Source organism: Lemur catta, chromosome 22 (genome assembly GCF_020740605.2).
Source record: "Lemur catta isolate mLemCat1 chromosome 22, mLemCat1.pri, whole genome shotgun sequence".
Lineage (NCBI taxonomy): Eukaryota > Metazoa > Chordata > Mammalia > Primates > Lemuridae > Lemur > Lemur catta.
Window position 1 is genome coordinate 24,985,063 of NC_059149.1, and position 144,179 is coordinate 25,129,241.

Sequence of the window (144,179 nt, forward strand, 5' to 3'; positions counted from 1 at the left end):
CTCCTAATACCATCATAATGCAGGCAGGGCTCCCTGTGGATTTTGGGGGGGACACGTATTCAGTCCATAACTACACCTTCACATATAACATTGTAGAAAGAATATATGTGAACAAGTGAACGGTGCTTAGGTCTGTGTAGTAAGACAAAGGTGATGCATTTTTACATATTTGTATTTTTCTCCAAAAGAGATTTTACGTTTACGAGGGAGGACACATGTTATTAGAATATCTTACCGTTGAATAATTACCTAGAAATGTGCTTCTTCCGCAGTTTTGCATTGAGAGATGAAACGTTCTCTGTGAATCCCAGAACAAAGAACTTACAACAATTACTATCTTTTAAAATAGGTGAAGTGACATTGTGGCATTCACGTCTACACCGAGGGTTGGCTCTGGCCTTTATGGGAACTACAAACAGACTCAGCTGAGCTTTCAGGCCAGGCAGGGGCGGTTCCTTTCACACGTGTGGAGCATAATTATCGCACACCCAGGCCATCCATCATCTCTGGTTCGCTCCTGGCCAAAGCATAGATCATCCCTGTTCCTATTAAAGAACCAGCAGAAGAGGCTCCTGGGAATTGGCAATTAAGAGCAGCATAAATCAAACTGGAAAACTGCCCACAATTTCAACCATGTGTTCAGACATTTTCCCCATCTCCCATTTTTCCTTCTTAATTCCATTTTTTTTGTGTTAACATAGAATTCAATTACAGAAGGATGGCTTATCTTTGTTTTATGAATGTAATAATCTAAAAGAAAAGCTGTAGAGTTAGGAAACCTACATTATGAGTCTACATATACCTAAAAAAAAAAAAGAAAGAAAAGAAAGAAAAGCAACAAGGAGATTTCACAGAGAACAACAGCACAGAGATGGCTGAAGCTTTGGGCTAATATATTCCCCAAAGGTTGGCAATCTCTCTATGGCATTATTGGCGTTACAGAGGTTAGTGATTTCCTAGACGCTAAAATACATGAACTCGGAGCACAAAAAGTGCAAGTCTAGTTTGCCAGTGGTTAAATCTGCTTGATGTCAAAATAACCATTTAAATAATTGAATAAACTCAGTTCTGTGGATAAAACTCAATCCAACCAATTTTGGGGTCTTAACCTTTTGTACCCTACATTCTATAATTCTATGGGAGAACTTGGGTCCCGTGGTTACAGGATGGAAATCAAAGGCCGTTTTCCCAAGAGGATCCTTTCTATGTCTAAAAGTGCTCTTTTAATACCTTAGTAACAATTAAATTTCTCCCTGGCTGAAAACCCAAAACAGCCAGAAAAGCTAAGTCTTTCAGTTCTCGATCGGTAGCTTTGGAACTGTGTTGACATAGAACTTAGATATTTTAGTTGTGAAGAGTCCTGCCACATGCAGAACTGAAGGTTGCAGGTCCCCCCTTTCCTAAAGTGGAGGCTTCATGCAAAATAAACAGGATTAGAAACTAATTAGTTGGAGTCCTCCAGAGAAATGGAACATATAGGACGGACGGACACACACACACACACACACACACACACACTCGGGTGCAGTGAGGGTGGGGAGAGACAGAGGAAAGGGGAGTCTGCAGTCTAGACCCCAAGGCTGGAGCCCCAGGGAGGAGTTGCTACCGAAGCTCAAGTACAAAGGTCCTCCGGAGGCAGAATCTGTCCTTCCTGAATCTCACTCTCTTTCTCCCGATGGGGGAGGGTCTGTAAACATGCACCAGGCGGGGTTTTGAGTGCACAGGTGCAGCTCATGAACATGCTTCTTCATACATTGCATGTACAGAAAATAGCGGCGATTCTCGCTTGGGGGAGCGATTTTCAGTATTATTAATATAACAATATAGTAATGAGTTAAAAGTAACTGGAGGTCGCTTGCTCTGGTCTGCACCGGGTTTTGCACAGGTCTGGACTTCCTCTGGCATCCAGCAGGGGTCATGTGGCCGTTTGTGGCCTCCTTGAGCAGCCGTGCCTATAGATAACGAGACTAAAGGAAAGCTCTTAAAACAAAGAAAGAAAAGAGAGGGGAAAAAACCTGTTAAAGTTTTCCATTTGTTTTGTCGGGGCTGACCCGGTGTTACTAGGATCTTGATAATAACTACATCTATTGGTGTGGGTCCTAGTTCCATCCCCCTGTCCCTGCCCACCAAGGCGGCCACCATCGTGGGTCCCGTGTTCATCATTCCCGTGTGTTCCTTTTACATCATTTTATTGCATTTGTAAGTGTCCATATGTTCATGTTAACTTTATAAAAAGTATACAAAGTAGTTTGAGTCTTTTGAAACCTACTTTTCATGTTCAATATTATTTTGCTGAGATTCCTCCATATGTAGATTGCTGGAGCTCATTCATTTTATAATCTGTATTATATTCCAGTGTGTGACTATATTAAAACTTATCTACACTCTAGTGGATGGGAGTTTGGACTATGTATCTCCAGGGCTTTAGTTTTGTGATGGTGGTTGCTGTGAACATTGCTCGTGTGTGTGTGTTTGTGTGTGTGGTATTGCTTATGTGTGTCTCTTGTTCATGAGCAAATCTTTCTCCTGTGTACATTCCTGGGAGTTAAATTGGAGTCACAGGGTACATACATGTGCAGCTCTAGAAGAGAATGTCAAACTGTTTTTCGATACAGTTGCACACATTTATGTATCTGTGAGTATAAGAAATTCAGTGGTTCCACATGCTCTCTGATAGTTGGTATTTTAAGACTTTTTACATTTTTTTTCTCACCAAATTGGTATAAAATGGCATCTCATTGTAATCTTGGTTTACATTTCCCTGAATATGATAATGTTGAACATCTTCATGCGGTTCTGTGTATTTTCTCTTATGGCAAATGTCCCTTGACTCCCATTTAACAGATGAGAAAACTTGGGTTCAAAGAGGTGAAGTACCTTGACTGAGGTCACATCCGTATCACGTGGCAGCCCCTGGGCCTCAAACGCAGGTCTGTCTGAATACATAACATTTGTTTTCTCCAACATTTGATTCTGCTTCCTTAAGCCATGGGACTTTTTTTTTTAAATAAACATGTCAGAAGTCACTTACTCAAATAAGTGCTTTCTCTGAAAGGACTCAATTCAGAAGTCTACCCCTTTATTCCAGAAATGAGGTCATTATTTGAACAATTTGTACTTTTTTTTTTTCCACAATTACTGTCATTTGAAACGATCAGTTTATAAGCCTTGTAAGAACGATAGCCTTATTAAATTTTTCTCACTTTTTTTGGTTTTATTTCGTTTTTAAGAATCTAGATGATGGTGCCCAGCTTGCTCATTCACTTTGGGAACAGGGCCCATTCTGAATGACTAGTGGCTGTTTCAAAAAATGAAATCCACTCTCAAATGCATGAATATTCACGACAACTAAAAATATTGAAAAACATGTGCCTCACGGGCTCATTTCAGTGGTTTTCCAATTGTATCCCTTGAAGTTCTGGGATTTGTGGACATACTTGGGGGTCCCCGGGGCGGGGGGAGAAGAGGTGAGTGCCCCGTTTTAACTGGACATTTTATGTTCTCAGTATTGGGCTTGCATGTGATATTTATCTGGAGGAAAAGGAGTCGCTAAAAATCAATTTATGAGCTGCCTCCCCTGAATCCATTAGTGCTCCCAACACTTGCCACCCCCGTCTGGCTCTCTCAGAGACAGAGAACTCAAAAGCAGCACATTTTGGGGATGGTAGTTTTATATGGGCTTCATCTATACACAGTATCAGAGAGCCAGGTTCTGGAAATAAAATTTGATGACATTTTAGCTTAACAGAATCACATCAGATAAAAGCTTCCTAGACATGGAAATTGATTCAAAAGCTGAATCTATCAACTCCTTGCCAGCTGCATATTTGAAAATTATATTCAGCTAGTACCTTCGTGGAGAGTGTTCAGGGCCAAGGACAGTCCACACACCTTGAATTTTAGTAAACGTCGAGTCCAGATGGATATCTTCTCTTTATTGAATAAGTCAATAGAAAACATTTCATCATGGGGCTTATGAAATCCTACCGTGAAAGACAGGAGAGCAAACATCTTCCCGAAGATTCTGCTGGGGAGTAAAGTCTGAAACAACCTGCTGCAGAACTAGAAGAACATTTTAGGGGAGTTCTTTGCATAATAGGATGCAAGAGGACATGGCTTTCATGACAAAGGGATAGGAATTTATAACGAGCGCACATGCTGCAATAAAAGCCTAAGAGGCTGAGACAGAAAGGCAGTTGGATAGATTAAGGAATCACCACAAAGCAATTAAAAATGCAAGAGCTGGATTACAAGGCACACGGAAGGCAGGGAACTGGAGGAGGGTAGGCACGCAAACAATGGAATCGCTGAAGTGGAGAACGAATGTTATGATCTCTTCTGGGATGCAGAGGAAAAGTACAAGGACTTTTAGCCAAGATAACGTGGGAGTGGATAATAGCTACTGAGGACAGCAAAGCGAGAGCCTGGCTCAGAGTTTCAGATGTTCCCCAGGAGGAAACAAAACAACTGAAATGGAAGCGACAATCAAAGATCTGATTGAACCCACTTGCCCGAGTTTGTTCCAAAGAGGGTAGATTCATCCTGCTGTAGGAGCAAAGCGGTGGAATCTTTCCCTTGTCCTCACTGCTCTTATGTTTGGAGTAGTCACTGTGGCGCAGTGAGGGCTGTGTGCCGAGAGGCCAAGGTGGGGTCTTGGAGCAGAGTGCGTAGCAGACAAAGGGTGTGAGCCAACCACATTCCCTGTAGTCTTTCTAGAAAGTCCAGTTCAGTGGCTCCTTGTTACCTTTAAACTGCTCCAATTCAGGACGACTTGGCCAGTGGCTATGAATTTTGTGAGGCTTAGGGTTCTTCAGAGAAATAGAACCCCCAAATTGTGATTATATACATATGATTTATGATAAGGAAATGGCTCATAGCATTATGGAGACTGGTAGGTCCTGATATCCACGGGGTGAGTCGGCAAGCTGGGGACCCAGGACAGCAGATGGTGTAACTCCAGGGTGACGGCCACCAGGCTCAGGACCCAGGAAGAGCCCTGAATTCACTTTGTCCCTGTTAAAGGTCAGCCTTTTTGGTCTATGCAGGCCTTCGACTGATTAGATGAGGCCCACCCACCCCAGGAAGGGCCATCTACTGTACTTAGTCTACCAAGTCAAACGTTAATCTCATCTAAAAGCACAGTCACAGCAACACCGAGAATGACGTTTGAGCCGTCTGTGGCCCAGTCAAGTTGACACATAAAATTAACCATCACGGAGCCCTCCCTGGTCTCTGATCACATATGCCAATTTTTAATGTCTTTTACCTTCTGTGGTTGGTGCGGGGAGGGATCAGAGTGGATTTGGAATAGCCTGGAAACACAGGGTGTTAATCTTATTTATGTCTCACAGGACTGTTTCTGGGCATCGGGGACAGACATCCACACTGTCCTTAAGGAAAAGCATCTCTTGTAGAATCAAATCACAAAAGCTGACCTTTCTCCCAGGCTGTGGCAGGTGGGTCCTGGCTGGTAGATTTCACCTCTGGGAAGTGCGCACTGTGCCGGGACAAAGCAGCAATTCTGTGTCCAACAAGCGTTACTCGCATAGACACATGTTTCTCGGCCTTGATCGCATGCTGCAAACTCCTGAGGAGCTTTAAAAAAATATGGATCCCTGGCTGCCACCCAGAAATTCTGAGTTAATTAGTCTAGCTATGGCCTGGGCATTGGGATTTAAAATATTTATAGACAGTCGTCTTCCCTTCTGTTTCTGGTGTACATTTCTATGAGTTTCACCACATCCCGTAGATTCATGTATCACCCACCACAAACGGGACACACAGCAATTCCAACGCCCCAGGGATTTCCCTGATGCGGATCCTCTGTGCCATCCTAGCTTGTTCCTTCAATAAACATGAGGGCGGCTGCCTTTTTCATGGAGCAAGAAGGAACATCGTATAGAGACCCAAGGACATTCCAATGGGAGATGCAGAAAGGTGACCCAACGTGGAAAGAACATAAATCATTTTTAAAAGGCAAACAGGTGATGTGAATTATAGAAAATCCGGTCCAGATAGAAAATATCCTAAAATGGGCTTGTTGTAAGAGCTTAAAAATAGGGAACAAGGCTTCTTGGCACAGAGCAGCATCCTGTGACATGCGACAGCCTCTGATGCCTGTACTTAAGGGCTTGCACGCAGGGAGGAAATAGGATCCCATTCATTCAGTCCAAATGAGTTAAATGATGATCGTCGCCAGATGTCCCTGGGCAAAAACAGGATTTCAAGCAAACGACAGAGGCTGTCTTTTTGTGTGTGTGTAAGATCATCACTGAACCAGGACGATTCTAACAACAGCGAGATTCTAATTAAGGTGCTGTCTACCACAGAGACAATTCACCGTAGGGGAACCTCAGAAAGCTTTGAGGATGAAATTTGAGAGTCTTTATGGCATTCCTCTGTGGCAGGGGTTTGGGGGCATTTCCCCTGGAGAAATCATAGCCTCATCTCCCTCTTTTAGGAGCTGGTTGTGAAGGTAGAATCATCTCTCCCCTTGGATGGGTCCTCTCTCTTCCATCTTCTCAGTGAATATCCCCTTCTTGCTGTCAAACCTCGTCCTCAAATTCAGACCCGAGTGAAGGGCAATTGTGAGAAAGTCTCTGGAACGCATCGGTGTCCACAGAACCATATGCAAATGCATTTGGGGACGATATTCGTAGCTGAGTGTTCTCTAATGGAAGTAGAAGCCTCTCTGGGTAATGCTAGGAGGCCAAGAATACGAAAATGAAGCTTTATAATTTAATTCGACTGCTTCATTTGGATTTGCAGGATCCATCAAGGGATTCGGTGATATTACAGTTTTGGGTTCACCTAAAAATAACCAGACTGCAGACCTGAGACTGCAGACCAAGTGTCCTTCTGGCAACAGGGACACTTGGCCGTGTAGCCATCCACGTTGTCGGTGGTAGGCTTGGGTAGATACAGACCCAGTTCTACAGTGGGTCTGAGACTTGAGTGTTTTTCCAGTTCTCTGAGACCTGTGCACTTGTATATCAAGAAGCAAGCGATGCTGCAGCCCTATATATGCTCGTGGTCAATAATGGTAAAGGAACCAAGATCAAAGCTAGAGGAAGAAGGAAATGAATCTGATGTTCTAAAGTAGGATTTGGAGTTTCTTGGTCCAGTCTTGATTGTTCAACCCATTCTGCCTGTTAACGTCAGCTTTATCTTTCTGAAGCGTCATTATTTTTAGTGTAGAATTTCTCTGAATACCAAATGTCCATATCTCCCCATTGCTTCTTATTAATACATCCAGCCCCAATCTCTGGTAGAGGCTTCCCTGCCCCTCAGACCGACTGACCACGGAATTCCAAGGGAAACCCTCTTCTCCAGCCAGGCCAGCCGTCCCACTATCCCCACATGGGCTCTGCTCATTCTCGCTTTTATATAATTGCTCATTTTTTCACCCCACATGATGTGCCTTCCTCCCACCTCCTGGCCTCCCTATCAGAGTCTTCCTGTCCTTAGAGTCCTGAGTGAGGGCCAAGCTCCCCTTGACTGCCCCAGTGCACACCAACCTCTCCCTTCTCTCGTACCTCTTTTGGTGCTTTTACTTAGTTCTCTAGGGCAAAGCTCATAACTATTCTTCTTTTGTAATGGTCTCTAGCGTTAAATTGCTGTATTTATTTTCTATTTTTAATTATTATCAATGCATAATAGTTGTATATCTTTATAGGGTGCATCTGATGTTTTGCTACAGGCATCCAATGTGAATTAATCAAATCAGGGTATTTATTTTACTCTTTGCAGCTGGGCTTCTTGGAACCTGTCCTTCTTGAAGTCTTGCCAGATATTCAAAGGGAATTGAGTGTTGCAACCTCAGTCTTTGGTCACTGCAGCCACATCAGCACTGGGGGTGCCCCAAGACCAGTAATGCTGTGACTTTTGCAGACTCCTGGTGGCAGGGCCTGGGTGGACGTGGGTGAGAGACAGGAGAATTCCCTGGATGGCCAGGCAAAGTCTCTCACTCTCTTCCCTCACTGTCTGTGCTGGGCTGCTGCAGCTGGGGGAGGAGTGATGTGTGACCCTCACAGCCACCAGCACCGGGTCACACCTGAAACCAGCCGAGTCTCACTCAAAGCCAGTGGTGACTGTTGAGTGGCTACCTGTGATGTTTATGCAGAGCTCATGGGCTCTTTCCTCAGCAGGTGGTGAATCCAGCCAGGACTGGGTCCTTCCCTCCAGGGCATCAGGTTTCCTGCTGGCCAAGAGGGGCTTCCGAAGTCTGCTTGATAACTTTATTTTGCTGTGGCTGAGCTGGTGTTCAAGTTGCACAACGAAGTCCTATGACCTTTTCCCTTACCTTTCCCCAGGTGGAAGAAGACCCCCTGAGCTGCACTGCCTGGAGTTGAGGGGGTGGTGACACAGGCGCTGGCTTGGCCATCACCACTGGTGTCTCACTGGGTCACATGCACCCCAACTCCACTGGCTCCGAGCCAACACAGCTGCAGGAATTTCCCAAGGACTCCAGCCCTTGTGGCCTGGCTGCCTTATGAATTTAGCCCAGGGCCCTGGGTGCTTTTTGTGGGCAGTGGTGACATTAGCCAGAACTCAGGTTTTGGGGTGGCAAATTTCTCTCTGGCTGGGTTCGTCTAAATTCTCCCTCCATGGGCACCAGCAGCATTCTGCCCTGTGCTGTGTTCCCCTGTGCCAGGCCCTAGGTTTTAGTGCAAAGTCCCACAATTACTTCATTCTCCATCCCCTGGGCACACAGACTCTCTCTCCACTCAGCACGCTGGTGCAGCACAACTGGGGCATGGGGAGGGGTGACGTAGGCAGACTGTCTTTTCTGTCCTCTTCCGTGCCTCTGTCCTTGATATTATGTTAAAACCAGGTACTATGATTGCTCACCTGATTTTTGGTTCTTCTGAAGTAGTTGAATTTGGTTTTCACGAGGAGGGATGATCGCTGGAGGTTTCTATTCAGCCATCTTGCTCCGCCCCCTCTGTTGAATTGCTTTAGAGCAAGATTTGTGTTATACCATTTTCATATCCCTCCCAAGTGTCATATTTGCCTGTCCAGCAATTGAACCAATCACCTTCTTATTTTGGGGGAAACCCCATTACATGAGTCTTGGTGGAGGGCAGGGCCACGCCAATGGAAGCTGAAGGGGCCAGAGACTCTGATTGCCCTTCTCTCCATGCCTGGCAGGTAGCTTAGTCATCCTGGAACTTTGAACTTGCAGAATGAGCTGACAAATTGTTTAGGGTGATAGTGGTAGAACTGCCCATCTAGCACGGGGATGGTTATCCACTGACAACCATTCTTGGTGGCAGCAGAGAAATCAGAGCCAGAAATGGTGTCCTCATTTGACTGGTGTTGGGACATGATCTCATCTATGTCCCTCCTTACACTCCCTTGATGGTCCTGCTTATTCTCTTAGCCTGGTTCTCCAGCCTTCCTGCCCATTCCCTGAGCTTGCTAATAGCCTTTTAATACATTTCAAGCGAGAGTTGGCTTCTGTTGCTTGCAGTCAAGAATCTTGACCAAACCTATTTCTTCTTATATCACAGCATATCGCCTGGCACGGGGGAGTGCTCTACAAGCAGTGGCAATGACTCTTTTAATGGGGCAGATGGTTGGTTTTGTTGGGCTGCGTGGGGGAAGGATGATTGAGCTGGGAAACCAAGGGCTCCAGGCTGGGCGGGGAAAGAAGAAAGAATGAGAGGGGAGACTCAGAACATGGAGGCATCTCAGGAGGTGGGAACACTCCTTTTGATATTTCTAAGGGCACTGGTGGTCACCTACATGGCCTTTGGTTTACTCTGTAGGCAATTTCAGAGCCATCTGGGCAGGAAATTGTGGGTCTAGAGTACCTGGGACAGCTCTAGAAGGGGAGGGGGCTGTTCTGGCCTCACAGATGTCTTACCGTGTCCAAAGTAAGGTTTCTGAAGGTCAAGAGCCCACGCAACGGCTCCTCTTGCCTGTCCAGGCAGCTTCTAACCCTGGAAAGCCAGAAAGTGGAGCTTGTTCACCACGGTAAAATTTCTTCATATTCTATTGAGCATTGATCACGTGATTTGAGTCCAAAGCAGTCCACAGGGACCTCGTGCCCGAGACATGAGGGTCTTGTCATTCTCGCTTTGTTCCTGTGTCCTCTCCTCTGGGTTAATGGCTGCAGGCACACTGCGAGGACGCGATGTCCCCACTGCCGCAAAGTACCGAGGCCGGAGAGGACAGTCCTTCATTTCCCTTATTCAATATTTATCACAACGTGACAGGATCCCTCCTGCCCTTCATGGGGGGCGGGTTGCAAGCCGTGATTAAATCAGCAACTCTCCAATCACCAGCTAACCGGTCGCCAGGGTATTAAGTCTGGTGCTGTTATAATTTTGCAAGTAATTAAAAAATGTGTTATGGAGATGAATTCTGAGAGGAAATTTTCTGGAAGCAATATTTATTATCTGGAGAATTTCAGCTCTGAGTCTTAAAAGAGCCTTCCAGCATCAAGGCTAGACGTGGCTGCAAAAGGAAAAACGGCTTTCAATGCCTTGATCCTGGCGCCCACATTTTACTGGGGCTGGGTCCCTCATTGGCTTCTGCATCAGGAAGTCAGGAAATCAGATTGTCTCAGCCTTCTCATGGTATCACAAAATTAGGTTAGGGGCTACTTAATGTAGCCGAGCACAGGAGACTGAAGATGATTACTTTGGGAACTGGAATCTGACTCATGTAGTGACCACAACTCCACGTCCAGGAATTCCCCAAATCTAAATATCCTGTCATATTTTTGAAACCACGTGCCCCGATTTCAGGATGTGGGAATGTCAACTGTGGAAAGTGAATGTGCTTTTGGAGAGAAACCATGTTAAACATTTTATTAAGAACTTTATTATATAAGGCAGAGAGTTTGCAAAGCCATGTTCTAATCCAGGACAGCGTTTGAATATTGTGCATTGCAGCAAGTTTCTCTTTCTCCTTTCCCAAGAAGGGAGGTTGTTCCAGGGAGAGAAGAAACATGATGGTGGCATTTGATAGCTAAAAAAACTGTGAGCAGGTGTTTGACTGTGCTATGCCTCAGTTTCCACATCTGTAAAAGGAACATACCAAGGGCTTTAAAATCTGGCTGCAAAGAGCAGGTTAGACAGTGGGTAAAGTGCCTTTCCCAAAAGGGTATTTGAAGCCACGTCGTGCACGTGCTGGTTGCTGACTCTGTCCAGCCCTTGGTTCCACCTTTGGCAGCTTCTTCAATCTCAGGGTGTCTCCTGGTTTTAGACCATTTGCAGGGATTCAGGTTCTCCACTTCGGTTAATCATTGGCTCTTTGTACTGTCCTGACTTTAACCAACTTTGAGTCCCTCTTGCCATGTCCTTTCTGAGCTTCCTGTGTGCTCCGTGTTAGAGGGAGTCGGTCCTCCCCACCCCTCAACTTTTCTTCTATCTGTCCCACGAAGGAGTAGCTTAGTCTGGTTGGTGAACTTGGGAAAAAATGAACTGTCAGGCTCAGTGCAAAGACTCTTTTGGGGTATGAACTGCCCAGGGATTAGCAGGTTTTCTTCTGCTACAAACCCCTAGACCCAACTGAGGCTCCATTTCTTGTCTTTAAAAGGGGGGGAATAATAGATAGAAAATAATAGAAAATCATAGTTCTGTTGGGAGCATGAGATGAGTCAGTATACACAAAACATTTAGAATGATGCCTGCTCCTGGTACACCAGCATTAAGTGTTACTCACCATGCTGATCAGTGTACTCAGAACTTGCCCAGGGGAGGCGGGTGGTGGATACTGAGCACCCCAGAGACCCACTCCCAGGTCCTGCTCCTCCACTGGGGACCCCCAGCGTGGCTCTGGAGCCAGGGCCCTCCTGATACCCTCCTGCCTTGGCTGTGCTTCCCACAAGTGTCTGTTTCACATAGGTATGTTACTTCCCTAGTTTTTAAATAGATTATTCTCTCTGCTAGAGAAGAAGGGAGCGAAATGGAAATTGAGTATTTGCCTCCTTCCCCGTATCAGTTACCATCACCCGGTTCCCCCAGGCCAGGGGTTCCCTCCTGCTCACTCACGTGATGAATTCACAGAGCTCTAGGGCGCCCCTCTGTTCCTTTCCACAGACTTCCTCAACTTCTGCTTGCTCTGGATTTCAGCCTTGGGGAAATCGTTCTTGCAGATATGAGCCCCTGTTTGGTGATAATCTTTGGCCATTGGTCCCCCACTTATCCTTGGTAGCCTTCTTTAAAATTTGAGCTCTTTTGAGAGCCCTCCATCCCCTAACCCCCAATAACCATTTACTTCCCGATTTCCTCCCTCACTTGGGAAACCTTCAGTGACAGCTACGGGCCGAGTGTCTATGAGATGGTAGGATGACCACAGCCCCAGAAGGATGTGTAGTCCAGTGGTGCTTAAACTCTACTCCAGGGGGTCCTATAGGCCCTGTAGAGGCCCCTGGGGTCACAAGGGAGACAGTGTGTGTATGGGGGGGTGTCTGAGTGGTTGAGGTTTTACCCCACTTCTGATATCATTCCAGAATGGCTCTGAATTTCTTTGTTTTGCATGTTGGGCTTCTGAGTAAGATTTCATGCAAAGAAAGGATCATGCTGTTTTTTCAAAAAAAGTTTGAAAACCATTGACCTAATTTTTTCCACTGAATATACTCAGCATGGCTTTTTATAGTGGTTTGACCTTCCGGCTTGCATTTGGCCAACAGGATGGCGGAGCTATCTTGCTAATTCATTGGCAACAGTTGCCTAAGGATTCCAACAGGGAGGACCCCTAAAAGTGTCTCCTCAGCTGATGAGACCACCTTCTTTTCATGCTCTAGAAAGACCTTTCATGGCCAAGGCTGGTACTATTTGCAGTAATAAGTAAATAAGGGATTTTTGGGGGGTGGTACTACACATACATTAACTCTAAAGGCAATCTCAAAAGAGTTCAGTTCCAAAAATACTTCAGGCAGTGACAACACTGTTGAAATAAGTTTATGGCCCCTAAAAATGCTCAAAGCTCTAAAATAAGCACCCAAAGTCTTTTTGTGGGACTCACAATATCAAACTGTAACTTTCCAAAGGGCAGGAGACTGGACTTTGCTTTAACACTGTGGTGTGTTTGTTAAGGGAAATCTAAGACAATAAAGATCTAAGATAATCAAGTTCTGACCAATTGCTCAGTCACTGACCTATAGAAATGCATCTCATACAACCAGTCAGAATATCTGGCTCATTCTGTTTTTATAAAGATATTTAAATGAGCCACATATTTGCATGTGCCTAGAGCATTTCTGGAAGATGTTGTAGTATGTAAGCTTCATGCGGAAGGCCTTATTTTTCCCTATTTTTTTTCATTAATGGGTCTGGAGATGATGCCAGGTATGTAATAGATGTTCAGTAGATATGAGTTGAGGGAATGAATCCACAAGAAAATGGTAAGGTGGTTACCTGTAGGGAGTAGAACTGGAGGTTGGTGGAACTCCTACTTTTCAATCTATACCCACATGTGGCATCTACACGGGGAGGGTTGGAAGAATGTCTGCTTCTCTCCTTGTATTTGCACCTTCGCCCACTGAGAGGGAGGAACTACTGCCCTTACTTTCACTGCCGTCCTTTGCCCTGTGACTCCCTCATGCCCCACCCTCCCCAACCCAAACGAAGGAGGAACGTGCAGTCTGGCTGGTTATTCTTGGACTGCATATTCTTAGCAGGCAGGAGTCCAGGTGTCATTCAGGAGCCCAGAACTCATCCCAACCTCATGACACTGTGGTGCTTTTCCTTATTTAGTTTACCATGTGCATATATTATGTTTGAAACGAGTGTGTGGATCAGAACATAATAGCAAGTGAGGCGTGAGTACAGTGAAAGTAGCTTTTTTCCCTCCACCTACACAATAGAATAATTATTTTTTATAAATTCTGTTGGAGGCAATTTGTATTTATAAACAGGAGCGATAATAATAACTTGGCTGGCAGAATGATTTGGCACTAAGAGGCTCTTTGTCTAAGATAACTGGGTTGCAGAATCATTAAATACTTTGGTTAAAATCAAAACGTAAAGGAGCAGAATTGTCAGTCATCAACTTTGGAGTCTAAAGCAGAGACTAACAAATTCAGTACAGGTGCGAGGAAGGAGTCGGAACCATATCATGTCTGAAAGAGGATTGTTATGTTGCTACACATATCTCAGAAAAGTTGTTCCACTGGGGATTGGGTATGGATGAACACTTTTGCTATTGTGAAATGTCTTGTGCCTTGTGCTTACGTGAATCAGTGTATTAACAACAGCAACAATCGCTAACATTCATTGAATGCTTACTGCGAACTAAACAGACATTCTTTCCATGTATCAATCCAATGGAAAGCTTCTATTACCCCATTTTACAGATGGGGAAATGAACACACAGGTAGGCTCAGGTCAGACACTACTAAGGGGCAGAGGTGGGCTCAATGGTGTGCTGAAGTTGGCTCACAGGGGCTCCTGCCAGTCGACTGTGCACATCTCTTCCCAACACCATGTTTAACAACCTCATGTTGGCAACTTGAAATCAGCCATTTTGGGAGAATTTACACCACAGGAATTGATGAATGCTGCAAATCATGTGGTTATTTTATTTTTTCCCCCCAGAAAGCTGGTTGGCAAATATTACTGGCATTATCACTGGTTAGGATTCAAACCCAGGCAGTTTGGCTAGAGAGCATTTTTGGCAAACATGCATGTTTTCAGGCCAAAATATTGAAAATAGTATTAAAAATGTCCTTATATGTGTGAGCCACTTGCAGCCAAATGCACCCTCATTGATTCCTTGCACTTCCTTATAGAGTTGGGTGTGAGGGTTAAGATTGGCATTTATGCCAGTCAGTTCTTTCATGTTAGCGCTACCGTATCTCATAGCAGCGATATGGCCCTAACGTCATTGTACCCATCTACTTCCCATGATTTCTCTACCTTCACAGGAACTAATGAGTGGCACAACTATCTCCTCTCCACTTGTTCTCTCTTCTATAGTCTACATCTCAGGGCAAAAGATACATGAATTCCAAAGAGAAGTCACCAGGATAATCCAGTTATGTTAATCTACACACCAGTGATGCTACTGCCTAGTTTCATAAAAACAAACACTTGAACAACTGCAAACTTTTACATACCTTAGGATGCTCTCCCACCCTGCCCCTCTGTGGGGCTTCTGGGGAGTGAGTGAGGCCAGGGTCATGCCAGGTGAGCTTGAATTGTGACCAGCAGGGCATCTGTAGGACATGATGCCACTTGGCAAAACCCAAATCAGTAAAAGAGAGGTGACACTAGCATCATTTGACTTAGATGCGAAGGACTTTAGGTAGAAAATAATGATTCTTCTTCACCAGGAAGGAGGGGTTCCCCTTTGTGGGTGGTCAAAATGACCAACACAACAAAACAGCAAGATCCATGAGAAAAAGAACAACTTATTAATATAATGACAGAGTGCTAACTACATTTTCCTAAACCTTTACATGCATTGTTTTATTTCACTATTCCAGCAACTCCCCAAGTATGGACAGCAATTGTTCCCATTTCTGAGAAGAGGAAATGAAGATTTAGAGAAGTTGAATAGCTGGCTTGAGAGCATATGGGTGGCACGTGGTGGAGGGAATTGGGAGCCTGCAATACCTCCCAGACAATCTGACCCCAGAGTTCATGTCCCCAATGAGGACATCACACTGCTGAGGAGTCCAATTGAGGGAAAGAGGTTACAGGGGTAGCCCTTGGGCTTCCAGGCTCTGAGATCACAGTCAGACAAGAACCTCTATCAAGGTACTCTCCTTAGACTGTGTTGCCCGTGACCTTCACTGACCACGAGCCCCAATAACCTATCGCCTTGGCTTTGGGTCACTTAATACATCCTGCCTTGAATACATTCAACATTTTCATGTGTCTACCACCTTCCACTGCCACCTTCCCCTGCTACCTGCCTCTAAACCTGATGGTCCAATTGTATTCTCATTCTTGCCTGCGTCTTGAATGCAGCCAACCTGCACACCCTATGCCAATCTACCCTAGGTAGCTGTCTGAAGACACCAACTCTCCTTGTCTGAACTACCCACTCCATTTCTCAAGACACATATTAACAACACGTCCTGATTGAAGAACTAGGGGGTTGTGTGTTTAAAGAGAAGGAGGTTTGAACTATTTTATTGGGGAATGCACATCAAGAATGAACAACACTTAAATATATGGCATCCATATTTATAAGGACAATATAAATTCTTATAATTTGAACAGTCACTTTATTAAACAAATAAATTCATTTTTAACAGTGGGCATGATCCATAAAGTATATATTTTCAATAATTTACTCATCTGCTTAGTAATATGTACATTCATTTTCCTCAAAAAGAAACCCCATAAAACCAACATGATTGTTCACCACATCACATCATAAACAAATGGACCTGTAAAAAGGGCATGTAGAAAATTCAGAAACACTTAAACAGCACATTCCAAGGATACTGAGTCCATTTGAAAGGAATTAAATGCTTCAAAGCCATTGCAGTCAGCCTGGGTGCCATATATATGCATCAAAACAGTACGCCACAGCAAATTCAAGTATAACGATTCACATACATAACATATTAATCTGACATAGGAGAGGATGCTCCCTTTTATAGCACTGAGCGCATACCAAATTCTCAGCATGACTCTCATTAACTTTTTTTTTTTTTTTTTGGTAACATGGAAGGAAAGGTAATGAGATCATCAACTTAGTTGACCAAATACCAAACCTGGAGAAGGTGGGCGTGGTTCACAAACACTGCATGGTTAGAAGGTGTACCTTACGGGGATCTTATTTGTCACAACGATTGCAAAGGTTGTAGGAAAACCATAGCAGCTCACATCAGCCCAGTCAGCCCACAGTTGCTCGTCTGGCAATTGGGCGATGCCATGTTTGTGTTGTGAGCAGATCTAACAAGGAGACAAGCAGAAAAGCCGCAGCAAGCCGGGAAATGTCACCTGGGTTCATGGTTAAATGGCATCAGCTTTATTTACTAAAAATATAATTTTAACTTCACAGGGCAAAATGAACCTCCAAATTTGTTTTCCTTCACCCCAGCAAGTCAAGTCCTTCCTAACTGCTAGTTGATTGCAAAAGTGCAGCTCAAGTCCTTCCCTTTTGCTTCTGTTTCCCCTGCCGCCTCTACTGCGCTGGGTTTGTAATACATTATCAGGAACCCTTTGCTAATAAGATGCCTGCCCTTTGACGATGTGATACTCAGCCTTGGGGGTAGTGATTCAATTATTTTCTGCATTTTTCTGGTAGGAAAAACTCTTTCTTTTAAAACATATTGTACAACGTTTTCTTGCTAAAAACAATTCCTCAATTTGTAAGGAAACTGACTTGCCTTGTGTGAGGTTTGCTTGTTTAGACATCCAACACATTTGGTTCTTCTTACAGATTAGCCACTTCATGTTCAAGCAAATATTTGTTTGTATGGAGAGAAAGAAAAAGACCTTCTTCTTCTTTTTCTTCCTGTTTAATCATCCCACTGTAATGCTGCGCTAAGCCTTCAGCACAAAGAGAACCAGGCAGCTGGGAAACCAAGGCCTTGTGATTTTCAGCCAAGCCAAACATGGCAGCTCTGTCAGGAAAGTCCCTGGACTCATCATGGACTGGCTCTTCCAATGAGTTCTTCCTCGGCTTAGAAAGAGGATGAGAATAAAAGCAGATGAGTGGCTTGCCTGTGGGGACTCCAGGAGTGGGTGTTTGCAGAGCCACGTGGCTACCGTGATAAGCAAAGCTGGCTTCCCTGTGCCCTGCCAGGTGGGAGGAGGCGGCAAGCCCAGCACACCCCTGAGGTTCACCAGCCCCTGGGCCTTTGCACGGACTCTTTCCTTTCTTGCCCGGAGCAAGTCCCTCTGTTCCCCATGCCGTTCATCCTCCAGAATCCATTGTGGAGGTCACCATTTTTGAGCAGCCTAACTCGGAGTCTGGCCGGGTACCCTCCATCAAGTGCCCATGGCACTGTGCGAATAACATAGGTGCTTTGAGGGCAGGGTCTGTGTCCCCACCCTTGTCATCCTCCACCCCCTAGCCCTGGCCCTGGTGCACAGTCAGCCCACATGGAACATTGCAGGATGGATAAAGGAATGAGAGAGGCGGGGTCAGGGGGGGCAGCACCTCCTTTTGGGCAAAGGGGATTGTGTTTTGTGGCATGGTCTTTTCTTCTATGGGTGTGCTGTAATTTGAGGAACACTAACTTTTAAGAGTTAAAAGTGTTTAACTTTTAAGAATGAAACAGCTCAGTGGTGTACTAAGCTGACTTCCAAAAGTTGAGCTATTTGTCCCCCAAACCTGTTTTCCTCTTTCTCTTGCACTCACGATCACTCCTTAAGTTACTCTTGTTCCAATGTCAGCGGCAGTAATTTGTTAGATTTGTGCCTTAGTCAGACGGATGCTTGATGAGGAAGTAATTGCATATGTCAGACAAGACTCACTGGCTCCTGAGTTGGGTTCCAAAGACATGGGTAGCTGGGAGGGTGGTGGGCTGCATGCCCCCTTCATTGGGCTGCAAGGACGATAGCCATGAACTAGAAGCTTGCATCATGTGACACGTGTGTGTCCCCTTAAAGCGATAAGTGGATTGACCTTTAATGAATCACATACTTTTAATATCCTAGGCATGGTGCATCGGCATGATCAAAATGTTATCCTTTTGTAGAGCAAGAATTCTTCCTCCAAACCCAATGTATCCATTTTTACAAGTTCTGACTTTGGTAGAGCTGGTTCTTCTTAAATCGAAGCCCACCCTTATTTCCCCACCGGCCGGACCAGTCACACAGTCTGCACCCTGTGACATGATGCTTCCGGTTTTCTTCCTCCCAGCACCAAAAGAACCAAACACTCTTCTTTTTAATTTGGGCCAACACCAGTCCGTTCATCCTTGTCGCAACCCAAGAGCTGCTTCTCAGCATCCAGAAGACCGAAATAGCCGTAGACTGTGTTTATACAAAGCAGAGTTGGGCCAAGAACCTCATCCCCAAAAGTGACTTTTCCCCTCGGTTTAAAACAAGTTTGAGATTCCGAGTCACAAGAGACCATTTGGCAGGGAGATGGCGGCCAAGTCCCTGCCAAATGCGGCCTCCAAGAAGGGGTGACGGCCCACGCCAGCCCTAGTCGTGGTGAGCTGAGCTTGCGGTCTGGTCCTCCCTGTGAAGCCACCTGCCCAGAAGGGTCCTGGAGCCTGTTTAAAGGGGTCAACAGAAATGCCTAGACTCCGGCCGGACCTGCAATTAGAACCGAGATTGTGACCTGGAGCTTCCATGAGACAGATCTCAATTCCCAGTGAAATCAAAACTGCCTCGGTTCAGGACGGGGAACTTGCTTTTTGTTTTGTAAACATTTCCTTCTGACAGTTGCTCGGGCCAAGAGGTGCTCAGCCCTGTTTCCTTAGACGATTTAAAACCCAAGCTTTGCTTCAAATGCTTTTTGACTTTCTTTCTGTGGTCAAAATTACTTCTCTTTCTCATAACATTGGTTATGTAAACACACACACACACACACACACACACACACACACACACACGTCCTGCTTTTCTATAATGACTGCATTTTATGTAGTGTCTTCACAGAACAGCTATGATAACTTAAAACACTTCCTATTGCCAAGTAAGTAGCCCGTGTGAGAAAGATCACAGACACTAGCACAACAGAGATACTCTTGTTTTGGTCTGTCTATAATCCCGAGAGCATGGTGGGAATCTCCAGAGCCATACAGTTAGTCTGATTTTTTACAGTTAAAATCTCCTGGTGGGGATATTTGCAACTCAGAGAAAACAGTGCAGTGTGGGCAATAACTGGAAGTTAGAATTTGGTGCCCAGCACCTGGAACGCAGGCATGAGAGCACCCAAGCTTTGGCACAGCACTTGCTCTGTGACTTCCTTTCTAATTAAAGAGAAACCAGGGTCTTTAGCTGGCGAGGACCCACTCCCGGAAGCACACAGTTGAAGCAGGATGAAGAGCAAAGGAAAGTGAAAGACGTTTTCTCTCTTTTCCTGCGTGTGGCGCGTGCAGAGCGGCAGGTACCGTGCAGGTGACCTGATTCACAGCAACGAGTTGTTTAGGTGTGGCACGTGGGAGGGGAGAGGAAGATGGGGAAAGAGCGCTAGCGTTTGTTGGGAGCCTACTGTGATTTCATGTTTTATTAGCTTGGGAGGCATTTTCATGTACACAATCTCATCTGCTCACCCCATTTCACAGGTGAGGAAAATGGGTCGAGAGAGGTCAAGTGACTTGTCTATGGCCAATAGGTGGGTACAGAGATGGGGACATCCATGAAGCCCAGGCCTGTGACTCCCAGTACACCCTGTTCCCGCAACACCACTTGCAAGATCCTTCTAGGTCCCCTCCTACCATGGGCTGCGGGATGGAGTTGGCAAGGTCAGGTTCAGCAAGCCGAGAGCACAGGAAAATGCCAGGAGAAGGGGACACATGAGCTCAACTTTTCCTAGTCTTTCTCTTTTTCCCAAATTCCCTACAGACTTTACCCTCTTTCTTCTTCTCAGACCTGTGATGTTATACTGGTTCTCTGTGAAAAATATTTCTTTTGTAACAAGACTGCAAAATCTTATGCCTTAACCACACCAAAGTGTGCAAAAGGGCCAGGCACAGAGCAGATGCTCTGAAAATATAATTTTTGCTATTTAAACTTTAACTCCGCATGAACCACCGTGAGTGCATTACAGGGAGCAAAACCATTTCCTTGTCTGCAATATGGGGTTAAGTTTCTGTGTTAATACTGGAAAGTGGACTGCTTGTGACTTGTTATATCCAGAGATTAAAAATAGCTGTTTTCCTTCACATCTGATGAAGAAAGCATGTGTTTTGATTTGGGCTTTAAATGCTGCAGTGAAATTTCTGTTGCAGGATGTCAGTGCTCGGTTGTTGAAGTTTAGGTTTCAGGGTTGGGTGTGATGTTCAGAACAGGAAGCAGGAAGTTGGGCAGGCTGCTGGGAGTGGAGGTGAGAGCAAGACAGGGACCTCACTTTCTATTCAATTACTCTCTAATAGCGGTTTTACTCTTTTAAAAAAAAGTATGCCAAAAACTAGCAATAAATTGCGATGCAAATATTTGTAATGCTTGCTTGTTTTGCTCTTGAAAATACTTCATAGGCATGCTTTTTAATAGCTTTCCTGCTGCTGGTCAGATTGAACTTGGGCAACCTTATTTGTAGATTCAAGCAGCTCATTCTTCTGCCCATTCATCCATGTCCCCACCTCCTCTGCTCTTTACAACCGCTGTCACCACTGTTATGACACAGGGACTGAGCGGGGGTGGCCATGAGGGGCAAGCAGTGCTCACCCCGATGCTCAGCTGCTGATTAATGGGGGCCAGGGGCCTCCCAGCCCTAGAGACTTCTGTGAGCTGAGCCCTTTTCGTTATGAAAGATAAGACAGAGTTTAGCAAAAGGAATGGAGACCAGAGCGGGGTCAGAAAGACAAGTTTTAAAGATAAATCAGTGAGCCACTGCTACAATTACTCAAATCTGTTTTTGGATGGCTCTCGGCTCCCATACACGGAATGCTTCGGTAGGCCCTGCCTTTTGGGGTGATGTTTTTCCCCCTGTCGATTTCCAGATTAGATTGACGTTGGAGAATCACATTACTCCAGACAACAAGCGTGTTCCACGGTGATGGATGTTGTGGGACCAGAAAAACTTCCAATCTGAGAGTCCCCAGGGGAAAGGGCAGGGGGACAGGAAACCAAAGCAGCATCGTCTCTTGCCCAGAAAACACAACAGCAGATGCTATCCAGTTGGAGCAGTCCCGATTCTTCCAAATGAGGATAAATGCTCTGTGCTTCTCAGCAGGGGGCAGGGGAGAAAACATCACTCCGTGGCTGTCCGAGGATCACTAGGAGGGCGATACAAGTGACTATATAAGGGGCTCGGGTGAGTTGATGACACAGAGACGGGAAGGAATTTTGCAAGAGGAGCAAGGTGGGCAGGCCAAGGTGCTCTGAGACCGTGCAGACAGGGCAGCAGCTCTGTGGCACTGTGGCCGCTGGAGGCTCGGGCGGTCGGTGGGAAGTGGTCTGCAGAGTCTGAATCAAGATGCCTTTTAGCAGGGAGTGGCTGTCTGTACCCTCATATCAAATCGAGTCAGCGTAGCATTGAAATACCCTTGAAGCACCTATAGCTGGGTGTGAGTCGTGGGGTGACCACAGGGCTCCCACGTGGTCCTCGATGACCGGGTTTCCAGGATTGGGCTCTGCCGTTGGTTCTTGGTCCCGTCTTGTTCTGTCTCAACTTTCCTGAGTCTAGGGTCTGTCTCATGCCATGATGGGCTCTGCTTGCTGGGTGCAGATGTCTCTAAGGTGACAGGGGCCCACCTGACTCGAGATGGCTGCTGCCTGGGGTTCTCCACTGCTGCACTCTGCACCCCTAACTAAGGTCTCGCTGTAACTTTTCAGAAACCCCAGGGCTGTCCATCTGAGCCCTCCTGGGTCGGTCGTCTGATGTTTCCAAGTCCCTGTGGACCTGGTCTCTTGGGCCCTGTCTATCACTAGGGGTTGGATCTCATCACTTGTCCACTCTGTCCCCCTCTCTCCTTGCCTGCTCAGGACGGGGCACAGGCCTTGGGGGCTGGACCACTGCGATGGGGCACCTGAAATGACAGATGGTCCATCTAGTCGACAGCACAGAACTATCCAAGTACAGTGTATACAAAGTCCACTTTCAAGTACTTTAAACGGATTTCGATATTAAAAAACAGCAGAAAGATCACAATAAAGTTCAGAATTCGTTGCCACATATATTTCTTTTTTTTTTTTTGAGACAGAGTGTCACTTTGTTGCCCGGGCTAGAGTGAGTGCCGTGGCATCAGCCTAGCTCACAGCAACCTCAGACTCCTGGGCTTAAGCGATCCTACTGCCTCAGCCTCCCTAGTAGCTGGGACTACAGGCATGAGCCACCATGCCCGGCTAATTTTTTTTGTATATATATTTTTTAGTTGGCCAGATAATTTCTTTCTATTTTTAGTAGAGACGGGGTCTCACTCTTGCTCAGGCTGGTCTCGAACTCCTGACCTCGAGCGATCCACCCGCCTCAGCCTCCCAGAGCTAGGATTACAGGCGTGAGCCACCGCGCCCGGCCTTCGTTGCCACATATATTTCATAGACGACAAACTTGGAGGGGGACCGCGGGGATGTGGAAGGGCTGAACGTGAAGTTCTGATCTGGGGAAAGAATTCTGGACAGAGTGAGGAGGGGGCTCCTACGGGCTGAAATGAGTCCCCCACAAATTCCTACATTGCAGCCCTGACCCCTGGTACCTCAGAGTGTGACTGTATTTGGAGAGGGGACCTGTAAAGAGGTGATTCAAGTTAAGTGAGGTCATGAGGGTGAGCCCTAAGCTTGGTGTCCTTGTAAGGAGAGGAAATTGGGACAGAGAAAGGCCATGGGATGACCCAGGGAGAAGACAACTGTCTACAAGCCTGGGAGAGAGGCCTTAGCAGATCCAACCACCAAAACTTTGACCTCGGACTTCCAGCCTCCAGAATACGAGACAATACATTTCTGTTGTTGGAGCCACTCAGCCTGTGACACTTTGCTATGACTGGTCCAGGAAACTTGCTGGGAACTGCAGGTGCATGGAGCTGCGGGGGCCAAAGCAGGAACACGCTGGCTGCGCGAAGACCCTTTGCTCGGAGCAGAAAGGTTCCTCGAGCAAGGATAGGGTGAGTCCATAGGTGGCTCGGTGAACAAGTTCTGGAAGCAGACATGCTGCTGGGGATGCGGACAAAGGGCAGAGCACCAGGGAAGAAAGAACACCCTCTCCGGGGTTGGCAGTTTTGCCTGGCGTTTACCTCCTGGTGGATTAACCATTGCTCAATGCTAACAGGCAGCCAGGTTTACGTTATGGGATTAATCAAGGCTTTGAAGGCCCTCAGGCACTTAAAAGGGACAGTCAACAAAAAAGAAGCCACAAAGGCAAGAGACCAAAGATGAAGAGGAAGAGGAGGTGCCTTAGCAGGGCTCAGGAAAGACTTCTGCTGTCATAGAGAGAGAGAGAGAGAGAGAGAGGTGGCAACAGGTAAAACAGGAGGTGCACCTGCGGAAACTACTCTGACCACCAGCTCTTTCTCTAAAATGGGGCTGCACATTGTGTTTGTTCCCTTCATTTGGAACCAAGAGTATAAGAACAGAAAGGCAGCAAGGCAAGCAGAGGGTAAAAGTTCATGGGGACCTGGAGAATGTCGTCAGCCTGCTGGCCCCATCTCCTGCCCTGGGCTCTCCGAAGGCTGCAGGGGCCAGAGCTCACCGAGCCAGGCTGACATGGGAAGGCAGCAGAGCCGCTGAGGGCATCCCCATCTTGTCACCCAGAGCTGTGCAAGGAAAACAGGGTGTCCATGGGAAATGGCGCCCTCCGGAGCAAGGGCCCTGACCTCAATATCCTTCAGTGCTTGTAAGTTTAGCAAGGAGGGGAGACAGGATCAGGAAAGGAAATGTGAAAGGTGAAATGACAAAGGACCAAGGTCAAACAGGGCCCTGGGGAAGCGGGGAGGGAAGGGAAGCTGCGGCACGGTGTCAACCCAAGGCTTCCTTCTGGTGCCCAAGCTGGTGGTGGTGTTATTGCTAAATGGCCTCAACATGTCCGGGTCCCTGCGTATCAGTTCTGCACCCACCGCCATTCCACGGCCTGCCGTGGGGTCTCACCTCTCAACAGGACTGGAGGGAGGAAGGGGAGGAAGACCTTCCAACAAAGCTCCAGCTCCGGGACACGTGGCTTTGGAGAAATACATTTCCCCACAGTAACACCATTTCTATTCTAGTTAGGCAATTTCAGACTTAAAGAAAAAAATAGGAAGAGAAGGAAGAAACAGAGGAGGAGGAAGAAGAGGAGGAGAGGAAACCCAACTCGTCTGTCTTTTGGAAGGTGCCCGTCCCCTCTGGCACCCTTACTGCACCCCTGGCTCTTCCTGGGCTGCAGGCAGGCCCTCAAATGCCCTGGTGTGGGGCGCCATGGTCAAGACACCTTCCCCAGGAGCCAGTGTGGCCCTGAAAGTCTTTGGGGGTATCTGGGGACCTCCCCTTCAGCAAGTTCTAAGGGTCTGGCAGGAATCGTAGGCTGGCTTTGGTCAGGTGGCGTCTATCAGTTGTTGCTACCCGCAGAGGCGCCCAGACTGTGCTGGGATTTTGACAATGCGGCAAAGGGCTGAGAAGCCCCGTGGCCTGGAGCGGGGTGGGTCTCGCTGCCCGGCCTGTCCTACAGGAGACACCCGTGCTGTGGCAGTGGGCTCCCCGCTTACCCTGACACCTGCTCAGGAAGCCACAGTGACGCGTGGAGCAGGCCCCACCCCTGAATAGAAACTTGCCACTTTATCTGACAACTCATGCAGGTTGGGAACATTGATTTAGCCAAGTGGAGATGTGTCAATGGCATGTTAAAAAAAAAAGATGCTTGTGTGTTGAACGCCAGAAACCATCGCTCAGCATCATCTGCACTATACTGTCAGGTGGGATGGCCCGTGGGTAAATAGGGCCCACAGCCTGTTTTCTTCTTCTTTTTTGGAGGGGGGAAGCTAAAAATGATTTCTACATTTTTAGAGGGTTGCTTTCCTCCCCCAAAAAAAGTTAAAAAAAAAAAGAAGAAGAAGAAGAAGAAGAACATGTGGCAGAGATCATCTAGCTCACAATGTCTAAAATATTTACTGTCTGGCCACATAGAGAAAAGGTTTGCAAACGCCTCATGGACATGAAATAGATTTTTATTTTTTGGTTCCTCTGGGCACATCCTTCCCCTCCCCCACTCATGACAATGCCTTGGAAAAATGCATTCTTGACTTTGTAACAGATGAACTTGGAATCCATTCAGCTCGTAAGCTGGGGACTGTCTGTGCCTTTCTGTATTTTTTGTGCCAAGTGCAGTGCCGGGCTCAGGAGAGGTCACTTGCTGTTGGTGACCTTCTTCAGTGTCAATGACCAGGAAAAGGACTGTTCCCAAAACTCCCTTTGGTCCCTCTGTGTTCCTGAGGACACTAAGGTGATGGTCACTGCTGGCTGTGCCTTACATGTCACCCTGTGGAGCAAACCCAGAGCCGCCTGCCCGGCCCGTGTCCCTGGCTCTGCTGTTGCCTATCTAGGGAGAAAGACCAGAATTGCACATGCTTGTCTTGCGGCCGGTGACAGGAGCACAGACAAACATGCACGTGGCCCCTAGAGCAGGCCTGTGCTGCTCAGCCTCTGGCAGATCCAGCAGGGGCCAAGGTGCAGACGGAGCTGGAATTATGGGTTGGAGATGAACGAGAGAGACAGGAGAGGCAAGTGTTGAGAGATGCAGTGGACCTTGGGGACACTGGGGTGTCACGGAAAAAGGGCTTGGAGGCCAGATATTCAAAGAAATTCTTAACACCCCACGGAAATCTCTTCCTTCTCCTTTTACGGCACAGGAATGACATGACATAGGTGAAGTTGTGTGACAAGTATAAAGTGCTACACAAAAGGGTGGAAATATTATTCAACTCAACTTGGGATTTTCTGCCTTAGCTTCCTCTCTGCCACAGTTGAATGCACCTGCTGTCTTCAGGCTTTTGCATAGGCCAATGCCTTCATTACCTTTTTCTCCCAAAACAGTATAAATTTGCTCTTAGATTTCCTACTTAATTAAGTCTGTGTTTTTCTTAGTTTAGCAATAATCATTCCCAGCTTATAACGTGGCTACACTGAATATGATAGGGAGAAAAAAATAAAGTAACAACTCCTGAGTCACAGGAAAATCAAAGACAATTATTCTGTCTTTTGAAACGAGTCAGCGACCAGCTCTGGGGCAGTTCCTTGCTTCTCAGTTGCAGCGAGGCATTGCTAAGCCATCCTGCTTTGAGCGATGTCTATGGTAAGTCTTCCCCCTCCTGGACACCTCCCCACGCCCCCAAACCCTACAACCTTCCTTTTAGGTGGGAGAACCAGCCATCCATGCTGCAGCAGCAAAGCAGAAATGACATTTTCCTGCGTAGAGGAGATGCCCATTCTCAGCCCCAGCTCCGTGCCATTGGGGTCTGGGGAGTGTGAATGAGCTACCGCTGCTGGGAGCCCTGGCAACGGGCCGACGTCCTCCGCTGAGATCCTAGCTTGCTTTTGTTGGCCCAGCCCCACAACGGGCATCTCCACTCACTCCTCTCGCAGGGACTCTGGAGGGAGGGCCAGGAAGCCACAGCTGCCATTGCTTTCTGAAGACGGTGGACCCCACGGCAGCCTGGCTCAGCCCTGCTCTCAGCTCAGTCTGTGGACACGGAGCAGGTACCAACAGTGTTCCAGCCGGGCTTGACCGGAGCTGCGTGCAGGTGGTTTCATGGTTACAAGTCCTGGCAGTGTAAAAAGAGATCAGAGTCAAGCGAGCACACCTCTGATGTCTCTACATGCGCAGCCTCTGCCTTCGTTTTAGTCACCCTGCTTTTTCTTGGGGTGTTAACCTTCCATCTGCCTTTGTTGATGGGCAGAGCTCTTTCCTTAATTAGCCAGGCAACAAATATCCATATACAGAGGCGGCATCTTTTTTGGCAAGAGGACTTGAGCAGAACCAGCCCCAGCAGCGACTGAGAATGCTTACCAAGCTGTGATTAAGTAGCTGTGATTAACGAGTGCACGATTACCTGCCCAAGCACATAGTTCCTAAAAGGTTCTCACTCCCAGCCCATAACCATGAAACCTCCCTGGCCAGAGGGTCTGCGTGCTGGTTTGCTTTGAGGGGGTGGGGAGGCCGAGACACTCGGACATGCAGCTTTCGCTTGCAAAAGGGAATCAGGAACAGCTGCCCCAGCTTCCAACCAACATCGCATTGTCAGAGACTGCCTAGGTCTCGAGCTACCCGCAGATGAGCATTCTGAACACTTTCTCCACAGTCACATCCATAAAATCCACATGCTTGACACTCTCTGCAATTCCTGCTAAAATACCTATAATCCATTCCCCTCTCTCCAACTAAAAAAAAAATAGTTGGAATCCACGTGAGTGAAATTGAGTGATGCTGTATTTGTTCTCATTTTTAAAAGGGAGGTACTTCCTAAAAGTGTCCGTGTTAACTGCGGTTGGTAATCAACATCTTCAATACACCACCCAATGTATTTCCTATCCGCAATTGCTTTTTGCTGTTCTTGGCCAACGTGGCCTCTTGTGCATTCCCTCATATGCCCATCTTCTCCCAATATAGCATAATTTGTCCTTCTTTGCAAGGCCTTAATAACATTCCAGGCTATTATACCCTAAAGAAGTGGTGCAATGTGATAGTTAGAATTGTGGACACCAAACCCTTCCACGGGCGACCTGCTCTTGAGTTTGGCTGGATCAGGGATATGACAGCGTATTTTCCAAGTTTAATTTGGAGGCAAATCCCAAGGGAATGAAACATTTAAAAAGTTTGGGTATGGTTTGGTACCCTCAGCATAACCAGTCCAAACCGGAGGACTTTTACCCCCACTCTTTACGAAGCAGGGGGCCTATGGAAAACGCACAGGCTTAGAGTTAGGGAGACTCAGCTTAGAATCCTCCTTGGCCTTGGGCAAGTCCTTAACCTCTCTCAACTATCAGATTTTGATCTCTAAAATAGGAGGAGCAGAGTTGCTACAAGATTTAGAGACAATGGGTGCAAAATGCCCTGCAGATGCCCGGCACACAGTAGGACTTAACCGAAAAACCGTAAGAGGGTATTTATTTACCCAGATACTACTGTCTGCAATGGATGGGGTTATCTAAGTAGGTGGTGGGAGAGCTCAAAGCCTGACTGTTGTGGGGAGTGTTGGACACACTAAATGATTACAAGCAGGAGCAATCTCAGGTGACACATGCGGGGAGGGAAAGGGAAGAAACCTGTGACAAGAAAAATGCTGTCCTGAAATCCTTCCAACAATCTGGGGAAACCTTCAAATAATGAGATTCAAGGTCTCTCTCTCAATGCCTGCAATCTGAATTGCAGAATAAACTCAAATTTTGCCTGTCCCATAGTGTCGTGTTGATTTTTATGATGTTTAGACAATCCCAAAGCAAAAGCTTTTTATAACATATTAGAGAAGGCATTTTAACCACTGTTTCTCTGGGTAAATTCCTCAAACTCCAAATAGAAGCAGTAAACATGTGAGTATAAATATGACAATCATTTGCTTAACTGAAACAGTTTTAGATGGTTTTTGGCATGCTTCAAGGTACAGAGATTTTTGTGGCTGAGTAAAAAGTAACTCAGCTCTCACATTGTTTATCCCACTTTGACCAAGTTTTGGGTGACGAGTTATCAATTTCTTGCAAAACCGTCATGTTTATACCCAATATCATGCTATGGGAAAGGACAAAAATGTTAAAAGTTTGCCTCCCGGGAGAGAGGGGGCTGAGGAGTGCAGTGGACAATTATTTATGGATAGTTTTACACAGAGACAATTGTCATGGTTTTTATGTGATGAGCAAAAGATTTTTCAGTTGTTTATTTTGATTAGATGTGGCATTAAGGCCAGATTTCCAGTGCTCCCAAACTTTCCCAGATCTAAAATTTAAATTGGTCTGTAAAGGTGTTTAAAGATCATTTTGAACACGGGAGCATATTTTGCCGGAGAAAAAATCGTTACCATTCTTTTCACAGGACGCTGGGGCAAAGAGTGGTTTTCTTATTCAGATCCTAGAAGAAGCTCTTCTCAAACTTAGTTTTCCCAGCAAGGCAGAAGAGAAGTGAGCTTTGCATATTCAAGTTATTCCTAGATGCCTGCCTCTACGAAAGGACACCCACATCTGGTGTCACAGGACATGCAAAGAGACCAGAAGAGTCTAAAAATCCAGCCGACATCTCAGAGCCAGAATCCAAGTTCCGAACACACGGCTGTGTATCTGTCCAGCCAATAAGAAGACACACAAGGAGACTGAGAAAGCAGTCATATTCTAGGGCCACACACAACCAATAACAAAACCCAATTCCACCTGCAAACATACTCGCCGCTGCAATGTGAAAAGAGACTTGCCTTTTACAAGGATTTAAGGAAATTATCATTTTTCTGCAAGCGAAGAAGAGAAAGATGTTGAGGCCACTACCCTTGCTCTGAAGGTTACATAATAGCTACAACCTGCTTGGAAATTCTTAGAGGAAATGATCCAAATATGGGAAAGAGGCCGTGGAAATGGTCAGTAGTTTTAGGCCAGTGATTCCTATGGAGAATTATTCCCAAAGCATAAATCCTATTTTAAATTCTTACTGTGGGATGACAGGCATATTTTAAATTTTACATAGAGTTACCATCTTCATTATTAGTAACATACAGGTTGAGCATCCCTAATCCGAAAATCTAAAATCTGAAATGCTCCAAAATCTGAAATTGTTTGAGCACCCATGTGATACCACAAGTGGAAAATTTTCACACATGACCTCATGTGACAGGTCACAGTCAGAACTTTGTTTCATGCATAAAACTATTAAAAATATTATATAAAATTACCTTCAGGCTATGTGTATAAGAAACATAAATAAATTTCATGTTTAGGCTGGAGTCCCATCCCCAAGATATCTCATTATATATATGCAAATATTTCAAAATCCAAAACACTTCTGGTCCCAGGCATTTTGGATAAGAGATACTCAACTTGTACTGAGTTATTAAGATTTACCAAAACTTGGTATACATAAAGGAAAACCAGCATGTTCCCCAAGTCTCTGTGGAAAGTGGGAATAGACGAAGTTGAGTGGACCACTGGATCTTTTTCCAGAATAAATGGGTTTCTGTCAAAGGATGTTTGCAAACTCCTGCTTTATACAGTACTTTGGTGATCTGTCAGTATCTATCCGAAGCTAAGCATTAGTATTTTTCAAAGTTCAGGGGGATATACTTGGACCATAAGGCTCATTTCAACATGCCACAGGTGAAGCTCATTCATTAGGCAACAGTGAAGCGGGTAAGAAGAAATGGAAGTCAATATTTTGTCTTTCAAAATATTTATAAGTGCTGGATTTTCATAACAGAGTTCTGGAAAAGGTAAGTGATTTGCCAAGAAAAGCCTTTCTCGGCCTTGTCAAAAAGACTCTAGGGTAGGTTGGCAGCCTCTGTCTTAGCATGAAGTTAACACCCACCCCACCCCAACCTCTTGATTTTTAAATATGGTACAGAAGAAGCCTTCCTTCATTTGATCTTGGAGCTGTTTAATAGATTTTTGTCCCCAGTAGTTAAATTGAAAGAAAAAATGACCCTCACGTCTACTGTCTTCTCTTGGGAAAAGCCACGCTCTCCACTGGTTGAGCAACTCTCCAGACCCGAGGGCAGAGAATGCGCCTCCACTACACTCTGAGACATAATCAGAGCCTCTCGCTCTCATCTTTAGAAGATAAGGAGCAGGATCCAATCCAAGCGCAGCAAAAGGTAACTCTCACTGTCCCCTTTCACCCAAGCTGAGAAACTGGATGCATCAGAAGTGGTGGAGTTTTAAAAACTTGCTCTAAAAATAACCGTGCCTGGATCTTGGCCACCGTCTTAAAGCTCTTCCTCTCTGGGCCCTCTCCCCATAAATGTCAAATGTGGCTGTTGGTACGTTTAGCCTGAAAATAAAATCCACTCACTTCCACCAAGCAATAGCTCCAAACTTAGAGTGGGAGCTCAAAATATTCATGACGAAATCATAATCCTATATTTATCGTCTTTTGGATTGTGCATGACATTCTGTTTCCCATGGTGGTTTTCATCAAAGCGGGCTGAGAGGATGACCGCCAGGGCATTAGCTGCGGGGGACACTGTCCAGGATCGTTCGGAACCGGGCGGTTGTGAAACATCCTCCCTTGTCCCGGCACCCTCCCTGCTGACAGATGCATCGGGTCTCCTCCCCCGCCCCGTCCCCAGAAGGTCCCCCCTGTCTGATGGTCCCATCTCGTCCTCCAGGAAGAGTGAGCTGGCCTTCCGAGGAGGAAGTGTGGTGGGTCCCCAAGATCCACCCCTGCCTGAGCACCTTCCCTGTCCTAGACCTCCTCCCCGTTTTCACTGAGAGAGATGGTGTGGACCTTAATGGTTGGAGCTTGATGGTTCTCTCCAAGGCTGGGGGCGGAGGGCCCCACACAGCAGCAGACCTGCAGGAAGGTTTTGCTCCTCACCCGGGCTGTGGTGCAGGCTGATTGGTCTTTGGGTACCGTAATCCTGGCAGATCCCCGGGGCATGGAAGAGAAAAATTTCCATTCACAGACCCCGTCGGTCTTGGAGATCTTATAGAATGTCTCTCCTGAGCCCACGGGGATGCGCACCATGTCCTTGTGCTGCCTCTCCACGGCGTGGCTGGGCGGATGCAGCGTGTAGCCCAGGGCGTATTTCGAAGACTGCTTTCTGCGGAGACACTGGATTCTCAGCACGTTCTGAAAGGCCTTTTTGAACTCTTGACTGGAGCACGGGTATATGATGGGATTGATGCAGCTGTTAAGGTATCCGAGCCAAAATACTATTTTAAAAACCGTTTCCGGGGGCTTGAAATCGGGGAAGAAAGACCCTGTAAGAAAACACATAGATTCAGACATATTATTTGTAAGCCAACAGGCCAATTGTCTAGGAAAACAACCAAACAAACATCTTTTTATATCTTTAAAAGGTTTCAAATGATCCCGAACGCATTTGAGTTGTGTGTGATTGACGGACTAGCTCTTGTGAATGTAACCGCTTTGTAATGTCCTCAAAGACCATTCTTACTTGGTACATGTGACTGCCATCAATTATGGGCTGCATCAGCTCTCAGGGCTGGAGAATATCACCTGATGGCTGCTGTGAGGTGTTCAAACATGAAAACACGAATTTAGACTGAGTCTACCTATGCAAACTGTTTTGCCTGAATTTAAAGATAAATTGGAGTCCATTTAAATAATCTACATTCATATTCCGTTATCTGAATATACCCTTTATTCTCTGATGCAGTGTTATATAGACACAGCCTAAATGGTTATGAATTCCTTCCCTCCTGAATATTGGAGTTGGGTGTTTTGATGAGAATCCCAAGTTTGCAAAATATTGGCTTTGGCAACTTTTGGCCAGTGGTTCCCAACCATTTGTCCTAGGTGATGCCTTTTGACTTCACGGTATGCTTCCCCTCTCAAATGTCCCCCGTGGCTCCCAAATGTTTGCCAGTCACTTAATGTTCAGGGTCCTCCGGGCCTAACCAGCTTGCTAACATTCTTGGTTACTATTCTTTTACTCCAGTCAGACCAACTGCAAATTTTCTCCAAGTCACCGGTTATTTTTTTGTCCTCTCAAGTTGGGCCACTGTGTCTTCAATGCCCTCGCCTGTCCTTTTTACCTCCGCAAACCCTACCCCTTGGTCTCACACAGCGGGAATCGGGCCCCTGTGCAGTGACTACACAGAGCTCTCGCCAGCAGGACAAAACCGTGAGCCTTGAAGTGGGCACAATCTTAGGGATGATCTTATCCAGTTACTCAATTCCCAAATTAAAACAAAAATGCTTATTAAAGAGGCTATCACCCACTTGATGGCGATAGTCCGGACAGAGGGATGGATAAAGGGATGTGGAACCCCCAGTCTGTGTTCTTTATTCCTTGATCCTCAGACTTCCAGCAGTTTTCAGTAGAGTTCGTTTAGGAATTGTGAAACCCCGAATGTCCTCCTTCACGTCTTTCAGAGAGATTGCAAGATAACATCTTGACTTTTCTTTCACCGCTTTTCTTTTCTTTCTTCACTCCCAAACTCCTAATCCTTCTTTTTGTGTGTGTATGTTTTTACTGATTCTTTTTTTTAAATTTCAGAATATTACAAGGGTATAAATGTTTAGGTTACATATGTTGTCTTTGCCCACATGAGCCAGAGCTACAGCGTGCCCATCCTCCATACAGTGCACTCTGCACCCGGTAGGTGTGACTGTACCTATCCCCTCTGCCCCCTCCCACCTAATCCTTCTCCCGCTGGTTTGTAGTCACAGCTCTGTGTATACTTAGTGAAGTGGCTTTGGGTAAGTCCTATTATCCCGTAGGGCCTCAGTTTTCTTTTCTAAAAAAGGAGCAGATTGAATGGATAATTTCTTTCTTTCTGTTTTTTTTTTTTTTTTTCAGACAGATACTCTGTCGCCCAAGCTAGAGTGCAGTGGCATCATAGCTCACAGCAACCTCAAACTTTTGGGCTCAAGCAATCCTCTTGCCTCAGCCTCCCGAGTAGCTGGGACTACAGGTGTATGCCATCATGCCCAGCTAATTTTGCTATTTTTTTGTAGAGATGGGGTCTCACTCTTGCTCAGGCTGGTCTTGAACTCCTGGCCTCAAGTGATCCTCCTGCCTCGGCCTCCCAAAGTGCTGGGATTCCAGGTGTGAACTGCCAAGCCCGACCTTGCATGGGTAATTTCTAATGGCCTTGCACAACTTTTCTCTTTGGTCTTAGTCTATGATGTTGATTTTATGTCTTTCCTTCCTCTCTGCTCTATGGACCTATCAGAGACATGACAAACTGCTGGTGCTCTTAAAATCCACTGGCAAACAGTGCTCCAAAATTTAGTAGACAATCTCATAAACATGAACAAAGAGTAAACTCAAATACCACAAAACCCAAAAAAGACGAAATAGTCTGGTGGTTGATGGGAGTGCCCATTAGCTCTGAAACACACGCCCTGTTAAGTTCCCTGTGGCTCAAAGAAAACACACACACACACACACACACACACACACACACACACACACACATATGATGGAAAAACACATTAAGTGAGAAAGCTTTATTCTTTAGCTTTAAAGCTTTTAACATTGTCCTATAATTATAATAAAGTTTACAGACTTTGCATGCCGGGCGTGAGCCAGGCACGTTGCTAGACACTTTACATGCAATTTGATCATTGTTAGTAACATGAAGAAGTTATACGATTCCTGTCCATACCCCCATTTTACAAATGAAGAAACTGCACTTAATCAGGGTGAATAACTCAACCAAGGTCACTCAGATAGTTACTGGCAGAGCCGAGCTTTGAAACTGGGCAGTCTGATTTCAGGGCCTGTGTTCCTTTACAGGAATCTCCAAATGTATTGGAATAATGCGTCTCTTGGGAGAGAGGGTAGCATGTGGGGAGTGATGAAGTGTGCAGTTGGGGGCAGCTGAGTAGGAAAGAGGCTTTTTTTGAACCTCATCTGAGAGGTGGAGAAAATGGTGAATGCTAACGTGACTAGTGATTTTTTTGCAAATGTGGTTACTTTCCCCCCCAAAAATTTCATCTCACATTATGATGCCCATATATTGTGCAATATTTCTTCCTAACAGTGACAGTGATGTGATTAAGGGAGCCCATTTCACAAAGGCCTGCCTGGGTCTGGCTTAACGACTGCAAGGATGTATGAGCTGAACACACCAAAACCACCTCGTCTGGGAATGTCACCACTCTGTAAGTCGGCTAGGGAGGTGAGTGTGTTTTCCTTATTTGACTAATTTCAATTTTAAAAAAAAAAGGAAAAAAAAATCCCTGCTTGGTGTGGACCAGGGTACCTTGGCTGGTGGTTTCTGTAGTGAAGTCTGGATGTGACTGCTCAGAGCATCATCTGAGAGCCTTGGAATTTCCCACAATTCCTTCAAGGACATTCATTCTGCTCGCAGAGCCCAGTTTAGCTCTCATAAGTCTCAACATTTCCTTTTAGTCACCTCCTCCTTCCCTTGCTCGGGCCCCATTAATTCCAAGCCTGGCTGACCCAGAGCCAAGATCTCGGGCTCTCTCTCCTGCTGCAATCATGTTTTCGGAGGGAAATGCTGGCCCCTCTCCCTCTATCTGTCCCACCCCAAAGCACCCATCTCTTCCCTGTGGCTCAGGTACTGGGAGAGAATGAGAGTTGGTTTAAAACTTATTTATATTAAGATCTGACTGTCAGATAGTATCCAGCCTTAATCCTCTAGGGATATTTTCTTGTTAATCCAAGCAAATCTCTAGATGTTGGCTTTTCAGGCAGTGAGTGGGAGATGCTTCTGGGCCAGAGAACTTCCCATAAATGACAACATGTGGTTTATCCCATTAAGTGTGTGACAGTACCCAGATGTGTCTAAGCCTAGCACAGATTTGTCCATTCCAAATCTGACAGTCCCACCATGGGGGCAGGTCACAGGCTCCATTTCTCCTGCTTGGGGTGTTCTTCCTGACTGGGTCGGGGAGTCATGTAATTTTCTTTGAGCAGCTGCTGGCTGGCCAGGGTTAGGAGAGGGACTTATAGCTGTACTTCCATCAGGAATGTTCCAAAGCACGAGAAAAGATAGAGAAGGGCTGTTTGTCCCTCCTTATTTACATTATTCACATCTTGAGATCTCTTCCTTCCCTCCATATTTCTTCTCCTAGGAAGGGGAGACTGAGCTGGAATCAGGCTCAGGAAAGAGCTGCCTGGTCCCAGTCATCCTTCTCTGCCAAACCTTCCCACTCAGGCACCTTCTTCTCTGAGCTCCTCACTAGTTTTCTCCCCAACTTCCACTTCTTCTCAGATCCCTTTCCTGTTGGTGACTGACGATGCTTTTGAGGGTGGGAAGACAGCTGCTGAGTGCTCTTCCCAGGCCTCCTCCCATCGCAGTGGAGCACCAGGGCAAGGTCAGTCAGTTGTCACTAGGCTGGAGTCTTGAGTGCATTCACCACTCAGTTTTTGTTGAATGAATGGTTGACCTCCTTGCCGACGGAATGAATGAATGACTGCATCTCCTTGTCCTCCCATGGTTCCACCTCACTCTGAGGTTTGGTTTTCTTCTCTGATAGCTGTGGCCCCGCATTCTCTCCCTGACCCCGCCTTCCTTCTGTTGTCTCCCTTTTTTGCTGTTTCTGTTCAATCTTCTGGTTTTCTCTGTGATGGTATTTTACTATCATTTCTCCCTTGCTGCGTCATTTGGCATCTAACAGGCTAGTTTTCCTTGTCATGCTTCCCAGGAAGAGCCAGACTCCTGGATCACCCATAGGGGAAGAGGGACTCCTATGCCTTGGGTTGCTGTAGCTTTGCTTTGCTTGAGAGAAGCCAACAGCTCCAAACCTAATTCCCTGAACACCTCATCCTGCAGGTTGGTTCATCTTTTGCATGTGAATTTTGTCTGGATTAATTCTTGGGCTTTGGAAAATGCCCAGACCCTAGGGACTCTTTCTTCCCTTCGCTGAGTTTCCTTGCATCATCTGGTCTGCTGCAGAATTTCTGACTCTTTGCTGACCCTCCAAACACCCTGACCAACTTAAATGGGTCAGGCCAAGATGGGTAGAGCAGGTGTTCAGGGCCAAACACCACCATCCTCACCCTTAGAGATTCAGCATCCTTACCTCCACCATGGAAGCCTCTGGATTCCAAGAAGAAATTGAAACTAATGATTTCAAATGATGCCTCTATGTCTTGTCACTTGATGTCCTATGCATTGGGAACATCTGACTTCATTTTTGATTTGGGGCTGATCTTGTGGGCTTATGGGTGGACACTGGGAGTTGTCCCAGTGAAGGCTTGGCCACGAGAGTCACATTTTAGCTATGAAGTTACAGTAAAGTTTGCCCTCAGTGGCCCCAGTACAAGAGAATGTCCTTTTTCTGCCCATGTTGGTCTCCTACATGAGTTTGCTACACCAGTGCTACGTACTCCAAAACTTGGTGAAAATAGGAATGGAGTTCTTGAACTCCAACCCAGCACTGGTAGGTAGAGGTTCCTCTGTGGTTCGACTGTTTCTTTCTGGATCGGGGTGACTGGGTCTGGGAGCTGGAAGCCATGAATCAGTCTTCTCGATTCCAGCCTCACAGCCTCTGTGCCTGATGTTTGTCTACCGGAAAACCTGACATCTTAATGACAACTTTGAGAGACATAGGGTTATGGTACCCCCTAATTAGTGGGAGTCAAGCAACGCTAGAGGGAGAAGACTGGCAGGAAGTCAGAGATCAGCGCTGTCAACCTGTCCTTTACAGGTGAAGACAGCGAGGCTGAGCAGGGGAGGGAGTCCCCAGATCACACAGCTCTTCTGCAGCCAAGCCGGGACCAGAACCAGGCTTGGCTCCGCTTCAGCCATTCTGGCTCCTGATTTTTGTGGCCATTTCACAGCCCCACAGTGGCACGGAAGTGCTAATATGTCCAGCTGTCACTGGATGACAACAGGTTTTACAGAGATGAGGAGGTAGAGGGAAGAGGAGAGCACCATCCTCAATAGTGACATTATTTAAAAAGTTGGAACGTACGGTCCAGAGAGGCTTGTCGGCAGCAGCAGCATATCACATCTGAGAATTAGAGTTTAAATGACTCCAGTGTTTTTTTTTTTAAGCAAAATCCAAAGGAGCAGCTAATGTTACGAGACCTCGCGTGTCTCTCCTCGTCCAGCCAGTGGTCTCCCCGGTGTGACTGGTACACGTCCAATGAACAGAGGACAGAAACGACCTGTCACACAAATAGGTGGCCAGTTCCCAAGGCCAAGGAGCGCCAGTGCCAAGCAGCACTCAGGCCAGACCAGTTGATGCCTTCTTGCCAGGAAGCAAACTCTGCCCCATCAAACTCAACCGCAGAGAAAAGCTGTAGGAACCAAAGCGCAAGAGCAGATCCAAGTCTCGAATCATCCTGGAGTCCACAGATGCCTTTGTGCTGAGCAGCTAGTTTGGCTGCAGCACAGTGACTTGCCTGAGCCCTCCTGGGGTTCATGTGGGGCCACCCTTGGACAGTTCTCAGCCAACAAGAAGTCTTTGGATTATCTACCTGGAATGGTGGCCAGGAACCTCTAAGAAGCTGGCCAGATTAGCCATAGACTGGGACCCTAGGCTCACAACCCGAGGTTCACAAACAGACTTCCCATGACATTAAATGTGTATGTACAGGGACACATTTTCCTGGGAAGAGCCTTTAGCTCCCATCTTATTCTTACAGTGGTCTTTGGTGACAGCAAAGATGGCTCAGCCTGGACCCCAGCTCTTGAGGACAAGCTGTACCCTGGCTGGGGGACCTCATTTAGACCAATGTCCCAATGAGCGGATTGAGCTTACAGACGGGGCAAACAGATGTTACTTCGTTGCCTCTTTGGAAGGACCTCACCTGGTCTCTTTCTTCCCCTGTTTAACTGGGGTTTGGAATTGCTCGGCTCTCGACTCGTGCACCTGAGAAAAGTCACGTGGCTGCTCCCTCGAGAGTGTGAGCGTCTCCTCTGAATGTTCTGGCAGGAAGCTTGCATGGCAGGCTGGGTGAGGAAGGGCGGAGGCACGGCTAGGGGGTACAGTGAGAAAGGGAAAAGTGCATCCTGAACTGGGTACACGGTCCTGCAGGAGACAAGCCCAGGCCACCCCGGGGGCCACCCACTGTGGGATGGGGAGCATGGCCCACTTTTCCAGGGACTGGGTGCATTGGCCTGTGGTTACTGTCATGAAGAACCACTGCTCCTTAGAATCCAGGCAAGGAAAGAGGTCACTTGGGGAGATGTTCCCTCATCCCTCAGACTTCTGCAAGTGGCAGATAGAGCACTCGGTACAGGATCCTTCTGGCTCGCCAAGGGCAGCTCCACAGAATAAGGAATTTCATCTTAGATGAGTCCGAGCTGCTCAAATGCTCTGTTTCACCCGTTAACAGACCCCAAGCAGCATTTGTCCTCTTAAGACAGGGCAGTGGGTCTGTCCCAGTGCGTGTGTTGGACCCCGACACCCACAGGCACTCAGGAGAGGGCAGGGTGGGACCCCATGCGGTGCTAGACCCACTGCGAGCATGTCGTTCTAGAAGACCTCCTTGTGTTGAACAAACAATCCCAAACACTCAAAAGATACCAACGTTCCCATCACCCCCTTTAGTGAACAAAAGATTGTTTATTCAAGGAAAAGCTAGCAATGAAGTCATCGTGTTCTTTTATGGGCTATTTCCTTAAAAGTGGATCTCCCTTCATAAACCAGCCTATTTGTCAAACTGTGCCGCTTTTATTAAGGTCACTGTTGTTTCGTGAGTCTTTCATTTAAAACATCTTACCATCTCTGCACAAAAGCTTTCCTCAGCCACCACCTGGACCTCACACCTGCTGCAGGGGCTTATCTCTTTCACAGCACATATCGCAGTTTTTAAGTTTTCTTATTCACTTGTTTTCTTTGATTGTTTCATTGTCCAGAGCGCAGAGGGTGTGCCCTCTGACAGTAGGGGCCCGGGGCTGGCTCTCTGGCTGCACGTGGGGTCAGGGCAGGAGTCCAACACACTGCCTGCGTGGAGCATGTGTAAACGGTCCCTCCCTTTCCTTTGCCTCCTACTTTCCAGACAGTCATCAAGCCCCACGATGCTTCCCTTCTGAACACCTTCCACATGCACCTGCTGCTCCCCACCAGCTCCAGCAACCCTGCACTTGTTTAAAGCTGGGTGAGTCATCTTTCTCTCCTGGGCCTCTGTTCCCTCATCTGTCAAATTAGAGGTTTAGAACAAGTAATTGACACTCCCTCTTCCTTTCTGTAGAAGCAAATGCTTCTAGGCAAGTGGAAACAGTCAAAACGGAAAAACAGGCTCATGTCAAGTGGGATGAAGAAGGAACACTGGGGAGATGACCAGAGGGGAGGACGGCAGGAGCCCAAGGTATTGGGGGGTGGTTTGGGAGGACACCCTGATGTCTGTCCTGGAGGTTTATTCTGGGCTTGCAGAAAGAAGGGCTGGGAGGAGAACCCAAGGGCTGCTGTCATGAGGTGACCTGCGTGGGGGACAGGCACCTCTCTGAAGCCCGCTGACATCAAGCAGGAACACGGTTTGCTCTTCCGCAAGGGGCATGGCATGGTCTGGGCTGCTGGTGGCTCCAGAGCCCCTTGATGACATATGGGCTGCACACATGGACATCTGGGGCCCGGGAGGCGATGGCAGTGGTCATCTGGTCCTCTCCAAAGAGAAGGGACAGAAAGGGAAGAAAGTGGTGGAAACCATGAGAAAAAAATTCCTAGAAATAGCGAAAGGGAGGGGAGGTTTTTCAAGGGGCTCAGTGATGTCATTAAGGGAACCTCATAAAGGTGTATCTGCCAAGATACATGTTGTGAGTTACTGTTTTGTTGCTGATAAGATCAAGTTCAAGCTCATCACCCTGTCATTCAAGGCCTTTCATCATTTGGTTCTACTGGTGCTGCACAACCTTTTCCACTATTCATTCATTTAACAGATGATTACTCAGCACCTTCTCTGGGCCAGGCGCTGCTGTAGATCCGCACAAGGTTCCTGCCCTTGGGGATTACATCCTGTGAGCATCTCCAACAAATGTCTGTTGATTGAATTAGGAATGTCCAACGCCAAGGCTCTCTTTCTGTCATGGAAGATTTTTCACTGTGACTTTGTTAATCCCCGAAGGTGACTGTGACCTCAGCTCATGTGGTTGCGGTTGGTTTTCCGCTGCTTTCTCCTGCTATTCTCTTGGTGACCTGTCCCTCTCCCCTGTGTCTATTAAGACTTGAATATATTAGATTCTCTTTGTCTACCTTCAAGGCTGTGTTCAAAATCCACCTAATCCATGACCCCTTCCTTTAGTACAGCCTAACTTGCTTTCTTACCATTCTCCTTATGAATTTAGCAGCTGTTACTTTTCTCTAAAGCACGTACCACCATCTTCTGTGCTTTACGTATTTTGTTCTTTTTTTGTCCCTTTTCTTGAATGTAAACTCCTTGAAAGCAGAGCTTTTTGTCTTCGTGCTTCACTGCTGTATCCTCAACACCCACAACAGTTTATAGCGTATAATGACAATATTGTTGAGTGGATGACATATGGAACCCTCGTGGTTTTAGCACTCAGCCTTCATTTGCATCTCAGCAACGAACACGATTCTCAGGGACTGTTCACTGAGTCAACGGATGACATTTGTTGATGGAAGAGAATGACGTTTTGAGTAAAACGCCTGGTTCCACTACTCACAGCTGGAAATACAATTTTAAATGGAGGAACACGTCTTAACTCACATCCCAAAACTTTATCTTCTTGATCTCCAAGATATTCATATTAACATGAAAACAAGACCGTTCTGTAAATAATTTTAGACCGCTAAGATGCAGGCACTTCATAAAATTATTACTTCCAGTACTTATAAAGTTATTTTATAGGGTCCTGGAGGAAGGGTTGAAGCCTGTCATTAAGAGGGGATAGCCATTGTCTCCTCTCCTATTTGTGGGCTATGGGTCCAAGGCCAAACACCACAGATCTGAAGCAGGGACATAAGCAACCAAAATCAATCTCCCAAGGAGCAAGTGTAAGACTTTTTCCGGATGATGTTCCTGCACACTCAGCTGAAAGGCTTAGGCATGTTCCAGTCCTGATTGCTACTAGCAAGGACCCGGGTGAGTTGGCTGATGCTTGTGCAGTGTGAGCTGAACAGCGGAGCAGGCAGATATGGATTTGGGGTTCCAGATCACTGTAAAGATGCTTAATCAGAGTTCTCTGGACAATTACCCACTTGGACATGATCTACCAGGTCCTCTCAATGGCCACTGGCTCACCCCCAGGTAGCCCCATATACTGCAGTCATCCTCTAGCAGAAGCCTCCAGCTCTGTAAAGTAGGAACGGGAATAACACCTTGCTGTCCACTCCCAGCTCCCGCATGCCCCTCCCCTGCCTGGGGCAAGCTAGGGATGGAGGTTGCTTGCAGATCTCTGCTCCTTCCCCCCAGCTGCTTAGGTAAACAGCCCCAGGCTCCATCTGGACTAGATCTCCACGGAGCCTGATCTCCATCAGACATGGGTAGCATTCAAATGGACATAATAAGTACATACAGGAATTTTAATAGCTTATTTAAAAATCACAAGATGTCTTGTTGGAAGCCATAATATGGCTTCTAAGCATAGCTGGGCAGGTCAATTTTTAAAATGCAGAATGGGACTTGGGGCAATTTTCTCTTTAATTTTAAAAGGCAATGGAATATGGCACTGCTTTGATGATAGACATCTTTGCAAACAAGAACTGGCCATGCCTCCATCTTGCATAATAAACGCCACATTTGGAAAGCTCTGCTTTGCTCGCAGAGGACAAGCTTACTCTTTTCAAACTTAACCAAGCCTTCTGTAGGTTAAGCTGAGAACTGCCTGGTACTTTCAGGGGGAGGTCAAGGTCAGGGCGGCTCCTCCGTTTCACACCTTGTCCTGATGACTCTCAAATCTCTATTCCTAGACTATACCTGTCTCCTGGGCTCCAGTCCTGCACACACAACTATTGCCAGACATATCTCCTGATGTTTTCAAACCATCTCATCCTTAACATCACCAAACCAAATTCACCATCTCTCACAAACCTACTCTTTCCTCTCTGCTACATCCTCTGTTAGTGGCAGCCTTCCTCACAGTTGTCCAAGCCCAAAACCCATTGTCATCTTCAACCCTGCACTCCCCAACCTCCTCCACAACATCCAGTCACTGAGTCCTGACCATGGAACCTTCATTCACTTGTCACCATCCACCCTGGTTCAGGACACCACCAAAAGACAACCCGCCTGTAAGAATGAGGGTGGGTTCAAACCATGCCTGCCTGGCTCCAGATCTTGTCCTGCACCCCCTAACACTGAACCTTCTGAGAATCTGCATGGCCCCTCCCTCGTTTTCTACTGCTGTGCAGTGCTGCATACTCACTGCTAAATGTTCACTGGCAAAATCAGATCCATTTTTTCCACTGTGTCACTGACTTATCTGTATTAGACCTATAAATATATTCTTGCCAGATGAGAATAGTAGATCAAAAGTACATGATTAATTTGATAGTTATAGAAAGGCATTAAGTAAAATTCATCACCAGTCCTGGATAAAATCCTCTTAATGCACACAGACTGGTAAGACGTTGCCTTTGGAGCACAAAGAAGACCTATCAAGTTCTATCATAATATTTCACTAAGAGATACTAAAAGAATAGACATTTAAGTCAGTACTTTCTTACTCTTTACTGTAGGTTTCTTATGTATTAAATGCTTCACCTACATTGTGAGAATCAAATAAGTTAATTAATGTAGACAGCAATATATAGATCAGTGTCTGGGCACATAATAAGGCAATAAATATTATCATTATTATTATTACTATAAAACATATACAATTAAAATGATACATTTATAATCATTCATTAACGCTTAATTTTTATTATATTCATGTTCATCCTTTGATGAGTAAAATGAATTACAAAGATGTTCAAATATATGAATTATAAAAGTAAATGGGTTAAAGTCCTTTAGTAAAAGACAAAGCCTCTCATACTGAGTTAAGAAAAAAAATGTTCTGCTTATGAAAGACACAAAATACTAAACAAAATATTATTGCATGGTTAAAGAAATAATATGTTTTTGAGACACATACCAAACCAAAGTAAAGAAACTGGGACAGCAATATTAGTATCAAATAAAGCAGAATCCAAGACACAAGGCATTTCATGGGATATAGAGGATTATTTTATGTTGATAAGGCACACCTGCCAATAGAGCTATATTTGTTAAATTTTATGTACCAAATAATAACAAACAGGTATATATATGTATGTATATTTAAAAAGCTTTAAAAGATGGATAAAACTATACTTGAAGAAGTGGCTAAAATACAGACAAAACATCTATCAATTTTTCAGTTGAAGAGGAAATCAAAACTGCAATGACAACTTAGAAAATGCCTAAAATGACAGCCTTTTGCAAGAAACCATGATTATACTCCTCTTCAGAGCCTTAGATGAGTTATAGCTAGACAAGGAAGACACAAATAGCTGAACTGGACATTAGATTAAATAAGCTGGAAAAGAACCACAAATTAAAACAAAGAAAGAAAAATTAATGCATTAGAAAAACAGAAAATCATTAGAATTAATTAGCACATTTAAGCTGATTCATTGAAAAGACTCCAAATTGGACATGATTCTGACAAGTCTGACCAAGAATGTAAAAGGAAAAGCATAACCGTCCATCAGTAATGAGAAAAAATACATTTTTTCTCTGAGAAAAGTGAAAGCAAGTTCAGGAAACAACTACATGCAGATAATATGAAGAACGTGGATAATCTGGAGGATATTTGCCAAATTCTATTCAAGGAGAGACAGAATATCTTTTAATAAATACCGTAATGATTATAGAAGACATATAATTGACAAAATTTATCCTTGGAAATTGCTCGGTCCAAATAGTTCATATTCATACTATAGAAGTATTTTCAGAATCTTCAAATTTGTGAAAAGCTTCTCAATTCAGGTCCAAGAGTACCATAATTTTGATACCCAAACTGAGAAATAGCTCCAAATCAAATAAAAAATATCAACCACCCTCTATCACCACAAACAGCTAACCAACTCCACAGACTGGTATCACTTAGAAATAAAGCTAAAATACAATAAAACTTGAGCCAATTGAATCTATTAGTCTATTAAGTGAAAACAAACCATGATCAAGTGGTTTTGCAGAAACTGGCAAACTTTTTTGTGTATAGGGCCAAGTACTAATTATTTTAGGCTTTGCCAGCTGTATGGTCTCTGTCTGAGAACTCAGCCCTGCTCTTCTAGGTTGAAAGCAGCCATAGACATTATGTAGATCAATGTACATGGCTGTGTTCCAATAAAACTTTATTTGTAGAATGAAAATTTGAATTGCATATAATTTTCACATTTCACAAAATATATTCTTCTTTTGATATTTTAAAAATCATTTAAAATTGTAAGATTTCTTTTTAATTCAGGGCTGTACAACAAAAGGAGATGGATTGGATTTGACCTATGGGGTATAGTGTGCTAATACTTAAAGTAGGGTTTATCCCTCACTCTAAGGGGAATTTGAGAGCAGAGTGTATCACCTGTCCCTTGATTATTAAGAATTTTGAGAGTGCAGCAGGGGCCCGAGACCAACAGGTCTGAGAACAGCTGTACTAAGGTGTTGAGTGAGGCTATGGAGAAGAGGGATTCAAGGGGAATTTCAAAGGAAAAGTGATCACAATATAGTGAATAGATCATCATTAAGCATTCATTGCATCCAAGGTACTGAAGATGAAGCCGGAGGGATAAAAGATGTCTTCAGGTGGTCAAGCTAGACATCTGATTCAAAGTCAGGTACCAATTGTCATCTGCATTGCCGAGTACGTTAGTCTTGAATAACTTCTAGTGATGCTCCAAGCGAGTTGCTCTTTTAGCTAAGCATAGCTTTCTCAACCCATGCAGTAAGAACATGTTCTAAAAAGGACTCCTAATATATCAAGCAGATCTAAATATACTTATCCCTTTGCTTATACAAGTGGTAGCCCTGTCATCTCTCAACTCTCACCTTATTCCTGCTGCTTCTCATTTACTTTTGTTCAAAGGACATTTTTCATTTCCAATCATTTCTCCCGACAGAGATAATAATGCAGTTATCTTGACGGGTCATTTAATGCGTGTGCAGGGAAAGCCAGCTCACTTGACTCTCTGGAGTTTAATGAAAAATAGAACTAGAAGGGTATCTGTCTGTAAACAAGACACAAAGCTCAGAGAATATCTAAAGCTTCAAAAGAGGATAGTTTGGGGGTTATGGATGTTACCATTCTTCAATAGCCAAATGAAATTGCTGCCATAAGAAACTTCCAAAACACTAGCACCTACCACCATCCCCACGTCAGAATCAAGCACTCTCCCTGTGCTCCTGAGAGCACTTCAATTTCTCTTTTACGGCATTATGAACCTCCAGTATATGACAGCTTGTTACACTTCTTTCTGCTTTCCCTCTCTGCCCAGGGAGACTTTTCAAAGCAAGTATTTTTGCTTTATTCCTGTTTGATCCCCAGTAGTCCTTTACATGGCACCTTCTATAGCAAGTCTCAATAATTGGATGTTGAATTTAATTAGCTAAAAAAGGTCCTGAGAGTTGTTGACATTGTACTTGTTTATTTAATGTATGTCGTTGTTCAAAATTTGTTACTGGCTTCCAGCCATGACACAGTAATGGATATTGACATACTCTCTTGCCATTAAAAAAAGAGACAATTGGACACAATGTAGGAAGCACCTGTTTGTAAGCATTTAGGGTTTACATCCTCTAGAGGAGGAAACCTGTGAGATACGTTCTGGCTTTTCTCTTACAGGCATTTTCTAAACTATGGCACAGGGAAGTGGAGCCCTAACCAAGAGCAAGTCTCTGGGTGGAGGAAACAGAGGCTGTTACTCAGGGATGCTGAGATGGGTGGAATTTGCAAAACCAGGTGCCAGTGAGGAGAAGGTCGTGCAGGGACGTCCCAGCTATCTGCAGCTGGGTCCTGGTGAATCTACAGCCAAATCTTCAGCTGTGCAAGCACAGGGTAAGTGCCTGCAAAAAGACTAGTAGGCAGATCAGCTTGATTCTTTGAGGCTTGGCTTTAGGCTTTGCTATTGCTTCTAGGGCTGGAACAGCCCTGCTCCTAGGGTATGATCTTCTGGGGTCTCAGCTAAGCCCCGATGATGGAACAAGGTCTCTACTGCAGCTCGCTTCACCTTCAGTGTGTCCTTACGTGTGTGACCTCTGGAAGCTCTTTGAGCTTACAGCCCGAGGGGACAATAAGTGAATATTTTAGACTATCCACCAAGAAATTCAACAACCTAGATGAAATGGTCAAATTCTTTGAAATACACGAATTTTCAAAAATTATTTAACAAGAAAGAGAATGCTTGAATCAATCAATTTATATGGAAATGCAAATGATCTAGGACTGTCAATGCAACGCGGAAAAGAACAATGTTGGGGGAGTTTATGCTACGACTTTGTGACTTGTTAAAAAGACACAGTCATCAAACCGGGATTGTATTAGCCTCAAAGAATCAAGCTGATCTGCCTACTAGTCTTTTTGCAGGCACTTACCCTGTGCTTGCACAGCTGAAGATTTGGCTGTAGATTCACCAGGACCCAGCTGCAGATAGCTGGGACGTCCCTGCACAGCCTTCTCCTCACTGGCACCTGGTTTTGCAAATTCCACCCATCTCAGCATCCCTGAGTAACAGCCTGTTTCCTCCACCCAGAGACTTGCTCTTGGTTAGGGCTCCACTTCCCTGTGCCATAGTTTAGAAAATGCCTGTAAGAGAAAAGCCAGGACGTATCTCACAGGTTTCCTCCTCTAGAGGATGTAAACCCTAAGGACAGACTAATAGATGAATAGAAGAGAACAGAGACTCCAGGCACAAACCACACATGTATGGTCAATTGATTTTTCAACAAAGGTACGAAAGTAATACAACGGGGGAAAGGAAAGTCTTTTCAACAAATGATGTAAGAGTAATTGACTATCTAAATGTAAAAAGATGGTCCTTGAATTGTATTAATACCTTATATGAAAAAAAATTAATTTGATATGGATTATGAACCTAAACATAAAAGCTAAGACTCTAAAGCTTTTAAAAGGAAACACAGGAAAATACCTTTGTGATGGTAGAGTAGGGAAATATTTTATAGACAGGACGTAGAAAGCAATAACCCTAAAAATAGATGAATAAGCTTGATCAAAATGGAAACTCCTGCTAATCAAAAGATAGCATTAGGAAAATAGGCAAAATAGCCTGTGAGACAATACGAGCACTATAAATATCTAACAAAGTACTTATATCCAGAAGATATGCAGAGATGCTACAACTTGATAATAAAAAATCCAATTAAAAAAAATAGATGAGAGACTAGAATAGGCACGGACACAGGAAGATACATAAATGGCTGATAAATACATGAAAAGATGCTCAGTGTTATTAGTCATCAGGGAAATGGAAATTAAAAGTGTGATAAGATACTACTACGCACCCATGACAATCATTTCGCAAACGAATATTTTGGGAGCTTCTTAAAAAGTTAAATATATATCTATCCTATGACCCAGCCATTTTTCTCCTCAATACTTACCCAGGAGAAATGAAAATACGAACACAAAGGCATGTATATGAATGTTTAAAGAAGCTTCTTTGTAATAGCCCCGAAGTGGAAAGAGTGTAAGTCTTTCATCGGTAGGTAAAAGTATAAAAACTTAAAACGTACCTATTGCTCTAGAATAGAACAAATATTGATCCAGGCAACATGGATGCATCTCAGAATCATTATAGTGAATGAAAGAAAAGAGGGGGAAAAAGGGCACATACTGCATAATTTCCTTCACGTACGGGTCTAGGAACTGCAAACCCACCTAGAGTGATGGCAAGCAAGTCAGTATTTGCCTGGGGACAGATGTCCATAACTCCATGTCTTCCATGGGTGTCAGGGCTGTGCTCTTAGTCCAACCCAGCTCATGGTTTGAAGAGCAAGTTGTCATATAAAACTGAAAAGTCAATCTCTAAACTCAAAGTTTGGGGTCTAATTCCAGAATGACACCAGCGGTAACTTCCGTGCATCTCACTGGAAGAACATGTGACACTTCAGAGGATGGCTGTGTCAGAGATCAGATGAGATGACGTGTGAAAAATAATAGCAATTATAAGGCCTGATGGAAATTTAATTTATTCTTATTGTTTGTTATTGACAGCTGGAGAGAAGCCATGAGATTGAAATTTCACGGCTCATCGGTGAGAGCAACCACGGGTGTGCATCAAAATCAGCGGTGTCTGTCTCTCTCTCTCTCTCTCTCTCTCACACACACACACACACACCCCACCCCACCCCACCCCACTCGGGTTCCACAGACATTGGTTCCGGAGATCACAGGCACAGCTCTGAAATGTTTTTCTAATGCCACTGGTGATTTGGAAGCTCGTTCTAGGCTAGGAATCAAATCCTAAAAGATCACTTAGATGGCTCTTCACTGTGACCACTGAAAACGGAGCTCTCACGTGTGCCTACCTGGCTCTTAAAGTCACCTTCCTCGTTTGTCCTGGACAGTCTCAATTTATGCCTATTGTCTTGGCCCAATTATTAAGAGCACTTTCATTTAGAGTGCCGTGAGCTGGACGGTACATTAACATTGAATTAATATTTACTGATTAGGATCTAGAAGGTGGGAGTTATTTCCACTTTAAAAGTAAGGGAAATCTGTGTACTGGGCTACCACGTTGCTTGAAGAACGGACGCCTGGTAAAGGGTTAGGGTTCGGGTTTGAGTTTGGGCTCGGGTAAACGAGACTGAACACTTACATCATGCTTACTTTGTGCCCAGCACTTTCTAAATGCTTTGCATGTATTATCTCATATAATTTTCCAAAAGTGCTTGGAGGATGCTAATCCTTTCTTAGTATTACAGATTAGCAAACATAAGAGGCTGAACATCTTTCCCAAGGCCATGCAACAACTGAGGAGAAGAAGGGGACCTGAACTCTGGCACCCTGGTGGCTCTGGAGTCCCTGCTTTTCCGCCACACCTTGCATCTACCAGGGGTGGCTGCCTCCTCTTTGTTCATTGAACAAGCTGCCACGTCCATCTAATGGTTTTCTTTCTCTGCAGGAAGAGAGAAAGCCCCTATCGTGCTCCCCTTCCACCCACTTTTGCTGTCCCCCACTCCAAGCAAGATCCACTGCCTTATTTTTAACTGGGTCGCTATTCATGCTGCTGCCTGTGTTTGTATCAAAATAATTTCCCCTTCTGCCTCTTTTGCAGACGAGGTGGGACCGGCCCCAGAAGCTAAGTGGTTAGGCCAAAGGGTTTTTGTTTGTTTTTTAATTTAATGCTGCTTTCTATTTGCTCTTGTGGTATAACAGGTAACAGAGCACAGAAAGCCCTTTATCCAGTTAGTAGTGGCCTAAGGTGAAGGCAAAAAAAAAAAAAGCACAATTCAAGTTTTCTGTGGCTTCTGAATCAGCTGTAATGGAATGTAAGTGCAATGCCAAAACCTGTTAAAAATAGAAACTCTCCAGTGTCCGGACTCTTCTCCAGCTGGTCTGTGGGAATGCAGACAGTAACTCATCGCTAAGGAGGGTCGCTGTTAATTAGTGGGAAGATGTCATGCCTCTCACAGGGTAGTAAATGAAATGGCTTAGAGTTTACAGCGGAACCTCTGAGGTTGCCAGAGAATCCCAGGTTGCTCCCTAAGTCTGCTTACTCTGGCTTCACTGAGAGTCCACTCGTCACATAAAGCTGCCACTCGCCTTGAAGGATGCAACAGGAAGAACAAGTGCAGTGGCCCTCGCTAGAAGTGGCCTCAGGGAACATCTGAGAAAAGAAGAAGAACCGGCCATGCATCTGCAGGAAGGACAAGGGACATTCTAGACTCCGCTTGAGAGAAGTAAGCCGAAAACCAGGGAAGAGACCACCCCCTCGACTCCTAACTGTGGGTGGGGAGGGGCCCAGGCTTGGATGAGCTGCGTCCTGGCCAAGGGCCTACATAGCTTGACTTTGGCTGTGTCAGTAATGTCAAACTTTCGTGGGCGAAAATGCTACAAAAATAAATGTGTTCAAGGAGTGAGTTTACTAAAATTCCAGAACCCCTTGGCTCATCAAGGTTCTATTTACCAGGTAGAATCAACACCACAAGAGAAAGCCTTGCAATACTTTTCACAGCTAGTACTTATTACCCTTTGTAAGGATCCCAAACTCAACCCCTTCCCAGGAAGCATGGCCTCCCAAGAGGAATCGGCTTTGGGCCTTGCGCAAACCACTGAACTCTCCAAGTCCCTCTTGCCTTATCAATATAATGAGGATGATCACACTTATTGTCACAGGGCTGCTTCTTTTGGCAATTAAATAATAAGTAGGTGCAAGAATCAAGATGGGTGACTAAGCACATACATGGCTGAATGCGTTAATTGAAATCAATGTAACATAAATGATTGGCATCACTAAATTAGAAAGAGTGATAATTATTCTGATTCTCTCTTTCTTTTTTACCCTCCCTCCTTCTCTCTCTCACTCTCTTCTTTCCTTGACAGGGTCTCAGTCTGTCACCCAAGCTGGAGTGCAGTGGCATTATCATAGTTCACTGTAACCTCAAACTCTTGGGCTCAAGACGTCCTCCTGACTCAGCCTCCTTAGTAGCTAGGACTACAGGTGTGTGCCACCATGCCCAGCTAGCTTTTTTAATTTTTTGTAGAGATGGGGGTCTTGCTATGTTGTCCAGGCTGTTCTCGAACTCCTGAGCTCAAGCCATCCTCCTGCCTTGGCCTCCCGGAGTGCTAGGGTTACAGGCATGAGCCACCATGCCTGGCCTTTTTCCTGTTTGTTGACACATTTTCTCCCTTGGTGATCTTGGCTGCCTTCAGGATCCTGCAGATCACTCCTATGCCAATAACTACGCCCTCTTGCCCATGTGTGTACCTTCCTCTGCTTCCAGCTGCCTGCTTAATGTTACAGTGTTATCTCACAAATATCTCAACTGGGACTCTAAAATCGACCTCATTGTGCCCCCCACCTTCCTCTACTTAGTAGGTTTTCCTAATAAAAAGGTGTGCACGGAGATGTCTCTCTCTCTCCTGCTCACTAAGATTGAGAAACTTCCTTGCCTGTGATTTCTTCCCTTCCTTTATCTCTCTGTCTAGGCTGAGCTCCCATGAGCCTAGAAAGAGTAGAGACAGACTATAAGATCAGGACTACAAATTCTATTTCCCAGTGACCATCGTGCAGCCCTGGGAGGGTACAGTGACATCTGCTCTACAACTTTATTGGAGAATAAGGAGGATCCCATAGAATAATAGATACAGCAACCATTTATAAAAGCACAAAATTTTATATACTTTAGTGAAGTAGCTAGTGTACTTATATTCAATTAAATAAACATGTATTAAGCTCCTACCTCTACTATACACTGGGCAATGTACCATAAATGGAATATTCTCTTCCCTACAAGTGCTGAGAGGTATGACCAATTTTTAGCCCCAGTAAATGCAAAATGATGTCATCTACTCACATGAAGACAGAAGAGTGACAATCTTGGAGATGGCTTACCTCTCCAAATAGCTTGCTATATAATTTTGGCAAAGTCCTTGCAGCAACTCAATCCTTAGATTTCCTAGATCGTTCACAGAACTTCTTTCTCAGATTATTATACCCCGTTCTGTGTCTCCGTTTGCGACTTTTATCACCGCCATGGAACTCTGGTTCTAAGAGGTTGATCCTCCCTTGAAAACTGGCTGCGCCCCTTACTTCCTGCCTTTCCCTTCCCTGAGCTCTGCTGGCTTCCACGCATCTCTTTTTGTTGTTGTTAACCCTTAATGCTTTAATAAACTCAGAGGTCAAATCAATAAAGCCAAGATCTCGACCAACTGTGGTCATGCCAAGTACCAAAGCGATATTTACAAAAGGGTCATCATTGAAGTTCTTGTGATTCGAGCAAATTCCCCTTTGGGCTAATTTCATGCTTCATTTCTGAATTCCCTTTGCAGTTTCTACTGAATGCCATCATGATTATGGAGTTTTTCCCCCCTTGCTTCATCCTAAGAGTTGGTGACAGGCAACAAGCCTAAAACAGCCATTCCATTTCATGAGGGAAAGAGGCTGCATGTGTATACCCGGATTGAAACCATCTGCTAGAATCTTCCAGCAGTGTGCTCAGGAATGAAATGGTGGAGAGTTTTTCAAGCATCTCACTCAGTGAAAGGTAAGTGAGTATTTATGGGAGGAACAGAAACAAATAAGAAGGCAAGCTCTTATTAACATTCCATTACTATGTCACACTGGTGACATAGCGCTGGCATGTTCCAGTATACAATATGCCCAGTGATTTGCTTGTAGAAAATTAACCAGTTCATTGGCGATTGGCACAGAGATTTTGGAGGAGACCGGAACCCATTTTTCAGGTCCATCCTTCAACCCCAACATGCCCACTCCCACAGAATCATTTATGGACAATCCATCTTTTCTTCTTGAATGGCAGGCTTTGCAATTGCTTCTAATGAGTATGCTTCCTACTCCGGAGACCAAAAATGGTTTGGAAGGAAAATAAACAGAATTGTCCTAATTTTAACTATCAATTAGTTGAAAAAGCACCTGAAAAAAAATGCAAGATTTACCTTGAATTGGTGTATGCATACACATCGGTATATGCGGCACTAGTTTGTTCTTTTTTTATTGTATAGTATTTCACAACACAGTGTATTTACCTGTTCAACAGGTGATGGGCATTTGTGTTTCCTATTATGGGGTTATTACAAGTAAAGCAGGCATGAGCATTCTTACAAATATCCTTTGGCAGACATAAGCCCTTTTTAAAGAAATCAAAATGTCTGATTTAATGAATTAGAGCATATTTTCTAGCTTGGAAGAAGAAGACAATGTGATCTATTGAAATGAGAGGCTGAGGATACTGGACTCTGATGAGATGAATCCAGAGGTTAATTATGCAAAATTGTGGCATTTCCATCTTTGGTATTCTCAGGTCTGCCTCTTTCTCATTTTCTGCCTGCACTCAAATAACTAATACTTAGGTTTAAATAACAATGACACTACTTTCCTGATGTTATATGCATATTTACAGGAAACAAAGGGATCTATTTTTGATAGAGAAATTTTAGAAATCAGTAAGGTTCAGGAGATAGTTTCTGAGTAGGGAAGAGAGCTTTTCAGTACCAGAAAATCACAAAATAAACATCTTTCTTGTGAAGCCAGCTCTTAATGCAAACTCCCCCCCAAAAGGGGTTGCCTTTTTATAGTAATCTAATTTTTTAAAATGCTGATAAAGACCTTTCGTTCCATCTATAATTCTCAGGTTTTTGCTATTGTCTAATTGCAAATTTTCAGCATTAATTGCAACCCTACCCTTCTTGTCACTGTCAATCTAGGGCATAGGTAATAAAAGATTATAGTTGCTTTAACAGGACAGCATACTAGGGGGAAGTTTTTCAGTAGAGTTTCAGAAAGTTGTTCAGTTGCTCTGAAAGAGCAAAAACTGATAAATATTTGCTTCCTTTCTATTATATCCATGGCAGGCAACCAAGGGAGCAGGTGAAAGTACTTTTTCAGTGACATTATGGGGCCAGTCTTTTTTAAGCAAGATTGGGAAGAAGGCAACACTTCTATTTGGCCGCCTTTTGTCTTTTCTTTCCCAACCTACTCCCCATACTTTCTGCCTCACTGAGCTTCCTTTTTACAAGGAAGTAAATTAATGAAGACCCCACTTGGAAGAAAACTTGTGGCCGAAAGCGATCCTAACTCTCCTTGCATCCACCCAGCCAACCAAGCATCCGCCAGATGCTGGGCTTGGATCGTCGGCCAGTCTCTTACACTGTGGACTTTGATTCTACGTTTGAGTATTTTCAGTGATTTGGGATTCATAAAGCCAAGCAGCCACCTCATTCTGAAAACGTAACAAAGTTACCTTATTGGGAGGTAACCAACAAGTAGTTTTAATAAGTTAACATTCTTTTGCTATTCTCCTGATTTGATTCCACATTGCTATAATATTTTTTCCCATCCATTGGAAAAACAGGATATTAAAAACAAAAGGCAATTTCATCTGTAAAGGTCTTTTAAGACTAGACTCAAAAACCTGGACAACATGAAGGACGATGGTGACAGCTGACATTTTTCTATCTGACTTGGAACAGGAGAAAGATTTCTCTGCAAGTGACATGGTCCTGAAAAGGCAATCTAGTCATCCTCAGATTAGGTGAAGCTTTGCAACTTGGGGCCCACAGATGTGTTTTGTTTGGCCAGCACAACAGTTCTAAAATAATGAATTAGTTGCCAAATTTTAAAATTAGACTATTTCACATAACATTTGAGTCTGGCTTATCTTAACAGAAAGACGGTACTTAATAATTTTCATAATCTTTTTTTTTCTTAGCTTTAAAAGAGTATCTTTAGTAATTACTAGTTCCTATGGTAAAAAAAAAAAAACTTTTTGGAATTAAATGATTCCTTCTATTTAGCCTTAGTATTTTTTTCTTCTGTTAAATAATTTACATTTAATACTTCTTTGAAATAAAAACTATATCCTGAATCAAGGACCAGAGATGGCAAAAAACATATATATAAAAATAAAAATATATATGATCTATTTCATAATTTTCTTTTCTCCATCCATTCACTCATCCATCTATCCTTCCATCTAAAGAGATGTATACATTTGTGTTGGTCAAATGATAATGGTGGGATTTTAGATAACTTTTAACTTTCTTCTTTGTATTTTTCTGAGTTACTTGAATTTTTTATATTCAACACATATCATTTTCATTTATCAATAGTCCTTCTCCTTTAAATAAGTCCTTTAAAATTAAAATATATCTCTCTTATCTCTTAAACTGAACTTTAAATGAATGTGTAATTTAAGTGAAATCTAAATTAATGGTGCACTTCATTTTTCAGATAATGAGAAAAGTTTTAAAATCTGAACTTCTCAATTGTATAGGCTCAATTGTATAGGCTACCAACCTTATGTATTTAGCTCTTTTTAATAATTTAGAAAAATATATATTTTATTTGTTTTATTGGTCAATATCCTCTGGACATATGGGCCAAGACATAAAAAATTTCCACAAACAAATTCTCACCAAGACATACTGGATGAAGTTTTATGGTAAAATGCAGTAAGATAACACTCTTAAATAAGGACTTAAAAATCACAGGCAGATGTCCTTTCTGGAAATATGGCAATCTAGAGCACTGAAAAATCTTTTGCAAGAGAACACCTAGACACACTGGAAAAATTCAGTAAGGTCTCTTTTACATGCATGGTTAAGCTTGCAAGATAGTAAAAGAATTCTCCAAGACACAAAAACAAGAGGTAGCTGAAAACCAAAATATTAATGTAACACTGACTCTAAGCTGCCTTATGGGCATTTGTTGATCTTCACAATCAAGAGATGTGGGTTTCAGGAATCACATCAAGATGGAAGATGAGGCCTTGGGCTTACATAAGACTGGGGGGAATATAAACTGGGATCCCTGCATGCAAGCTGGAACCCTCAAAGGGCCAGGCCTTCAATGGAAAGGTGGATGACTAGGAACCTTGCCAGTTTCAGCCTGGATACTGTCTGTGGGAGAGAAATGTCTCTGTTGAGGACTGAACAATAACAAAAATAAAGCACATCAAAACTTGTAGAATGCAGCCAAAGCAGTGCTTGGAAATTTGCAGCCTTAAATACCACTAGAAAAGAAGAAAGCCGCAAATTAATGAACAAAGGATTTGTCTCCGTTCTCTAGAAAACAAAGACTAAGGCAAGGCTTAAGTGCTAATGCTTTATTTGAGATGTCCCAGGGCAGAAAGAATGAGAGAAAAGGACGATGAGACAGGGCTGGATGAGAAGTGGCAGGAAGTGACATTTGCATGTGCTGCTGTTGCCTTGCGACACACCTTGATGAGACCCAGCTGTCTCCTTGGCAGGTGTACCCACTTGGCCACTGCTTTATATCTCCAGAAAGGCCATACAGAGAAACAGCGCCTCAAAACAGAATCCTGAGGAAGCAGTCCCCTTAGCGTAGGCCCGTGGGAAGAGAACAGCCCTGCAGGACAGGCATAAAATCCCATCTGAATCTGTCTTCCCTGTATTTCCTACAGAACAAAAGGAATTGGCGAAAACCCACTGAAACTGGGGAAAAGAATGGGAAAAAAACCCTCTTCCGGGCCCGGTGTGGTGGTTCACACCTGTAATCCTGGCACTCTGGGAGGCTGAGGCAGGAGAATCGCTTGAGGTCAGTAGTTCAAGACCAGGCTGAGCAAGAGCAAGACCCTCGTCTCTACTAAAAATAGAAAAATTAGCCAGGTGTGATGGCGTGCACACCTGTAGTCCCAGCTACTTGGAAGGCTGAGGCAGGAGAATCGCTTGAGCTCAGGAGTTTGAGGTTGCTGTGAGTGCAATGACAGAGTGAGCCTGTGTGTCCAAAAAAAAAAAAAACCTCTTCCCCAAGGGGAAGGGACATACTTATTGGGTTCAGACCTATAGACTGCGGACAAGGCAGATCACTGAAAGACTCCTGCCCAAAGACCCAAGGATGCGGTACCTGCCAAAGAGAGAGGCTTAGTCTGAACATCAGAGAACACCCATGTCCTATGCCCTGGAACCAGTCTAACACACACTCGGTCACAAGGAATAATAGTCTACCGAGGGAGAAGGGCAAAAGCAAGAAGAGAGGCCCTCATTGTGTGTGTGTGCATTGTGTGTACATGTGTGTGCATTGTGTGTACATGTGTGTGCACACCTAGCACACCGAGGCTTCACATGAGGCAGCCTGCCTGGCACCCAGACTGGAGCAAGGTGTCCAGTCACATGAAGACTCGAGTGCCACTGGCCCACCCCATGCCCCCACGCAGCACTTCAACACCCACACACTGCTCTGCTTCTTGTCCAGATGCTCTTTTCTTGCAGCACAAAGGGAAGACCTAAAGCTGAAGAGAGAACAGACACTGAGAAGCCCCCGTGGCTTTTTCCACGTAACATAATTCTCTGAAGCTTCATCCAGAGTCTGTTGCGTGTAGCAGTAGCTCACTCCTTTCCATGGCTGAGTAGGGATGTACCACGGTTTGCTTCACCATTTACTCACTGAAGAATAGCTGGGTTGTTTCCCAGGTTGGGGCTATTACAAACAAAGCTTCTATAAATATTCCTGTACAGGTTTTTGTGTGAGCATAAATTTCCATTTCTCTGGGATATATGCCCAGCAGTGTAATTACCGGGTTGTATGGTAGTTGCATGTTCAGATTTTGAAGACATCGCCCAAATTTTCCAAAAGAATGGCACAGTGGTCCAGAGAGGAGATTCTGGAGCTAAACTGACCAATACCCACTGTTCTTCAGCTGTATGTGACCTTGGAAAGTGAGCAAATCTACCCAAGACAGTTTCTTCATTTGTAAAGCTGCACTTTTTCATAGGCTGTTTTGCTAAATCGTCTGGGGGCCAAAAGAGATTACACACACACACGTGCTTAGCATGTGGCCACGGAGAACTTGAAATATGGCTAGTACGATTGAGGAAGTGAAGCTTTTCATTTACTCAATTTAAAATCATTTAAATTTAAATAGCCACATGTGGCTACTCTAGTGGGCAGCACAGATTTACATTGCTATAAAATGAAGATTGCAACAATCCTCACAGGGTTGGTGCAGAGGAAAAACAAATATGAAAATCTGCTTTGAAGACACCGTAGTACACAACCTAAGGAGATATTTGTAGTAAATACACTAACTTAAAGGTGTTTTGGATACAGGCCAAGAAAGTTTTTCTCTCCCTTCCAACTGTGAGCTGCAATTTTCTTTTTTGTTGTTATAGGCATGACTAGAAGAACAAACGCCAACAAGCAAGGAACAAAATGGGGGAGTGTGGTGTCAGGAAGCAAAAAGTGAAAAAGTGCAGCCAGGTTTTCCCCACTGTGTGACACATGTGCACACAGCCACACGGTGCAGAGCTCTGTTGCCTGCTGAGCTCTGCCCTACAAAGTGGGTTGGTACCGGGGGCTGTGCACGGGAAGTGGTTTCCATCCACCGTCTCTTGGAGCACAGCCTCACAGAACTCATTGTTGAGATAGGTCACCAATGGGAATAGATGGCGGCATGAAAAATTCATCCCTGGTGAGCCCTGTCTCTGGTGCCCTTCACAACATTAGCCAGGGAAAGTGGAGGAGGTTCATCGACAGGCAGTTATTGTTCCCCCATGTGAATTCCATGAAGAAAACGAACCTTCCCTCCATCTTGGAAATAGGGTCGAATGGCCTGCCTGGGTCCTCGGCAGGTTTGTGTCATCTACATGGCACCAGGAAACTCACCTCCCTTCTTCCTATAAAACAGAAGACCATGACTAGATGGCCTAAGACCCCCACCAGGACCATAATTCATTAGTTATCACCAACATTTGTACGTTTGCAACTTCAAGGGACCAACCATTCCCTGATGTGTATTATAATTACAGTTGTAGAGGTGAGAACCCAGAGGTGCAATATGACTATGGGTTGGTCAAACTCCCACAATAAAATAAGACAGTGGCAGAACTGGAAATCTTCAAACACCAAGCCCTTGGGTCTCTGCCCCACACTATGTTACTCTGAGCTCATTTAGAAGAAAGCATTGCTCCAGGCTGGAAACTGAAGTACCCCGAGAATCGAGCTGCTCATCTCTCCTGCTCCTGCCCTTTCCTGCTCAGCCCTACAACTGTTACCCCAGCCTTGGCCTGCACGTAGTACGAGCGAGAAGGAAAGCAGAACGAGAGGTAGGATGCTTCAAAGTTTCCATCTGTTCAGAAAAAAGGCACTTAGGGTTTCAGAAGAGCCAGCATCCTTACAGAATCACAAACAGTTAAAGAAAGCAAGGTTGGAGAGATGAAGTGACTCATCCCAGGTGACAAGGGTATAGCTAGTAAGTACAGACAGCACAGCCTAGGAACTAAGGCCGACCAGAGCTCCAGTCGCAGCTCTGCTGCTTACTGGCTGGGAAACCACGGTCAAGGCAGCCTCTCTGGACTATTTTCCTCATCTCTGAAGGTCACGATACCAACATTGTAGGGTTATTGTGAGATTAAACTAGACAATGTCCGCAACATTGCTGTCCAAAATAAGAGCTTAATAGAAGAGAAAATGTACACGTTTGGGCTAGAACCCAGATCGTGCGTTTCAATCCAGGGCTCTCCCCAGAACGACATGCCGATTCTCCCTCCTACCCCAATGCCAGCCCGCTCCCTTAAGCCCTCTAATTAGCTAAATAAAGAGTGCAGACAGGGCCTATGTGAAAAAATGCTTTCTGAGCCAAGTGAAATCCCCAGGGAAGTGAAGAAAACCACATGGCCAATTACCATAGCATCATTTCATTCCCTCGGAGTGACTAATACCCAGAGACAGTCACTTAAACACTAATTGCAGGAGAACAGGTAGAAATCATGTTAAATGAGCCCATCTTTATTCCTGGAAGAAAAGACAGCAAGGCTCTCTGATCCACGAGTGCGCCCGCCCCTTAGTCATAGACGGAAAGAGAGGGTGGCTTCCGTTTCCTACGGAACATTGGACTTCGATGGCATCGAGAGCTGTTGCTAAGCTGGCCAGCAGACGCGCAGCGTGGGGCTGAATCGCCGGTGTGACAACGTGCCAGCTCCCTTCCGACAGCTTTTGATTTTCCTGAATTCAAGCATCGCATAAAACACTGGTGCCTGAGTGCTGCAGAGAGACCACCGGCCCCACAGGTCCCACCCACAGCCTCCAGGCCTGTGCTGGGGGAGGAGAGAGCTCCTGCTTTAGAGGGGCTTACGGAGCCTTCTGCACCGAGGGTTGCTGTGAACCGTCACTGCCATCACCTAGCCTGTTCTCTTCTTTCCTGTAGCTTACTTTCCTTTCTTCCCTCTTTTCCTTCTTGCCTCCCACCATTCTTCCATGGGACACCAATGTGGGGAGAGTTTGGTTGTTTTACAACAGCTGGGGAGGACAGGTAGGGAGGGAGATGGATTTCCTTCATTTTCTAATTCTGGCCTCCTTCATTTCCTACAAAGCGACTGTGAGCATTTTTCACTGGTCATCCGAGGCTCTCTTACCCCCCGCAAAGCCACATTCACCCCACCTGCAAGCTGTCAACTCTTCCTGTCAACCTTTCCTAATCCCTACTGCTTATATCCTACCTGTTCCCTAAGTCCCAGGTCAACTGGCACCTCCCAAGGAAGCTAGGAGTGTTCCGTAGCTGCTTCAGCCCTCGCAGAGCAACTGTCTCTTCTTTAGGAAAAATCAAAGTTTAGCTCATCATTATATACAAAGTGTATTGTGCACCTTAATTTAGACTCCCCATTCCGATTTAACAATCCTTAAGGAAATGGACCCAAACTTCTGTCTCTCCCATATCCTGCACAGGTGTTCTGGTATGATGCTAGGCGCAGAGTTATTTGCCTATTTGAGACCTGCTTAAAACAGAAAATCCACTTCCGAGTCCTACACACCAGTGTTTGCATGAGGGTATGAGGATCATGTCTGGAACCCCTCCAGTGTTCCAGCACTGAACGGGCCACTGGCCACACAAGAAACTCTCTTCTGTCCAGACAGTGCGTCCCTCTTCTTCCTGAGGAGCTGGCGGGAACATCTATAACTGACCTTATTCTTACGGTGCAGATAATGAAAACAGGGTGTGTCCCCCTGAGCTAGCAACTTCCTGCCTGTCGCAGCTCAGCTTAAGCTGAATTTCCTTCTGTGGCCTTCCTCAGACTGGGTAACTCTAAGTTCTTTCATTTCTTCCTAAAAAAAAATGGAAGGAAGAATGCTACGGTAACCGAGTCAGGTCTCTCGGGATGATCTCTTGAATCTATTTCCAGTTGGTGGTTGGGTGTTTCTGATGGGCAGGCAGCTCTCCCACAGCCCTGCCCAGGGAACAGGCTCCCTGCACCCGTGGCTCTGCCACCCCCGAAGGCCTTGGAGTGATCGCATCCAAGAGACAGTGGCAGGGACACATTGTGACTTTCATGGCTCCCTGCATGGGCCCCTTCTTCCATGCAAAATATTAAAAATTATATTTTATGAATGTGTTGGTATAAAGATGACTATTTTGTGTATGAATACATTGTCTTTGACCTAAAAGTTTATTTTTTTAAATTCTGATTTTAAAGAAAGAAAAACATCTCCATGAAGCCTTAAAAGTATTGTGGTCTGTAGGTGCCACACTCATCCTGTCTGTGCTTATCTCTTCCTGGTCTGACCCGAGTGGTGTTGTCTGCCCTTGGCCCTGGGTCCAGCTCATGCTGCCTTGCTTTGCCATGTTGGTTTGTCCATGTCAACCTCCCCAGACAGATGGCAAGGTCGTGGGCCTTTTGTGAGCTCTCTAGCAGGCTGCACTGTGCCTTGCCTGGACCTAGGGCTCTAGACATATTGATGACACAGCTGTGCATGATTGGGAAAGCTCTGGAACTCACTAAACCTCAGTTTCCCCATCTGTAAAATGGACTTCAAGAACTGAACCCCTCTCATAGTACTGCATGAAGATGCAATTAGATGATTCGATGTGCTTAAAATAGCATCTGGCACTTGGTAAACACTAAGTAAAGCTTAACTTTTTTTATCATTTTGTTTTAAGATGACAATGACTCATATTTATGGAATACTTGGGTTTCTCTAAAAACTGCCACAGGATCCTACCATGGCTATAATTTTAATGTTTCACTGCAACCGAAACTTGTTTATGGGAAACGTTGAGGTTTAACAGAAATGTTTTAGAATGAGACAGACGTGGATTTAAAGCCCAGCTCTGCCACTCGCCAGCTGGGGATGTGTGATTCATATTTAATCTTTCTGAGTGTCTTAATCCATTTGGGCTGCTACGACAAAGTGCTATAAACTAGGTGGCATATAATCAACAGAAATTTATTTCTTTTAGTTCTGGAGGCTGGAGAGTCCAAGATCGAGGTGCTGGCAGATTCAGTGTCTGGTGAGGGTCACTTTCTGGTTGATAGATGGCTCTTTCTATCTGTGTCCTCACAGGGTGGAAGGGGAAGGCAGCTCTCTGGGGCTTCTTCTATGGGGGCACTCATGCCAAACCTCAGGGCTCTACCTTCAGGACCTAATCACCTGCCAAAGTTCCCACCTCCTAATACCATCACATTAGTGATTACGTTTTAACATGTGAATTTTGGGGGGACACAAACATTCGGCCCATAAAACTGAGACTCTGTCTTCTCATTTGTAAAATCAAACAATAATAGCATGTACTTCACAAGTATTAAAAAGCTGCCCTGGTGTCCCTGTCACCAGGCTGCCTTATTTTTTTGTTGTTGAGGAAGAAGGTTAGTATCTAAACAAATACCTCCAACTCACCTGTGGTTACTAAAGCTTCAAGTCCTCGTTAGAGACAAGCTTTGGTGCTCAACTCAAGAATGCTAGCTCCCTTCCTTTGTCCTACTAAAATAGAACACTGAACACCTGGAAGGGGTAACACGTAAGTTCTTCCTGAGTCATTAAAACCTTAACCTAAATGTGCTTCTTGCCTCCAGAGAGCAGGCTCTGTCAGCAGGGCAAGGAGAGCAGATTTAGGAACGCAGGGCTGGGGCAAAGGTCTGGGATGCTGAGGGCTGACTTTGTTTCTGTTCATTTGTTCCTGTGGCATTGGCATCGCCATAATATGACAAAGTTCTCTTGATTTTAGAGGATCTCACTCCCTGTGAAACTCTTCTCTAGTAAATGAAGTCATAGAGTGAGTAATTCAATTCTTTCAAGTCTTCGTGGTCAGTGGTCTAATATTCAATTGACCTGAACACTGAAAACAATAATCACACCTTTTGCCATTTGTTGGGGACACATGATAACCACATATGGGACAACCTGGGTAAGAGCCCAGGACCTGATTCCAATCCTGCCTTTCCCAAATACCAGCATGATGAGCCAAATCACTTGATCTTGGGATTCCTCTGTTTCTTCCTTTATAATTTGAGAAATAACAGTTTCTACCTTTTAGGAGTGTGTGCCTGAGGTAGTGCGTATCAAGTGTACAGTGTCTGGCATGTGATAATTTTGCAAAAGCATCACATCTCAGTACAGCAAAGCCACACACGCTACATAATTGCTGGAAGCTGGAAACACACTAGGAACAGTGGTGCCTTCCAGCTGTCACGTGAGCAGGGACCGAACCATCACCCACAATGACTGGTACAGCCACGGGAAGCACACCTGCCTCACCTGCTGGCAAATCCAGAGTCCAGATAAATCCTGCTTGATACAAGAACATATGAAGAGAGGGAGAAACATAGGAATGGCAAAAAATGATCACAAAAAAAGCCAAATTCAAGTGGCTACTAGTCGTATCTATGAAATATGACTACCCTGGGAAAGGAGCAACCAGAAAACAAGACAGTTCCTGAGGAACTTTCTAAGAAGTGAGAAAACAAAGAGATACATGTGTTCCTTAAAGCAGAGAATATTGCAAAGATTCCAGTTCATCTCATATTTTTAATCAATATCACATTCTAATGGAATTTTCTTTGACACTTAAAAATAATGTTATAAATTTAACCTGTAAGAAAAAAATGGTTAGGAAAAAGAAGGATGATTGAATAAATGGAAAAAGGAAAAATAACAACAACAAAGAAACAATAGGCAATATGATAAAATGCTTCATCACATATCAAAGAAATACAGCCAGAAGTTACATAGCCTTTGATTCCACATTGGAAAACATGGAGCACTCCCTGTGTTTGGAGTTTATTACAAAGATGAGTAAGGAGGCAGGGACAGAATTCGGAATAGCCTAGTAGAAAATGAAAACCCAAAGATCAGCAATTCCATAACATGTCAACTACAGACAGCCCCACAAACTCTAATAAGTTTCTGCAGAGGAAACACTTGCCCTTAAACCTTGAAGGTGGCTCTGTAGACCCTTATTTCAAAGAAAGGGGAGGAACTTGGCTGTGATATTATTAACATGATGCTCCTTAAGATCTTGCTCTCTAAAAACACATGTCTGGACCGGAGGGAAATGACCATGAAGAGATGACACCCCGGATCCAGACACTGTTCTTCTAACATAGAAAACGGAAGAGTTAACAGAAGGAAAACCAAGGGCGGTTTGGCTGCAGAGACAGTGCAGCTGAACCTTCTCATCAATTGTGTGGCTGTAACAAGCGTTTGCAGCGACGACGGTTTATTTAAGGAATTAACGAAGAAATAAGTTGTTCTGCCCACAGTCATCTCAGCTGCCAAAACCTGACTTATTGTCTTACCCTAAGATGATCCTAGGAAAAGAATGATCCAACTTCTACCACAGTGTCAACGACTCCTTCTGGGCTTTGCATTAACTCCTTCAGCATGTTAAAATTGTTCCCGGAGCCTTTTCAGAACAGACCTAGTAATTGCAGTAGCCTCCCAGATGAGGTTAGGGTTAGTGTGTGTGTGGGAGGGAGGGGTGTCTCTCTCTCCCTGTTTTCTCTTTATCTACTAATTTACACAAGATTGAATGATTCCATGAAAGCCAGATTGGTCTGTCTAAGCCCGTAGAAGTGTCTTTCTTCTCACTGACCCACTGCTACTTCCCGGACTTCAGGAGACTGAGGTCTTTGATAGTTAAAGAAATATGCTCTGGAGATCAGTCTGGAGGGAGCTCTCAAGCATGAGTCTCTGGAGCTGTAACCTAATCATGTTGCCTTGGCAGCGAAGGCGAGATCCCCTGCTGACTTGTCAAACTCTCACATGGACGTTAAGAAGATTAAGATAATAGCATGCCTAACGTAGCTAATGAGAAAGATTTAAAACAATTGGCAGAAATAGATTGAGTTATGAAATGCTTATTATGGATAATGATTCTGTGTCATGAAAACAACCTTTGGGGTCAGCTTAATTTCACACGCCAAGGGGAGAGGAGATGCCACGATGACAAGGCAGAGAGGGAGACAGAGCTGGCAACGCTGTGCCCAGTGCCCAAGCCCAGAGGCTGACAGCAAGCTCTTCTGGGCCTGCCCCGGTGCCAGCCCCCCCGAGCACACCCCAGTACTGATCATGGCCAGTTTGGAAAGGGTGTAGAGGTCGCGGAAGTGTCAGGTCACACCCTACGTCTTGGACATTGGAGGGGGTGCACCTGTGCCCAAGTATCCTAAATAAATTTTTCTAAGTATAGGAATAATCACCACAATCTTCCTTCTTTCCAGCACAGGGAGATGAGCAATGTGCCAGTTGTCTTTCTGTTCATTTTTCCAGGACAAGGGCAAGAAGAGCATAGTGTCACCCACAGGGAAATAAGGTCCCTTTTGGGCCTGGGGCTGGGGGAGCAGCTCCTGTCCCACCCTGCTCCCCCTTTGCCATCCCACACTGCTCCTTGTGGTCGTCTGGGGTTGTCAGCAGCAGCCACCCCTGCACTGTGGCCCCTGCCCTGCCCATGTGCTCCAGGCTGGCTCCCACCTCTCCCTAGGAGACACCTGGGCCTGGGCGTGGGTTTGTAGAAGACCCCTGCTGGTCTCCACCCCACATTTGTCATCTATGTAGAGGACGGAGCCACCGGAGAGCCCAGGGGCTTTCCTCAATGCCATCTGCCTTCCCTGCTCCCCACCAAACCCCCTTTCCCTTCAAGAGGGAAGAGACAAGATTGAGTTTGCAGTGGGAAATGATGAAGTTGTGAATAAAGTCTTTGGCATGGATTGGCCCTTTGATCTTTAGGTGGGATCTCAGGTAGGCTCTTCAGTGGGATCCACAGGTGGGAGGCTCAGATGAGATGCTCAGGTGAGATGTTTAAGGTGAAAAAGCAGCAGGCTGCTCTCCTGCATTTTGCTGGTGAAATGGTGTAACAGACCCCTGAGAAAGTTATCTGGCAACATCTTTAAAACCGAAAGCATACATGCCCTTCGAACCAGCAATCCCCCTTTTAGGAGTCTCCCCCACAGAAGTCAAAGCATCTATGTACATAAGGACCTCTGTAAACAGCGTGTGCCGTGTGTGCAGGCAGAAGCCTGGAAACAAGGAAGCGCCCACTGACAGAGGAAAGGATGACTACAACAGACTACAGACTACGGCTGTCAGAAAACTAAATGGAGATCCAGGCAAACACAAATCAGGTTGTGAACATGTGTTTTCTTGGGAGAAATTGGTGAGGCTGAAGTTGGCGTATAGGACAAGAGATGAAGAGCTGGCCAAAAAACAGAATTAAAAAATTAAAATAATTTATTAAATTAAAATTTAAAAAAATTCAAGCAGATTGTAGAAGTGGGGGAAGTAGACTTGGAGATGGAGGTTTGCCTGCAGGAGGTTTGTGGGAACTGTCCTCAATGCCACACCTGTGGGGGAGGGGAGGCAGCAGGGTGGGGCAGAGGGAGGAGTGGGGCTGCGCTGCTGTCAGGACAAAAGCCTCAGCCCACCCCAGTGGAGCTGGCATTGCCCTGGACAACTGTCCCGAATTAGGACGGCAACCAGTTGTTGGCCGTGGACTGCCCCCAGGCGGAGGGCAGCCACCAGGAGTGGGATTCAGCTGTGAGCTGCCAGCCACCAGCTCTCCCAGCACCGGGGCAAGGGACCCAGACGGTGCATGGCAGCATCCACTGCTTGGGTGTGTGATCACATGTATGCATATCTGTGAAGTTATAAATACATGTGTGTGCGTGTAAATATACAATGGAAAAGAGTAAGCAGGAGAAAAGTGGGGCCTCTTTGATTCTCAGAGTGCCAAATTGATTTCAACACTGGCAGTTCCAATGGGACCCAGATGAGACCCCCGCCCGAGAGCGGTGCTGGTGGTGACCCTGGGCTGATGGGCCCCCTTGACCCTGTCCCAGTGGAAAGCCAGGCACCCAGCCCCCCATCACGTTGGCTCCTGGGAACACCGACTGCCTTCTATTTTTGAATAGAATTGGAAATAGAACCAAGGGATAAATTTTGTCTCCTTTTTGTTTGTCAGGGGTGGGTGCCTTGAATACGGGTTCAATTTGGAACCAGGAATAAAATACCAAGTAAAGACCTCAGAAGGACGCCTGGCTGTCTCCGAGGGAGACAGAGCTATGCACAGAGTGCCGGAAAATTAAGGCAATGGTCCTGATCCAGCCCTAACTAAGAAGCTGGCCAATGACTCAGTTAGGCATCCCTCTCGAGACCAATTAAGACGCTGTAAGAAATGTAGGAACCTCGTAAGTAGACATATAATTAGTCCCTAAATCCCACTCTCTCCCTGCACCATAGTGTTAAGGCAGAGCAGAGATAGTTCGGTCACCTAGCATATTTCTCCCAAGATTGTCTTTCATAGTCTTCAGAATGAGATTTTATTTCTATCAGCAACTGTTTGAGGAACTGTGGAGAAGAGGAGGTGACATATGGCTTCAAAGTAACACGCTTCTGCTGATATGCAAAGAAAGGTCCAACAGCCTGTCACTTCCAACAGGGTATCTTTGCTTAGTCAGCATTGTTCTGGAAATAACAGCTAACCCAATGATCTAAGAAGTAGTTATATGCATTGGAAAGGAGGAGCAGAGTTAGTAAATGTCAATGATTTCTGGACATGTGGGTGGTTCCTGGATAACCCAAAAGTATTAGCTAGAAAAAGTTATATATAAAAGTTAGTATCATAAGAAAGAAGGAAGGAAGCTGGGTAAATATTAAATATATTAAAATCAATAGCTTTCTTATATATCAGCATTAATTGGAATTAGAATGTAGTGTAGGATAAGATTCCATTCACAGTAGCAATCAAAATATAAAATATCAAGAGATACATTTAACAGGAAATGTATACAATAAATAACAGAGGAATCTGCAAAAATGAACTGACTTGAATGAAGTGATACATTCTGGGATGGGAAGTCTTTATATTGTGTATACATTTATACTACACTTAATTTTAATAGTACTCAAATCTTTTCTCCCATGTGCCTCTCCAACAATACTATCCAGAGGTAACTAGGGCAGCTTTTTACAAACCCCATGTCTCAGGTAAGAAAGGTAGGTACTGGTAGAGACATTCAGTGACACGCCCAAAGTGGTTAGTGACAAAGCTGGAATGCACGCTGTAATGTCTTGATTCACTACCCTGGGTTCTTCCCGCTCTTTAATGGGGCTATGTATGTGGCAACGAACAAGCCGTTGATTGATGACTTAACGACTAATCCCATGGCCCCAGCCGACAAAGCTTTGTAAGTACGAATACTGCAAAAGTCCTTCCTGCCTTTCTTTAACCCGTATCCTTTAAGAGAAAACTCACCAAACCGTCCAGATCCCTTGGGCTAATTGTGAACACATATATGTGTTCTTACACTGCATCACCGTGTTAGGTGGAAAATTTCAAATGGTCCATCACTCAGAAAGCACCAACATTTCTCTACAACAGTAGCAAACATCGCTAACAACTCTCATTACACTCTCTAAGAGTTATTTAGGCTACATGCCATGACCACAGTGATATTGCTGATCTGGTAGCTGTTTCCCTAAACTGCAGGTAACATATATAAGAGCAAATAGGTAGCCTCTCATATGCCAAGTTTGCAAATATAAACTACAAAGAGGTATCAGAAATTTTAAACAAAATCTCTACTCATTGTTCAGAGGGGACGCTCTTCTCTGTGCCCTGCTGGAGGGGCTGGCAGTAGTGTTTAGGGTGGGTGGTAAGTAAAGGTGAGTGCTCAGGTCACATCAGGCTGTGTGCAGTTAAATGCAGTTCCAAAGAGCTGAGAGGAGGGCAAACCACCGGCCCAGGAAGGCAGCAAGGTACAGAGGAAACACCTGGGTTCCATAATCCAAGGGCCCTGGCTTCAATACCAGCCCTGTTACTTCCTACCTGGGTCAGGGGCCTCCACCTTGCCATGCCTAATGGAGCTGTGATTATTCAACAGAGGTAGCTATAAAATGGTTAGCACTTAAGTGCTAAGAAATATTTGTCCTTGTGAATTAAAGAAAAAAAAAAAAAAAGAACATATAGAGTTCATCTTCCTCTACCAGACATCTACTTGTACCTTCTACAGCCTTTTCTAAAAAGATTTTTTATTTATTTTGGCCTGACATTGATTATATGGAATAAAAAAAAGCTTCAGATGGGGTGCAAGAATCTATGTGAAAAAACACAGATGGAAGAAGAGAAAGTCACATTAAGAGTCATATTAAAGTCTACAGTAGCCATTGGGTTAGATAGTCTTAGGTCTGACCAGCATCCACAATTGGGTGTATTATGCCATAGAGAAAAAAGTTTTGCTTTATGAGACAGTTTTGCAATGGCTATTCCAACACCCACCCTGGTGAGCTAGATAGTAAGGAGAAGGTTCAGTGAGTAGTAGATCAGTATCTCTGACATAAAGCTCACAATTTCGCCACCCTTGCTAGCTTTGAGTTCTATATCTCCACATATTACTTTAGTCTCTACGAAAGCGACACAGAAGACAGAGATGTAGAATCATCTTCAAGTTACTGTAAGTAGTGCGACATACAATTAGGACAATTCAGATTTTTTTTTCTGGCTTGAGTTGTTCCAGTTGGCTGTAAGATTCCTGTTTCTTGGGACTGTGTGAAGTTAAGCCAAATAATTGAGTACAAAACAGGACAGGCGTTTAACAACACAGATGCTCCATATTTTTTTTTTTTTCAGGCACCAAAAAGCTGCTTGGATACTTTAGTTTATAAGACAGCATTTAAGTACTTTGGATAATTGATTTTTTTTCCCTTTTATATTCAGATACTTAACAACATAAGGCACAGGTCCAGGCTTTGCAAGAGTCCATATTTGAACAAGCCACACTGGACCAGCTTAAAGATCCAAGTCACTGACGCCACCTTCTGAGTCATGGTGACAGGTAGAAAACCCAAACCCTTGGCTCTGCTGCTTATATACAACAGAGCACGGTGGCTGAGCTCTCCCGCTCCCCCATAAGGTAGAACTGGACTTCAGTTCTCTTTAATTTAATCTGACAAATATTTATTCAGGACTTACTGCTGTGCTTGGGCTCTGAGGATTCACAGCTGATTAAGACGGACTCAGGTTAGGCAAACAGAATACAACTGGGAGTGTAAGAGACGATCACCTAACCCAAGGCCATCGTTAGGAAGCTTCCAGAGGGCACATGGCGAGGGAAAACCAGGGTCATTCAAAAGTTAGAAATCATGGTTAAAATGTAGATGCCATTACAATCAAAGAAATAGTAGAAAAGTACCACGTGCAAGTCCCCTATTCTGTTGCTTTTAGGCTTAGCTGTCAATCCATTCCTCACTGGGAGGACACAGAGGAAAGCCTCTTCCCTCCACACTGTCTGCCACCCCCTCACATGAGCCACCTGTGTGTTCTCTAAATTGTCCCCTCAGTTCCAGAGGCAGAGTCAAGGCCAATGTGTCACCCTCACTATGTTGCCAGCTCTATTCTGGGCAAGTCAGATATTGAACACAGTATAATAAAGACCAGGTTTTTACACTCACGATTCTCATTATCTAAGATGATACCAAGAAGACTCACTTGCAAATGTGTTTATTTAAAGCAGATGATAGGGCCGGGCGCAGTGGCTCACGCCTGTAATCCTAGCAGTCTGGGAAGCCGAGGCGGGAGGATTGCTCAAGGTCAGGAGTTCGAGACCAGCCTGAGCAAAAGCGAGACACCGCCCCCCCCCCCATCTCTACTAAAAAATAGAAAGAATTTATCTGGACAGCTAAAAATATATATAGAAAAAAATTAGCCAGGCATGGTGGCACATGCCTGTAGTCCCAGCTACTCCGGAGGGAGGCTGAGGCAGAAGGATCGCTTAAGTCCAGGAGTCTGAGGTTGCTGTGAGCTAAGCTGACGCCATGGCACTCTAGCCCAGGCAACAGAGTGAGACTCTGTCTCAATAAATAAATAAATAAAGCAGATGATATAAGGATGAACTATGTATGCTATTGTTTTCTACACAAAGAGACACAGATAAAAGGAGCAGTAGTCACATTAAAGTCACATTAAGAGTCACATTAAACTCTACAATAGCCATTGGACTGGAAAGCCCGAGGTCTGACCAGCATCCACAATGGGGATGTGTCATAGTGCAGGAAAAATAGCTTTGCTTTATGAAACAATTTTGCAATGGTTAAGTCACTTTTCTATGAAGACTTTCTTTGACACCCTGACCTTCAAACTGGAAAACCAACCTCCTCTGACAGTAGCTGGGCAATGATTACCCCCCTTTATTGGGCCTGACGACATGTTGGTCTCCACCTTGAAGTCAGGCACTGTTTGTGTTTGGCACCCAGTAGGCTCTCAATGTTTCTTGAATAAAGTAAATAAGAGATATTTTGAGATCTTAGTCCACTCTAGGGTGGCTTCCCAGAAGAGAAAAGCTGGGATTTATTTTAAGAAATAGAAATGATTTGATGGAAGGAGGCGTATTTCTTCTGTAGTGCCCTCACCAAGCCCAGAAAACAGGAGCAGGTCTTGGGGTGTGTGGTGGGAAGAGTCGGGGAGTGAGGGGGGAGGAAAGGTACAAACTGTTCCTGTGATTCCCCCACGACTGAGGAGAAGCTCTCAGAGGCAGGCTAACTCTGCCGAGGTCAAGGAAGAGAACAGGACAGGGAGTCCTGACCCTCGGCACAACCTCACGCCACATGTTCTCTGTAGGAGACACCTTTGTGCGGAGCTTTGCCCTGAGCTTGGGAAATCACTTCCATCTGGGAGCCTGGGTGAATTGTAGCAAAGCAATCTACAATTTCTCAAGTTTGCATTTGGCTCCGACCGTCAAATCTACTTTCTGACCCTTATGAAACACTATTGCCCAAGAATACTTGGATGGATGCAACATTTGTAAACTAAAAGCTTGTGGCTCTAATTCCCTTCCAACCGACACAGTTAGACATATAGAGAAGTCACAGTTGGCTGCAGCTGGTGGTTTGACTTCGAGAGGACGGCAGACTCTGGGAAGCTTTGCGTGTTTTGGTCTGCACAGTAGCAAAGTGCTAGGGTTTAGAAAGGTAGTGGTTGGGTGGGAGAGGGTGTTGCATGCAATATTTTTCTTTCTGGTATTTGTCCCAGGAGATCCATTTGATATTGACACCTGAACTTTGTGATACAGCTGGGCCCCGCTCCACTGGCTTCTATACAAAACAACATGATGCAAACCAGCTGGGGTCAAAGCAGTTACCATGGAAACCCCGGGCTTTGGTTTGGAAAGTAAAAGTGATATTTAAGAGGACCACAGCGATGGTTTGTACCAATGCACTTCTTGGGAAGTTTCTTTTTCACCCTGAACTTTAGCATTCCTTTTTTTTTTTTTAATCCTTGCCCTGCAGAATTTGGCAAAAGAAAAATTTAAAATCAGATTGGAAATATTACCTTCCCAGTTAAATAGCTAAAACAGGAGGTCTTGATTTATTCGAACCATATTTGCTGAAGACAAATTTAACTCTAAAAGGAGAAAGTGCTTAAAGGTCAAGTTTTGTCTTGGATACTCTGAAAGAGTTGCTAAGCATTTTGTGCCCCCATGCAGGCTGGGTTGACACCACGAGGTGTTATTTGTGTTATTTCCCCACAACCATTTTTCCACCTCTCAGGAACGAGAGGAGAATTACGGCTATAGAGAGCAAACACATCCTTATGTGGGCATGATCAGAGCTGCGGCCAAGCCGGTCACGACAACAGGAATAGACTGGTCGCTTTAGCGCACTGGACGGAGAACACAGAGGACATGAAAGGCACGAGCTTTGGCGCACGAGAGATCCAGGTTCCAGTTCCTACTCTGGCTCTTACTTGCTGCATGACCCTGGGCAAGTTCCTTAACACTCTCTGCCACGGTTTTCTTGGAAATGAGAATTGAACTACCAGTTGCTCCAAATCCTCACTTGGATTAAATGAACTTAAAGCACAGGAGGCATTTAGTATCAGCTCCCAATAAACTAGAATCTCAAAGTAAATCCATCCAGAGGAAAAGTCCCAGGGAAGGGAAGTGGGGTAACAGCAAAGCAAGCAGATCAGACCCACACCCCGTCTGCTTTAAGTGACTGTCCCCGTCTCACAGGACAACAGCCCCCAGTCCACCCACAGCTCCCCTCATTCTCTGCCACCCGTGTCCCCCAAATCCTACCCCTCTCCTGTGCCCATTCTCATTCTGACCCAGCCAGGAAGGCGTCTGATTTTCACAGACACCCTCTTCATTCTAATCCCCTCAACCACTGCCTGAAGATTTATTTCCCCATCTTCTGTACCCGTCTTCCTTTTCTTGGAGAAAACCAAAATTTGACCATGAAGCCCGTAGTGGTGACAGCACCATCTCTTTCATCCCTTTCCCTTCTCCGCTCGGCAGCTGGCTCTGTTGCCCTCCTCCTCTCTCCTCCCCGAGTCCTCCCTAACAAGCCTCCCATCCCTAACATTCTACCGAAACTGTTCCTACATCCTGAACTCCTGCCCCCAGCCAGAGAGAAAGCTGGTGACATGAATGACCTCTCCCCTCCACTCTGCGTAGGACTTGGTAGGTCACAAATGACCTCATATTACTAAACACATTTTTCCCCGCTGGTTTTCTCTCCCTTTGACTTCTCTGCTGCATTTGACATTGGCACGACTCCCTCCTAGCTGAGATTTTCTCCTCTTTCTGTTGCCAGAATTTATGCTATGCTGAGTCTCCCATTTCTCCAAAAACTCAAGCAATTTTTGCTCATTCTTCTTCTGCCTAGTCATCCCAACTTCGTACATGTCCTAAACCCCAGCCCCAGGCCCTCCTCCTTAAGAGATGACCCACTGATGTAGACTCCATATTCTCTACTCCCGAGACCCCCATCCCAAGGGCTCTCCCCACCAAAATGCTGATATTTTCCACTGATCTGTACATCAGTCCTGTCCAACAGAACATTCCAGAGGATGGAAATTCTCTATACATGCAGTATCAAGACTGGGCAAATCCACGCAGACTCATGGCTGCCAGGAACCTGGGAGGGGGGATGGGAAGTAACAGCTAATGGGACCCAGGTTTCATTTTCGGGTCATGAAAGTGTCTTGGAACTAGCCAGTGATGATAGCTGCATAACATTGTCAATGTACTAAATGCTACTGACTTATACAATTTTAGATGGTTAAAATGGTGAATTTTACGTCGTGTGAATTTTGTCACAATGAAAAAAAATAGTACGTAGATAACTATTGCCTTTTTAGGGACCTTGAGGACTCTGGAGACCTCAGAGTGTTTGTTTGTTTGTTTCTGTTTGAATCACTAGCCAAGATGTTGGCAACACAGTAAATAAAAATCTGAATAATAATAAAAATTGGCGTTCTGCTTTCAAGGTGGTATTTCTAAAGCATTCTAATACATTTTAGAAATTCTATAGCATAAACTTGAGTTTATTAATCTGGGCACCAATGCCATTTTGGGCTGGTGAATGCTCTATTGTAGGGGGCATCTTGTGCATTGTGGGGTGTTTAGCAGCATCCTTGGCATAACCCACCAGATGCCAGTAGCAGCTCCCACCCTAATTGTCACATTATGACAGCAAAAACGTCTCCAGGCATTGCCAAATGTCACCTGGTAGTCAAAATTGTCCCTGGTTGAGAGCTACTGACGTGACCTCTTTTATGGTTTGTTATTCTGGAATTTTATCCTAGAGTGTTTCCCTTAAAAACAAAATCCATTGCTGAGATTGTCCTTTAGTCATTTCCAAATGACAGCAAAACCATGAAAAACCAACACCGTTGCAGATTGCAGGTAAACTTCAAAAGCATTTTTTATTAGGGGGAACTAAATACATGGTCAGCTTGTAAACAGCAGGTTTCTAACTGGTGATGGATGCCCTGGCAATAAGCTAAATGTGGACAGCGCATTAAAAAAAAAAAAAAGTGAGCGTGCAACGTTCCCTTTTCAAACCCTTTTTGGGCAAAGACTACTGCTCTGCCAGCATTCCAGAATAATGACAGCCCATGTACCCTTTGTCAACTTGCCTCTTTCTCCTTTGAAAATGCAAACCATGCTCCTTCCAGAACTTCTACAGTCACCGTTTAATGGGCCTGGAGTCAGAAACCGTTAGCACAGAGAGCAACCTGTGCTCCGGATCCCCTTCGGTGGCCTCTGCCAGCAGGAAGGGGAGGGCTGAGTGTCCAGGACGCAGGGTTCTCTGGCTGCCTCGCCGGCGCAGTGCTGCTTTTATCTGTCTTATATCCTGGCTTTCTGAGTGGGATGGCCTTTGCACAAAGCATTCTGAAGCCGAGAAGTTTGAAAGCCGCTGGCCCAGCGCGAGCCCCTCTCCCGCAGAGCAGGAGATGGAAGTGCAGAGGGAGGGGCAGAGCCAGGTGAGACCCCCAGGGCTTTTCCCTGTGGCCAGACCCCTTTTCTCCGTTCCAGGGAAGGCAGCCAGGCAGCTCTACAAGATGTCACTTAATCTCTGGTGCCTCAGTTTCCTCATCTCTTCATGAGCATACCAATCTCTATCTTATCGGTTTGCTCTCGGAATGAAATTAGAGGCCGTAAGTGTCATAGATGCACCGTTGATACGGGTGAATATTGTTGTTCCCCCCAAATCCATGTGTGGAAGCTCTAACCTCCAGTGTGATGGTATTAGGAAGGGGGGCTTTAGGGAGTGATTGGGGTTGGGTGAGGTCATTGGGAGGAGCCCCCGGGATGGGATTAGTGTCCTTATAAGGAGATGAAGGGACCAGAGCTCTCTCTCTCTGCCATGTGAGGACACAGCGACAAGGTGGCTGTCTGAGAACAAAGAATCCAATCATGCTGGCACCCTGGTCTTGGACTTCTAGGCTCCAGAGCTGTGAGAAATCAATGCTGGCTGCTTAAGCCGCCCAGCCTGTGGTGTTCTGTTACGGCAGCCTGAGCTGACAAAGACCACCATATTGCATCACACACATCCCCAGATACGGGAACTAGTTCCCTTCTTTTTCTTAGGAAGAGACTTGTTAAACTTTTCCCATGGTCTCACGCAATCCTCTTGTGATCGGGGCCACAAGAGAAAGCTCAGCCTAGTGAACTTTACAGGGACTCTTGCCACTCTCTGACCCCAAATGTGGCCTCCCCCCAACTGTGTTGAGAGGCAAAGGCTGCAGGACAACGGGTATGCTTTGTCTTGAACCAGGAACTTCTGAAGGACCAAAGGAAACAATCACACTCCAGGTAACACTCATTTCGGCTTCTCTCTTTGATGTCATCGTGAAAAGGAGCCTACATGGAAATGGTGACTTCTAGATCACCCTGAACTTCTCAATCCCCTTTCTAAATTCTTAATGCATCTAAAGGAATACACACATAGGTGAGATTTTACATCTCTGCTAAAACCCTAGGGAAAGCCAGTATTCATAAGCCGGGATCTCTGAGAAGTTTCCGGAAACTACAGTTTGGTTAGGACCAGCTTGAATGAAGGACTAATGAGTCCTCAATGCATCTCAGGTAAAGGTGAGACAGGTCCCACTTGCTTCTCAGGAGCACCCTGCCCCAGGGCTTGGAATGACAGAAGCTAGAGACACAGGTAGGCTCAGGGCAGCTTTGCAAAGACAAAGCTCAAAGGTACTTGAGTGTCTGAGATGAGTATCAATGCTGAGGTCCAGGTGGAGGTGGGGGGAAGGCTCCTCCGCTTTCCCAGGCAAGGGCAGCAGACAAGGTGGGCTCTCCAGGGCGTGGCTCCCAGGTGCTCAGTCACACCACCGGGAGGAGAGGACACTACACCTGATGTGCCATGCAAACAGGACAAAGTGACTGCCTTGCAAAAGCGAAAACTTTGATTTATATCTCCCTATGAAACCGCCCTTTATAAAATTAATAAAGGACCACAAGGTGGGAACTATGCTAAGGGAAATACATATATAAACTCCAGCCTCTGTCCCCTAGCTTGCTCTCCTGTAACTGCTCACTACTCAGGAGTCACACAGCTGGGGGTCATGAAGATTCTCAGCTTTCTCCATTGCTCCCACAGACAACATCCCCCTTGTGAAACCCAAGGCTAGTTTTCGAGATACTTCTAGCCCCTGCATTTGACCCACCCAGACCAGTGGCCCACACGGAGGAACTGACTCAACTGGTCTTGTGACCCCCACCCACGAACTGACTCAGCAAAGAAGACAATTTCTACACCCCTGTCATTCCTCCCTGAACCAGCCAATTGGCAGACCCAATTCCCTAGCCCTTTCCCTGTTGAACTATCTTTAAAGCCTTTCTGCCAAATTCACAGATGTGAGAACTTCCTCCCGTCTCCTCCAACAGCGCCTGCGATATTGAACTCTCCGCTGTGAGCCCTGCTGCCTCAGTGCATTGGCTTCCTCTTGAGCAACGGGCCATGACCCTGGTAAGGCTGCAACACCTGTGGATAATAGATCTGCAGTCCAGCAAATCGAAACTACGACAAAGATGATCTTTTTCCTTCTCCCCTTAATCCAGGTCTCGAAGATTTGAACAGCGGCCCACGCCGTTTCAAACAAAGCCCGTTTCAAATTTTAATACCAGGTCACTGTCTATGAGGTCGAACAAAAGGAGAAAAATTACTGCTCCTGTGAAAAGCTGCAGCTATTCAAGAGAGGAGATCAATCTATCGATCAGAGGAATCGGAGCAGCGTCCACCTGTAAAACTACCCAGTTTGTGGTATTTTATTGTAGCGGAACATGTGGACTAAGACATTAAGTTATTCAAGAGACTCTGTGTAAAGGTGATGGATGTGTAAATTATTGGATCTGACTGAGCTTATTGGATTTAACTAAGAGAGAGAGAGAGAAAGAAAGATGTGTGTGTGTGTGTGTGTGTGTGTGTGTGTGTGCATGTCTGTGCATGCATGTGTGTATGTGTTTCTGTGGAATTTTGTAAAAAAAATATCACATCAGTTTTTGGAAAATAAAGAAGACACATTTTCTGAGCACACCTGGATATAGTGTAAGAAGGCTGTTAACCAGTATTACGATATACAAGTGACTAATATCTTCAATGTACAAAATGAACTCACAGATAAAAAAAGAAATAGAAAAAGTGCTGTATAAAAAGTGGCCCAAAAGCACAGATAGGCAATTTCACGAAAAGAAAAATGTAAATGACTGATAAAAGTGGGGAAAGAAATGTTCGAATAGTAAAGAAATACAGAATTTAAAAATGAAAAGCAGCTATGCAATCTTCAAACTGGCAAACCACACAGCAGGGCTAAAATATAGTAAATTTGTTCAACAGAGAAAAACTCTTAGAGAAGTGTCCTTACGTCCACCATGAAACCATAAGGTAACAGAACACGGCAATGACTTTGTTACCAAGTGACTAAGGAGTTATTACTCCTTCCAAGTAATAACTCACCTGTCTACAGCCTGATTTGAAAGAGTCAGCTATTGTTCCAAGCATTGTTAGAACGCATTGTGGATGTCTTTTGAGCCCACAGCACATTCTTTTGAATATGATGGTAAATCTTCATTGACAGATTTGTCTTGTGGAAAGAGCCAACATCAATTTCAAGCCAAGTCTGGTTATACTATTTGTGATCACGAGAAAGGCTTTCTCATAAATCTAAGCTCTGAAGGCAACGGCAAAAGAGGCATTCCAGAACTCTGCGGCAACTCACGGAAATAAGCATTTTAAATGGCGTGTTAGAAGGATCATACTTGGCAGGGTATGTCTCCCTCTGTCCTATATAAAGGTCTCCCAACTGGTCCATCCACAATCTTCTTTTCACTAAGCCTTTGATATTTTGAAATACTGCGTAAACTCAATCATGTCATCCCTGGTCAGCTTCAGATAAAAACAAAAACTCGTAAAATGGCTATAAAGGCTTGTTTAGTCTGTTCCTTCTCTTTCCAGCTTCACTGGACACCAGTTATCTCTTGGCCTCTTGCCTCCGGCCACAGTGGCCTGCTAGGAAATCCTCAGAGTCTTTGCACATTCTGTTCCCTCCATCCCCCTTCTAACCAGCAAAACACCTCCTCATTCTACAGATCTGGGCTCCATGGCCAAGCCTTCCTTCCCAGCAAGAAGGACCACCCTAACCGCAGGCTGTGTTGCCAAGGCACCCGCCATCCCCTTCATTGCACTGTACAGTTTTGGATAGTCTTATGTGGTTATCTGATCAATATCTTTCTCCTCCTGGCGATTAGAAGCCTGCAGGGGGCACAAGGAACCCGACTATTTTGACTCTGTGCATTGCATGAAGCCCAGCACATGGATAGTTCTCAATATTATTCATGGATGAAAGAGAAATGCTATTTGACATGTTCATGAGATTGGTATTCTGCAAGAGGACTCGACAATCCCCCTATTTCATGTATGCACCTGCTGCTCCCCAGCAAGAGGCGAGTGTTTCCCTTCTGCTTGAACCTAAGCTGGTCTCCTGACTTGCTCTGACCGCAGGATGATGTGGGGCCAGAGCTGGAGCTTTCCCGGGAGGCAGAGTTTCCATCCTTCCTTTTCTGTCGTATGTCGAAGGCTAACACCTTCACAGTCTCTATTCATCTCCATGACCAACACTTCGTTTTTGGTTTTTTTTTTAACACATTCACTCCGAGGTACAAATGGCTGATAACAACCTCATATAAGAACTCCCTCCCTGCAAGGGGTTCTGAATTTCAACCAATCATTTAGGATGCAAAAAGGTAGCAAGACTAGCAAGATTTGGAGCCGTGGGAGCAGGCAAGGTGAGTTCCTACCTGCAATTACGCTACTGAATCCAGCAAGCAACCCAGCCTTGGTGGGGAAGAACTTGGAAATAAGTCAAGTGTGCATCCTCTCACCGCACAGAGGAAGGATCTTCGGCGATGAAGTAGTCTCCTCACCTGATTTTCCTGGGTCACTTCCTGTTGGATATGGGTGTTCCACCTCTTGGCTGTGTGTAGCACTCTCATCCCTGCCCTGATTTTAATTTCTAATCTCTTTGCTTTCCTGAAGACTGGGATAACCTCTTCTTTCCAAGAGAGCACTTGTCATACTGAAGAGCTTATGTCCCTTGTGTACGATAATAGGATGGCATATTTATTCTTCTGTTCACATTTTTCATGAAAAATGTGCTGAAGATAATTAATAAAAACAAATAACACTTCACCAGTGACCCAGCAGACATCGTGCCATCTCCTTTAAGCCCCTGCTCAGCTAACGGCTGTACTTCTGGAAACTTCTTGGGTGACCTCCAGACGGAGTGTACGGCTCTATTCCTTAGCACTTTATAATAATACCATTTGAGCACCAATCGCATAGACTTGTATTAATTATTCACAATTTGTCTCCTCAACTAGACTGTGGGGCCCTGGAGAGCGGGGGACGTGTTTATTCGTCTTTTGTTGTGTTGAACTCAGTGCCGGGTGCTTATTCTACAGGCTGTACATCCTGGGAGAAGTTGTCTCTCTGCTCAGGTGGTGTCAAGAGGAAATTGGGGACCGCAGATTGGTGGGTTTAAGGATCCTTTGTCCTACTGAGCAGCCCACTCAGACACTGTGAGCTCTGAGGGTTCCATTTCCCTCCAATCACAGCAGAAGGAAGCCCAGTGATTCCGAGGGCTCCTGTCTACCACACTTCCCTGCACCCTAACGTCTTCACCTCAATATTACTAACTGCCAGAGACCAGAGCACCCACCTTCCCCTGGAGGGCACCAGGACCCGAGCCATCATGCCCCATGGCCCTGTATAGCTGTCACCACCACAAGTCCCAACTCCCAGGCCATCGATCCTCACCTGGGCTCTTTCCCCCACCTGGCTCTGTGTGCCCCCTAAGCTGATCCAGTCTGTGTCCCTTCACAAACCACTCTCTTCCCCAGGCTACCTGCGACTCACAGCCCGTCATCACCAACGCCCCCGTATGCCGCGGCTGTTGGAGAGCAGCACACCTTCCTTCTCGACTGCTCTGAAGTTCTGCCTGTAAGTCTCAAATAGGCCCTCAGGGCTGCCTAGCGACTCTGCTACATTTCCATATCACGTTTACTCTCCCACTCTCAGTGACAGGTAGGTCACATCTTTCCTTCGCTCCTCAAACCGCCATCCTTCCCTATTCCTTCCTCACTCTTACCTGACCAACTTGCTTCTGGTTTCATTGAGGACATAAAAACATCCTCAAGACAACTGTCTCTCTCTCTTCCTCCATTGCCACCTGCCTGGGGGCTCATAGGCTTTGCCTTCTCTGTCACTTCCTGACGCTCCACTTGGGCACTGAATCCCGTCTCCTCTCTTGCCTACACACTGCCTGTGTCTCTCTCTGTCCCATCCTTCCCATCAGAATGTAAATACGATGCTGCGTCTCCACCTCCCACCTTTGAAAACTCTCTTTCTATCCGTCCAGCTGCATTGCACGTCCCAGCTCCATTGTCTAGTGACGCTTGTCACAAGAGTCATCTATTTTCCCTGTTCCTACTTTTTCATCTTGTTCTCTCCAGAAAGTGCACAATCAGGCTATTGTTCCCATCACCCCACCAAAGCTCTTAGCCTCACATGACCTCCTCGTGCACTAAGGAGCTCCTTACGGCCAAATCCAGGGTGGGGTCCCAGTCCCACTCTCCTTGCCTAGCTGCTGCGTGTGACCCAGTTGGTTACTGCTGCCTTCTTGAAACGTTTTCTTTAGGCTTGGGGGACAACACACTCTCTTGATTTTCCTCCTACCTCCCGGTCCACTCCTTCTCTATCTCTTTTCCTGACACCAGGTATGAGAATGCCTCAAGGCTCAGTTCTTGTCTCTTCTCTCCCATACCTTCTGTCTTGTAGACCTCTCCATTCCTGTGGCTTTAAAAATGTTGATATGTACCAAGTTTATATCCATAGCCCACCTTCTTCTCTAAGTTCCAAATTTGTACACAGTATGGAACTGCCTACTTGGCATCTCTGTTTAGATGTCTAGTAGACACTTCTCAACATAGTGTGTGCCAAATAAATGCTCCTAATTCTCGCCACCCCCCCCCCCCCCGCCGCCCCTTCCAACCCTGTAACTCTCTGGTTTTCCCAATGTCAGTAACATGCACTACTGTCTACCCAGGTTCAGGCTCCAAACCTTCCTTTGTCTCACAGCCTATGACCAAACTTGTCAGCTCTACCTCTGAAATAAGTGCTGAACGTGATCACTTCTCACCACCTCCACCTGTCTCCCCTGTGTCCATGGTGTCAGGACCTCTCTACCCTCCACTTCACTAATAGCCTCTTAACTGGTCTCTCTGTTTCCACTCTTGCCCCCAAATGGTCCATTCTCCACCCAATAATCAGAATGATCCCCTAAATATGTAAACTCTCCCACTCAAAACCCTCCAATGGCTCCCCATCATGATTAGAATAATATGCAAATGTTACTCTGGCCGGCAAGACCACACAGGACTTTGACCTTGTCTCGCTCCCCAGTCTCTTTGAACTTGCCTTCCCTCTTGCTGTCTGTGGCTCAGCCGGACTGGCCTTCTCCCTGCTCTGTACTCGCTGTTCCCTCTGCCCATGAAACTCTTCCTCCCACGTCTCGCAGGACTCTGCTCAACTATCATCTCTCTAGACAGTGCTCTCCTCACAACCTACCCCACTGTCCTCATCACTCTCTAGCCTCTTATACTGTTGACTTTTTGATAGCACTTGTTGATACTTGACTTTTTAGGATGTACTAATTTGTTTACATCTATCTCCTCCAAATGCAAACATCTCATTGGCAAAGACTCTTCTGCCTCGTTCATCCTATGTGTCTAGAACAAGTGCTCCATAAACACTTGTCAAGTAAGCAGATGCACGAACGAATGTGCAAATTCAGGAGGCAGAGACAGGATGCAGGGAAGCAAGGAAGCAGTGGCTTGGGGAAACAGTGTTGTTCCAAGCAATCCAAAGCTGTGATGTGCTTCCGGAAGCAGAGGTAGCGATGATGACAGGTAGGTACAGTGGGAGGCCAGGTGGTGGGCAAGAAGGGCCTCTCCAGAAGCCCTGATGGACAGAAATTTCTGCAGTGATAGAAACCATCTAAATCTCTGTGGTTCAGAACAGTAGCTACTGGCCACATGTGGCCATTGAGGACTTGAAAAGTGGCTAGTGGGACTGGGGAACGGAATACTAATTTTATTTAACTTCAGTTCACATTTAAACAGCTTCATGTGGCTGGTGGTTACGGTATTAGAACCTGAAGAGCCTCTTCCCCCACTTGTGACTGCAGAGTAATCATGCAATCTTGCACAGCTCACTGAGTCACTGAGCGGACTAATGAAATAAAAAGCCTGGTAAAATATCTGGAACATAGTTGACACTTAAAAAATAATAGTTGCTATTATTACAGAGTTGCAAATTAAAGTACCTGCCATTTAAATTTAACTCTAAAGTACCTGAAATGGACTTTTATTAATTTTCACCCTGACTTTTTTTTTTTTTGAGTTAGTGGATAACTGATGTGTGCGTCTACATTTGAGCTTACAAACTAAAAATAGCAAACTACGATTCTGGGATCTCACTGAAAGCCTTTCAGAGACAGATGACTATTGCTAGTGGATCAGCTTGCTGACACTTATCATAAACTAATTCGCTTTGACAACAGCTAATTTAGCATCTGTAAAAATTGATTTGTAGCATTACGTGCCCTGTGTTATTTTCAAACAATGTCATCTGCAACTTCCCAGATGATTCTGGATAACAATGGTTTTGTTTTAATAGTTACTGTTAAGTATAAGTACTTATGTTAAGTAATAGTACTGTTAAGGAATAAGTATTTACTTGTTGGGAACCTTATGATAAGTTATTTAAGGCTTAAATTGGTTTGGACATAAAATGTTTTTTGTTGTTGTTGTTGTTATTTTTGGTTAGTAACTTAGCATAATTCTTTCCATACTGAACCCAGAAAACAAAATTGAATTAACACAGATATACAACATAAGCAGACCATTATAGCAAACCTTTAGGAATAATCTAACGTAATAATGAAATCACACGTTTGTCCAGAATAAGCATGGTGCTCATTTTCGGGCCGAGAGAATTCAAAGTCTGTAGCAGAGTGAAAGTGGCATGGGCAGTCTGCCTAAGCACTTGGTGGAGATTGAGTCTCGAGAGGGAAGATGCGTTTAAATTAAACACATGCTAAAAGGCATTAAGGAAAGTTGACATTCTTATTAAGGAGACCAATTAATCTGCATCAGTTGAAAGCCACTTTATGGGTAGTTGAACAAGTGCCCTAGGACCTAATGCAAATGAGAACGGGGTGGAAAGAGAATAGCAATTCACAGGTCTGCACTGAGCCTTTTCTAACTGCCCCAGCGCTTCGCCGTTTGAAATGCAGATCCTCTCGCGTCCCGACCCAAAGCCTGGGGTCACAGAAGGAGACCAGGGTGAAGACCCCTAAATACTGGGATGAGGTGTTGTAAAGACTCACCAATGGGCATCACCAGGAAAAAAGGCAGCCAGCAGAGGACGAAGCAGCCGACCACGATGCCCAGAGTTTTGGCCGCTTTCTTCTCCCGGGAAAACTTGAGGAGCCTCACGGAGAAGTGCGTCTTGTTCTTGGCGCTGGCCACGCCGCCGCCTCCCGCGGGGACATTTTTCCGATGGATGCGGAGCGTCACTTGTTCCGAGTCCGACTTGTCCGTCTTGAGGCCGGACTTGAGGCCCCGGCTTTCCCGCTTGGCCACCACGTAGACCCGGCAGTACATGACCAGGATGATGGCCAGGGGCACGTAGAAGGAGCCCAGCGCCGAGAACAGCACGTAGCCCGGCTCCTCGTTGATCTGGCAGATGGTCTCGTCCTCGGGGGCCGGCTGCCTCCAGCCGAACAGGGGCCCGATGGAGATGACCAGGGACAGCGCCCAGACGCACAGCAGGGCCATGAGACCCCTCCTCTGGGTGACGATGGTCGGGTAGCGCAGCGGGTAGCTCACGCCGATGTAGCGGTCGATGGAGATGATGCACAGGCCCATGATGGACGCGGTGCAGCACAGCACGTCCACCGCCGCCCAGATGTTGCAGAAGACCCTGCCGAAGGCCCAGTAGCCCAGGACCTCGAAGATGGCGGAGAAGGGCAGCACCGTGGAGGTGAGGAGGAGGTCGGCCACCGCCAGGTTGACGATGTAGTAGTGAGTGACCGAGTGCAGATGCCGGTGACAAGCTACAGAGAGGATCACCAGGATGTTCCCCAGCACCCCGAAAAGGATGAGGCCCCCCAAGATCACCCCGAGCAGAATGGCCTTGGAAATGTTCACCGGGGCCGGCGGGTGGGTGCAGTTGGAGCTGTCGGAAGCATTTCCGGAGAGAAACACCATGGTCCCAGCCCGGGCCGGGCGAGGTCCGGCTCTGGAGGGCCACCCCCGGGCGGGGGCGGAGGCGGGAGCGAGGGAGCAGGGAATCAAAAATTCTCGGCTCGAGGGAGCTCTGCCAGCCGGGCTTGGGTGGGGGCGAGAGAGAGCGCGCGGGTGGGAAACAACCCTGGCCGGTCCTGGGAACCCTCAGAAGGCCACGTGAAGGGGCAGGGCATGAAAGGCGACATGGCCAGGGGTGCGCGGGGCTGCCGGGGAGCCTCTCCACCTGCTGCGCTGGCCCGGGACTCCAGCTCCCTCCCTACCCGAGGCTTGGCACGAAGGTCAAGGACGCACGTTGCAAAATGCAATCCCAGAATTAAGGGAGTCCACTTTTCTGCACTGTCTGATTCGTCCTGGTGGAGAGAAGATCCAGCATTCTGCATATAATTTGGAATTCTTCTGGAATTCAAAAATCCAGCGCCAGATTCCCCCCAAACCACAGGCAACCACAGACCAGCCGTCGGCGCTCAAAGGCAGGGACCCTCGGCATCTGGGCGCTGCTCTGCAGTTACCCACATTTTGGGCTGCCCCACCAAGGGCTCGTGCTAGCTCCAGCTTCTAGGCGCACCGGCCAGGCGACATGCGTGTCAAATATTTGCGGAGACCCAGGCGGCGGAGCGTTGTTTGACCGTATCCACCTGCAAGAGCGCAAAGAGAAAGGCGGGCTGTGAGCCAAGCGCCCTAGGGAGAGAGGCTGTGAGGGCCTCGACTGGCGCGGGACCCCAGCTGGGAGCCCGCCTGACTCTGCGGTCCAGGGGAGGCCGCGCCCGGCTGCAGCGGAGGCGACTCGGGACGGGATCGCGGGCCGCGTCCCCTGAGCCTCCGCTGCTGGGAACCTGCCTCGCGCGCTCCGCCGCGCCGCCTCTGACAGAGTTCAGGATCCGAAGCAAAACACAGTAACCAAAAAAAACAAAAACAAAAACAAAAATACCTCCACGCTGCAGCGCCCCGAGGCCGGATTGCGAGCGCAGGTACCGCGAAATTAAAATGCCCAAAGCCCCCAAGGCGCGACTGCGGCTGGCGTGTGCGTCCTACCACGCCAAGCCGGTGGATTCCGGAGGATCTACACGGTTGCCATTTAAACAGGTTGCCTCACAGTCACCTGGAGGGGGCGGCCTGGGAGAGGGAACCGCTGAGACCCAGGCACCGCAGGGCCAGGGCCACGCGCACGCTCACGCCCGAGGAATTCGCACTTGGCCGTGCGGAGCGCGCCGGCTGTAGACCAGCCAAGCCAGCCTGAGAACCAGGTCCCAAGCAAAGCCCGGAGGGACCTGAGGGCTGAACGGGACCCAAGTCTGTCCAGGATGCGTTGGTGTCGGCCTCTTGAGGGGCTCGAGTCCCGAGTGGCAGCCAGACTGCTAGGGGACGGGGTGGGGAGGGCATTGCGTTGCGGAAGGGGCTTTGCAAGTGACAGTCACTGCGGATTTTGTAGGCGTGAACATCAAGCCGGCGTGGCAGCGGACAGGGGATGCCTCGAATTTTCTGGGCTGGGGGCCATGATCTGCGTAAGAGACCTGGGTTTCCACTGCAAAGCGACCGCAGGGACTCGGGCAGGAGTGCGGGCCCTGGGGAAGTGCCCGCCTTGTCTACTGGGATTGGGCCCTAAGGCAGGACCCCTGTGCAAAGGCTAGTGTGAAAATCACAAGTTCAAGACCTCACAGGTGGTAGTAAAAACCTGCGGCTGCAGAACCCCATTCTCTCTTACCTCGGGGCGATCAAGACCCGGTTAAAAAGACACTTGTTAACTAGAAGGTAACTTCCCGGAGGGAAACGGGGGCGGGTTAGGGCTGCTGGTTTAAGACCTGGAGAAAAAAGCGAACGATGCTTGGGGAGAGTGGGGACTCCATCTCACCGGGAGGGGCAGGTCCGCTGTCACCCACCTGGCCGGCTGGATGCCCGCGCCCCGCACCCGGTGCCCCCTGCCTCTGCGCACTCACCTGAAGCGCAAATGCGGAGCCACCCAGCGCGCGGGGGAGGAGCAGACCCGGCTTCGGTCCTTTCTCTTCTCTAGGAGGGGAGAGGGGACCGTCTCTCCCAGAAACCAAATCCTCTCCTTTTGCACGCGCTGACTCACCCCTCCACCACCAATGTCTTTAAGCTCCTGGCTCGCTATCGTTTTACCCGGATATTTGAAAATAAAGAGTGAAAATAAGAAAGAAAAAAATACAGAAAACTGATAACTCCACAATCACCCTTTTAATATTCAGCTCCCCGACACCAGAAAAGAATGGCAAGGAACTTTGCAGCCCTCGCTGACGTAACACAGGCAGTAGCCCAGCTAGTACCGTAATATCCTGCTGTTACCGTATTTCTCCGCGGCAACAGCATCAGTGCATATGGCTGTATTTTTTCCTTCTGCCTAGAGGGAGTTGGGTTTTCGCTCTTCTTTAAAAAGGTAAGGGTGTGTGGGTGTGTGTGTTGTGTGTAGAGACGTATAATCATTTGTAGTAAGTAACTGCTTCAAATGATCTGATTTTAAAAATAAAGACAAATTGCCCCCCTCGCCAGATATTGCTGTGTAGGGTGTGTTCAAAGAAATATTCTATAGAAGTTACTTTGAACAGCTTGATTCCATTAACACTCGGCCCATGTTTTGTGAAAATCAAGAAGCATGTTGACCACATTCTTATGCTAAATATGCGGGTAAATTATATTACTTGCCGATGTTTTAACAAGCAAGTAAAACCTGATAAAATTCGATAAATCTGATGGTAATAAAGTTATGTTTCCAGGAAGATGAAGTGAGCATATCTAAACCTTGTTAAATATGATCCACCTCTCCTTTCTCTAGACAAATGAATTTAAAAAGTATTGTGACCCTGCTGCAGTTTCTCACGTGGTGTAGTATTTTTAAAGTACCACGCATTCTTTTCCAGTTTTTATAAGAAAGTGTATCCTTTAAGGAATGTTACTTCTCTTTAATTCTCTTTGATTCATTAATAGTTGTAGTATGAAATGCTGGCACTGCCAGTCTTATTTTCTGGTAAATTCCATGCTCTGTTTATCTTATGATTAAATAAAGCCATATGTGTTTCAGAATATTGGGAATAGAAAAAAATTTTCCCCACTCTGATTCCCACCTCCTAAGTCATCTTCTTTCATCTTTTGTGATTCAGACAATACTGAATGTTCTTAAAGTATTTACTAGGTTCCCTTAAGCCCAGTAACCAAGAGATAACTTTGAGCAGTGGTATGCACTTAAATTCCCTCCCCTGAACAAAAATTCATTAATATTATTACCTTTTCCACATGAGATTATGTTTGGGCTCTTTCATAGCAATGAATCTTAAAATGCCTCAGAGGAATGCCCATGGAGGGTCAGAGGGCCCTAAGTCATTGAAGACCTAATGTTTAGATTTCCTTCTCTTTTGTATGCAAAATCCCCTCCCCCCACATTTGTAGGGATAATATCCACACATTTGATTTGTCTTTAATATTACTTTGAAAACATGTACACCAATGGCTTGCTCATTCATAAACTGAATTTTGTGCCACAGGAGGAGCATACTGGTTGAATAATAGACAGCTCTCACTGATAACTAAGTCTCTTGCTGTCTCTGGGATTCTGTCTCCTCCAGGTGGAAGAATCATGACTAAAATTCCCTGCCAGTCTTATGCCTTATCAGCGAATATGTGTATAATGTCTTTTCTGCAAAAATCCTGTCTGTCAGAGGGATATACATTGCTTAGTTTCATATTCATTAACCTTGTGCCATGAATGCAAGTTCTTCATTAAGATCTGTTCCATGGTAGATAAGGGAAGTCGTGTTATCTGCAAGAGAAGCAACTGAAAATTGTTCATTTCTGCAAGGTCACAATTTACAAAGGTAAACCCCAGTTTCTGTGTTCCAACAATCAAGAATACATATAGTCCATCCTCCCCACCCCAACCTACTTCCAATAACTAACCAGCCAATGGCAAGACTGGGAAGAGCAGCTCTTCGTGCTGCTACCAGGTAGGTCTTTCAAATCTGCTTTTCAGTCTGTGAACATCAATCTTTGCAAAACTAACTCTCAGAAGCAATATTTAAGTCGCTAACCATTGACTCACAAATGGGAAGCTATTCATCTGTTGGTTTCTCTTTAAAGGATGATTGACATGGATATCCCAGAGGGTGTCTGAGTTAGACACATGGGTCATTGGAGTGATGAGAAAGTAGACTGTAGAGTCACAAAGATGCTGTTCCTACTCTACTATGAGACCGTGACAAAACTCAGCTTTCCTGAGCCTTGGTTTCCTAGTTTTTAAAGGGAGATGATGAAACTCCACAAAGGTTTGAGTGAAATGGAATTTTTGAATGAAATTAGATTTTTCAAAAATGCAACTCATCATGCTTGGTAAGTATTTTATTATTAATCTTATTAACTTTTCCCCCTTCTGTTCATTTTGGGTGTTACTTCAAAGTGGAATATACTTCTAACCCAGAGTGGTCCATTAGCACTGGTAAATTCAGCTGGAGAATGTGCTAAATGACCCAGGCATTACGCTTGGGCCCAATGGTGTAATGAGAGTGGTCCAACATGGCAGAGTTGGGAGAGCTGGCCTGGCTCTTGACTGCTTCTCCTTGTCTTCTCACTTCCTCCCTTGTCCTATGTCTTGGGGGGCCATGCAGATATATGTGAACACCCACCTCAGCCCATACATCCAGACAGCTGCCTCCTTGGCCTTGGGGTGCACACACTTGTGATGTTGCCTGCCCAGAGAGGATGGGTCCAGTAAGAGGTGTAAAGGCCCTGAAAGTGATTGTGTGGCCATTGTGGCAAGGGAACCATTCTGGGCCCCAGAGCATAGTCTGGAAGGAAGGGCACAGGCTCTAGGCAGGCATATCACAGTAGTCCTGGGACTCATTGCCTGAAAGGAAAGACCATGACCAAAGGGACCATGACCAGAACCAAGCTGGGTTCTCTAAAGCCAGAAACCCAAGGCAGGGGCCCCTCTTGCCTGGATGTAAGATTCCTTCTCTGTAGACTTCAGGAATGATGGAAATTGGGAAAGCTGCTAAAGAGAGGTTCTGGGAAGACTCATGGGATGATATCATTTGATTTAGGGCTTGCAGGATAAGCAGGATTGAGATTGGTATACAAAAGTGAGGAAAGTGAATCAGCAGTAGCCCCATTGTAGAGCGGTGTGTGTGTGTGTGTGTGTGTGTGTGTGTGTGTGTGTGTGTGTGTGTGTGTGTGTGTTCAGCAATGCAGGAGGAACGAGTCTGATTGGAGAAGCAGAGCTGAGCAATCAACATACACTGATGCCTTGACTGGCAGGACTCTTAGTGACTAGTGAGAAAGTCAGCAAGTGTGGGAGGCTTTGAGGTTTTTTTTTAAAAAAAGAATCTATCATTCTCTTAGAAAACAATACCCAATGGCATTAGGAGCTGTTTGCTGGGATTTATGATTCCAGATGTCAGAGTAGAGGGTTTAATGTTAGCATCTACCCAAAAGACCTGGCTTTTCAACTAATTCTCCCAAAGATTAAAAAGGCAAAGAGGGGAGAAAATGAAAAACACTGCTGAAAAAGATATTGATGCAGTATGAAGTCACAATTCTCCAAACAAGCATTGTGTTCTAATCCTTTATCGAGCTGAGAAAACTGCACAGCACACAGACACTGCTGAGGAAAGTCTTTGATGGGATAATAATTCTGTCTTTGGCATCATTTATCCACATTCTCATTGCCCTGAGAAAATAACTTGCTCCAAGTCTTGAGAGTCTTGTCATCCCATCCCTATAGCGTGGGACTATCATGGTGGGAAGATGGGGTCCAGTCAGCCTTTACTTGATCAGTAAGTTATTCCTTTAAAACAACAAAATTTTGTTCCTGCATAACAAATGTGAGTCGAGGCATATTAAAGAAATTCTCTCAATATCTTTGTCCAATATCATCTGAAATAGGAAGTAAAAGACCTAAATCAATATCTATACCAAGTGCAGAAACATTTTTTACCTTATGTCTTCACTTGCTGATAGGTTGTTATGGAAAAATTAAAATTTTTTTTATTTCAGAATTGACCTGTATTTGATTATAAAATATATGCTCATAATAGCACATTTGAAAAAGTCAGAAATGTATGAAAATAAAAATTATCTATAATCCTACCATTGGAGAAGTAGCCACTGTTAAATATTTGTCACATTTTCTTATTTTTTGCCAATGTGTGCAAATTATTTACCTAGAAATATGTGTGTATGTACACACATAGGAAATATGTTATATAAATGTGTTTATGTGTGCATATGTAGATAATTTATATATTATACATTGTATACATTATACACAATACTGTACTTATACTGTATCTACAGTTATATTACTTTTCCACGTATTATTTCATGAACTCATTCTCATATGTTAAATTTGTACCAAAACATAATTTATAACAGCTGCACAGCAATTCTATGTATATGGTATGGTCTGAATGTTTGTGTCTCTTCCTCATTCCCACCCGCCTCGGCCGCCCTACAAAATGCATATGTCGAAACCTAACTCCCAGGGTAATGGTATTAACAGGTGGAGCCTTTGGGAGCTGATTAGATCATTAAGGCTTTGCCTTCATGAATGCGATTAATACCCTTATAAAATAAGGAGTCTCTTTGCCCTTCTGCCACGTGAGGATACATAGAAGTCACCATCTATGAGAAATGGTCCCTTACCAGACAGCAAATCTGCTGACACATTGATCTTGCACTTTCCAGCCTCAGAACTATGGGCAATAAATTTCTATTGTTTATAAATTACCTGGGCTAAGGTATTTTGTTTTAACAACCTGAACAGACTAAGACAGTATATGTCATGGTAAATTTAAGTATTTGGATATTTAAGCTTTTAAAAAATTTTTGGTTATAACTTGTATTGTGATAAATACTCTCACGTATAGCATTGTAATCTACTTTTTTCTTAAGATTAATTTCTATAGCTGAAATTAGAAAATCAAAGATTGTGAACATTTAAGAGGTTATAATACATGTTGCCTTCTAGGAAGGTTTTAAAAATGTAAATGTAAAACATAAATTCCCAACAGTAAGTGTATAACAGAATCTGTTATTTTTTTTGCGGGGGGAGAGGTTGTATCTTTCCAATTTTATAATATTTATATTATAAGATATTTATAATAAACCAGAAAAATAAACAAATATACATAAATAAAATAAACCTTAGCTGATTTGAAAAATAAAAAATAATATCTCATTTTTAAAAATTTTGTTCTTTAATTCTGAGTGTACTTTCCCCACATTTATTTGGCATTTCCATTTAGTCTTTTGTTTGTTTGTTCATGTTTCTATTAGCCAGGGTTTGGTCAGAAACTGCTGTAGGTATTTCAAGCAGGAAGTCATTTAATACAGGGAATTAGAGGCTTATGAAATGGTTAGAAAATATTGGGAAATAGATCAGGGAAAGGTGCTAATAGCTTTCAGGAAATTAGAAGTGCAGGTGTTTCCAGAAACCATGCTGATGACTTCAGTGATTTCAGCTGCCTGAAGCACCAATGATCTGCAGGACACCCAGCAGCTCCTGACACCACCTCACCTCTGCTGTCGACTGAAGCCTTCACCCCTGCATAACACTGTTACAGGTGAGCCATGCTTCTGCTTCTCTTGCACTTTCCAACATCTCACAGAAATTCCTCACACTGGTGAACTGTGACCCAGAACTCTGACGGCAGAGATCCTTTCAGACTTTGCAATGCAGAGAAGAACATAGAAGGGGAAAAATGGTTCTAATTAGCCAATAGACATTTTGGCATAACGTCCATTACACATTTTTATATTGGTGTTTTCGCCTTTTGACTTACTGATTTGTAAGAACTCCTTATATACTATGATGGCCCTAAAATATGCACTTGATTTCCTGCAGCAGGAGCATAATTGACTTAGGTTGTCTCAGATTTTGCCTTCCTGAATGCACTCCTATACTCATGCCACACTTCCTATAGGCTGTTCTCAACCAAGGACTAAGCATGGCAATGTTCTAATGCAGGCTCGTTACTGCAACACATGGGATATCTTGAATGAGTGACTGTGTCAAGTGTGCTGACACTTTCTTGTAACTGCAACAGTCTGACGCTTTCCCTCCCCAATCCTCCTTCATAGGGATCCAGCTAGGATTGCAGCCTGGGGACTCTCCCTGCCTTCCCTAGCTCCCTCCCTTTTTTTCTTTCACAAGCATTTCCCTAGTAAATCTCTTATATGACTAATCATGTCTAAGTATATGCTTCTTGAAGGAGCAAAATTAACATATATATTAATATAAAGAGAGAGGCTGTCCACAGAAGTTCTCCCATAATCAGTAAATGGCATCATATTTATTTTTATCTGGAAAACTATAAACCTTATATGCCCGTATTTTGTGCATATTTTATAGAAGTTTACTTATCAGTGATTTTTCTCTATGATCAGGATGGTCGATCTCATGAAAGAACTTACAGGGGCTTCCTTACTTCTCTCTGCTCAGAGAATTTTTCTTTCACACTTAGAACTTATAAGACTGAAATTAACCCACAGGAAGAAGATGTGAATCCCCATCAATTTTAAAGTCCTTTTAAAAGTCCTTCTCAAATGAAAACCTTGTAGAGTGAGTATTGATAAGAACTGGTCCCTTAATTTCCTCTGGCTGCAGTTCAGCAGATAATACACTATTATTTTAAGAGCCTAAAGTGAGAGTGTTTACTCTCTTTTATTGAAGGATGAGCTTGAGTTCTGGATCAATATGTAGTTTTTATCCAATCTTGTTAATTTAACTGCCAGTTTCTTTACTTTCTAGAAGACGACATGGGACATAAATTGATAAAATGGTTTTGTTTCTCTGTCTAGCACCAGAAAAAGCAAAACAAAGCATTTTTTTACTGTTCTTTTTTTTTTTCATTTTCTGAAACCACCTTTATCATTTTTTCTACTCCCTGGTAGCAATTAAGTGAGTATAATTAATGAGGAATTAAGCCTATAGGAAAAAAAAACATCAGAAGTCAGGTTAATCTGATTTTATTAGGAGTACCAATGATAACTGGGAAATCCTTGGAAAGGACTGTTAGATCGTCAGCTGAGAAAAACTTGGGGAAGCAGAGCCTTGAGATCTGAAGATCTTGAGCAACTGTTTGACATTTTCAGTGACAAGTGAGCTTCTAAATATGAAAAAAGAGAGTAAATTTTTTAATGAAGTAAATTAAACACTAATTTAAACTAACATACAGGGATTGATCTCCATGAGCCTTCTAGCTGTGGCTCTGCCAAAAACATAACATCTAAGTTAAAAAAAATGTAATTGCTATATAAGGTCAACTTCAAGGCAAGACCGCTAGCCTTCCTTTCCACCCAGATTTCCACCTCTCAGTTTCTATATACAGAAATTCTGTAGTTACCAGTGGTCTACGGCAGAAATAGTAAGATGGACAATCAAGGCAGTGATTATAATGTATCAATATTTGAGGCACTAAAATGTCCAAAATGACTATTGATTTTGATTAAATTTCATGGCAAGATAGTTTATCACTTCCTATATTGGTCAGGATGAGGGCAAAAAACAGATTGTACACTGAAAAGAGTTTAGCTGGAGAAAAGTTAGTGAAAGTCCTACGGATGGTGTTTGTACTTTGGATAATTTGGATTAGGGAAATGTTTTTAAAATATGACACAAAACATTGGAGACTAAGAAAGGGGAGGGTGGGAGAGTGGTGAGGGATACAAATCTACCTATTGAGTGCAATGTATACTATTCTGGCAATGGGTACCCTGAAAGCCCTGACTTCAACGTGATACAATTCACCCATGTAACAAAAAGCACTTGTACTCCCTAAATTTTTTGAAATAGAACAAAAAGAGAGTTACACAAAAAATGAAAAAATAAAATATGACACAAAAAATAGAACTTGTGAAAAAAATTGATACAATAGCCAGATGCAGTGGCTTGTACCTATAATCCCCCAGCTACTCTGAAGGTTGTCAGGAGAATTGCTTGAGGCCAGGAGTTCAAGACCAGCCTGGGCAACATAGCAAGATCCCATCTCTAAGAAAAAAAAAAAACCAAAAAGGAAAGAATTAATAAATTAAACTGCATTATTATTCAATACTTCAGGATGATAAAAGAAACACAGCAAGATACATATTAATCAAATTACCAAAAATCAAAGACAAAGAAAAAATTGTGAAAGCAGCAAGAGATAAAAAACATTTTGCATTAGGTATGTCTATACCCATCCCCCTACTCCCATCTGCCTGACACCCAATGAATGTTATTATATGTGCACTTAAGTGTTGATCAATTAATACCAATTTGATGGTCAGTACATGTGGTGCTTGTTTTTCCATTCTTGTGATACTTTGCTTAGTAGAATGGGTTCCAGCTCTATCCAAGATAGTACAAGAGGTGCTAGATCACCATTGTTTCTTATGGCTGAGTAGTACTCCATGGTATACATATACCACATTTTGTTAATCCACTCATGTATTGATGGGCACTTGTTGTTTCCACATCTTTGCAATTGTGGATTGTGCTGCAATAAACATTCATTGGTGAGACTGCAAAGTTTACAACCTCATTGGAAAACAGTATGGAGATTCCTCAAAGGACTAAAAGACCTACCACTCAATCCAGCAATCCGGCTACTGGGTATCTACCCAGAAGAAAGAAGCCATTTTATCTAATGCAGTTTTTATTTGGTTCTGTGGTACATTTGTGTGTCTTAGTTTCACTCCCAAGTTTTGGGGTTTTCACAAGGTGTTCTTATCTGTGGATAGTTGCTAGTTGGACTTCACTGGAGTGAGGAGTAAAGCCTGGGACCTCTTATTCTGCCACCTTGCTGATGTCCACCACTGCTATTTCATTGATTTTTTGTTTTCAGATAATTGTAGATTAAATGCAGTTATAAGAAATACTAAAGAGAGATCCTGTGTACTCTTTACCAGTTTCCCCATTAGTGACATCTTACAAAACCATAGTACAATATTACAACGAGGATATTGTATGCAATGCACATGTATAGTTTTAAAAGAAAATGCCAAACTATTTTTCTGTATCTTTTTATATGACCATCAGCAATATTATAAGCAACCTGATTTCTCCACATTCTCACCACATTCTCACCCCACTCGCCTTTTTAGAAAATTTTAGTCATTTTGATAGATGTGTAGTGATGTCTTATTGTGGTTTTAATTTGCATTTCCTTAATGGATAGTGATGCTCACATCATTTTATGTGCCTATTTTCCAACTGTATATTCCCTTCAGTGTAACATCTGTTCATGTCTTTTGCCCATTTTCTGTTTGGATTTTTATTTTCCCTTGGTGAGCTTGGAGAGTTTTTATTATGTATTCTAGATATTAGTCCTTTGTTGGATATGTGATTTGCAAATAATTTCTCCCAGTTTTTAGCTTGCCTTTTCATCCTCTTAATGAGAGCAAACATTCTTAATATTGATGAGATCAATCTATCAATTTTTTTCTTTGATGGATCATACTTTTGGTGTCAAAAATTCTGTCTAGCCCTACATCCCAAAGATTTTTTTTCTCCACTTTTTTCTAAAAGTTTCGTAGTTTTGATCAATTAGCTTCTTAACATTGGCTTTTTAGATTCCATTAGTGTTGGTTTTGCCTCTTTAAATGAATCTATCTTCTAACTTCAATTTCAAATTTAATCACATTGGGATCATAATGTGTTACTATGCTTTCTCTTCCATTAATTTATGCTTATTTCTTTCGTGTTTTTCCTCTTTGAACTTTAGTCTTAGGTTAATATATTTTCCTGGCACTTTGGTTGGACTTTAGCAGTTAGATATTTTATTTATTTATTTTTAAACTTTCTTTGCAAATCAAATGCAGTTATAACAATAAGATAATTGAATTCCATTTGATACCCCACAATGCTTGATTTGATATGTAATGTTTCCACAGTCATTCCATTCTAAACATTTCACACATTCCAATATGTTTTTCTTCTTTAGCAATTAATCAATTAGTACTGTATTTTTTAGTATCTATTTTTAAATTATTATAATGTCAAAATGTAATTTAATTGCATAAATATATAGGAAAATCATCTATGTGATGCTGACTTTTAAAAATTCTTAAGACTTACTTTGTAATCTAGCATTTGGCCAGTTTTTTAAATGTTTCATATGTGCTTGAAAAACATGCATATTCTCTATTTGTTGAGTGCAGGGACCCCTATACTACTATTTGATCAAACACATTAATTTTGTTATGAAAATTTTATTTACTCTTACTAATTTTAGGTCTGCTTGGTCTGTTAGTTTGTGATAGACGTGACTTAATGTCTTCCACATTGATTGCTGATGTAACATTTTCTTCTTCTAATTCTGGAGGCTATTACACTATATATGTTGATGGATCCAGATGCATTTCAATTCATGATTATTCATTTCATGCTATTCATCCTGCTGAGTGGGTGACCAAGAAAAAGTCCCTGACATATCATAATATGATGTCTCTTTACTTTTCCTCCTAAAAATCTTTGCTTGGAATTTTATTTGGTCTGATATTAATATTGCTACACCACCTCTTTTTTTTTAGACAGAGTATTTCTAGTTTATGTCTTTCTAGCCCTTTATTTTCAACTTTCTGAGTTATTTTGTTACAGCAATGTTCTAAATAGATATCATAAGTTTTCTTTACTTTTTTCTAAATGTAATTTGATAGTTTCTGTACTTAGGTAAGTTCATCTCTCCACATGCATTATGATTACTGATAGGTTTGGATTTTTTATTTCTAATTTCAAAATTGGATTTCTTTCAATCATACTGTTTTGTTTTCTATCGTCTCTTTTCTTTGATCTGCCTCCCACTTTTCTCCTTTCCATTGTATTGATAAAGTTATTCTGTGTTCTTCCCTTCATCTAATTTTGCTTGACAAATTGTATATTTTTATATCTATTTTGTTCACAGTTGTTAAATTTTTATCATTCATACATAAATCCATGATTTTCAAGCAAAAGCTAAAAAAAACTATGCTAGGCCAGGCTGGGTGGCTCACACCTGTAATCCTAGCACTCTGGGAGGCCGAGGTGGGAGGATCGCTTGAGCTCAGGAGTTTGAGACCAGCCTGAGCAAAAGTGAAACCCCCCATCTCTACTAAAAATAGTAAATATTAGCAGGGCATGGTGGTTTGCGTCTGTAGTCCCAGCTCCTCTGGAGGCTGAGGCAAGAGGATCACTTGAGCCCAGGAGTTTGAGGTTGCTGTGAGCTAGGTTGTTGCCACAGCACTCTAGCCCAGGTGACAGAGTGAGACTCTGTCTCAAAGAAAAAAAAAATGCTATATTTCTTTTCCTTATCGTAAAACCACTTACTGTGGCCTGCATTAAGTACCCACTGAACTACACTTCCCAATTCCTTATTATTGCTGATTTGAATTTAATTCCTCCTTTTAAAAATGAAAATTAACTATTAGTAGCTATAATTAAATTTACCTACATATTTTATAATTGCTTTGTCAACATATTTTCTAATTTCTGTCTTGCTTATTGCAACTGCAAATGTACAACTTGATGGATTATCACAGTTGTCCAGGTTGTGAACAAGAACATTGCCAAAGCTCTAGAAGCCTTCTTCACAGCCAATCATACTCTTCTTTATAGGTATACACTATCTTGATGTCTAATTTTATACTTATGCCTTTTTTTGAACTTTATGTAAGTCATACAGCATATATTTGATCATGTCTGGCTTCTTTAGTTCAAGATCATATTTGTGAAATTTAATCATGATGTTTTCTATAAATCATGTAGATCATTTAATGTCATTGTTATACAGTGTTTCTGTGTAGGAATAAACCAATAGTTATTTACCTTTTCTACTCTTATTGGGCATTTGACTATGTCCAGTACTTAACTATTATGGATAATGTCATAAACATTAGTGATTTTATTGTCAAGGGACTGTGCCAAAGTGTTGGGAAATGCTCGTGTTTTCAGGGCAGGATTAGGTTGAAGATACAGAAACTAAAGGAACTGGGAGACTTAAATGTCAACACTTTCAAGGTTTTTAAAAGAAAGATATGGTCTGATGTTGAATGTTAAAGATTAAAGTAAGCTAGAGAATTGGAGATGGCTTGTAATACACATTTTGGAAATGAACACATTTGTTATGATCATTTACCACAATTTGTTGATGTTCTTAATGAACTGTTTTTGGAGACATACCTTAAGAGCCACACTGCCTTAAACATACCTGATCTTGTCTGAGAAACACCTTGGGAGTCTCATGGGAAGAATAAAAATTCATTTTTCTGTCTTGATTGTTGCCAAAGTTTTGTGACAATTAACACCTGTTCAATCCCTAAATGTATTAGACAAGAAAACGCTGTGGTCACAACCAGCCAACAGCATTTAGTTAAATGTACATTTCCTTTTTTACTAAAGTATATTAATTTTTAGCAAAATCTCAATTTCTCTTTTTCTGAAGAAATGAGTCTTCAGTCATTTTAATTTTAGGAAGACAAAATCTTTGGCATTTGAAAACTGACTTCTACAAATATTTTTACAAAAATAATTGTTTTCTTTTGTGGGTTTTATCCTCTGAATGTGGAAAATTAGAAAACCACAGTTTTTTCCTTGTAAGTAGTTTCCCACACAAACAAAATAATAGCTTCCAAGAAAAGTTGGATGCTTACTAACAATATATGGTTCAAACCAATATTTCTTTGGGATTTTCCCACACTCTTACATTGGAACTATATATATATATAAACTAAACCATAATGTCATCAGAGTAATTATGTTTCCTAGGAAATTGACAACGTTAACAATAATTGTTGCTAACATGTAAGTAGAGTTTACAGTTTATAAAAAACTTTCACATACATTATCTCATTGGAGTTTTTGAACAACACTATAAAATACTTATTTATGACTCACACTTTTTTGTTTATTTGTTTTGAGACAGAGTCTCACTCTGTCACCCTGACTAGAGTGCAATGGTGTCATTGTAGCTCACAGCAACCTCAAACTCCGGGGCTCAAGCGATCCTCCTGCCTCAGCCTCCCGAGTAGCTGGGATTACAGGCACATGCCACCATGCCTGGGTAATTTTTCTATTAAAATATTTTTTGTAGAGATGAGGTCTCGAACTCCTGTCATCAAGCAATCCTGCCTTGGCCTCCCAAAGTGCTAGGATCACAGGTGTGAGCCACCCACCACACCTGGCCTGACCTACACTTTTAAGATTAGGTAACTGAAGCAAATGATCTGGCCCAAATCAAACAATGACTTAGAGGCAGAAGCCTGGGTCATTAACTCTTGGCAATAGGAAAATGTCCAAAATAAAATGAACTTATAGTTGGGTTGGAAGTATCGCCGAAGTAAAAGAATAATGCTAAGAAGGTGGTAAACCAGACTCTGTTGGTCAAATCCAGCCCTCCAGCCTAACTTTTTGTAGACGAATCCTCCAGCTAAGCATGTTTTCTGTGTTTTTAAGGTTTGTAAAAACAAACAAAAAGCAAACAAACAAAGAAGAATACACACCTGAGACGTACGTGACCCACAAAACTTAAAATATTTAATAATATGAATGGGTCATTTACAGACAAATTTTGCGGAGCCCTGTTTCCTAGCAGTGCAGGTACCAGGCACAGGAAGAGGCAGCTGCTCTGCTGGCAAAGGCTCCCACAGGCTGCGGTCTTTAGTGGGAGGGTTGTCTGAACTGTTTCCAGCGCACCTCTGAATGTGGGATACCTCACTTGCAGGCAGTGCCTAGGACCTGACCTATGTAGTTTCTGAAGCTGGGGAACTGAACCTGAGCAGGAAAGGGTAGCGGGTTCTAGGCTTGGCCTCCATGGGGCTCCTGCCTGCAGGGCCAGGTTGGCAGTGCGTTTAGTTTTGTGCGCCCTTTGGCCTTGTGCACGTGAGAGCAATTGTGAAGCCACTCTGTATTTCTAATTTTTCCAGTAACGTTCTGTTTGGTGTAGAACCCTATAGCGAGGTAGCCTAAGGATATTTTTCAATAGTGAGCACAAAACCAGGTATTTTCCATTCTCATATTGTCATTCACAGCAATCGTCTGAGAGAACGTAAAGAGGGTGGGGGAGGTTGTTAGGTTCATCTGAGTGGATGTTTCCTGGTCCCCAGTTCCCAGTGTCAAGAATGAGTACTGGTACCCGGTCCAGCCCATGATGGAGTGATCACAAGCACAGAGCAACTTAATACAAACAGTTTATCACATAAAAGAAAGAATGAAAGTAAAGGAAGCTACACTAAGGGAAAATACATTGCAGATTAGTCCCCATGAGTGGACAAAGACTCTGGAAGCTGAACACATGGTGCCTTTTATAAGCCCACTAGCTTGTCCTGCCTTTCCCCTGGCAGGATTGGTTGCTGTTTCCCACCTTTGGGTGTGATTGACAGGTTGGTGCTATATAAAGAATCACGTGACAGGTTATGTAACAGCGTAGGTTATATAATAGTTTCCTTTTCTATGCATGCATCTTTCCCAGAATCTGTCACAATGCCCCACCCATGCTATGTTAATTAGATGGTAATGAGCTTTAAGTCAGTTAAAAGTTATTAGGAACTCTTTACCGTGTATGTTCCCACCAGGAAACAGTTCCCAGCTGCAGTTTAGTTCCTGGCTACAATTTGGTTCTTGCTCTCTACCTCCAGCCACTTCTTGCCACCTTTTTACCCTGCACCAGACCTAACAAGGTGAATAGGTGTCCTTCTATTTGACATATTGCATTCGTCTACTATACCTATCATTTAAAAGATTTAATGTAGGGTGATGGTTGCTAAAGATAGCCTTTTAGCTGACTTTTATTGAAACCCTACTTTGTGGAGGCACTGTGCCACATGCCAGGACTATGAAGATGAATGAGGCAATATACCTGCCCTAAAGGATTTCATGGCTGACAAGGGAGGTGAAAATGTAAGTAATTACATCGACACAGTATACTATTGAGCAGAAACTTAATGGAAAGATATGAATGTGTTTTTGCCATTGAGTATGGCTGGATCTTGACACCACCTATAGTTCTTTTCCTGCTAAAGTTAGGTTTAGAGTAGCTCTTTATCAGACTGGTCAGTGGAGGTCTGGCTAATTCTATAAACATTTACTAGGAATGTTTACTGTCTACCAGGCAGGCCTCTTCCTTCCACCTAAGAAAGTTCTACAAGTAAATGGCAAGTGACACCAACACCAAAAACCACTTAAGCCAATTAAGTGTTGAGCTAGGAATCCCACCACTGGCTGGTGACAATTCAGACAGGTACCACCAGCACTTAAATCTGTTTGCTGTGTCTGCCTGAGAGAGTTACAAGGGACCCAGTGACAGCCCAGATCTAGCAGTCAAAGCAGGTATGGGAAAGTGGGTGGATTTGGCAGGGGGAAGTCCCTGAGGCATTGGTGCATGGACACATCTTGCTACATGACAGCTACCTGGGGTGGCTCTGTCCTCAGTGCTTTGAATCACATGCAAATGTGACCTTCATCCGCTGCCGTCACAGAGTGCCTCTCCGCTTTTTCACATGCCAGTTTTTCCCACCCACTTTCAGATGTCACAGCTTCTATTTTACCCTGGAGCAAAATAATCTTTAACACCAAAAACAAACCTCCCCCTCGCAACTTACTTCCCTCTATACTCAAAGATTCCAAAAGGAGTGTTGGCTTCAATCTGCACTGGCCTCCGGTCCCCGGGTGGTGCCACCTGGTGCTCACAGAACTATTCTCTCACGCTCTGGAGTTACTTTGGCTATAAGGACATTTTGAGTTGTCCCAGGCTTCCAGATGAGTTATGAGAAACTGGCAGTGGAAGCAGTGGTATCAAAACCAGAGAAGCAAGACGTGTTGATGCCAGGCCAAATTCAAATGAAAATAGTCATTCTCCTTTTAGACCCATGAAAACTTTGGTTCATGCAAAGCAGTCTGAGGAGATCTCTCACTGTATCACCTACCTTCAGCAACTCTGTCTGTAAAAACGTGATGGGGAGATGGAGGTTAAAGGGTACAAAGTTGCAGTTATATAGGATACATAAGCCTAGAGAGCTAACGTACAGCATGAGGACTACAGCTTATAATATTGTATTGTATACTGGAAATTTGCATAGTTACCACACACAAAAAAGATAACTATGTGAGATGATGGAGATGTTAATTTTCTTGACTAGTAACCATTTCACTATGTATATGTATAGCAAAACATTATGTTGCATACCTTAAATATATGTAGTAAATGAACGCATAAATAAATAAAATAGTAGCATATCCCAGAGATTAAATTTTAAAAAAAGGAAGGGAAGAAGGTCATATTTAAATCTAAAGTGAGAAATGAGAATTGAATTTATAATTTAACATTTTCTTATCAATATCCACTGTGTAACCAATTTCATTTTTGCAATTTTAGGCACGTTGTAATTTTATAACCTGCCTAAATGCTTGCAGGGCCTTCCTGCTGAGAAAACACCACACATTTAATCCATGTGATTTCTTTCTCCTGTTCATTGCTAATACATTTCCAAGATTCATATCCTTTTAAAAAAGCAGAATCATTATATTAGAGAAGTGCAAATATAGCTCAAGCAATGTATCTCCTGGGACGAAAGCATTTTTGGAGGAAATCTGCTTGGTTACAAATGATGCAGAACGTTTCCTTTACTCTGGTAGACACTAAGTAGTCAACAGTGGAAGCAGCTCCAGTGTGGAAAGAAGAAGGAGCTATACCGGCTTTGATTCCTGGCTGAATTTCTGGTGGCGGCATCTGAGGTGGGATTGGACATAGGCGTGGTGTGACTGAAGCTCCTGTCATGCCACTGCAGTGGCGGGGACACCTGTGGTGACAGTGCCTGAAGCCACAACAGACGGAGCAGATGAGGTTGTGTTGTTGGTGTAGAAGCCACCTGTGGGCAGGACAAAAACTAGGAATCAGAATGCAGTTGTACCCAGGAGTCAGACCTGGTTTCTCCTTTGGGTTCTGTCACCAACCAATTACGTAGCCTTTGGTGACTTGCCAATCACTTGAGGCAACGATTTCCACATCTCTAAAGCGAGGGTGCTAACATTAAAGTTCTCTGATATCCTTCCCAGTCCTAAACGTCTCCGATATTATTGATGTATTCTCACACTTTCAGTTGTTTCTACTGCTGGAATATTTAAAACTTTTATAATAAAATATTAAGCATTTAAAAAATTAAAAAATATTTAAATATTTAATATTTAAAATATTTAATAAATATTTTAAATACATAATTTAAGTGAAATATTAAAATTTAATTTTAATGAGAATTTTTATAATAAAAATTTAAGCATAGAGAAAAATAGACAAAATGTTATAATAATCCCCTGATCACCCATCACCTGAATTCAATAACTACTAACATTTTAGCTACATTTGTTATACCTATTTTTTGTTTAATTTTTTTTTTAAAGTATGGATATCTTGACATTTACCCTTCAATACTTCAGGAGGTACCTCTAAAAATAAGAACATTACCTATATAACCATGATATCACCACTAATAAAATTAATAATAATTCTTTGACATTGCCTAACACCCAGTCTGTAATCAAATTTCTCCAGTTGTACCCCAAACATTTTCTACCTTGGTTTGTTTGAACCAGTTAAGGTCCACACATTTCATCTGGTTGTTATGCCTTAAAATTCTCTTTTAATGAAAATTAATCTCCTCCACCTTTTTTTTCTATCACATTAGCTTATGGAAGAAAATAAAATTTTGATGACAAATAAGCTATTAGTCTGCATCCTCTTCCTTAGCAGAGGTGCAATATTATGCTGTATTGGACTGGTTTATAACCACCATTTAGCTCCAAGTCCCCTTTCCAATATCCCTGTTCTCAGTAAGAAACAGACCAAAACTGACATCTCTGGCTCAGATAACTGTGACTCAAAGCAACAAACTCCCGTCGCCAGATTCTGGGGTCAGAATTCATCAGGGATTCAGACTGGGGCATGGGGGTACGTGGTTGATTACTGCACATGGAGACAGAAAGAAAATGTTTTCCTTGCTGAATGAGGAGAAATTTAATGGAGGGCATTAAATCTGCAATACCATTTAAAGGAGTTTCTATTTTATTAGATACAAGCTCAGATTCTCTTTAGTCTTAGGGGAATTCTTAAAAGTATTCAGCTGCCTTTTCCCTTTACAAGGTCTACAATTTTTAATATTCTTCCTGAGGATATTTTAACCAAAGATTATAATGATTTTTATTTTATTGAACACGAGTAAGATGAGATTTTGGGGGGGACATTCAACTTTGATCAAACAATTTGGAATGAGGCTACCCATTATACAGCGTTCTCATTAGTGGTGTCTTATGACACTGCTACATTTGCACTATGGTTTGTAACTCCCATATTTTGGCATTTGCTATGAATTGAGCATTTGAATCTTTAATGCCAAGCTATACGTAGGCCACCTGCTTACATCCTTCTTTGTTCTTCTGCAATTTGTATATCTTTTTCTTTATCACCCAGAGTTGTGGTCAACAGAGAGGGAAGCAATGATTTTTAAATCTGATTTCTCCTTTAAAAACTTGATGAAAATAGCTAAGCATAAACACCAATAAATATTACTGTTATTCATTTATCTTTATTTTAAAAAGTAACATAGCCACATTGTATAAAGCTGAACAAATATAGAAGCAAAAAATGACTATCACTAATCTGATCATCTAAAGTCATTGCCGTTAAGATGGTAAGATTTCATTCTCATTTTAATGCATCTTACATGTAAAAATGTTTGTACTTCTATACATACATCTATCGTGGAAAACCTCTAGGTGCCAGCCACTGTAACTGGCATTTGTGACAGTTACTTGTGCTATTTACCTACATTTCTGGTTCCTCTTTTTTCACACATGTGATATGATGGCACTTTCCTGTGCCTTGAAGTTAGGCATAGCCATGAGACACTTTAGAAAGGAACTTTAAGATCAGATGTGTGACTTGCTAAGTTCCTTCCCACTGCCACAGTGGCAGGTGAAGCTCCAGATAGCAGACTTTATCAGCCCGAGTGCCCGTGGAAGATTATCTGGGACTCACCCTTCGGTCAATCCTTGATGGACTTCAAGTGTAAGAAATCAGCTTTTGCTGTTTTAAGCCACTGGGTATTTGGAGTTGCTTCTTACTGGAATATTCGCACTGCTAAAGTTTTGACATATTTTATCTAATTTAATCATCTGAGTAACCCTAAGAGGTAGATGTTACCATCCCCATTTCACAGAGGAGGAAACTGAGATAAGCCATTTGTCACCACTGCCTGTACTGTTCTTCATTCTCCTTCTCAAGTTTGATTTATGTAGTATAGTATTTTTAGACCTATATTATTACCTTTATATTAGGAGTCATCTCTTTAAAAATGTCCTTATATCTGTAGTGATTTTTATAATTTAACTTAATCTGTACATGATGGGTTTCATGCCTTCCTGTATACTTTGATACTATTTTATTCCCATTTATGAATTTAATGTATTCTAGTTTAGTATGTGGATTACATCCTTCTGGATCCCCTGCAGATCTAAAAGTGTCTTTCTGCTATTCTTACGTATACACTTAGATGTGTGCAGAATTCTGGAGCCATGTTTTATATCAAAACTCTGTGGATGTTGTTCTATTGTCTTGCAGTGTTTAATGTCACAAGGAAGTTTGATGTCATCCTGATCTTCACTCCTTTGAAGGTCATTGTTTTTCCTGTCTGGATGCCTTTTGGACATTTTATTTGGCCTTAAATTTTTAAAAACTCTGCTACAATGTCTTTGACCTTGACTTTGTGGCATATAGGCCCGTTTCATCTGCAGACTTAGGTCTTACTTTGGTTTAGAGAATTTTTCTTCCATAGTTTTAAAAAACATCATTATTATTGGTCTAGTCTACTCTTTACTCTTGGACTACTATTAAATATATTTTGCATATCCTTGTTTTTCATGTTTCTTATCTTACATCCTATTCATTTTTCTCATTTCTTCTGTGTACTTAAAGGATTTCTCAAGTTTATCTTCTACTTCACTGATTAGATCTTCTGTAGTATCTACTTAGTATTCAATACCACATTTAATCTTTAAATTCAGAAATCGTAGTTTTCATCACAGTTTTCTTTCCTGGTCTCAAATAGTTTCATTTTTTATAAATACCTGCCATAATTTCATATCTGCAGTGCCCTTTTAAAACTGAAAACAGAGATTACACAATTTCTTTTAAAATGCCTCTGTTTCTGAAAATAACTGTAGATTTCAGAAGATGACATTTGCTCCCCTTGCTATTAAATGTGGTGGTTTCAGTGGCGTTCTGTTTATTCCCCCTGAAGGAAGGAGGTCCAGGCTTGGCATATAGAGTTAGGATTTGATGGGGTTTTTATTTAAGAACGGATGGTTCAAGTCTCTTTCTGAACCCTTCAGTCATCCAGTTGGAGGGTGACGGGGCAGCTGGGCTTTGCTGTGGTTTACTTCGCTGTAGGGCTGGACTTCTCGATCACTGTGCAGCCTCTGGAAGCCAGAGCTGGGGCTGTAGGGCCTCTCGGCAGGGAGTGAGCCCTCACGGAGGCAGTTTCTTCCCTGATGTGCCCCTTCCATGCAGCTCTGCTGGGGAGAACTTCCCACAGGTGTAGCAGAGTGGAAATGTTTCACCACCCACACCCAGCTCCCTCCACAGTGACCCCCAGGCTCATTAGCACCCCACGTTTCCTCCCTTGCATTATAGGATTTTAGTGCAGGTTTGCTGGATTCCCTTCCACTTACCCTCTGGGCAGACAGCACGGTAGTAGATCCTTCTTTCTTTTCATGCATTCCCTCTCACTTCACTATTCCTAAATGATTTCATGAGTGATGCTTCTGGAATGTGTGTGTGTGTGTGTGTGTGTGTGTGTGTGTGTGTGTGTGTAGGGGTGTGTGTGATCTTTCCTTGAACTGCAACACTGGATACTGATTGTTTCTTCTTTTCATAATCTTTACAGTTATTTAATTAGGAATTGGGGAGGAGCAATGCAATGTTCGCACACACGCCATCGTCTTGGCTGGTCTGCACATTGTTTCTGAATATTTTCTGTGTGTCTTGTACACATCTCCAAGTAGACGCAGAGAGCTGGACTTAGGTTTCCTTGTACTTCCCACAGCCTAACCAGTGCTTTGCATATCATTTACATTTTATAAACACTGGTGGAATTGAATTGAATTCTAATGCACTCTCCCCCGCCTCCTAACCCCCAACTCCAGGCTTTAAACATCAATATTTTTGCTGGCAGAGATTCTTCTAAAATAAGAATTGCGTCTCCAGTTTTTTCTTCTTCAGTTTCAGGAAGAAAAAAGGTAATATTAGAGTACCAGATAGGAGAAATTTTCTGTAATTCATTTAATAAAATAATTGGGTTAATATGCCTGGGTCTGTAGCATTACAAGTGAAATCCATGCTTCATTGCTTTCTTACTGGGTGAACTACCCAGGGAAGCCGAGAGACTGAAAATGAGAATAACAGCCCATTTTTCCCTGTCTGCGCCTGCCGCCCCCACCTTCATAGCCAGCTTGTGCTCAAAGCACAATGCAACAGCAGAATACTGTTTAAATCTCTTCTGAAGTGTTCACGTAGATATGGTCCTGAGAGCTGTTATAAAAGTCAAATCTAAGCCATTGAATTAGTTGAACAAGTCAGCTGTGAAGGTTGTGTCTGAGAAGGTTAGCCGACTAAAGATGGTTAGCCACAGGAAAGACATCATTTATAGCCCATTTTCCAGTTATTCCTTATTTCCCTCTTAGAGATTGATTTACCCACCTGGCCGCGCAGATGAGCAGTTTGACTCCTGTTTACAAGCGGCAGTGTGAAGGGAGGGTCGGCTGGGCTGCTGTAAAGTAACAACAGATCACAGGCTGGGCAGCTTACGCAGAAGACATTTAAATCTCGCAGTTTTGGAGGCTGGGAAGTCCAAGATCAAGGTTACAGTCAGGTTTGGTTCCTGGTGAAGCCTCTTATCCTGGCTTATAGATGATGCCCTCTCACCGTGTCCTTACGTGGCAGAGAGAGAGAGAGAGAAAGTGCTTTCTGGGGTCTCTCCTAAGGACACCAGTCCTATCATTGTATCAGGGCCCTACCCTTACTCATTTAACCTCAGTGACCTTCTCGAAGGCCCCATTTCCAGATACAGCCACATTGGGAGTCAGGGTGTCAACATATAAATCTTGGGAGGACATTATTCAGCCCGTAGCCAGTAGGCTGGAGGATATGGGTGTATGTGAAGAGATTTGGACCAGGAATCAGAAAATTCCTTTTCTTGCCTAGTTGCTATGTGAATTCGATGAGTCATTGCAGGTTTTGAGTCTTAATGGCCTCCTCTAGAGCACGTGCACGAGAAAATCGCAAGGCTTCCGCCAGCTGGTTCCCCCAGGGATCCACGGTTCATGCTAACATGGCACACGTTCCGGCCTGTCCAGTGAGCTCAGTGGCTGAGCATCCCATGTGCGTGCTGCCCTCGAGCAGCCAGCCTTCCTTTGCTCTTGGGCATCTTGATGTCCAGAAAACCCTTCTGTTACCAGATTACCCAGTGAGATCCTTCTCGCCCTTCAGAATACTTACGTGCGTCATTCATTCTCTGTACTTTTCTCCATCTCCTTGTTCCAGGTGCTGTTCTAGGTACCGGGGATGTCCCCGCTCTGATGCAGCTTACGTTCCAGTGGGGGTGCGTGGAGACAAGTTGTTTATATTTGATGGTCAGGAAAAGCCTTTGTGCAGGCATGCAAAGGACATGAGCTAGCCAAGCCCATGTCGGGTGAAGAGGACTCTGGGTGGGCAGGGCGGGAAGTGTCTGGACTGAGCTTGGTGTGGCTGGAGAAGAATGAGCAAGGTGGTGGGGGGGGTGGGGTGGGGTGGGGGTGGGCAACCAAACAAAAATGAAATAAGTTCAGGCAGGTGGTGGGGCCCAGAGTCAGCCAGCCTTTGTTCAGTCTCTAGAGACTCAATGCCTTTTCCATTTTGACCAGAATTTATACCATTCTTTGCAAGAGGATGGTTTGTTAGGAGCTCACTCCTCTGTATCGAAAGCAAAACTGTCTAGATTGATATTTTTTAAATGTAAATTGAATCATGTTAGTCACTTGCTTAAAACACTTTATTTTTTCCATTTTATGATATATATAAAAATCAAAACCTCTCACCATGACTCCACATGGGCTGTTTCTTACCATCCTAACCCTATTTTGGCTGCTCCCCCCTCTGCCCACCCGCGGCTTCTGAAGCTCCAGTCACGGGGCCTCCTTCAGTTCCGTGAATCTTGGGAGTTTATCCTCCCTTAGCGCTACTGATGCTAAAGGTTTCCCTGTCTGGTCCTGGCTTCCTGCCCTATGGGGCTCAGCTTAAATGTCCTCTTCTGAATCAGGCTGAAAACATCTCTTTACTGGAATTTTGAATAATCTGTAGTTACTTAATTTGTTGCTTTTCCCCTTGCTCCCCTCCCCCTACTAAATTTACACTTCATGAGGGCAGGGACCACTTGCAAGCATTGTTTCTGGAACATGACAGGTACTCAAAATATTTGTTGAATGAATACTCCATGACTAGGTGAATTTGGTATTTGATAGCACTGCCTCAAGCAGTCTGGAATTTTCTGTGGGTCTCCAAGAAAGCTGGGGAAATAGGTAGTTCTCTGACCTCATCTCCCTTCATTTCTCAGCCGCATGTTGCTCAGCTGATGGCAGCCTCTTCTGGATCTGGAAAGCCTTTTTAAGTTATAATTTTAATAACTGTCCTATTAAAAATGAAACCTTCTTTTCATTAATGAGGGTTAGTACAATTTGATTTATTTTATATTAACTGTGTAAAGACAGGGCAATTTGTTGACAAATAAGTTAGAAATGACTGAGTTGTTTTTGGTTTGGGAATGGAATGCATGCTAATAGGTAGATTGAAATGCAATTACTTATTCCTGCACTGGAAATTGAGAAAACACTGTCATGGCTTACAAAAACAAGGTTTTATTTTGATGTTTCCACTTGATGAAACAAGAGAAGATTTTAGGCTGCTGTGTCCAACCTGTGTTCTTAAATATTAATAACATAGTGTGTTGTTTTCTACATCCAATAAATAAGTAATCAGTTTGGATGTATTCATGACTATATTTCATGTTTTCCTTTTTTTGAAAAGTAGTGTATATCAATCTGTGTATAAGAATTTATACAAGTTATAGATACGGTGAAAATCAGCTTGAGATAAGGATGCAGAATTATTACCATTTTTCTTCTTATAAGTTGAATTTTGACATTATATTCTTTATACTTTCTTTAGCAAGTGATCCATTTTGGAGACGAAAGAAAAACTCTAAAGCTGTAACTAAAAGCAATTCAAAACTCAGAAATATTTCTTTTACTTAATTTTTATTTGTGGCCCAACTTTGTAAGGAAAATACTCTCTTAATAGTTGAAAAACTGCAGTGTGCTACTGGCTTACATTTTACCAACATTGCTTCTCCCCGGTGCATGCTTAGGAGCAGAGCCATTTCATTGTCACAGCAGAATAATTGCTACTTTCCAAGTCAGGCTTCAGAGCCAAGCAGAGAAATGTAAAAATTCTTTTACAACCAGCAGCTCAGACCTTACGTATGTAGGGTACATTCCTAGGACAAGCTTTTAGATACTTAGGTTTCTCTTCAAACCATCCTAATGTAATCTCCAGCTACTAAGAAGAAACAGGTTAAGTCATAGTATCAGAGCCATATTTGTAATTCCTTTAGAAAGATTAAGATGATATCCATATAATATCTAAAGGCAAATTTGCATATGAATATCCTTATGATATATGGAAATCTGTGAGATAGGTTCAAATGTTTTGATAATTCTCACCCAATCCCACTGCACACCTTTTTGACATCTTTTATTTTCCAGTTAATATACATGTGGAAACTTTCATCAGAGGCTTGGTAGAGAATTATATATCTAAACTGAGTGTTATTCTTTCATTCTTTTTTTTTCTTATAAAAGGCTAACAACTGTGTTTGCAAGAAACTTCATCCCAAGAGGTTCATCTTCCACTATAAAGTGCAGTAAACACCCTTTTTAAAGGTGAGAGAGGAGGGAGTTGAATCTGAAATGTGACAGTGTTCCAGAAAGAATGGGTTAATGCACTGGTTCTCAAACATTGCTACACATTAAAATTACCTGGGGCATTTTTTTTTAAATACTGAGGATCTGGTCTCAACCCCAGAGATTCTGATTTAATTGGTGTGGAGTGTATCCTGACATTAAGAGTTTTCAAAGCTCCCCAGGTGATTCTAAGGTACACCCAAGGTTGAGGCCACTGGAGTGCTGGCCTTGGGTTGGAGTACCAGCTGGGAGTTAGGTGAGTCATACAGACTCTATGGTGGCCATTCTTTCTGTACGTGAAAAGTGGATAAATACCATCATCTTACAGGGCTATTGTAAGGATCAAATCTAAATAAAATGATGAATATGAAATTTAATTGAAAACTATTAAGGGCTCAACAAATGTGCATTCTTAGAAATATATTGAGACCTTTTTGCTCCAAAGAAATAACAATCTAATTTGCACAAAAAGTCATGCTTCAATCACCTTTACAGAAAACAAAGGTCCTGCCAATTTTTTGAGATAATTATTCGTCATTCTGGTAAATTTTAGAAACTTAGTGACCATTTTGTATGATATATAGACTTAGAGGAATATATAAATGCTGATACTAAAATAAATATACATCTATTTATATATACACATACACACATATACATAAATACATATATATATATATAAAATTGATCAGTCCCCCCAAGTGGAAAACTGAGGTAGGTAGATTGGCTGCAGAATTTTATGTCTGCATGGACTGGCTGTAATAAAAATAAAAAAGGAACTCACTGATAAAATAAAGAAAATAAAACTCTCAACTAATGTGCAGAAATCTACAAAGCACAGGGAAATTGTTCAAATAAAAGTTGTGGAAGATAAGGACGTTGAGGTGATCAATGAAATTGACAACAGGAAGGGGTTTGAGACTGTTTGCACTTGGGTAGTATCCATAGAGTGAAGGGGAAATTAAATCCAAAGAAAATGAGTTGAAAAATGAACAAGAATTGCCCAAAAAAGGGGTCGGAGAAAAAGGCACCAACTAGAGGGGACTTTGAGAGCAGGGGAGAATTTGTTCGTGAGATACTGGGGTTATTAGAGTGTACTTGGGTACCAGTGGGAGTGACCCACGGAGGAAGAGCTGGTGACAGAGAGAAGGGAGACCCTGCAGAAAGGGTGATGAGAAACTGTCCAAGAGGAGTGGTGGCCAATAGGAAGAGGAGTAGTGCATTTGTAACAAGAGGGAACACAGAGATTGTGGGTATGGATGTCAGCTCGTTATAAATTTGAGGATGGGTGTTTTTTCTTTCTTTTTTAATCTGTGAAGTGTGGTGTGATATCATCAGTTACCAGTGTTGAGAGTTGGATTCTTCAGGACAGATGAGCGGATAGGAAATAGTTGTCCCAGAGTGGAGGGAAGACTTATTAGGAAGATGAGGTAGGGCTGCTGATGAGTGTTTAGTGCCAATTTGTTGGTGGCGGTCATGAATTTAATATGAGGTAAGTCAGTCCTTTGGTCGATACTTAGGAGCAGGTGTGGGAAAGGTGAACGTTTGGGTCTAAACAGTGTAGTAGCTTTGTCCGGGGAGGATAATGGAGGGAGTTGTTGTATTAGTAAGTCTGGTTTCATGGAGCAGTGGGGTTTTGGTAGAGGAATGTCCATAATACTATTAATGTTATGGAAGCTCTTCCTGCAGATGTCTCTTTCTTAATCAGTGCTTGACTTCTGCCCTCCTCTCCCTAGCCCAGAGTCAGATTTGGGACAGGGCCAGCCGGGAAGCTTCAAACAGGCAGTCATCTCTAAGGGGCTTTAAATCATTAAGATACATCAGAAATGTAGGACAAGCAAGCTCAGATTTCTACATCCTGTCTTTACATACCTGGTATTGTGGAGTGTATGGTAGTCCCTCAAAAGATATGCCCACCAGAACCTATAAATGTGACCTGATTTGGAAAAATGGTCTTTGCAGATGCAATGAAGGATCTCAAGAAGAGTTCATCCCTGGAAAGTGTGGGCCCTAAATACAATGACAAGTGACCTTATAAAGCAAGAGGAAGGGAGAACACACGGAGGAGAAGGCCATGGAGTTATGTGGCCATAAACCAAGGAACAAGCTCTTGGAGCCACCAGAAGTTGGACGAGGCGAGGAAGGATTCTCCCCCAGAGCCTTCAGAGGGAGCCTGGCCCTGCTGACACCTTGACTTTGGACTTCTGGCTTCCAGAACTGTGAGAAAATAAATTTCGGTTGTTTTAACCACCAAGTTTGTGTTAATTTGTTCTGGTAGCCCAAGGAAACTAATACACCTGTCAAAATGTAAATAGTTCCTGCTCCCAGTAAAATGAACAGTGTCCTCCAGTAAGTAGAAAAATAATAAAAATAATAAATCTTGCCAGTACTGACCCAGGTCTGTTGAGTACATTTGCAACATCTGGCCGGACACTGATCCTTGACCAATCAGCCCGAAGACGTCGGCGGAGCCATCTGAAACTCTGAAATGGAATCGTGCAGGGCATGGAGCCGTTTTCCAAAAAGAAATGATTCTTTTTTTTTTTTTAAATCTAAAATTAAAAAGCACTAATATTCTATCTGAGAACTTTGTTTTTCAGAAAACTGAAAACTCAAGAGAGAACAATTATGGAAGAAAAGAGAATGCTGTATTAATTTTTTTTTAGTAGAAATATATTAGTGAGTGATTTTGTTCTTGTTCCCCCTGTTCTGGATAAACATTCCTCGCACAGGATCTGATTCCTATCTCAGTTTTAAATAGAAATTAAAATAGAATAATTGACTTTCTGCTGTTTCAGATAATTAATGTCAAGATGTAACAACTGAAAATTGATTGGGTGAGAGCCACGTGCTCTTTTCCATGTGAAAGCGGGAAACTGGGGTTTCACTGTTGCTGCTGCCATTAATCATGAGCACCCCACTCTGTGGCCTGGCACCCCTGATCGCATAAACTCTGATCGTATTATGCCAGGAGAGCAGGAGTCCCACTTAATCACTGCTTTGTCTCTCTGGCTTCCAGTATGTAGGGAAGAAACACAAAATGGCCAATGGAAGCCAAAGCTCCAGTTTTGCTGTTGACAGCCCTGCAGTGGAGACTATGGCTTGAATCTGAGCACACATGGGGCATTTCACTCCTGCCTCTGAGTCTGAGATAACCGGCCCCCACCGAAGAGGAGAGGGATGACTGGACTTGTCCACCCAGAGGCTGGAATGGAAGGATCAGAGACATGGCTGGGCAGTCAGAGCAGGGAGAGCTGGGGAACGTCCTGGGCAGCTCAGCACAGGTAGATGCACCGGGCTGGCTGGAGGGTAACAACGGAACACAAGAGACCCGGACACAGGGAGCCCAGGCTGCTGCTTGTTCACGTGGTCGTGGAGAACATACCCAGCCTGCACCTGCCCCTGCTCCCACCTCCAGCCCCCTCACTCAGCTCATTTATGGGGACCCAGGCTGGGGGTAGAGGCTCTCCCAACGTGAGCTATGGGCAGGAAAAAAGTCTATTTGTTTCAAGTTTCCAATTACTGCTACTTCTCAGACTCAATGTATTATAGGAAAATTATAAATTTGTCTTATGGCTTAATAAACTTAAAATTAGTAAACTATATTTACAATCATCAATGTCAACTGAGCATTTGAGTGCTCTGTGGGAACTTGTCAATTGATAATGTTTCTGCTGTAGAAGTGGATGTGTCAGAAAAGCAAAACATTTATTTTCCAGTATGAAAGCAAAAAAAAAAAAAAAAAACCCAAAACAGTAAAACATTTATTTTATCCTTAGTTAAGTAACTAATGCTATTGAGTTATGTGACAAACTGTGAAATGATAAGAGATTTCAAATAAGTTAGAGTGTTAAATTCAGCACAAGTAATAAATCCCTTAATACGAATTCAGTGAAAGAGATATATGATTCCATTAATCACTGAAGGCAGTTTCTGGACATCGCATATCCTGGCCCGGCCCTGCCTGCTCTGATGTGAGGCTCGGTCATTTCAGAGCCCACAGCCCAGGGGAACATAGGAAAGGAAAGCAGATGTGAAAATAATGGTTTAGTATTTATTATTCTCTGATACCATGTAGTTAAAACATGCACCCTGCCCCTGTTCCTCCTGTGTTTTAGGGGCTTAAAATGGTAGCAAAAAGGTTCATTATGATTCGGCTTGTGAGATACCTGTTCTCTGCCATCCACATTCTCTTACTCAATGTGACACTTTTATCAGTCCTTTTTAGAGATATTCATATCCAGTTATGTTATTAAAATCTGTCCATATGAAGGGAATTGGTTTTTATAAACTTCAAGGTAGAAATTTACTGGATTTAATAAAATTACTTCCTTAAAACTGGAAAAACATTAGCGATTACCCTTCCTGTGTTAAGAATAGACCATAGGCAAGACATTTGCGAGCACGGAAGGAAATTAGAACTGGATGTGGGTGACTTTGGTTGTATTGTCAGTCAACTGATGTTTCTACTTCCTTTTCTATACCATTCCTATGAACTCACTTTGGAGCACATTTTTAAAAAATATCATTTTTATTAATGCTTCCTATTTGTACATATTTATGGGGTGCATGTGATAGTTTGATACAGTCATACAATATGTAATGATCAAATGAGGGTGTTCAGAATATCCATCACCTCGAACATTTATCATTTCCTTGTGTTAGGAACATTTAGGCTAATAACTATTAATATAGCATATATTTCAGAATAGCTAGAAGATAAAATTAGAAGATTGGAGCACATGTGGATGACATCCTTGCCTAGTTTCTTCAAGACAGTAAGTATAAAAGGAGGATCTTTTCTGATTGGTTATCCTCATGGAAGCAATGACATCCCTTTCCACAAGAACTATTGGGCATTGCTTGTCATCACATGATCCAGACACTGGACTGAGTGCTTTGCATTTGTTAATTTAATAATATTTAACCTTCCAAATAAACCATACAAAAAAGGATCCTATTTTTATCCCATTTTATAGATGACAACAGGACAGGTGCAGGGATGGACACCCAAGTAGTCTGACTCAAGCCCACCCTCCCAACCATTAGGCTACCCTTCCACCCTCCATCCTTCCACCCTCTCTCTTTGTTTTATTCATGAGGATTCCTGAACTGCCTCTTCCCTTGAGTCCACTTCCCATAAAAGTTGCTGATAATTCTCAGAAAGGTTAAATGACTTGCTAAAAATTTGCACAGTAAGTGGAGCTGAACTTTAGAACCACGAGACCTTCTGATCCTGAATCCTATTATCTTTAATGACATCACACAACCAGATACAGCTGAAGTTTTCAACTTAGGAGAAATTGTCTCTGAAACAAAGTAGCTGGCACTAGTTCATTTCTTTCAGAAATAAAATCCACATGGATTTAAGAATTAGATCTTGCAAATGAGACCGTAACAGTACTGGGAGAAAATTTTGGTGAATACTTATGCCATCTTGGTGGTAGCAAGGAGCATTCGAAAAATGGTCCTAACAGGGGAAAGATGGATACATTAGATTTCATAAAAAATTAAAAAAAAATTAGTATGTGAAAACACTGTGAATAAAAAGGAAAGACAGCCCTGTGCAGGAAAGCAATTCTCTCTTTTTATTGATTGATTCATTTATTCATCCCCAAAATGTTGCCACCGGGGTGAAATGGAGAGTAAAAACAGATCACCTGTCTGCTGTCACGAGTTTATAACCCAGAGGAGGCAGACGCTGACTTAGAGTTTGCAACTGCCTGAGGAGAAGGCTCCGGGAGACGCCAGAGACGCTTTCCACGTCCTCTCCTGGTGGCTTTTTCTCTTCCTATGATGACTCTCAGGTGAGCTGGCCCTTCCTTCAGTCCGGTCTCTTATTTCCTGCAAGAATCTGTTCACGTTTTTGGTGCTTGGAGGCTTCACGTCTCTAGTTCCCGGGGCCAACGTGGATTTTCACCTGTGCTGCCGCAGTCCTTGGGGGCATTCCAGTTGGGAACAAGGAAGGAGAAATAAGTGAGCACATTGTTTCTCCCTGGAACCGGATTCTGTGTGACTTTAGCAAGCGTGCGTTCTCAGAGCAGCAACAGTGGGAAGGGAAGCTGCGTCCTGTCTGGAGTAGCCGATGGCCGCTTTGGGAAGCTGGAGGTGCTTCTGCTCCCGCTCCAGGTTATTTCACTAGAGCAGAGGCAACTTGGCCGGGAGAGACTAATGAGTATTTCGGCCTTAGTTCCTCCCCTCAAGGCCAAAGAGAAGGGAACAAGGAGCAGTAGGCAAAGACCAGTTACGGCAGGGAGAGGGTTTGCTTTGCCCTCACGGTGCGCAGGAGGACTTGGCCGTCAGACATGCTAAGTGCTCAGGGTCTGAGCGGAGAAACAAGGGCCTTTAGGTGAGAGGACCCCGTAGCTGTCTAAAGCCATCTCTACTGTCCCACTCCTCTAAGGGAAAGAATTGTAAACATTGGCAGAAGGAGAGCTCCAATTCTTTGCCTGCTTCCAACTTACTTAGCATCAGGCAATTTCTCCAACCTTGGAGTGAACTCAAAAACAGCCTAAATAATGTTCCTCAACTGGGGATGGATCCCCACCCCACCCCCATAGGACTTTGGCAATGTCTGGAGATGTTTTTGATAGTTATGACTCTACAGGGGTTGCCGCTACTGGCGCCCAGTGGGTAGAGGCCAGGGATGCTGCCAAACATCCCATGATGCACAGGCCAGCCTGCCACCCTCCACGGCAAGGAATGATCTGTCCAAGTGTCAACAGTGCTTAGGCTGAGAAATCCTGAGCTGGAGATAGAAACGCCCCTTCAAACAATCTCTCAGAGCAAGAATGAAACAAAACAAAAGGGCACGGGGCTGTGTTAGCCATTTTTGTAGAGAGAAAAAGGGCTTTGGTTTTATGGCTTGTATATTTTACACACAATTCTCAGATATTTCACCAATAAAAGGGGAGTTGTAGGCATTACTGGTGTGGAGTTGAGGTAGTAGCTTTCACTACAATGCACGGCCAAGTCTGTTTATTAGACTCTCTCTTTTTTGTAATCCCTACCTCAAAACCAAAATAAAAACTTATTTAAATATCCTTGGTAAAAATACACATCCATAGGAATGCATTCTTTGGATACTTCCCCCTTTAATTCTATAACATTATGTATTTTCCTACTGCATCTTAACTGCACAACTAATTTTAATGGGCATTTTTTATCCATTCCTTCTAAAGTTTTTGTCCAGAAGTAAAACTGTATCGACCTAACATAATAGTACTTTTTAGTATCATCTTGAAGTTGTTTCAATTTTTATGTCTTTTATTTTTATAGCCCACTGGTTTTACTTGTTTCTGAGAATACATTTATATGGCTTGGCCTAATTTCACAGATGCTTATAAAAGTACCCTTAACTTGCTGTAAAAGTAATTTTGAATTACAAGCATGTGTTTTGTGAATGTTCACAGCTTCTTTATTAGGAACATCCAGATGGCTGGGAAGATACTCAAACGGGTCCCAAAAAGAGCAATGGCTAAATGTTTACTGTTGACTCCTTCCTGAGAGGTGATTTTTTTAAAGATCTCTGATTCTTTATATGTTAGATGTGGGTTATCATTAAAAATTGCATTTCTGGCCGGGCGCGGTGGCTCACGCCTGTAATCCTAGCACTCTGGGAGGCCGAGGTGGGTGGATTGCTCGAGGTCAGGAGTTCGAGATCAGCCTGAGCAAGAGTGAGACCCTGTCTCTACTAAAAATAGAAACAAATTATATGGACAGCTAAAAATATCTATAGAAAAAATTAGCCAGGCATGGTGGTGCATGCCTGTAGCCCCAGCTCCTGGGGAGGCTGAGGCAGTAGGATCACTTGAGCCCAGGAGTTTGAGGTTGCTGTGAGCTAGGCTGACGCCACGGCACTCACTCTAGCCCGGGCAACAGAGCGAGACTCTGTCTCAAAAAAAAAAAAAAAAAAATTGCATTTGGTTATAAATGATAGGCATAAATTCTGGCTTAAGCAGGATAGAATTTTATTTTTTCACTCTTATAAAACAGGTCTGAAGACAGTCAGTCTAGGACTGAGACAGTGTGGTGGCTGTATACAGTCAGCTCAGACAGAAGTTCCTTGATTTGAGTGGCTTCATCGTCCATGCATGGCTCTATCTTCAAGGACCCCTGCAGTTCAGGATGAGGGCTGGACCTCCAGCCATCACCCGCAGGAAGCAGGTGGCCCTGCTTCTTAAGGCACCATCTGAGAAGTCCCATGTGACTTCTGCTAACATCTCATGGGCTGGAACTTGGTCTCTGTGAGGGAGGTCGGGAAATGGAGTTACTAATGAAAAATAGAGACTGGGAGATGGGATATACAGTTAGCAGTCTCTGTCATAAGTGTTTTCAAACTTTTTAAAGCTAGGCAACCTCTTTTTTTAAAACAAAAATCTTATTTGGGAGTTCACTTACCTTCACTGCTTCTTTTGTTTGTTTGTTTTTTAGGAGGGTAGGTCTATAAAACTCATGGCACCATTTCAAAAGTCGTCCTCTATTTCTTCCTGAGAGAAATTTGGGGGTTGTATCTTCCAAGGAATTTGTCCATTTTATCTAAACTGATGAAGTTATTGACATAAGGTTGTTGTTAACATTCCCTCATGATCCTTTTACTATCTGTAGACTCTGTTTTGATACCACCTCTCATTTCTAACAAGGGTACAATGCTTTCTCCCTCAGCCCTCCCAAGGTTCCGGAGGATTTCCGTAGAATCCTGAGGATACCATGGGTTTGAAAATCATTAGCTAAGATAATTTCCAACGTGTTTTTGAAAATTGTGGTTGTTAAATTATAGATGTCAAGAATCCATGTTTTAATTCAATTTCCTCAATCAGAGCATTGCACACATGAAACAGGACCCTCTTTCCCTCCAGCCCCTGCCAAGTTCTAAATTCTAAATATGAATTGGAGTCGGGCTGAATACGTAGTTGAAGAAACCTTTCCATTTGTTATTTTTCTTTCCTGTTTCCTTCTTAGCGGGTGTGAGCAAAGTGGTGCTGGAGAAAGTTAATTGTTCTGAATTTGTCAGGTGGCATTTGGCTGTGTTGTGTTTTCTGATTTATTTGGCACATTTTGTTCCCCCTACGGCTCAAAAATAATTCTGCATTTTAGCACTAAATTAAGACATTGTAGAAAGAACATGAGTGTTAAAAGCACACACCCTTATTATACAAATACCATTTCTGCCACTTAATAGCTGTGAGATTGTAAGCAAATTAATTTTCCTGGCTGGGCACGGTGGCTCACACCTGTAATCCTAGCTCTTTGGGATGCTGAGATAGGAGGATCACTTGAAGCCAGGAGTTTAAGACCAGCCTGAGCAACATAGTGAGACCTTGTTTCCACAAAAAACAGAAAAATTAGCCAGGCATGGTGATGCCCACCTGTAGTCCCAGCTACTCAGGGGGCTGAGGCAGGAGGATTGCTTCAGCCCAGAAGGTTGACATTGCAGTGAGCTATGATGGTGCCATTGTACTCCAGCCTGGGCAACAGAGCGAGACCCTTTCTTAAAAAATATTAATTTTCCTAAAAATGTCTTTATTTATAAAATTAACAAGGATATCTTTCCTGTTGATTTTTAGGGTTAAATAAAATAATGCATTATAGGGACCCTATATATGTTAGTTTCCTTTCACGAAGAGAACAAATTACTTATATCACAAGTAAGCCTTATGTGCCTTTTTTGAAAGGGAAGAACCAGAGGAAGATGGGTGTATAAAGGAATCAGAACTATTGAGATGGAGGTGGCCTGGCCTGGGAATTCATATCAAGGAAGGGAGGAGGCAGCCTTAATTTCACTCTCACATATAGTACGATCCTTGAATGCACACACACACACACTCACACAGTGTGAATACAAAGCACAAAACATCAACAGAAACGTGACAGCAAAAGAGAATTTGTATTCTGTACAATTATACTCCAGTTGTGATTCTAAAATTTCTTCAGAAAGTGGCATTTGTCTGATTGAGGTTTCTTCCTGGCTCTCATAGGAAAACAGCAGGCATGGCCAAAGGCTAAACTATGAATCTTGTTTGACTTTGGCCAACCTCCTTCCTTCAACACCATAGTAAGACCATATAAAACCCCAAGTGGGCAAAAGAAAGGTAATAATAAAGACCAGAGCAGGAATCAATCATGTAGAAAACAGATAAACATTATATAAAATCAATGAAACCAAAAGCTGGGTTTCTTTGAGAAAAATCAGTACAATTGGTAATCCTCTAGAGAGACTAAAAAGAGAGAGAACACACAAGTTACCAATGCTAGAAATGAGAGGTGGTATCAAAACAGAGTCTACAGATAGTAAAAGGATCATGAGGGAATATTAATGAGAACCTTATGCCAATAACTTCATCAGTTTAGATAGAATGGACAAATTCCTTGAAAGATACAATCCCCAAATTTCTCTCAGGAACAAATAGAGGACAGCTTTTGGAATGGTGCCATGAGGAGCTTTGTGGACCCCACCCGCCAACAAAACAAGCATAACCAGAGAAAAGTATTTAAGAACACCCAACTATTTAAGTCTTTGGAGATAATCATCAGGGTAGACAGAAAGTGAAGAAACATTAATTTAAGAAAATCTATGAGCTCTCAGTAAGAACAGCAAAAGTCGCTGGGATCTGAGCCATGACTCCCTCTTGCTCCCCATCTCTTGCACCTTTTGTGATAGAAACTTCACTCTGTGTGGTGTGGCCAAGAAGATGGGGCTTCCCTTTCTCCAGGTCAAAGGTTATGGCACTCTCTGGAAGGGTCAGATTGCCAGCTCAACCTTCCTCCAGTTCTGTACTGTAGCGGTCAAATTGTAGACTTGTGCAGGCAAGAGTTTGGGGGCCTCTACTTCCACCCGGCCCTCATCTGTATGGAAGAGGCTCTATCCCGGGAACAGAAGGCTTGGAATACTGGGGCTTGGAATATTGTTCTTGGGGAATAGAGGATTGGGAGGGAGGTTTCATCTATGCTTTGCCCCTCTCCCCCATGCCCCTCTTTTTTGGAGTCTCTTAACACTCTGTCCCCTGCCTCTTCTCTGCTTGGAGTAGCAGTGGGAGCTTAAGCTCTGTTGAAATGTGGTGTCTCTTTCTCCATTTACAGGTGATTTAAGTTGGTTATATCTTCTGTCTCTAATGCTGAAGGCATTATCTGCACTCCTTGTTGATCTTAGGTGCTCGTGGGATGTTGTGTGGAGAGATTTAGATTTAGGTGGATGCTTTCATCCTGAGGTCATATAAGCACTCACCTGGGACAGGTCTATTGACCTGTGTTAGAAAAGTGAATTTCTGGTGTTATGGTTCCTTTTTCATACGGCCCCATCTTGCCTCCACTTCTTGTTCCTTCATGTTGGCAGCCATGACAGGGCTTCTATGGGGATCTGCTTTTATTTTCCGCCACCTATAGCCACTTTCTCAATACGAGGATCTGTGAATCAGTTTTCAGCTCTTTCCTTTCATCTGGTTCCATTGGAATTAAATCTAAAACCAATTCATCAAAACCTGCAGTGAGTGGGTGGCCCTCTTTCCTAGAATCCATCCCCCAGACAGAGTCCCCTAATGGGCTCATGCCACTCATCTTGTAGCACCGGCAGGGAGAAAACTAGCAGGGAGGACCATGCTGACTCTGCAGTCTTTCCCAGATGCAAGTAGATACCTGTTTTGTGGGAAGCAGCTAATTGCCTACCAGGTCACCAGGCACTTGTGTAAGCATTTCGAATGTCAGCTCATTTATCACTAAAACAACTCTGATATACTGCTCAAGAGCACACTATTGACAGAGGGACACAATCGAATTCAAGCCCTGATTTGTGTATTCCAAATGCAACATTTTCCTCTTCCCTACCTGTGTTTTGCAGTGAATAATTATTTTAGCAAAATGAAAGGCATTTCCTCCAGGCCTGAAAACTGGCTGATCTTTTTTTATAAAGTATGTCTAAATATTCAGCAATGCTCATGCATATATATACACGTACATAGCTTTTTTTTTTTTTTTTTCTTAAATTAACTACACTTTGGCTAAAGCCATCATCTTGACCTTCTGGCCTCTATAGAGATGAAGAACTCTGTGATACATTTTTTCTTCATAATGAAAAATACCCACTCTACCCCCAAAATCTCAAAGAAACAACACTTTGTCTTCAGTGGTATAGAGTCAGATTAACTGGGAGGATGTTGAATATGGAGGGAGAAAACATCCAGGGTGTTCTGGGTGAGGAACTTTGCATTCCTGGCCCTGAGGCTCACCTGTTAAGTGAAGGCATGGGATTGGATGATGTGTACACTTCTTCTTGCCTCTGATAGTCGTTAATCCCAGTCATCTGTGGATGGATCTCCTCCAATATGCTCAATCATCACTCAGATACAGATGATTTTTTTTCACCCTCCTGCTCAGCTTTATGAGTGATCAGTATTAGCCTGTAGCTTGAATTTTTTTCAGTAGAATACTTGGAATGAAGATGAATCTAAACCTTTATAAGATTTAGATTGCTGAAGATGCTGAAGGGACTTCCTTGAGGTTCTTTTAGTAAGTATGACAATGCTAATTAATTTATTGGCATGATTTGCTACCTAATGAGATGACAGCACTCTGATGCACCGAGCCTGTGAGAACTTGCTAACCTCAGGGTTCTTATAATTTAGTTTTACCTCCTGCTGAATCACATTTTTCTAATGGTATGAATCAGCTCTCACTTTAACTCCTCTGCATTTTTTTCCCCTAATTTCTCTAACTTCCTGCCTGCATCTTAAAGACTAAAGATTGGGGATTTTAACTGGAGAACCGGAGAATTGCTGAATGAGTAGGCAATTAGTTGCTGAAGGATGTGCCAATTGCCATTGGAAATAAAATTTCCCCACATTTGCAGGAAGGGATTTGGTTACACAGAGTGTTCTCCACAACGGTGGTTTGAGCCATTGTGCATGCCTGGTCTTTAAATAGGCACCTGAACTTTATATTCTTGGCTCAAAACCTAAAAGTCTGCATTTTATTGTATTAAGCATGCTTCGGATTCAGTTTCCAGTGTTATTGATTTATGACTTGATTAGAAATATTACAAAATGACCATTTCTACTTTACCATTTTGTAAAAATGTTACTGATTTCCATAGACAGATAAATATGCCGTAAATATCATTGCACTTATATATGTCAGAATCATTGACCATCTATCCTCTTTTAGGAATAGAAATTGTCCAAAAAAGGACAATGTTTCCTTTCAAAGTAAATAATTTTAGAAATAAAAAAGCACCTTAGAGATATTAGCCATCTCATTTTGCAGGTGATGAAGCCATGATGCTGAGAAGTTGAATATTATGCTCAAGGTCACAGAGCTGGGTATTGAATAGAGTCCCATCTAGTGCCTTTTCAGCCTAGTGCTGTCTCCCCAAGCCATATGGCCTGTCCAGTGTTACTGGAGTTAATCATTTTATTGCAATTTCCTTTGTTGGTCTAGTGGATCAAATATTGGATATGGAATTTTAAAGCCTGGCTCTAATCCCTGCCTGACTTTTCAACTTGCTAATTGTGTGAAACTAAATCTCAACCTTGGAGCCGTTTATTTTCCACCTGTAGGGCAAGGATAAGAATAATGATTATCACAGAACCAGTAAAACAAGGAAAAGAGGCAAACATTCAAGAATGCATTAACTGGAAAATTGTGTACACATACCAATGAAGGTAGTCTTAAAGTGTTTTGGTTGCCTATTATTTTATAGGTGATTTCATTTATGTCAAGAGCGTTAGTGAAATAAGCCAGGAACAGAAAGACAAATACCTCCTGGTCTCATTTTCACAGACAGTCCCCGACTTAAGATGATTTGACTTAGGATTTTTTGACTTAAAATGGTTCAAAAGCAATACACATTCAGTAGAAGCTGTACTTTGGTACAGTGTTCAATAAATTACATGAGATATTCAGTACTTTATTGTGATATAGGCTTTGTGTTAGATGATTTTGCCCAACTGTAGGCTAATGGAAGTGTCCTGAGCATGTTTAAGGTAGCCTGGGCTAAACTATGGTGTTTGGTAGGTTGGGTATATTAAGTGCGTTTTCAGCTTAAGATATTTTCAACTTATGATGGGTTTGTCAGGATGGAGCCCCACTGTAAGTCAAGGAGCATCTGTTTGTGGAATCTATTAATACAAAAGTCAAACTCATAAAAACAGGGAGTAAGATGGCGATTACCAGGGACTGGGGAGTGGAGTAATTGAGGAGATGTTATTCAAAAAGTACAAAATTTTAGATAGGAAATAACTGGAGCAATAAGTTCAAGAAATCTATTATTTATCATGGTGACTACAGTTAATAATAATGTATTATATACTTAAAAATTGCTGAGAGTATTCTTTAAGTTTTCTCACCACACACAGAAATACTAAGTATGTAAGGAAATGCATATAGTGTATACCTTGATTTAGCCATTCCACAACGTATACATATGTCAAAACCTCATGTTATGCACCTTAAATATATAATTTTTACTTGTCAATTAAAGAAAAAGAGAGAGTTTCTATGCCCAGCTCTGTCTGCAGTTTAGATAATGATTCTAAAGGAATTGCTGATTCTCTCCTTCATGCCCAGGTATCTGTTTTCTGTTAATAGTCATGAGAGAAAACTGGACATATAAAGAGCTTGGTATTATAAAACCAGGTGGTGGTTTCAATAATCTTATTTTTTCAATCGCCATTATTTGGTCTACTCGGGGTCAGATCCTTCCTGATGTTGTTTATTCCCTAAAAGTTGCAGTCTTGTGTATTATTCAGTGTTCACTATAACCATAACAAATTCTCTCTAATTTGTGCTATATATAAAGGATGGAGGTTGTCTTTTCAACAGGTCATTGCCAACAAAGTATTTGGGATGACATTTGCTTAAGTAAGATGAGAACTTGGATGGGCTAAGTTGATGAACAAGCCTGGGCATGAGAATAGTCAATGCTCAAGACCAAATCAGTAAGTGTATAGGTCCACATCGTTTCATCCGCTTGCATTCATGTAAACACCACCACAATCAAAATACAGAACTATTCCATCACTGCAATGTTCCCTCATGCTACCCCTTTATAGTTAGGTACACCCACCCCTCTGTCACCAGCCATCCCTGAACCCAGGCAGTCACTAACCTGGTTTCCATCTCTGCAGTGTTGTCATTTCGAGAGCATTACATAAATGGAATCACACAGTTTGTGATCTTTTAAAAATAGCTTTTTTTCACTCAGCATGATTCCCTTGCGATTCGTTCAAGTTGTTAGGTGCATCAATAGTTCATTCCTTTTTCAGTAGTATTTTATACTATTTAGTGTATCAATAGTATTCCATGGTATGGATGTATCAAAATCTGTTTAATCGTTCACCTACCAAGGGACGTTGTTGTTTCCAACTTTTGGCTATTACAAATAAAGGGTGCTATAAACATTCTTATACAGGGTTTTGTGTGAACACATTATTTTAATAAAATAAATTTCATTGTGTATATTTGAGGTTTACAACATGATATTCATTTCTATGGAATAAATGCCCAAGAGTACAATGCTAGGTCATATCATATGGTAAGAGGATGTTTGCTTTTTATAACTACACTGTTACGATATTTTCCAGAGTGACTGTATCATTTTACATTTCCACCAGCAAGATATGAGTGGTCCAATTTTTCTGCATCCTCATCAGCATTTAGTGTTATCATTATTTTTTATTTTAGACATTCTGGTAGGTGTGTAATGACACCTCATCATGGTCTTTACATTTTCCTAATGACTAGTGATGCTGAACTCTTTTCATGGGTTCATTTCCATCCATATAGCCTCTTAGACAAAATGTCTGTTTATATCTTTTGCCCATTTTCTTATTGGATTGTTTGTTTTTATTACCTCTGAGTTTGGAGTCTCAAAGAGAAGTTGTCCTTCTACAAGCCAATGAGAGAGGCCTCAGAATGATCGCCCCTGCTAGCACCTTCTAGCCTCCAGAACTTTGAGAAAATTGCTGCTGTTTAAACCACACGGTTTGTGCTACATTGTTGCAGCAGCCCAAGCAGATATATACCAACCTTGATTCTGTTGTCCAAGGCACAACCCCAATATTTCTGGATGGTCATGTTTGCAGCATCAATTTCCTTGTACAGGGTTTTCCCAGGGTCCTTGTTACTCATTCCTACAGAATAAGATGCAGCTGAAATAGCAGGGAAGGTGGACAGAGACTGGAGACAAAATAACAGCCTTAAAATCCACATTGTCACGTGATTTGTAAAATTAAACCTTCCCTCTTATTTTTTAAAAAAATGTGCCCAAATGAAGAAATGACTGAAACCAAAAATCTGTGCAGTGTTGCTTCTATGGCAGGCAGTTGGGTTGAACTGGCAGTATTCATTCACAAAAGAAATAGTGACCTCCTGCTGAGAATATCACATAACCACATTGAACTAAAAGAACCAAATCTTTTCCCCAGCGTGTCTCACTTTAAAGCGTACATTAGAAACTACAGCTGTCTGTCTAGCACCCAATCCTTTGGATACTGTTTAAATGTTTCAGATAAAAAGGAGTAATTCGGATTCTTCTTATTCTCTGCTTATCTGCTGCACTTTGAGTTTTATTAAGTCTAATTTGAAGCAGACCCAAAATGTTTTTTCTTTCCTACCCTTCATTGATCTTCCCGTTCCACCCTGTAATTCTTGTCATGGATTAAGCCATGCCCCCGAGGAAAAGGAAGGACTCAGAATGTTCACTTCAGCTGGAAAATAACTTCAGGACAAATTTCCCTCAGGACCCTGGAGGGACGTGTGACATAGGGCTTCCCTCTTGGCCAAGAGTTAACTGCAAGCTAGAGAACCCACAGTGGTTAATTTTTGTACCAGTCTGTCTTTTGTACTCAGCAGTAAAGTCCTACTTAAATGAAAATGGTTCTCAGGAAGGAAAACCAAGAGTGCATAGAAGCTTCCCGGGAGGAGCCAGTGGCTTAGAGAGCAGGCTCCGCAGTCAGTGGCATTCCTGCCCCGTTGCTACCACCTTTTGAGTTACCACAGGCAACAGGGGAAGCTTATTCTTCCATTGTCATAGACAAAATTTTGCAAGAAGCATTTTTCTTCTCCTCTATTAAGTATACTCTTACCCACTAAGTATCCCCCTGTGCTGTCATCTGGCTCTCTCCCTGCAGCCGGGAGTCCTCCCCTCCCGTGTTAGATCTTACCCAAGCCCCACGAACTCTGTGCCATTCAAGGTTCAGGCCTCTGTTGGAAAAGGGAGCTAAAATTCCACAGCCAGAGCGATAACGCAGGCTGAAGGGCTGCTTAGTTCTGCACGTGCCCCACTGAGTGCCCGACTTTGCCCTATTCCGGATTCTTGGGAGGCACTTGACTCTGCCGGACACTGTGGAAAGCCTGACAGCTGCATTGTCTTATTTAACTCCCACAACCACGGAAGAAATAGCTTCTGTTATTATCCCATGTCACATGGGGTCTGCAGCTCAGAGAGGTTAAGTAACTTGCCCAGAGTCACACAGTAGCAACCCCTCAATCGGGATTTTGTTTTTCCATTTGTCTTACCCACATATTTTTTTTCCAAAGGGGAGAATGTGGAATATTTTAAAGTGATCTAGGTGAAGGCAAGATATAGTTTCACCTATTTCGGAATGCATCTCTAACAGATAAGAACTTTAAAAAATACATAAACACAGTCCATTATCACCCTTAACAAAATAAATACAGTAGCTCCTGCCCCCTTATTTGTGGTTTTTGCTTTCCATGGTTTCAGTTACCTAACGTCAACCGTGGTCCAAAAATAAGGGAGTACAGTAAAATAAGATATTTTGAGAGAGAGAGGGAAAGAGACCACTTTGATATAACTTCCATTATAGTATATTTTAATAATTGTTCTATTTTATTATGTGTTATTATTAATCTCTTACTGTGCCTAATTTATAAATTGTACTTTTTCATATCTATGTGTGTGTAGGAAAAATATAGTATATGTAGGGTGTGGTACTATTTCCCATGAATAAGGGGGTGGTACTGCAGTAGTTCCCCAACATCACCTAACACCTAGTCCACAATTGTTTTTAATGGCTGTATAAATCACCTGTATAAATGGCTGATTCAAATAAAATCATACAGATAAATCACGATTTGTTTAATGAATTTGAAATGGCTACATGCTTACTTCGTTTCTAATTTAGGGCCATTATAAGCAACATTGTTCTTAATGTCCTTGTAAGTAAATCTTAGCACAGACTTTTCCTAGCTCAAGATCCATGATTATACAGTCATATATATTTTATCCTAGTTTTTTGTTTAACACTAGCATATTTAATTTATTTGGGACTTATGAATATAAGATGTAACTAGCATATTTAGGTTTTCATACTTTTATTCAATTTTTGCAAGATCATATGTATATAGAGATAGATACAGGTCTATACATTTAAAAGAATATTATCTAATTTTTCCAATGTATCCAATTTTTCTGATATACATAGAGAGACATAGACATTAGATATCTGTATAGCTATGTATTTATATAGATATCCTTTGACATATTTATCTGTCATTATATATATGATGTTAGAAAAATTGGGTAAATTTTTATCTATCTCCTTTCTCATGTTTACTGTTAAGCACTTACATTTTCTTTTTCTTATTATCCATCTGGTCAACAATAATTACTGAGCTCCTACTATATTCCATACCCGGTAATTATTAGGTGACAAGGGTATCTTTGTGAATAAGACAGAAAAAGTCCCTTTCATTTTTGAGATCATACTGCAGAGCAGGGAGGTACAATTGAAAAGTCACAGGTATATATACAACAGCATTTTAGCACTATGAAGAAAATAAAGCAAGGGAAAGAACAAGGGACACAAACAGGAGGAACTAATTTAGGAAAGTCAGAGAAGGTTTCTCTGAGGAGGCAGCACTTGATCAGAGACTGTGATGAGCCCCACTGTTTGTGTTTTCTTAATCTCTTCAAAGAATGAGCCCTTGGGTTTACTTATCCATGCGACTGGCTTTCTGCTTTCTGTTTCATTAGTTTCTATTTGTATATTTATACAGTTCTTCTTTTATAGCTTTTTGAGAGGCTTTAGGTGCGTTCTGCCCAGACATATGAATAAGAAAACACTCAGTCCTGCCCCTTGGTCACACTGGCAAGGGTTGTCACCCCCTTGCCTTGGAGAGGCCAGATTGTCCTGCAGGGCTCCAGGAAACAGCAAACTGAACAGTGGCCCAAGTCTGCAATCCCTCCCTCAAAGGACTCTGCCCTCCAATTTTAATGAGAAGATTTACAGGACATTATTTAAATGGTTACTCTTTATTCTAGAGTTTCCTTTTCCCTGGAAAGAAGAGAAAAGATTTCTTTTCCCTGATAGTTTCAGGAGCACCCAACAGTCAGATGACTGCAAGGAAGAAAGGAACGTTCTTTGACCCGGAGGGTGGTACTTTTATGTGGTTGGCACTCGCTGAAACAAAGCTTTTGCAGCTTTAATGCAGCCTGAAGCAGGAATGTATCTACAAGAAAGTGGTTTTTCGTGCTAATTTTAAATTCAGGACTCATACAACCAAAATGGAATGGAGAAGAATAACTTGCTGTGAAATGGCATTAGTTCTATTTGAAGCTAGAAAATTCATTGAAGTTCTGGTTCCCAGGCTAGGCTAGTCCATTTACCCAACTTGCTTTTCACGCTCACAGAAAACTCATTTGTCCATTTTACTATTCAGGGTGATTTTTAAATTGCATCGCACCTGTTCAAAAGCTGAGAGGAAGCACAGAGATCGCATATTGGAGACAGGAAGTATCATACTTCATAGAAAAATAATGATAAACAGCATCTAAAACTCAGCCATTGGGTAGCCACAATGAACCCAGATATGTCTGAGTCTAAAACCCAGGAGCTCACAATCACAGGGGAAAAGGTGCTTGAGTTATTTGCATCAGCCACAGAGAGGCTGGTTCTTTGGATATAAATAAATAGCTTATTCATTTATGTTACAGTATGTATAAGTTTGAGATGCAGATGAAAAGCTGAAGTCCGCAACTTTGTGGCAAGAAAAATTACCTCAGGCAGAGAAGTATACTCAAACATTTGAATGGGTGCAAGCAGTTTTGAGAAAGATGGAATTAATTAGTTCTCATTTTCCTCAATCCCCTGTGCTGAGACTTCTAAAAGTCTATTTTTGAAGCACAAATAGAGACAGATTTTAGAAGCAGTTATTGTCATCTCCTTCTTAATATAAAGACTTCCTCTTAATAATAAAGACTAAAAAAAAACCCAACTGTAAAGCAACCTATCTAATTTTATTTCACCTAGCAATTCCCACACAGTTTTAAGAAATCGATATTTAATAAAATATACATTGGAAAACACTGTTATCTGCCCACCTCATTTTGCTGACTAGAAAGGTTGGGTAATCTCTAGCACGTTCTTTGACAGTTACCCTGTTAACCTGGTGTCATGAGCTCACCTCGATTCTTAATCTTTTAAACCATCACAGAAAATAATTACGTTTTGGTCAATTTTTCTATTTTATACTCATCGTGCAAAGGGTCTACTGTCACAATTCTTAAAATTCTTCGAGGCATCTGATACCTCTTCACCTTCTTAGCGGGTTTTCTAACACTGATTTTCTTGTTCTGAGACGACAATATTTTTGAATTCACAAAAAGAAAATTTTAGGCACAGTCCTTAAGTTCATCCATGATATGAAATATGGTTTGAGGAGATCATAAAAATACCTTCACACCCATCGTAATGTGGCAGGACTCAGACTCGTTCTCTCCTCAGTGCAGTCTATCTGACCCCAGGTTCCCAGGGTTTGGGGGCCAGTAGGGAACTCAAGGCCAGCCAGCCCAAGAGGCTGTGAAAGTGCTGAGGGCCTGCCAGGCCCCCACGTCACTCGGCTGCCCACGTGTGCAGCCGTGTGTTTCTTGTTTGCAGGTTTAGCTTTGACCTAAGGGGTTCTCAGCCCTGGCAGGTGGGGACTGAGCATTATTTTTAAAACGTTCCTGGGTAATTTTTCATATGCAGATAATTTTTAAATGTGGAGAACCACTGAGCTAGAAGATCAGTTTAATACCGGGGGGAATTAACAGCCCCTAAGTGTGAAGCAGGTTCACTGGGCACGGGTCACCACTCCAGCCCCCTGCATCGTGGGCTGCAATTTCTATTACTTGTACAAGTGCAGTGAGACAGGACACGTGCACAACAGGTTGAACGAAGTGACTTTATTACTCACAGACACATATCAAAGGACAATAGAAGCTGAGGACCCATTCTGAGCTGGTCCTCCCCTGCTCAGGAAAGCTGCCCCAGGTAGATGGAACCCCAGCTGTGTGTACCCCACTTGCACCAAAGCTGAGGGGCCAGAGAAGTGGCCCACCCTGGGTTTTATACTCCAGGGGTGCCTGGATTTGCTGGGCTAAGGTGTTGTAGGAGATCCTGTTTTAGAAGTGACAGGAACAGAGCCCAGGCTGTTTGGGTCAGTTCTTCCTTATTTCAGGATGTTGCTGTCTCTACTTAATGCATTCCGTAGTTATTTTGAGAACCACAAGCAAGAAAGGGAGAAAGAACTGGGTCACCAAGATCAGGTAGGGACTTGCCCCGCTCTAAGGTGCTGTGCTTTATGGAGCTCAACATCCAGTCACCCTGCTTTTGCGCTTAGTCCTGTGTTCAAGCTCTGACACTCTCTCTTCTGCCGTATTTCTGTAACTCAGGTTGTGCTTTCTATCCTTGAGCCAATTATCCTCCCAATACCTGACTCCTTGCAGTGATAATCTCCCCAGAAGCTGACTTCTGTGTTGGGTTAATTTCTTGCTTCTCAGTTTCTCCAGAAAGGGAACTTCTGTGCAGGGTCACCATCCATCCAACACATCCTGCGATTCCTGCCCAGGCCTCTCCACTCTCCCCTGCTCTGGGAAGGAGGGAGCCCCTTCCCTCAGGACTTGGTGGCAGTGACCAGCCAAGGGTACATGCCACCTAGGAGTCACCGCACATTCCTACAGTTGCTACAGCACTTGCATAGTTTAGATACTTGCTCAAAGGATTCTGAACCAATGAGTAATTTAATAGCACATTACTCTTCTTTTGTGAAGAAACTGTGGAATAATTGAAATTGCTATTGGAACTGGAGACAGGTGTCTGGTCTAGTTTCAGGTCCTGACACTGTCACTAACTAGTTCTAAGTTATGCGAACATCCATTAACCTAAGATCTGCGCTTCAGACTTCCCATCTGTTAAATGGGACTATTAATACAACCCATTCAGCACATTTGTCAGGGTAAATCAGGTAACTGGTGTACAACTGTGTTGAAAAAGTTGTAATGCTCTATGTTATGGAAATGATTTTGTTGGCGTTGTATTCGCACCTCCTATATTCCTTTGGCTTTTCTGTGAACTAGAAGCTATACTGAAACTACAAATATAACCAGCTCTAGGGAAAGTTATGAAGAGGGAAGAAAACTTGGTCATCTCTCTGCATTCATTCTTATTTATTGCATTCTTCCTTGCAAGCCACTTAGTGCTTTTGTAGTACTCTCTCTTGGAGAAAAGTAATCTGAAAAATTTATTTAAAGGAAGTTTCTAGAGACCTGGTATGTTATGCATACTTTATGAAGACGACAATATTAACTGACCATTCCCTGAATCCTAATCATTACAAGTGGAATTTCTGTTATGAGTAAGGGGTCGAGGAAGGCTGGGGAAACTTTATTATCCTTTCACCTAGATATCTCTCTACTCTGCACAAACACTTGGAGGTATGAATTAACATCCCCATTTAACAGATAGGAAAATAGACTCATTGTGGTTGACTTGCCTTGGCTTCCAAGACCGTAAAAGAACCAGGATTTAATACCTGTCTGACTCAAAACATACCCTCTTTCTTACATCCCACTACATCAGTGAATGGGACCAAATAACCCCAGAACTTCAGATAGTTGGAGAAGTACATGAGTTAGTGAATTCTTCATTCTCCTTTTGGATGTTAGTTGTGAAGAAGTCAGGAAAGTGCTGTCCAACACAAATGAAACGTAAGTTCTAATAAAGACTGTTGACAGCTACAGTGACATGGCATAGTGGCCACAAGCCAGGGGTGTGGAAGACATTGCCTGTGCTCTAATCTGGTCTCTGTTGTGAAATGTGTATCTTGAACAAGTTAGTTCAATTTTCTATATACCTCCACTTCGTAATCTATAAAATGGAGACAAATACAGTACGAACCTTTTTGGCTTTGTGTCACGATCATAAATTTAAAAATTTAGATTCCTGCCAGTTCTGCTACAATATTTGTTTTGAAAATGGCAATTTGGCCCCACGCGATTAATATGCTAGGCAAAAATTTGAGCATTCACTTGCCTTTTACATTGGTGTGCACGTAATTTTATCCATGAGAAACGCTAGATGAGCAATGGATACTGCCTTTAGCTGAGTGGAGCTATGTAGGAATACACAGAATGTGTGCATGCAAAGACATGTACACATGTGCACACATACAGTACACACACCCCCTCTCAAACAGCTGCCATCTGCGTCATTTACTGCACGTATCAGGAGCCACATCTGGTGTTTCAATTTTCCTTCCCGTTTTAGATGATCATCCTTCTAGCACTTCAAAATCACTCACGAGCTACAGCCCTTCTGAAGCCCAACTCTACAAGCAACCTTCAGGCCTTTGTTAAAGGTAAAGTGCCATATTTATGGACGTATTTATGTATTAATATCTCTTAACCATTCAATATATGTAAAAGTATACTACCCTTTTTATTGGTTTCCTATCATTTTTCACATGTCACTGATGAAGTTTTTGAGTTTTGTGTCCCAACCCCATTTTTTCCCATAAGGTTTTTTAATCCCGTGATTTTGCACAGTTTAGTGATTTTTTGCAATGCAAATATGACCTTATGGCAGAACTGATTGTATTTAGAACAGTGCCTGGGATGCAACAAAGCATTCAATACATTATTAAGCTAAACAGAATCCTTTCGACCAAATGTTAAATCTGCTTCACATGAAAGAAGAAAAATAAAATGCTAATATGTTTTAAATCATGGATAGAATTTAATGACTTAATATTCATTCAACCAATAACCACTGATTGCTTTCTAGGGGCCTGGTGCTGGGCTGGCTGAACACAAAACTAGGCCAAAAAGGCATGGTCACTGTCCTCACATAACTGAAGTTCTAACAGGGAGACAAACAATTAAACAAGCAAGCTGAGTGCCAAGGGGGGTACACTGGGGCACTTCGCCAGCCAGTACATTGCGGCAATAATTAACTTAGCATAAGAAGGCCTCAGAGAGAAAGTGACCTTACAGCCAAGTTCAAAGGAATGTGCAGGACTTTTTCAGAGAGAGATCCTGGGGATTGTTCCTAGCACAAGGACTAGTTAAAGCAAAAGCCTGGAGGAAAGAAACACTCCCCTGAAGAAAGTCCTTTGCTTTATGCAGTGAGAGGCAGGGAGCGGTAGGAGGAAGGCTGAAAAGGAAGCTATAGTGCCTGCTAAAATCCACCCAGAACTTCAAACCGTATCTAAGAGCAACGGGAGATGATTGAAAGGTTCTGAGAAGGGGATTCGGATGATCCTATCTTCACTCTAGAAGGTCCCTCTGGCTTCCCACACTGGGTTGGGAGGGAGCAAGACTGGAAGCTGATTGACTAGTTCTAGGAGGTTTTGTACAAATATGGACCAGAAATAGTGCTATATCAACTGAGAGAGTTACAGTGTGAAACAAATTACGAAGCTGGAGGTGGAATGAACAGCATTGGGGGTGTCGAGGGGCGTGAGTGAGCTCAGGGATGCAGGCTGGCTGTCAGGTTCTGAGGAAATGGACTTTGAAAGAGAGAAAACAGATTTTCAAGGGAAGATGGTGAGTTTCGATGGTGGCTTCCATCATAGAATTTTCATGGGGCCAAAAACCATGCGGAGTGGGACGGCTTGGGCTCGGCGCATCTCCAGCGTTTGGATAGCTCCATGAACTTCAGATGGAATGAACACCCAGTGGATTTTAAAATGCAGTGATGTTTTTGGTAAAACGTGACTTTATGGCTTCTAAGGAGAAAACGTGTGGTAGAATCTGCAGCGAGATTCTGGAATCCAGTGTCTTTAACAAGCAAGAGTGCTTGGCTTTATTTTAGTCCATCCAAAGTTATGCGGTGAAAGGTTTTGATGAGATAAGTGTCAATAAATCTAAAAATGATGTCAATGTTTACACGGTCACTTAAAAATGAAATGAAAGAATATTTAGGATAAGGCACAGACTGAGTCCCTCTGAACCCAAAATATTTTTACAAAGGGTATGAAATGTACAAAAACAGCCAATCAGACCCCCAGTCCTCCTTAATTATAAGCAGAATAGCATTAAAAGTAACTAAAAGACATGATCAACCTGCTTCCTTGAATGGTAATAAAAACCCGATGGGGGAAAAAAATCCTTTTTTCTGCTTTCTACTTTAGTTGGCATCAAACTCTCAAGGGATGAAAAACATAGCAGTTTCAATTCTTCTTAAAAGCATTACTGTTTTTGTAATTTGATCTTTAACCAAGATAAATTTGTAGAATAAACTGGTAGACTCCGACTCCACTTAGCTTCAGCTTTTAACTAAGCTTAGAAAATAAGAGAGTGAAGCAGAACATGGCTATAATTATGGTCTCTAAATGTGTGTGGATTCAGATATACTATATCATTATATAGGACGTGCAAAGCCGAAACAAACACTAGGCTTTCTGAGCACGACCATTACAAAACAACTCATTGCCATTTACCTTTGTTCTACTTGTGGGGCTTGTCTTAGTATCTGCCAACTGATATCTATCTAAAGATCCTTAAAAACTAAAGCTTATTTTTGTCACATCTGAAAAAATTATAGTGGCCGAATAAAGGTGGCTTTCAGCCACCCTCAGAGACACACGCAGAGATAGTGTCTAACCAAATATCTGGGCACCCCATGGGGCCCAGTCAAGTTGACCCACAAAATTAACTGCCACAGTCATTATCATTTTCTTCATCCTGCTTTCTTAGGGTTACTTTGTTGCTTTTTGTAGCTCCTCTTTATACTTGATTTGCTTACTTATTTTAATAGTCCTTGATTAAAAACAGGAGCATTTAAAAGCTATACATTTTTGTCTAAGAATTCTTTGGTGATGGCATCCACAAGATTGAATGTCACGATATCCTTATTTTCCAGTAGTCTATAACCACTGTTTTTATTTTCCTTTTCACATTTATTATTAAAGAGAGTTTATTTTTGTTTACTTATTTTGTGTATATTTTTGTGCCCCAGATAAAGTGGCTTGTACAACGTTCTGGGTTTTGGAATTTGTTGAGGCTATAACTTAGTGTATGATGATAATATTTATTTTAAAAAAATTATTTAGAGATACTTTGAAAAGTTCTTTATATGTAGATTTTATTTAATTCTTACAGCAATCCTATGATGTAGATATGATTATTATGCTAATTGCACAAATGAGGACACTGAAGCTTAGAGAGGTTGAATCACTTACCCAAGGTAGCACAGCTTTAACAGCCAATAGTTAAGCCCAAGTTAGGAGTCAAGTTAAAGATCAGACAAATAGGTAATGACTAGGGTACCGAGTTATGAAGGGTGATGTATTAGTTAGCTAAGGCTGCCCTAACTAACTGGCTGGCTTTGTATCATCTCACAGTTCTGGAGGCTAGAAGTCCAAGATCAAGGTGTTGGCAGGTTTGGTTTCTCCTGAGTCTGTGAGGGGAGGATCTGTTCATGTTTCTCTCTACCTTCTGGTTGCTTGCCATGAATCTTTGGCGTTGCTTGGCTCCTAGCCAATCTTTGCCTTTGTCTCCACATGGCATTCTCCCTGTGTGTGTCCAAATTTCCCCTTTTTATAAAGCCACCAGTCACATCAGATTAAGGCCTACCCTTATGACCTCACTTTAAGTAATTGCATTTGCAATAATCCTATTTCCAAATAAGGTCACATTCTGAGGTTCTGGGGGTTAGGACTTTGAATATATACAATTCAACCCATAACTGGTGATAAATCCCCGTAGAAATAAATTGAAAATAGGTTTCCAGGTAATTTGGGTTTCTAAGCAGAGCTTCTTAAGTAACTGATGAACTGCAAACTGGTACAGAAGAGATAGAGCTTTGACAGGGCATGAAAAACAAATGAACAAACAAATAAAACTCCTCTCCAGTGCCAATCTGTCTCTTCTACTTTTTTTCTTTGTGACAGGCACATGCAAGTTATCGCACACAACTCAGAACAGAGCCACTGTCTCCGAGGGTAGCTAGCAGGCTTGTGCGTCAGACTGGAGGTAACATCAGCTAAAATTTTGAAAGTAAATAAGGCATAGTGCTATTTATTAATAATAAGCTTATTTTGCAAAATAAATTTGCACGTTTAAATATTCCTCCCCAAAAAGCTATCTGGTCATTATAGCATATTTAAAAGCAAAAGCCATATACACCCAATCGATAAAAATGAACATCCCTGTTCACCAAAACGTGTGCACCGAAACATTCATAATAGCACCATTCCAAACTGGAAACGACCCAAGTCCTATCAACAGAATAATGGGTAAACCATATGACATCACAAACATAATGCTGAGGAAGAACCTCCGTACAAAAGGCTACATATGCTATGATTCTACTCCTCTAAGTATCAAAGCAGGGACAATCGCTTGGTGGGCACCAGGGGAGCCTTGCAAGGGGCGTGAGGGTGGTCCTGGCATGCTGGCAATGCTCTGGTTTTGCTCTGGCTGCTGATTACGTGGTACATGTAGTTGGTGAGATTTTTGTTTGTTTTCACAAAAGGATGGGGTCACATTTTTATTCTTGCACGTGAAAACCTCTAAAAGTAGTACATCGTTTCTCTTCAGCCCCACAATGCAAAATGAAGAAATATTTGGAGGGCAACAACCAAGCATTTATCGTGGCTTCTCTGTGTGAGCTGCTCCATTGGGTCAGCAAATAGCAGGTGAGGGGAGCGTGTCTTCATAAAGGATTTTATCTAATAAAGGAAAAACGAACGACGGGATTGGAAATCGCCATTCTGCAACCACCAATGAGTGAAGGGATCTAAGCACTGAGTCCCAACAGCTGCTGAGACCACGGAAGGACAGGCAGACAGACGCCTCCCAGTGAACATGCCGAACACCACAGAGTCACAGGCAGGAGCCAAAGGACTTGAGCCTGAGCTGGATCGGGCCTCTGGACTCAGCTACCAATTCACAGGAAATACAGAGAGTAGGAATTGTCCTGGGAGTCAGCAATAAACAGAATCGAGACTGGTGTGGAGTATTCTATGGGCCAAATACCCTGGATTCCGCAATAGGAAAATTTAAGAAAAGAAAGATGGAGGGGAAATTGGCAGATTACAATAGGCATAAGATAGCTTCTTTTAAAGAGCAAGATTAAACTATAGCCTCTAGGAAGGAACATTTAAGTGATCTCTATAAAAGTCAAAATAGTAGCTACTTTGAGGGGAAGAGAGGGGATGGTGAGGTAGAAGAGCCACATGTCTTTGTGTTGGTAACAAAAGTGCCTCATAATTTATTAGGCTATATATATGTCTGGTAGGGTCTTCTGTATTTGCGTTTGTTTTACGATAAAATATTTTTAAAAGTCAATACAATTCCTTATCAAATACTTGGTTTCCTTGTTGTTCTTTGGAAGATCTCTGAGTATTTACCTAGATATGTTCTTTTTCGGTGTTATTTACATATATATTATAGAATGTGCTTTTCCAGTTTTCAAAAGCAATTTTTAAAATGATACCCTGGTTAGTAAGAAAACTTCATGAGCAGCACACTGATTTTGTTATTTAGTAAATTATAATTGACCTAAAATTCTTTCAGGCATTAAATGCCACTTAATTTAGCAGTATTCAGAATCTTTTTCTGCATTAATGTTCATCATTAATCACATTTAAAACTTGCTAATATGAAGTTATTCTGGCTGTACAGGAAGGAGGCAGTTAATTAACACAGAAAAACAAAGGACTTTGAGCAGTTACTTCTATGGCAATTTGTGCTTTGGGGGAGGCATTCCACGTTCCCTACCATTAGATTTCCGGAAAATTCTCTGAAGATGGTATGATTCTAGTCATAAGCGTTGATTTAAAAAAATCAAATGACAAATTCTCTCTTCTGAATCCACCTTATATTTTAAAAGAATTATTTATATTTCTATTGAGATATAATTTGTACCATAAAATTCACCCTCTTATAGTGTACAAGTCAGTGTGCTTTTTACTATGTCCACAAAATTTTGAAACCTTCTTCGTTATTTAATTCCACAATATTTTCATCACCCCCAAATAAAAAAAAGTACACTAAATTACCCACCACAAATTAAGGGATTCAAAACACATTTTAAACTCAGATAATTAAATAAAAATAGGTTAAAGAATACTTAGAATACTTTTGGAAAAGGAAACAAAAATAGAATATAATTTTCTAAATGTTGGAGAAGATAAAAATAAGACAAATAATCCAGCATAATCCTTATTTTAAAAAAATAAAGGAAAAAATTTTCAAAAAGCATGTCCAAATGACAGATGTAACATGACACACAACTGTTAAACAGTAATTAAAGAAATTAAAATATCCTACTAAAAAGGCAATCCAACTGGGTCAAAAATAAATTCAAATATATGCTCATTAGGAGAAATTCTCCTTAAAAAACCAAACTTATACAAAATGGTTAAAATAAAAGAATGAAGATAGGCAAATGCAAATTAAAACAAAGGCTGGAAAATTAATAAAATTAAAATTAATAGAGTTGAATTCAGATAGCATTGAAAAGGAACTTAAAAAGGATCAGTTAACATCAGTAATTTGAGAGGAATTAAAGAAACAAGGTCTCATTGACACAAGTTATAAGGAGAGGTACAATAGGTCAAGAGAGATGTGGCATGCCCACCGGAGGCAATGAAAAAGTGACCTGGCAGAGTTAAGAAAGGAAATGGAAGAGAAAAATAAAACATGTAAATTAAAACCATATTTTAAGGAGCAAAAGAGAACGAGAATATGAAGCTCAGAACGCAATAAGATTGAAGAGATTAAAAATTGCTGTAACTAAAATTTGCTCAAGTCTCAGTACTAAAGGGGCACAAGATATTTTAGGAAACATGTAAACAGAATGCTACTGCATCGATCCGTATCCTGGTCGTGTTTCTGGACCTCAAGGATAATGGAAAAACTTTATGAACACCCAGTGTAAAAGGATAAGTCATGTTTAAGAAATGAAAATATCACATTAGCCTCAGGCTGAGTGACCGAATACACCCAGTGGCTGAAGACACTGGAACAACTAAAAAGTTAGGAGGGAGAGTATATGACCGTGGAATTTTATACTGAGCTAAGTTATCCCTCAACAGACTGGCCTTCTCAGGCATGCAAGAATTTAAGAAATAGAGCACACATAAATCTTCCCCTTTTAAAAAAATATTACATTGGCACAAAATCCAGCAAACCAACAAAGCATCCAAAATTAAGAACTCAGAAATGTAAAGGCTATAGTGCTCTCATTAGGGTTCTCTCGTGGTCTGTATCCTACGAGTTTGGACAAATTTGTAATGACATGCATCCACCATTACAGTATCATACCTATACATTGACTTTTAAAATTTAATGATGACATTTTAATTTCAAGCTTTCTAATTGGTTCTGTTCCATATTCACTATTTCTTATTTTATTTCTGCCTCTTTTAAATATTGTCTTATTCCTATGGATGTCAGTCTTACATTTTTTTTTTTAAGAAACCAAATTTACTTATTTCAGATAATTCTTCAGGTTGCTACATTATTTAGATTTATCTGCAAGACTTTAATTTCTGCTTTTGAAATTTTTTTGGTCATTTTTCTTATTGCTATGTTTCTAGACTACTTTGAATTTGCAAGCTCATTTTGAGTAAAGTTCTATCTCTCTCTCCCTTCCTTCCTTCCCCCTTCCCCCTTCCTCCTCCCTCCTCTACCTCCTCCTCACTCTCCTCTTTCTTCTCCTCCTCGCATGCTTCTTGTTATGTTTTCTCTCCCTCTCTCTCTTTCTCTCCCCATATGTTTGCCTTCATCCAACCTCTCAGGAGCCCATTACAAAACTACCAGATTGTATTTGGAAAGTGATGTGGAACCTTCCCCACAGTGACATCCGGGGTGCTGCAGAGCTTGT

The 144,179-nt window shown here is 43.1% G+C and overlaps 1 protein-coding gene and 1 long non-coding RNA gene across 6 annotated transcripts; one reads left to right on the forward strand and one right to left on the reverse strand.

Moving 5' to 3' along the window:
* Positions 1–25,302: 25,302 nt before the first annotated feature.
* Positions 25,303–88,304, reverse strand: ADRA1A (adrenoceptor alpha 1A). Of its 4 annotated transcripts, none has more exons than XM_045535807.1 (4): positions 88,013–88,281; positions 85,157–86,713; positions 32,146–32,384; positions 25,303–27,256 (listed from the first exon to the last, which is right to left on the reverse strand). In XM_045535807.1, exons 2-4 carry the CDS (start codon positions 86,037–86,039, stop codon positions 27,248–27,250), a joined length of 1,131 nt encoding a protein of 376 aa, XP_045391763.1. In that variant the 5' UTR covers positions 86,040–86,713; positions 88,013–88,281; the 3' UTR covers positions 25,303–27,247. The 4 variants fall into 4 exon arrangements, with proteins under 4 accessions (XP_045391763.1, XP_045391762.1, XP_045391761.1 ...); XM_045535806.1 differs by having other exon boundaries at positions 31,999–32,384; XM_045535805.1 differs by having other exon boundaries at positions 31,909–32,384.
* A 1,358-nt stretch (positions 88,305–89,662) lies between these two features.
* On the forward strand, positions 89,663–115,289 carry LOC123626644. Of its 2 annotated transcripts, XR_006730951.1 has the most exons (5): positions 89,663–90,031; positions 90,165–90,413; positions 93,542–93,643; positions 112,972–113,052; positions 115,036–115,289. It is a non-coding gene; the product is annotated as an uncharacterized LOC123626644 (long non-coding RNA). The 2 variants fall into 2 exon arrangements; XR_006730950.1 differs by lacking the exons at positions 89,663–90,031; positions 90,165–90,413 and having other exon boundaries at positions 93,289–93,643.
* The last annotated feature ends 28,890 nt before the right edge of the window (positions 115,290–144,179 follow it).

Coding starts and splice junctions, on each gene's coding strand:
- ADRA1A (XM_045535804.1), bottom strand. CDS start 86,039: ATGGTGTTTCTCTCCGGAAATGCTTCCGACAGCTCCAACTGCACCCAC. Junction 32,385..85,156: donor TTTCCTGGTGATGCCCATTG/GTGAGTCTTTAC, acceptor GTTTTCTTACAG/GGTCTTTCTTCCCCGATTTC.